Source organism: Parasteatoda tepidariorum, chromosome 1, assembly GCF_982258835.1.
Source record: "Parasteatoda tepidariorum strain Cologne lab strain chromosome 1, Ptep-v5.0, whole genome shotgun sequence".
Taxonomy (NCBI): Eukaryota; Metazoa; Arthropoda; class Arachnida; order Araneae; family Theridiidae; genus Parasteatoda; species Parasteatoda tepidariorum.
Genome location: NC_141755.1, coordinates 60,642,964 through 60,787,142, shown reverse-complemented (window position 1 = coordinate 60,787,142; position 144,179 = coordinate 60,642,964). Strand labels below are relative to the sequence as shown.

The 144,179-nt window shown below is 31.1% G+C and overlaps 4 protein-coding genes across 7 annotated transcripts in view; 3 read left to right on the top strand and 1 right to left on the bottom strand.

The window, feature by feature from the left end:
- LOC139425500 (uncharacterized) overlaps nt 1-1,470 on the top strand; it is a 7,424-nt gene extending 5,954 nt beyond the window's left edge. Inside the window, exon 4 of the mRNA XM_087166311.1 lies at nt 1,064-1,470. Within this exon, the coding sequence (XP_087022437.1) occupies nt 1,064-1,292 (229 nt within the window). The 3' untranslated portion in view covers nt 1,293-1,470. The remainder of the gene's footprint in view (nt 1-1,063) is intronic.
- A 7,206-nt stretch (nt 1,471-8,676) lies between these two features.
- Nucleotides 8,677-45,301, top strand: LOC107457057 (very long chain fatty acid elongase 7). The gene is made up of 8 exons (XM_087165243.1): nt 8,677-9,034; nt 11,362-11,451; nt 21,285-21,469; nt 27,971-28,048; nt 29,313-29,372; nt 33,226-33,334; nt 35,637-35,773; nt 44,990-45,301. The coding sequence occupies exons 2-8, from the start codon at nt 11,412-11,414 to the stop codon at nt 45,182-45,184; spliced, it is 804 nt and encodes a 267-aa protein (XP_087021369.1). The 5' UTR covers nt 8,677-9,034; nt 11,362-11,411; the 3' UTR covers nt 45,185-45,301.
- A 5,441-nt stretch (nt 45,302-50,742) lies between these two features.
- Nucleotides 50,743-51,513, top strand: LOC139426490 (uncharacterized). Its single transcript, XM_087165244.1, has one exon. It carries the CDS (start codon nt 50,743-50,745, stop codon nt 51,511-51,513), a length of 771 nt encoding a protein of 256 aa, XP_087021370.1.
- Nucleotides 51,514-62,027: 10,514 nt separating this feature from the next.
- Nucleotides 62,028-141,068, bottom strand: LOC107457059 (very long chain fatty acid elongase 7). 4 transcript variants are annotated; one of them, XM_087165241.1, is made up of 8 exons: nt 140,937-141,068; nt 79,017-79,160; nt 73,116-73,306; nt 68,574-68,654; nt 68,438-68,494; nt 66,532-66,637; nt 65,432-65,568; nt 62,028-63,384 (listed from the first exon to the last, which is right to left on the bottom strand). In XM_087165241.1, exons 2-8 carry the CDS (start codon nt 79,072-79,074, stop codon nt 63,058-63,060), a joined length of 957 nt encoding a protein of 318 aa, XP_087021367.1. In that variant the 5' UTR covers nt 79,075-79,160; nt 140,937-141,068; the 3' UTR covers nt 62,028-63,057. The 4 variants fall into 4 exon arrangements, with proteins under 4 accessions (XP_087021367.1, XP_087021365.1, XP_087021368.1 ...); XM_087165239.1 differs by lacking the exon at nt 140,937-141,068 and adding an exon at nt 106,554-106,899; XM_087165242.1 differs by lacking the exon at nt 140,937-141,068 and adding an exon at nt 106,138-106,510.
- Nucleotides 141,069-144,179: the final 3,111 nt, after the last annotated feature.

Here is a 144,179-nt window from a genome sequence, read left to right as displayed (position 1 = left end):
TATATTAATACAGGATTAGAAAGCACTATTTTTGAGAATATAATAGTGTGAGCTGATCACAAAATTTTGTTTTCGTTTTTTTTTTAACTAGGTTGCTTTTTAATTTTATTCTAAATTATTTACATTTCATATATATATATATAGAGAGAGAGATATAAATATATAGATATATATATATATATATTTGTGTTGCCTTGTCCAATTATATCTGTTTATACCATCACTTTGTTTGATATAAACATTGAAAATTAGTTGTTAATTAAAAAATAAAAGTAAAATTTAGCTTTTGTTTGTTCATAATTAATTAAAAAATAAGCATGTTTATTTTATTTATAAATTGTTTGTACGAAACATTTTAGCAGTATAGACTATTAATTAAAAATAAGTACAAATTTAGTAGCCTTTATTAGTTTTTTCCAGCAAACTGTTTTTGCAAAAGAAAATTGTGGACGAACGACCGAAGAATTTTGCCGATATTAGTCCACCCTATAATGATTGTTCTATTAAAAAAATGCGAGATTTTTTTTATAATTTAGTGCTTTTATAAGTCCTAATTTTTTACCCTTTTTTTATTAAAAATAAATTACCACTTGCCTTACATTTATTCCCACTTTCCACTTAGACTACGCCACTAGGTTTCATTTAGTTTTATAAGGAAGCTTTTTGATTATAAATAATTTTAAGTATCTGTTAACAAAAGATGCTAAGCAGCTCTACTCTTTTCACATTTTACTTGACTGGAAGGGGCTTGGCCAAAGATTACCTGTTCGCCAAGGGAAGGGGTTTCCAAGGATAAAGAAATAAACTTTACAGTAAGTTTGCGCTTTTCTAATATTAAAACGGTTCTTAAAGGAAAAGATGTAAAGCAACAGAATTAAATGTTAATCATATTCGTAAGTGCGAAATTCCCTTCCTCACAATATTTCGACCAAATGATGTTTTTTTTTCCCCTCTCTTTTTTTACATTTTCATTTTCGTCTTTGCTTTACAAAGTCAATTTTTAGGTGTTAGAGCTAATAATACCTTTTAATCTCTTTTTACAAAAACTTAATTTTACATATAGATCCTCTGCCGGAAGATTCGCTTGCTTTTTCGAGAAAATCGGCAATGAGTGTGGCGAGACGGGGGAAAAGGCAGCGGAGGAAGTCTTCATGTCAACTTTAGTCATCGGTGATTACTGTCAAGAAGAAGTTGCTCAGGGTGTTAAAGATCTCATCTCAATTTCGGATGCGGAACATGACGTGAAACAACGCATCAGCAAATACATGGATTTACTTCTTTCAAACTTATGATGAAAATCTCTACCTGAATCTGAATAGATACATTTTTTTAAAAAATAATGATTCAAAGGCAATATTTTTGCAACTTGCATTGCAAAATAAACTAGAATACCAGCATAAAACGCTTATTGTATTTTTATAAAAATGCCATACACTCTAAGAAATTTCAATATAAAAGACCAGCATTGGAAAAAACTGGGAATTATCCATTAATTTTGATGATTTTCATGTAGATGGAAATATATCGCCAAATTGGCAGCCTTTTTTTAATAAAATTAAATAACTTTTAAAATATTTAAGTTACTTGTCCATCCTGAACACAAAATAATTCTTCACGGCAAGATGGCGCATATAATTTAAAATTATGGTTTTGTATCAAGTGTAAAGCACTTAAACGGAGGTTTTTTTTTATTTCACTTGGCGAAGATCTTCGAAGAATTTGATAAAGAACGTAATTTAAAAAATACTTCCTTCTAAAATAAATAACTCGATTTTCAAGTAATTACGATATTTTTTATTTCGAAAGCATTCTGAAATAAACGTTGTATCTGTACATCCGTTTCTTGCTTATTATGATTATTAAAATGCTGGTTAGTAACACTTATACTCACTTATATTAAATTTTATTCAAATGATTTATTTGATTATTAATACTAAAATTTCCGACGAAGAAAAGAAAACATTAGAAATCTCTTTTATTACTTAACTTTCTGCTGAAAAAGAGTCTCAATTTGATTGATCTTAAAGTGGTTTTAGTTTATTATCATTTTTTGTTGAAAAAATGGCATAGTTATCTAAAATTAAAAATAACAACTGGATCAATTTCTTTCTAGTTATTTTCCTTTAATTAATTTAGTATTTTATCAGCAGTGTTATTTATCCATACAATTTCTATAACAGAATTTAAGCTTCCTTATATCATTTTATCTCTTTTAAGGGGAATCAGAAGAGAATAAAACATAAAATTATTTATCAAACAATAATACTCTAGTTTTCTAAAATTGAAGAAATATTTGGATGTTAAACCTCAATAAAGATAAAACAAAATAACCAAATTATTATTTGACATCTCTTATCTCTATGTAGCTTTATACATTTAAAAAAATGCTGCTACAGTCATCACCGCGGTTTCGATGAATTTTCACGGAGCCTCTGGCTCTTACTGGTTAGTACAAAACAGGAAAAGAAAAAACTAATTCAAAAGACATTTCTATATCAAAATGTACTTATTAAGATTATTTCTTTTTATATATTGCATATTAAAATTGAAGTTTCTTTTTTTTTTTGGTTAGGAGGGCACCCAGTAATTCAGTTTATCGAAAACTATCAAAAGGGAGCAGTATAATTCCTTCGCAGTCACCTACTCTATGTCGTCTAAAACTGAGTAATTTCTTTCTGTTTAAGTTTCGAAGTAAAATTTTCTAAGTAATTTATATTGATGGTTTCTCATACTTTCAATTCAAAAATAAACTAATCTCAGTAAAATTATAATTTTTTTGCAACCGTGTACACTTAGGACTGAAAATAAAAGAATAAAAAACTTTTCATACTTTTTGAAATAGTTTCATAATTATTAAATTCTAAAATTTTGGTGTTCTTTTTTTACATAATTTCGAAAGATAAACAAAAATATTTAATATTTTACTTATTTTGGTCAGAACCAAAGCCTAATATTCTTCTGTAATTTAAAAAAAAATGGATTCAACATTATTCTGTCTTCCTTTCATGATATTTATTTTCATTTACAAGGGAAATTATTTAGTTATATATATATATATATATATATATATATATATATATATATATATATATATACAGTGAAACTTCTCCTAAAGGCCACCTCTACTTAAGGGCCACCTCTATTAAGGGCCAATATTTTGAGGAACGAAAATTTTCCCCATAGACATAATGTTAATTTTCCTCCCATTAGAGGGCCACATTTTCCTGACTACCTCCAATAGAGGCCATTTTTTTTAAAAAAAATTTCTCAAAAAAGCCATTTTTTTACATTTTTCTTCTCGCAAAGGCCATAAATCTAAACAGGTGTGTCCAATTCTTTAGCTAAAAGTTTTTTAATAGAAACAATATTGTTTTTAAAACTATATGTGGTGAATCAGCTAATGTTGATAAAGATTTGTGTCAAGACTGGAAATCAAGGCTTCCAATCATTCTGGCCGGCTATGAAAATCGTGATGTTTATAACTTAGATGAGACAGGACTTTTTTACCGTGCCTTACCTACCAAAAGTTTAGTTGAGAAAGCAGAAGAGGCCAAAGGAGGAAAACAAGCTAAACAGAGGCTCACTGTGTGTTTTTGTGCTAATGCTGCTGGTGAAAAGGAAAGCCCATCGTCATTTGGCACTCCAAGAAACTCGTTGTTTTAAAGGTAAAGATTTATTACAAATGGGAGTAAAATATCATTATAATAAGAAGGCATAGATGACCATGGAAATATTTAAAGATTGGTTGATTAGTTTTGACAATAAAATTACAAATCAAGGCAGAAAAGTGGTTCTTTTTTTGGATAATGCACCATGTCACTCATTTTACGAAAACTTGAAAAGTGTAAAGCTTCAATTCTTATCTCCAAATATTACGTCTGAAATTCAACCTCTAGACCAAGAAGTTATACGCTGCTTTAAATTAGAATACCGACGTTTTGTTTTGCGAAGACTCCTTTCTATTATAGATTGCGATAAAAATTCATCACAAATCATTCAATCTATAACAGTATTAGATGTCATTCGGTGGATTAGACGCGTATGGGAAAATGTACAAGGACAGACAATTGTAAATTGCTTTAAAAAATGCGAGCTAAGCAATACAGCTTTAGAGGCCACTATCGATGCAGCTGATTTAGAAAATGAAGTGGTTGAACTTTCAAAAGCTGCTGCAATTCAATATGACCCAAATTCAAATAAATATGAAAATGGGCTGGAATGTTACGATGATTTATGGAAGATTGGGAGAAAAGATTTATAGATGATTTAGATACAGGTAAAACATTAATATTCATTGTTTTAAGTTTTAAAAAAATACAATTAATATTTTTTTAAACTTATTTGTTCAATTTTTTCAGGAGTTCAGTCTGATTCAGATAATGAGAATGAGTCCCCCGTGCCATATTTATCAAACCAAGAAACGCTAATAGAAGTAAATAAACTGATATCCAAATCCAAGGCATTAATAAATGATGCGAGTTAAACTAATTTGTTTTATAGAGTTAAGGAATCATTAGAAACTAAAATTGTTTGCGAAAAAATTGTAAAAAGTGAACAAACTTCAATTGAAAATTTTTTTAAACATGTATAAAAACTTAAAATGTTAATAAACAGTTTTTTTCTACATAAATTTTGATTTCCTCATTTTATTTTTTGGTCACCCCCATTTAAGGGCCACCCCCCATAAGGGCCAATTTTCAATGGAACGACAGGTGGCCCTTACCGAGAGGTTTCACTGTAGTTATATTTTCCAGAAATCACGTCTATATGCAGGGATGCCAACTGCTAAGATTACTCCGAAATATTCTATTAAGTGATTGAGAGTTAAAAACCAAAACTTGCAAAATTTTAGATAGTTTTAGTAGAATTTAAAATGCTTACCACGAGATATCTCGAATGAAAATATGTTTCACACGAAATTTTGAAGTATATATACGTAGTGGAGGGAAAAAATAATTTCATGTCAAATTTACATAAACTAAAAATCAAACATTAAAAGAGAAATTTTGCTACCACTAGAAAAAAATTTCCCATTAAGCTGAGCAAGAGGGCATCTCTGAATATGTAGATCTTGATGGACATTTGCTCTCCCCCTTATTATGTTATAAATTAGAATTTATAATATTTTGCATTTTTATTATTACTGTTCCATTATAAGACATTTAATATGCTCATTGATTTTACGGAAACAAAAAAAGTGAATATTGTATAATTAAATACTCATTAATGCATCATTAATAAAGGTAATATGCAATAGAAAATTAATGAATGTTAAAATTTTAAATGTTATTGGGACATAATTTTTTCAGTTCCCTGAAAAATAATTGCGCTAAGTAAATAATTTCATGTATATTACGTAACATTCATTACATTCAGCAAATAGTGCCAACTACTGAGAAATATTTTTTCTCTTTCTATTCATTAATTGATAGATTTCCAGTATTCTGTGGTTCAGAAATCCGAATGCATCGAAAAATTAGCATGTTTATTAAAATAAAACTCATTTTAGTACCTGATTTCGTTATTTAAAATAACTCCCCTGCACTTTTTAATTCGCATATTTGAAGTCACTCACTTGAACCATTAAGAATGAGTCCTAGAACTTGAAGATCTATCAAGCGTGAAGTGTGATCGTTCGATCAAATATTATCCGGGTATAGTCCGTTTATTTATTTATTTATTTATTTATTTATTTATTTATTTATTTATTTTGCGCACTGAACGTCTACAAATTTATACTTCAAACTCGTTTAATTTTTATTGCTTTATCTCTAACTTGTTCCATTATGATGCGAAAAGAATTTTTCAAAATTTTAAATACACCAGAATGTATTCCGGTCAACTTCTTTTGATTTTTTTTTTTTTTTTGCCTTATTTTTACTGCTAACAAATTATTTCTAGATATCCTTTAAATTAAATGCCAACTTTCTCTAATTTATTTCTCATTAAAGTGCATTATTTCACCACTTAATCTAGAGTTTTGCAATTATGTGCATATTTTTTCTTATTACCTGCTATTATATAATGATTGCAAAGCTTAATTATATTAAAATCATCGGTTTTTTATTGAACTGTATATAAATTTACCAAAATAAATCATTTGAATGTAGCTATTTCATTTATTATTGCCATAACGAATTGTGATTATTTATACTGTGATCTTTAATGAATTTATTATATCGCGATAATTTTACTGTTTTGCTGTTAACAAAACATGATTATTTCTAAAAATTTTCATCAGTTTCAATTTTAAAAACATTGGGTAAGCTTTTGGTTAGCTAAACTATTGGATTATGTTCTAGTTCTTATTTAACCCAGGGATATATTTGTTGTGTGTGCATATTTTTTCTTACCAAATTATATTTGCAAAATTGTAAATTATAATTGTGATAAATTATATAAATTGTCCAAATTTTTATTGACAACTGAAAAAAACGTAATCGAACCTTCTATACATATTATGAAACAGACTTTTTATTTCTTACCAGTGTTGATTTTGAATACACATAAATTCATTGCAATTGAAATAAGATGAATGGTGAGAATTAATATTTTATTCTGTTGTTTATTTCTATTTATTCATTAATCAATCTTTATTTAAATACAATGCAATCTTTTTACAATACTAACAAAAGGGTTAAATACTTCAAGCAATGCTTTGATTTCATATTGTATAAACAGTACAAGACTTTCCATAGATACGCCTCTGTCTATGTTATAGCATTTGAATTGAAATTTACCTTATTTTGGTTATTCATTTATATTTTAACTTTACCAAAACATAATTCTCTTCATTTAAATATGTAAATGCAACTGCTCATATATCATTTTGTTTCTTTTTTAAGAAATATTTAATTTAATTATCTCAAAATATCTTCCTTTCATTTCTCATAAATTGAAGTATTTATTAACGAAGAAAATCCTTCAAAATGAAATCCATATTGCCGAAGATTTTTTATGAATGGAAAATTTAAATTGAATATTTTAAGAAGATCCCAAACAGCATAATTTTCGACAGAGCAAAATAAATATTTTAAATTTAGTTTAATGTAGAACTAAGAGATGGCAGCACCACATAATTTTATTGTTCAAATGCGGCTAAAGGGAAAAAAAAGAAATACGGAGAAATTAGAAGAAGACACGTTTTTTTTTTCAGAAACGAATTTTATCTCATTGGCTTCAAATATTCTTCGTATTTCCCTGTTTCTATGTGCGTTTGGAAATAATACATTTTACATATACAATACAATTTACATAGATTAATACATATTCTTCAGATTTAACATGCAATTTCCTTTTACATAGCCCTTTTTAAAAAAATTTAAATAAAAATTATTTTCTAATCAAAATGATGATTTTAAAATTATTATTATAATGTCGTTTTAAAAGAAAACTCTACCTAAATTTATTTACTACCCAAAAATTATGTATGCAATAAGAAAAACTGAAAATCACAGAAACTTTACAGATAAAGTTTACAGTGTGCAAAATAAAAAATAAAAAATGGACTACCTCTAATAACTTTTGATCTAGTGATGGGATCTTCATATTCTAGGGCCCAATCTTAAAAGTTCAAGGAGGTGACCTAAAATATGCTAATTAATTACTGCAGACGATAATTTAGGTTACGAAGGACACAGCCGCGTACTTGCACTGAAAAAACATATCTTTTTTTGACAAATTCGAATTTCTGACCACCAAAATATAGGGGACGCTTCAATATCGAAAATATGGTCCCCACAAGTTGGTCAGGAGAGCTGCCCTAAGTTTGGGCCCTTGATTGTTAATTTTATTTCTGCGTATTTCAGCATACATCCTGAACTTTATAAAGGATTGAAGCATTTTTGAGCAAAATTGTTAAGTTGTTTATTCAAAGATAATTCCAGACAAAATCTAACTTTTAGTCAACATTTGTGTTCTTTTATTATTTTATTTAACTACCGCCAAAAAAAGTTTGCAGGGTGTAAATTTTTGAATTATTTTAGAGAATATAATTTTACGCTTCAGATACAAAATTTGAGCGTAATCGGTCAAATAGTTCCTGAGAAATTGAATTTCAAAAAAATCGTATTAAGTTTCTCAGGAACTATTCGACCTATTTTACTCAATTTTTTTTTTATTTTGTAATGTAAAATTGCATTCTTTAAAATGCTGTAACAAATAGTTTATCTTACTATTCAATGTTACTTTTTGCAGGGAAATATCTTTGGATAAACGAAATTTTACAGTTACGTGCGAAATTTTTTTTAATTCGCTTAAAAATTTATCTAGATATAGCGAAATACGCAACAACAACAACAAAAAAATAACAGTAAGGGGTTCAAACTTTGGACCGCTCTCCTGACCAAACTATTGGAACCATATTACCCAGATTGTGTCTACCTCCTATATTTAGGGTGACAAAAATCCAAATGCATCGAATAAAAGGTATGTTTATTCAGAAAAGGCTCGTTTCGTTATTTAATGTATCACCCACACTAATTAAATATCGTATTTAAGGTCATTACCCTGAACCATTAAGATTGTGACCTAGAAAATGAAGTTCCAATCGTTAAATCCAAAGTTATTCAGCGTGTTCCTTCTTTTTTTTTTTTGCGCATTGTAAAGATATCATGCTGTCATATTTTATAACACGTACAGAAATTTTGCTTCATTTAGGGAAAAAGTTTTCTAAACACAATAAATTACTTGATTTTGCAATCGGAAGCAAATGACAGTCAACGAATCTTCCGTAATTAAAAATCCATCAAAATCTTCTGCGGCGATAAACAAGGAACAACGTATATAAAAAATTATGTTGCGTTACAGTTATGCATTTTAACTTACGCCCGAAAGAAAGATATAATTTTGTCTTCCTTACTTCTGTCTACTTTCGGTTGTGAGTATCGTAATTCATGTTCCAAACTAATCAGTTTATTGAAGAAAAAAAAACATAAATAAACTGAAAAGTATTTTGGATTCAAGAAAAAAACGATTTTTTTTTTCAATTGGTTATGTGAGCGAGACAGCTGCAATTTTTCATAAGGAAGCCGGGGTAAGTTGAAATCTGAAAAATTATTGCAGTTTATTACATTTTACATTTAAAATATTGTATTTATTTATAAATAAAGGAAGTATTTAATAATAAATATTGTTGATATTTTTAATACTTCAAAGAGTTTAACTTCAGCAAGATGACACACGGAGGACATCGCTTAAATGAGGTCCATAAAATAATTGTTAGATTAAAACCTGAGAACTAGAACGATTTTGTTGATTTTTATTTTCTTTAATAAGCGCAAATCGATTATCTATATAAAATAATCATATCCTCGTTAACCGGAGTTTTTAATAAAAGAGTGCGAATTCAATGAGCACTAAAGACATCATTTACATTAAAAGTAATTTTATGTTCTTTATTATGCAAACAAAGTAATATTTGTGAAATGAAATAAATAATTCGTAATCATTATATGTATTGCTGGTAAACAATAAATAGTAATCTTCAAAATTTGTGTTTATACTAATCACCAATCTTCGTATCTCCATTTAATAATTTTTTACTTTTTAAACATTTCCTGAATCACCGGCCTCAGTTATTGTCTTTTTGTGATTTTTGTGTCAAAAATGAAGTCAGAAAATATTCGTGATAAGAAAAAAAAAGAGAAAAAGAAAAACTCTTGAGAATGATAATCAGATTCGATCAGAAACTAAGATAAGACTCAAATTATGAATAATTGCTTTCTTCGTCACAAAAGTTTTCTTTTTTTTTTTTTTTAAGAAAAAAAATAAAGTTTTTAAATTTTTATTTTTTGGGAGGTACTCGTGCAATTCTTTTCAACTATTGTATTTTATCGTTTAATATCACACAGTGTAAAATTATTAAAAAAAATAAAAATTTAAAATAATATTTTTAAAAACCACGTTTTTGTGGTGGAGAATAATAATTTAAAAACAAAAATTTGAAAAACGAAAAACGTGGGGCGCATGAAATACATAACAGTAACGGTATGTGTGCTCATGAGAATATGTGTATGTATATCTGTAATTGTATCTGAATGCGGATGTGCGAGTGGAATATGATTGTGTATATGCGTGTGTATGTGAATGTATATGTGTATGTGGTTGTGCATGTGTATGAGAAAGAAAATGTGTATACGTATGTGTATATGTAATGTTATGTATTTCATGCGCCCCACGTTTTTCGTTTTTCAAATTTTTGTTTTTTAATTATTATTCTCCACTACAAAAACGTGGTTTTTAAAAATATTATTTTTATTTTTTATTTTTATTTTTGTACTCACTTCCAAAATCTTAATTTTTTCACTCACTGTACACAAAACTTTTTAACTGACATGTGACACTAATTTGAAATAATCGAATCGACAACAAAAGACAATCGCGAAAATATTAATTTTTCGTTAATTTTAATTTTATTTTACTTTGTATGTCTTTTTTCTCTTCATTTTCACGCATTGTCATCCAATTCTGAACTATGTGCCAAATTTGAAGTCTGTAGTTAGTCGGAAAGTTAGTTTAAAAACGATTACAAAATTCCACCCGAACATACACAAAGATAGACATACACAAAGACAAGTTGATATAAACGTGGTAAAAACGAATGTTATACGGTCGTTTTTAAATTAAGAAATGAGTTCTTTTGAATAATTATAAAAATTTAATTTTTGCTTGGAACTATCTTTATTTGAACATAAGTTTTTTTCTCTTTTTTTAATCAGTGCAAAAATGATTTGATTCACTTAAACAGTGACAAATATGTTGCAAACATTCAAAATATTAAATTTATATTCAGAAGAGCACATTTTTCATATATTCAGAAGCACAACCTTTCTGGTAACTCATTTTTTTTAATCGCATTTTCCGAATTTCAGATGTGTCTTGCAATTTTTTGCTTATTTTAGCAAGACTGAGTTTCTTTTTCTTTAATTGTGTCTTACTAAAATTAATATATAAAGCTACCCTCCCCCAGATTCTTACATTTTATATTTTCCGAACTTAACATTTCCAAATTTAAACAACCAAAAAAAAATTACAATTTTTTAAAATTATTTCTGTCTAAAAATTTAATTTAGAATATTTGATACATATTACAATAATTGAGAATAATAAGCAGGAGGCATGCAATTATAACTTAAAATGCTTTATTTGATGTTATACACGTATAATACACAACACTAGTTTTATTTGTTTACTCTCAGAATGTTTAAGTTTGATATCTTTAAATAAGCATGGTATTTAAAGCATTCTAAATTTATTACCAAGTTATTGTTAATGCAGCTATATTAAAATAAGATTACATAGTTATTTTTAGTGTAATATTTAATTGAATCTGTATACTTTTACTCTTATATTTGATTCTAGGAATCCAAAACTTTTAATGAATAGAAGAAATCAATTTGACAAAAAGAAAAATGGCTACTGGAGTAATCTATGAATTTCTTTTTGATCATAGTTCGTATTGTTTTTCTTTTTTATTTCATATGGCTAATCTATTTTGAGTCAAATGTTTTTATGTAGTTCTATTTGAGTTTAAGGTGCGTTTTTATTTTATGACTCAGAAAAAGATATTATAAATTTGTAATTAGTAGCTATAAATTTATAAATAATTATAAATTTGAATTATAATAATAAATTTGAATAATTATAAATTTGAATTGTAAATTTGAGTAATTATAGTTCAAATTTATAATATAATAATTATAAATTTAAATACAGTTAAAAAATTATGATTAATTTAAACAAATTGAAATTTGATTTTAAAGCACAAAATTTTTTAAAAAAAACATAACAATGCGTCTATTGCTTCTTTTTATTTAAATAAATTATATAAAAAGCTTTTCTTAGTCCAAATCGGCAAATAACCATTTTCCAGTTTAATCAATCACCATTAGTACATAATTCGAAAATTAAATACAATTTCTGACTTATTAACACCAGATATTTCAGGAAAATAAGAAATTCAGCAATAAATTATAAATCTCAGAAAAGTATTTAGCTATTTTGCTCGAATTATATAGACAGATGTAATTTAATATATAATTTTTTTAATTAAGTATACAACTCTAAGTAAAATATGTAAATTAAAGTGAGAATACTTTGTAAAATGTTTCTCAAATATTATCAAAGGAAATAATTGTGAGTTGTTAATCAAAAAAATACAGAATAATAAACTTCTGCAATTTGGCTCCTAGTTTCATCTTGAATTTGAAAATTTTTTCAACGAATTGGATTATTTTAAAAAATTAGTTTATTCTATTGTATCTGACATTGTAGTCTGTCTGTTACTTTAAATAGTTAGTAAACGTCTCGCTTTCAATTTTCAATTCCTGATGTGATAAAGATTTATAGCAGCTGCATAAAGCCAATAGCCTAAATGAAAATAAACTTAAAAATATCAAATCCTTAGAGTAGATAAAGATTTATTGTTATCCTTATATAATACCCTATATTATAATATTTTTGAAAATTCATTTATTCTATTGTATCTGACATTTTAGTCTGTATGTTATTTTAGATAGCCAATACGCCACTTTATCAATTTTCAATTCTTGATGGGAAAAAGATTTATAAAAACTACATAATAAAAACCAAGAGCGTAAATGGAAGTAAATTAAAAATAACAAATCCGCAGATTGAATACAGATTTACTGTTATCCTTTAAAATATCTTATATTGTTATCTTTATAATATTATATTGTTATCCTTTATTATATCCGATATTGTTATCCTTTATAATATTTTTTAAAAAATTTTTTTGTTCTATTATATTTGATATTTTTGTCTGTTTGCTACTTTATATCGTCAATAAATGCGTCGCTTTCAATTTTTAACTCAATTAAACTGTTAATTTTAACAACTTTTTTCACAATTTGACAATGTTTTATTTTAATCTTAATTTCAATTTTACTAAATGTTTCCCAATTTTGTCTTTTCAGTAATCATTCATTATTAATTTACCATTATCAAATCTATTATTTAGGTTTGCACGTCTAGATACCCGTATGGGGAAAAATAAGTGCAAATATAATTAAAATAAAAGTTTAAATCTTTATATAAATTAAAATAAAGAATTTGTGTGTGTGTATGTATACCGAATGGCTGGTAAATGGTAAACTCTAAGAATACGAAATTCAAAGTGAAGTACAATTGATAACATTTTACGAAGCCTGATTTTCGATTTTTAATCAGACTTTTAAATTCAGAGGCATTTAAGAAATAGAATTTCTTCATAAGCTTAGAGGAAGCTATTGTTTCAAAATAAGCCATGGACGATTCAGTTTTGTAAAATATTTTAAAGACCAGTGGTGATTGTTAGCTTAAAGCTCTAATCAAAAAATTTGTTTGGAATGCGTTTTGCAACACTTAATTATTTGTTATGGTTATTCGAAAGATCAACGTGATCGTGCTAGCATAAGCAGACTACGTCACCTGATTAATATTTTTAAAGTTATCGGAAACCAAGTGCTTATTTCATTTTATAGTTATGCTTTTAAAACGGGTTTTTATGAAACTAAATAATTTAAAATCATCAGTAATTTTAATAAAAAACAAGAATTTTTGAACAGAAAAGCAAAATCAAGGAAAAAATTGTACTAATTCGTTGAAGAGAAAGCAATAAAAGGTAAATATTGACGGTATTAAGTAAAAATGGCACTAATTCGTAAAAGAGAACATTAAAAAGCAATAAACTTACATTAGTGTTAATGATGCTTAATTATTTTTGATATTAAGTACTAATTGAAATAAAGAAAAAGAAGCTGTGTACTAAAAAGCTAAATTGATTGAGAAAATGATCTTATTCGTTACACGAAACCGTAAAAATTCGCCATATTATTGACAACAATGCTCTTATAGATTTGTTACGGCCCCTGGAAGATTTAAGTACAGGAGTAAATAGCTTGTTTGTGGTTAATTTTCAATATCATGAGTTGCGAAGTTGTTATCAAGAAACACTATTTTGCCGTATTTTGTTGTTGCGTCTGATAGTTCTGGTGAAATTGTTCTTGTTTTTCCGGTGGCGCCATCTATGGCCAAGAATTCGACTTCTGCCACACCCATATTTCACCCCCGTTTATAGGGCGGGCCCATTCATACATCCATTCAATCATCCACAGATCGTAATTCAGACCTGAATCAAGGAACAATCAATCTCCAATTCAGTGCCCCCAGAGGTATTGATTTGTTATGGGAACATGGAGAACTTTGCGACTCGACAGATTTAACTTGCATCAGTCACCATTTTACTAGAGTCTTCGGCCGGCCGGGCTTGAATCCACGACCTCTTGGACACCCTCGGTAATCCCGACCTGAATTTGCCGGATAATACTAAATAATGCAGTTGTGCAAAAATTGTAAAAAATTAGTTTTTATTAATCTAATAACGTAAATTCATCGAGAAGGGCAATAAATAATCTCTATATATAATAAAATAAATAATTTCTGTGTATGTTCGTCTGACTGTGCGTAATCCGGATTGAAGACATATTGTAAGCTTCAAGAATGTGAAATTCAAATTGAATCTAAATGAGTTAAATTGTAAACAAATTAAGTAGCCCGATTGCTGGTTTTTTAATTATATTTTAAATTCAGATTCGATTAGCAGAAGTCAGTGTTTTAAAATAAGATATAGACGATCCAGTTTTTCAAATATTTTAAAGATATAAACAGTTATGTTTGCTATATTATATCTTCAATCAATAAAGATGTTATTTGCGAGTTTGGTTATATTTATTTATATTTTATTTGTTATGCAAGGTTAGCTAAATGATTAACACAATCGTGAGCATAAGCAAACAACATCACCAAAATTAATATTCCTAAGATTGTTTGAACACAACGTGTTTATTTTTGTTATGTTTTCAAAACATGTTTTTATGAAAAGCAATAATTTAAAATGGACGATACTTGCAATTAAAAAAAGTTTTGCACTGAAAAGTAAAAATTAATAGAGAAATGGAACTATTTCATTATGGAGTACCGAAAAAAGTCACAATACTATTGCTGACACCAATGATGCATGAGCACTGCATCACGTTAGTAAGTCTAGTTTTAGTAGATTCCAAATATACTCTTATACAGGGACAACGTATTTTAGAGTAAATTTTGTGCCGATTGCAGATGTACCAATACAGTACATTTTTATTACAAAGATTGATAAGTAAAGAAGAAAGTAGCAGAAAGTTTCAATTATCAAGAACAAGTTGTCATGAACAACATCATTATTCCAGTTGACAATGAATGCAGTTAGTCCTTATTTTGGTGGGATGAGCTACTAAACATCTGTTTTATTTTATCTAATAAGTTAAAGCCACCGAGAAATGTAACAAATAATCTATACATAAAATAAAATTTAGAATTTGTGTGTGTGTCTGTCTTTAGAATTTGTGTGTGTGTCTGTATCTATATACCGAATAGCGGATATACCGTGAGCTCTAACAATACAAAGATAAAATGAATCTAAAATAAGTAAAATTATAAACGAATTACAAAGCCCGGTTTTTTATTTGTTTTATTATACTTTAAATTTAGAGACATTTAAGAAATGAAATTTTCTCATGGACTCAGTGAAAGCCAGTGTTTTAAAATACGCTATAGATGATACAGTTTTTTCAAGTATTTTAAAGATATGGCTTAAAGCTCTAATCAAAAAAGCTATTTATTGCGTTTCCTGTTGTACTTACTTACATTTTATTTGTTATGCCTGGTTATAAGAATGATCAACGTGGTCGTGGTAGCATAAGCCAATTACCTCACCAAATTATTAATCTTAAGTTTATCTGAAACTACGCGTTTATTTTGCTTATAGTTATACTTTTAAATCGCGATCTTACGAAACTAAACAACCATTCCAGATTTTACAAAGTTATTTGAATTATATTATAAATCGCCATAGTAACCCCTTCCCAGTACTTGAACTGGGTAAGGAAGTAGTCTTTTAATTGAAACGAAGCTCTTGAAACTTCGTGTATAAAACGCATCCAAGTTCGGGTTGCATTATTTGAGCCGAAAAACATAAAAGCAACTTCCCAACTTCAAATCTGACTGTTATTCACAGAATACAAATCTGACTGTTATTCACAAATACCCAGCCACCACTCCGATCTTTTTGCTTGCTTATGACAAAAGTGCCAGCCAACTATATAAATCTCAGATGAAGGAGAGAGATGCCCGCTTCAAGGGCAGGTACTCTGATCTACTTCGCACAATCTGAAATTTGTAGTAATTGCCGTTTTATGTCCATCGTCCGAGTGAATGGGAATGTGATAATAGGAATCTCTGAATATCAAGTTTTGTAAAAGTGGTTTTGACTTTCAGATTATCATTAAAACTTGTTTAAATGCGGAGTGGAAAAACGGCTGGGCTTTGCCTGTTAAGAGCCCGATAATCAAGGCATGGACGCAAAGAATTCGTGTCTTTTTCGGAACCATGTGAAGATTAGAACTCCATTCTGATTTGGAAGGCGCACTAATGCCCTGGTCAAGCATGTATTGGAATCCCTCTTTGACAGGAGAGAACTGCTCTGAATTTAAGTTACGAACGAAAAAGTGTACTGAAGAACTAGAACATTCTCTCAATGTGGTGAAATTTATCGCGCTTCATTTTTTTACTAAATGCTCTTGATCTCATTAGGTAAGGAAATTCTCTTAAAATATCACCATATTCCGAATTCAGGGTATCGGAAAAAGTTTTCGTGTGTAAATCTTGCCCTGTAAAACGTTTACCTTTTGTTGACAATTTTGTCTAGGATTCATAAAACGTTTATTTTTGACATCAATCATTATGATGATTAATCCAATGATGATCGATGATTAATAAAATGACTGAGAGAATCAGAACCAATGACGGCGGTGTTTATGTTTGCAGTAACAAAATTCCATTTAAGAGATCGCGTTAAATTTAGATCAAGGGCACGAAGTTTTTATCTTTGAATCATTAGCGGCGAAAAGTTCAAATTTGGTGAGCTTAATGAGTAAATTTTGATTAAGAATAATACTGATATCGGCACTGGAATCAATTAAATAACGTTCCTGTCAATAGGCGACATGTTTTAGAAAATGAATCTTCATGACCACAAGTCAGGACTGTAATCATGGATTCTAGTTTTCCTGATTATTTGAATAATTGGGCCTATCACGAGTATGCTGTCGCGAATGGAACGCATTCCAGGTGGGACACATTTACGTGCATTATTCCGAAAACGTGTATGATAGAAGCAAAAATTAATGCATCAGGGGCGTGAGGCAACAGAGGCAGCTGTAGCTCCATACACCGCGGCAGGTAAAGCAATATCCGCAACTTTGTCAGTGATCTCAGCTAGTTTATCTAATGGTTCTGACGAAACAGATAAAGCAGTTTGAATCTGAGTTGCAACCATAAATTTTTAAGAAACTCATCCTGTAACTGACCACTTGATAGTTCCTTCACTTTGCCTAATAATTGACTCGACATGTCGTCCCCTATCTGTAATTCAGTTAGCAACTTTTTTTTTTGGTGTTCAGATTCTGTTTAGCATTCTGAACGTGTTTTGCACTTATCTGTAGTAAGAGGATAAAGAATTATACCACATACATTCGAAAGAGCTTCAGCATCTAGAGTAGAAACCAGTGCAGCGTATTTGGTTTCATCCTGAGTAATCTGACTCAAAACAAAAACGATATTGCACTTCCGAATCCAAAGCGGTACATTTCCTCGTCCAAATACAGGTAAGCGTATAGTTTGTCTAAAATAAGAACTCCTCCAGATATTCGTCTGGACCTGTGGCAGTGACTATGGTAACGAGGTATGACTATTTCAAGTAGGGGTGAGGGGTCCCTGTTTTGGAGTGGTTTAGGGTCAGGTCGGTGAGAGAAAGGGAATCTCTTCGGTCTATTGCGTTAGTCCTAGAGTGAAGCTACCCTCCTTAAAATGCGCCATTCTTCTTTCCATAGCACCAGACGGCCTCAGACTTTGCGGCGGAAGGAGTTCTTAGCTTAAACAAACTAAAACGCGATTCTGTTTATAGATGCGCCATTCCTTAAGCCGGTGACAGACAAATTAGCAAGTGGAGGTGTAGTCATAATGTCTCTCTTGGGAGGAAAATAGAAGGAAAAAATGCAAATTGAAACTTTTCTACGCTTGAAAAATATGCACGCTTCTTCTTTAAAATCGAAAGTATGGAAAACGAAATTAAAAGACCTAACTGATTAATATTGAAAACAAAACATGTTCATAAATGTTATAGTGATTACTATTATTTGCATTTAAGATCAGGGCCATGCTTGGTGAACAGGGCAGCTAGAAACTAGGGCTGCCAAAATTTCAAAACTTGTTAACATAATTATGTTACAAGTTCTTTTTTCATTCTTTTTGTTGTCACTTTGAAGAAATTCTTTAACTCTTCATAAATAACACTTCTAGTTCTATTTCGTTCCCAGTATAAAAGGTTGCTTATTTTATAACTAGTTATTGTGGCATGTGTTTGCATGTTAATAGATCTTTTCATAGGTTGAAAAGAAGACATTGCCATTGTCATCTTCACTCCTTTCGCTACTTGGATACTGTCAATCAATCAAGGTTTTTAATTTCAAGAAAGACAGTGAATACTATAGAAAACAACTTTACAGTACAAAAACGATTTTATTGATGCTATGCCAAATTTAGTGATTGCTTTAAGATTTTTTTTTCCTTCTGTTCCTGTAACTATTACTACTACAGAGCATTCGTTTTCAAAAATGAAACTAATGAAAACCTATTTGAGATCAAAGATGACTACTGTCCGCGTTTTATTTTTGGCTGTCATTTCGATCACGAATGATCTATCAACTTCTTTTGATTTTCCTGTGTCAATAGAAAATTTTGCTGCTCCAAAAGCTTGAAAAATTGCATTAAAAATTAATGAAAACTTGAACAAAAATATTATTGTTTATTTATTTAAAATAGCTTTATCATTCATAATTGGTGAAATTGTTTTTGCACATAATTCTATCAGCAGTTTATATCAGCGAAAAATCAATGGAGGTTACCTCTAAGAACGACCAACCTCCATCAACGACCATTTTACTGTGGAATGGAGAGTGGTAGCTTCAGCGAGGTTTCTCTGTGTTTAGTTTAGTTTATTTGTGTCTGAATCTTCTTCTTCAGGAGCGCAACAGCCCTTTGCAGGCCTTGGCTGCCTCAACAGCACGCCTTCTCCAGCTCCCTCTGTCCATGGCAACTCCCCTTCAGTTCTTAAGTTTTAGGACTTTGAGGTCGTTTTCGGTGTCATTGAGCCATCGAGTAGGTGGTCTACCTCTAGAGCGTGACCCCTGAGGGTTCTTGAAGGTGGCAATTTTTACAGGGCTATCTTCAGAGCCTCTCCATATATGGCCGAGCCATCTTATTCGGTTGCTTCGGATTATCTGCATAATTTGAGGATGTTTAGGATGATGAGGTTGTGTCTGAATATGTAAGTTTAAAAAGAACGTACAGTTTTATAAACATGCATATACACTTGTCTACTCCTTAACACCTAAAATAATAATAAAAAACACTTAAGACTAAAAGCATTTTACCTAAACGTATCACATCATAAACTAAAATATATTTTCGTTTTCTATGCCTCTTACGTAGCATAGAAGTGGAGACACTTAATAGTTATTCGAGTGAATTTTTAAAATTCCTGGTTAGGACTATATTTTCCAATTGCATAAATTCTTTAGCTTCTAGAGAGAAGCCGATTGCAGATTAGAAATCAACAACGCTTTTATGAATAAGATCCGTTCAAAAATCTCACTTAACTGAAGAAAAAAATATTGTTCATAAGTGCAAATAATGAAATGATATGATTATAAGCGCGAGCACGCATGGGGTGTGTTCTATAAAAGTGTTAGCAAACGGCGGTATTATCCAAGGCAGTCTAATCGTGTATTATCCAATTTACTTAAAATTGTATAAATTTTACAGTAATTTATAAATTTGGGTGTTGGAAAAAATTTTGATAGACGTAAGACCCATTTTAATACTTTTTAGCGGCATTTCAAGCATCAATTAGCTTAAAATTTTTATATTTATATAACAAAAAATATGAACGCAATTAAAATGACTATAAAACCAGAAACTGAGACCACATTAGTAGTATGTATGCAGTTTTTAAATTTTTGTAAAAAATTCCATCGACCCTAAAAGTATATTAACATCTTTAAAAATAATAATAACAATAATTTTTTTTTAAAGTTTTGCAAATGAACATTTTCATGTTCATTTGCACCCAGCGAAAAATTTTTGAACGGCTTAACACTGCAATTTTTATGAGTTAAAATTAGAAAATCATGTGAACATATTGTAAAATAATGTATTTAGGGAGGAAAAAAGATTTTATTTATCAAATGGTGAGCATTTTTCCTTAAAACTTCTGTAGGTTTGTACTAATGCCTGTGCAGATACACTCTATAACAAAAAAATCGACGCCCCAAGAAGCAATCATCCGATTGCTTTGAAATTTCGTATGCATGAATGTTTTGAACAGATATGGCTGGAATGATGCCGACTGGGGACGTATAATCTTTAGCGACGAATCCCGTTTCCAACTGTGTCCTAACGATCATCGAAGACGTGTTTGGAGACGCACAGGGCAGAGGGGGGATCCTGACTTCACTATTGCACGCCACACCGGTCCTCAACAAGGCATTATGGTCTGGGGTGCCATTTCCTTTGACAGCCGGACCCCTTTAGTTGTCATTAGAGGTACACTTACTGCACAGCGGTACGTCGACGACATCCTAAGACCTGTTTTGCTACCGTTCCTTTTGCAGTGTCCTGGGCTGGTTTTTCAGCAGGACAATGCCAGACCACATACGGCAAGTGTTGCTATGAACTGTCTGCAAGCTTGTCAAACTCTTCCTTGGCCTGCCAGATCACCAGATCCCTCTCCCATCTAGCATGTCTGGGATATGATGGGAAGGCGATTGCATCTAGCACGGAATGTTGATGACCTCGTTCGACAATTGGATCGAATTTGGCAGGAAATACCGCAAGAGACCATCCGGGAGCTTTATCGGTCTATGCCACGCCGTGTGGCAGCTTGTATCCAGGCTAGAGGCGGGTCAACACCTTATTGAACTTGTTACTGTAACTCTGCAATAAATAATTCAATTGTTCTGAAATTTTAATCATTTACTTTTCTGTACATTGTCTTCCTATCCACCAATTTTCGTTTCAATCAGACAACTCCTTCTTGGTGCTTCGATTTTTTTGTTATAGAGTGTATTTATGTTGATAGTTGCTTTGATTGCTCTTCCTTTGTAAATTTAAACGTCGTTTCCTTGCAGATGTATTTGATCACATATTAATAAGTCATTCAATCTATCCACTTTCCATCGCTGTCTCGTATGTCTTGTTCACTAAATATTTGGGTCCTTCTCTTATGAGAAACAAGAATGGTCTACAGTTGAAAAACTTCATGATTGGATTCAATTTATTTCTCTGCCTTCTAAACACATATTTATCTTGGACGGTAAGTATTATGACTACTTGTTTTCAATTGGTTTTTCTCACGCAACATCAAAGAGTATAAATTAATATAGAATCAAAATGTATATTAATAAGATTAGAAAAAACAACTAATTAAGAAATGTAACTTTTTTTAAAAAAAACTTAGGCAATAGTGCTATATTTATTTACTTATTTATGTATATGTATGTGCGTTTATATTTCTATTCAAGAGCCTAAAGAAATATTTATGGTTTTATTGAACCCTTTGATGCAAATGGGACACCGGTGTCTCCTTTATATATTTTTCTGACCCTCTAATTACAAGTAAATATATTCCCTTACAAAAAATAAGAAGTTTTTGAGGATGTTTTGAGGTTAACAGATGTAAAAAAAAAAATACACCTGAGAAAGAAAATGGGGCTATGTTTTGTCCCAAAAATAACCTCATTAATAAACCTCAATTTCCACCTCATTTGCACCCCACAAAATCAACATTATCGAATGAAGCTCAGAAGCACATAACTCGTAAACCTCAAAAACAACCTCACTAAGCTGGTTACTCTAAAGTAGATTTCCATCAACCTTAAGTATGAATAAAAACAACTTCATACACCTTCATACACCGGTTGATTGAGAACGCAAGTATTAAAAATATGAAGAAAACATGGAAAATAATAAAGATTAATGAAAAAAACAAAAAAAATGGCAACATTTTTTTAGAAAAATTTTTTAAGAAAATTTAAAAATATATATTAAAAATCTTGAAAACAACTTCTCCTCTTCTTCTCGTTTCATTAATCTTCATTATTCTCCATGTTTTCTCTATATTTTTAGCTTATACTAGGGGGGCTAAGCCCCCTGTTCGCTGCGGCTCACCAATCCCGATTATAGCTTCGACATAATTGTCTTTTCTTGGCAGAAAACAGTTTTTCTACTAAAGTTAAAATTATTCACTTAACATATATATACTAAAAGAAATTCTGTTTGCTTACTCTTGTGCCTCTACTTCTCACCTCCAAATATTACTATCTATTAGTATTATAAACATTTAGATCTCTTGGCGAACAGAAGTGATTTTTCGAAGTAATCATTTTTTAAAATAACATTTATATTCTTATAACATTATATTGTTCAAACATATTTTATGAGTTCGCAACCATAATTTAATATTTTCGCTAATAATAGCAATACTAGAAAATAACTTTAAATTGGGTATACTATAGCCTACGTCACAGATCGTGTTATTCCTACTAAATTTAACTAGTAAACAGCATTTTCTGCGAACCTGATTTCTAGCAACAAGTAAAAGCATCAAAAGAAGTGTCTTGTTATAAGTCGCTACTCGTCAGGTTGGAATTGTATTAGCCTAGTTCCTTTGGAAATAATTTATATTGTTGTTTTACCGAAGTTTATGAATTTAGTAAGCATATTTAAAACTCAGTTTATTAATTAAACTAAAAGGTAAATGTTATTCCTAGTAAGTGGAAGTAGTTGTGCTTTTTTCATATTATACCCAATTAGGAATACAAAAATATTTAAAGGAAAACAATACCTTCACGACTTTTGTTAATTTTATGCTGATGACAACCAAAACAACATTGAAATGAATAAGGAAAAACTGGATTATTAAAAATTATTGCCTTTACACACACATGCGTTCTCAATTTTAATTGGTTGTTTTGTGCGTTACTAACCGCAAGTGTTCTGTGATTGGCTATTTGTTATCATTTCACTTTCTTCTTATATTATATAAAGATATATGTTCAGCATTTCAAATATGTATATATATGCATATTTCATCTATGTATTTAATGCGTTAATGACACGCAACTACTTAATAGCAAATTTCAAGTAGTTATTAACAGCTGTTTAACAAGAATCTTGCTTATCAAAATGTTCCACAAAATTTGTAATGCATAAATCCTTAGGATAACAAAACAGAAACTGATTGATCTGGAAATTTAAAAACGTAAAAGGACGATTGTAAACGAACTGAAAACAATAGGAAAGACATGGAGAGAGACAAAATATATGGCCACAAATAGAGTGAGATGGAAAACTATGATAGAAGCCATGTGCTCCAATTCGGAGTGAAAAGGAACATGTATGTATATGTATGTGCGCATAAAATCACTACATATTAAGAGTGACGTATATTTGTATAGTTTAACTAAAGAGAGATTTTCATAAAAAAAATAAACGTATATTTTTCAAACAAATAGCGAGAACAAACATCTTTTGTTATCATTAAATATCGAAGATAATTAATATACTGTGCGCGTTTTTAGTTTAATTGCCTTATTCGTTTACTGCAAAGAAATTTAATCATTCTGAAAGTTTTAATTAACTCATTGTATATAAAATTATTGCATTCCTTATAATTTATATTAAAAAATAGATGAAAAATAAAAACTCACTTGACAATCTGCACAATTTTCTTGAACACTTGATAAATTCAGTCTGCTTAAGTCTAGTCTTATACTTTATAGCACTACTCATACAACCGATATTCTTTTTTAAGTTTTTCAGCTTCTTAAATCAAATTTTAGTTCAAAACCGGAGAATTCTATCAGCTTCAACCGAACTCAACTAATTCTTAACCTGAATCGCTAGCATGATGCAAAAGTTAGTTAATATTATGTAAAATTTCAAGCGAATCTCTTCGAAAACAACTAAAAATGGTAGAAAACGATATCGGTCGGAAGAAATCGTTTGATTGGTTATTTGGCTCACGTGACTAAAACCACCAGATTTCACAACAAAAAGTTATTTGATTTATCGTTACAACACCAGTTCTGTAAAAAATACATCTAAAGTTGCTGTAAAAACTACAGTAATTCCTTACAATGTAAAGCAATTGAAAATTTATTAGTCTATATTATATTAATTGAACGTAATATTAAATAAACATTCTACTAATTGTGATTAAAATGCGGGGTTAACCCGCATAGCTAGTATTCATGATCGTAACACTTGACTACGCCCTAAAGCGGGAGTCTGAAAATATCAGGCATTTAGTTCCATCATAATCATTGGCAAAGTCGGAAGCCATTTTCAAAAATAGCAAGCAAAAAGCAAAATTTCCCTAAGGAAAAAGCAGAACTTGAAAAAACGACCCAGTACATTGGTATATCTTTCAGAAACAGAACACACCCAACATTTGAAGAAATTTCTCAATAATTTTTACCTTTCTATTATCAACAAACTTGCAACCGATAATTTCTATACTGTTATTACAGTCTGTATTACGTTAAAATACATTTTTTTTTTTGTCTTCAATTCATTACAAATTAAAGTGAAGTCAACATTGTTTAGTTTATTCCAATAAATAAATATGATTTCAGAACTGTAATAGTTATAGAGTTGTATATATTTCTGAATCTATGTAATTCGAAAACAACAATAAAGAATGATCCGAATTACTTGAAATAACATCATTTATGCTGAGTATTAATACTTTTTTATTGTTTTTCTGGAAAGTATATTTCAATTTTGAATGATAAACTTCAACTAGAATTCAGCTATTCTGTTTTAAGTTACATATTAAAATTCATATCGAGATCTTGCAATTATAAAATTTTATTGCGTGGTATGTCATCTTAAAGTAATGATGGGATAATCTATGAATACATTATTTAAGAATAAAGTTTTCAAATGAAGAACATATCATTTTAGAATTCTCCGGATTTATGAAGCAGGTAAGTGATATAATTTTTATGATAAAAATTTTACTTGTAAATAATTTTTCTTCTTATTTGATGGTAATTTTCTGTAGAATGGTTTTCTACGTCCGATTATGAATAAAAAAAACATGAAAGTTTTTATTTTAATGTGAGGAATTTTTGGAATTTTTTTTCTTTTTTTGTTTCGTAAGCATTCTTTATTTTACGTTTTTTAGTTTCAAAATAATGATTTTTATTGAAACTTAAAACTTTTATGATAAAAATTGTTGTCAAAAAACTTTTTTTGCAAAATTAATTTATATAAAATTATGAACTTATGTATACTTTTTGCTTATTTTAATGTTTGAAGTAATGATGCGTTATAATGTTTAAATGATGCGTTATAAATACAAAATAACTTTCGCTTTTCCATTTTTTTAACCATATTAATCTTGATTTTAATGTATACTTCAAATTCATTTCGAAGATTTATTTTCATCTTAAGTGAAAGAAATGTTGGATCAGTTTTTTATGCAGAATAAATAGTTTCAGATTTTAAAATGTAGGAAAGCTCAAGTTATTGATATTTTATAATTATTTATTCTAGCGTGAAGTCAAAGCATGCAATTGTCTTCAGCATAGCAATAGCCTTTTAAAAAACTTGTGATTCCAGCAAAACTTTAAATTCATTCTTTCAACAAAAAAATTTAAAGTTAAAAGGAAAAATAAATTATATATTTCAGTAGATTTTACTAACTTTATTTTAATTGCCTTAATCTAGAAGAGTATTTGAAATCAAGAATATGCATTTATTTAGTTCCTTATTACAGAAACAGGAATTCAATTTCATAAATGCATATAAAAATAATTTTTTGCTATAGCAAAGTTCCTATTTACTCAAAGAATAAAAATATCAACATTATTGTATATCTTTTAATTATTTAATAAATAATGAAGAATGTGCATTAGAATTTCTTCCCATTTTGTATAAGTTAATTTTCTATTATTGTTCTTTAACTTTAGTGAAACAAAAACTTCTAGCTTAATGATATTCGCTGAAATTTTGTGGATAAATGAGAAATTAAGTGAAATTATAAGTATAACTAGAATACTGTCAAGATGATGGTCAGATATATTTCAATGAACTAAATTCTTGAAAATGTTGATACGTTTTCGGCAATACCGAATGCTTAATCTGAGATTTTAATTAAATTAAATTAAATATTTTAATTAAAAATGTATAATGTATTAATTTTACTGTTTGAGAAATCTTCATTGCAAGCACTGACAAATAGTTTGCAAAAATAAGGAGAGCAGTGAACTATAGTCATACTTTGTTATTACTATATTGCAGAAAAAGAAATTAAAATTTATAAATTTAAAAATAATTTCTAACTGTAACGGAATTCCTATTTACGCAAGGAATAATAAATATAAGCGTTAATGTGTATTTAAATATTTAATACATATTAAAAAAAAGATGACATAAACTGCATTAGTAAATATTTACTTAAAAAGAAAATCCTTCAACTCTAGTAATAAATAAATAAATAAATAAAAGAAGTAACATTAAATTACATTTTTTGAATTCTTGAACATTAGCACAATGATTGTAACGGTGATGGACTGCTATTTTTTCAATGGACTAGATTTATGAAAATACTGATTTGTTTTAATGCAACAACGAATTATAAAATCATCCATCCTATATCTAAATGTATGCTATTTCTATCCAATCTGCGACTTATTTTAATTAAGTAATTAGGCTGCAATGGAGCATTATTTTAATTTAAAAGTAAGTGAAGTAAAATAGTATTTTCTAACACCACTGATTTCAGCCGAAAAGAAATGCTGATTCGCTGTAAAGAGCTGAATAATCATTTCTTCAGATATTTTAGTGATAAATAACAGCGTTTGAAGTTTTAAAATCTTTCTTTCATTTTGCACACGCTCTCAAAATCGTAAATTTAATTCACAAAATTTTTACAAAAATAATTTTCAAAGGATGTTCATACGATATACGTGATATCAAAACTAAAAGAAAAGTGAAATAGCCTTAGCGGATGGAGACGGCACGTTTCCATTCGGCACATGTGAGGTCATAACCAATCAGGGATCGTTCTTAATTGCATCACTTACGGAGGCCTTTTGGGGCAATTGTAATGTTTAATAACTAAATAAATTAACATTTGCCGAAAAAAACAATCAGATTTTCGGTTTCAGGAGAGAATTTCCTATAAGTTAGGTATGAAAATAATAAAATTTATGATATGCTGTAATTGTCCATTCGTCTCACACAACAACGCCCCCTACAGTTCGTTGCGATCGCGAATAAAGTAAAAATTAGTTATTATTATGCAAAAATTTAAGCTAATCACCTCGAAAGCAACTAAAAATTGCAGAAAATGATTTCAGTCAGCAGAAATCGTTTTGATTGATTATTTGGCTCACGTGACTAAAAACATCAGATTTCATAATTAAAAAAAATTTTATCGCTAAAACACCAGTTCCGTAAAAAATACACCTAAAGTTGCAGTAAAAACTACAGCAATTCTTCACAATGTTGAGCAATTGTAAATTTACTAATCTAATTTGTATTAATTTAATATAATACTAAATAAACATTCCACAAATTATGATTAAAAGGCGGAGGTATAATTGTTATAAATTTACTCGATTTAAAAAGCATTTATTACTCGTCCGTAGTGTACAGCAGTTGTAACTTACATAATGTAAATTGAACTTTTCCTTAATTGTGATTAAAAAAAAGGGGAAACTATTTCTTTCAAATAGTTCATTTTTAAACGTGCTTATTACTTTTTAGTATGGAAGAGCAGCAGTAACTTTTGTTAATCTTTCAGGGCACCTCTCAACTGGTCAGATTTTTCTATATGAACTGCAGATTAAAAGAAAGTCCTGATTACAATATATTCAAAGAGGTATTCTATTTCAATCTGTTAACGGCAGTATCAATTTTAAATTTAAAAAAAACGCAAGACAAATTCATGAAAAATATTGAAAAGTATCAATTTTACAGAAAAAAAGGTAGTACTGCTAAAGTTATTTTGATCTACTTAGTTCATTCTTTGAAAACTCCATTTTAACTTTTAATTTTAAATTAAATGTGCTTCTAACTAGCGAAATGTGATTTTTAATGAGGAGCTGTAAATCTTTAGTAATTCTATTATAGTGTAAAAAAAACTTTTAGTGTATCATAACGCCCAAAATGATGGCAACTACTTTACGCCATGGTGGCATAATGGTGCAGGAAAACATCATGCCTAACTCTTGGATCTATATGCTTCACTACACCGAGAATCTTCTTTTTCACTACTTAGTGTAAAGTAGCCGCTACAGTTTTTGTTATTCAGTAACATTAAAACTTATTATTACGGTAAGATAAGAATAACTATACTCATCAGAACCAGTAAAGTTAGGACTCAATATAAAGCAAAAATATTTAAATTAGAGAGCACATGTATTCATATTAAACATACACAGCAAATAGGGAATACTTATAAAAGTTCGAACAAGTTTAACAAAGCAGATGTGCATAGAAATTGAATACTATAAAATTATTTGATACAATTGATACGTCTATGCAAATCATCTTATGAGAACATAATTATCTTTGTTATACAACTAAAATCATACATGCATTTTTATAAGAGTTTACTTAGTGGTTTCCATGAAATATTCAACATTCGGAGAGGCAAATCAAGCTTTCAGCTTCTCTGCTTAATTGTAAAGAAAAAATATCGATTTTATGATTCCTTCTAAACAAACGCCAACATTAGCCTAAATAACTCATGTAAGTACGCCTGAGTTTGGTGTAAACTTTAATTGGTAAAAAGATTTCACTTTACCCTTTAAAGCGTGTATGAGCGTCCTATTCGGTATTAACTTAACATTTTTGTACTCAATTTTTAGAATTTGTCAGCACCAAATTTGGATAGATATTACACCACAATTTTTACAGTGTGAATGTGAAATTTTTGTCCTAATTCAGAAGTTGTAAATCTTTAGTAAGTCTTTTAACAGGAATAGAAATTCTAATTGTTTTTTTGTAATAGAATACTGTAAAAAGTCAATATTTAAAGTTAATATAATATTTGATTTCATTATTAACTTTTTATGTTTTAAGTTTTACACTTTCTACTACAAACAAATTATTTTATTTAAACATATAACACACTTTTACAGGCATTGCAACTTTATGGATGGCACATATACTTAGTGAAATTTTTTGAACTGTTTGATACGGTAAGTCAATCAATCATATACTTAAAGTTATTTTAATTTCTTATCACAGATTTTAAAAATATTAGGAAGAAAGTAGGGTCCCGGACTCCTGCTGATCACATCCTTCAATTTTTGGAAATGTTACCGCTGTTCCTTTTAGAGTGCTTCGCAATTCGAAGTCGTTTCACTTGCTCATTAAACTCTAGTCGGGCTTAATAGTCTAGTTTTGCAGGTCTGTTTAAAGTAATAAATGAAAAGTTCCTTGGCCTTCCAAGATTTGATGAATTTTTCTGACACATTTTCTAGATATTAAAATAAAAATCAATAGTAAATTGAACCAATTAAGTACCAGTTCCTCATACAAATTTCAAAAAAGTATATGATCAATTAGCGTTTATAATAAACTTTAAAGTTCTCATACACGTTACAGTCTAAGCTACGTAAATGTAACCCTCTTTTCACAAAATGAGTAAGCATCTACTAAGGTATTACGAGTCACTGTACTTTGGTAAACGATATGGTTAATAAAGACAATCTATTTCATATTATATAGATACTAGCTGTACCCTGCGTGCGTTGCAACGCTTTCAGTTTGAATTTAAATTTTGTATTTAAGTGTGTAAATGAGATTTGTGGATTTGTGATTATGATTTGAATAGAGAATTTTATTTAATGGCGAAAGAACCAGTGATAGTCTCAACAGTTAATTCTCCAGGATATCGTTAGTGCATTTTCAAACAGACATGTATGGTGATGCACACCGACCATGAAACATATTTTGGATGATGATCTGAAATAATTCTGGATCAATGGCGTCATGAATATTTCTGCTGATATGAGCTGACCAATTTGTCCTGGTGTGAGTTTTTCAATAAGCCAAATCATGTGGCAATTCTCTTTTTCTGCCGTTCAATAAAATGCATCAAACACCGTGTCTCTCTAAAAACATGACTTTTCGCAATAAAACCAAGTTTAGAGCTTAATATTTGTTTTAACTCACGTGTGATAATGTATCATGAAGATCCGATGATGTTTGCCTAAGTTACTAAAACTCTTTAATTTTAGCTCAAGCAGGATTGCATGTGGATGTAATAAATAACTCTAGCTGTCCATATGCGCACCGATACTTGTAGCAGCACCGAATGAAGTCATTTGGAAACACGAATGTACTGACCTATATTCGCCAAGAAAAGTTTCTATTGATTTGCTTGACCCGATAACAACGTTGATAATGGCTCGGCTGGCGACGTTAAATCTGGTAATTACACTTTGCCTCCAGAACAGCAAATTCCAGCTGTTTCATTCTTAAATTTGAGAGCACTACAAAACATACATAATTGATCCATTTTTCCGATGATGACGCTTGGGTGAAAGACTATAGTTGGTTGTCGGATCAAAGTGAAATGCACTGAGATTCAAATCAGAGTATTGGCAGCGTCTGAATAGCGAAGTGCGTTCTTGATTGATTTTTATTCTTGCATCCCGTTGCTCTGATGTTTCCGACGAACGGGCTTGATAAGTGCGTAGTTGATTTGTTAACAGTCTTCTTTCCCGTTGCTCTGATGTTTCCAAGGAACAGGCTTGAGTAGTGCGTAGTTGATTTGTTAACAGTCTTCTTTCCTGTCTCTCAGACGTTTCTAAGGAACGGGCTAAAGCATTGTGTTCTCGATTAGTTTCAAGTCTTTCTTCCCGTTGCTCCGATTTTTCTGAAACACGGTTAGTTCTCTTCTTGAGTGCTTGAGATGTTTATCGACTAAGAGCGATTCGTTCAGGCGGCATATTTTTGCAAATATTCTCTTTCAAACAAAAAGAAATGTAGAAGTTGACAGTGGTCGCAAATTTGCTAATTCGAAAATTCACGTATTTATTTTAAATAATAAAAAAGTAATAAAAATGAAATAAATTAAATAAGAAATATAATAATGATAAAATTTAAAACAAAAATCTATTTTTGGTAAAAATATACTTGTGGGTGCCCCTTGACGAAATTGATAACTTATGTTTATCACCATTCCTGTTTGCGCGGAACACCGCGGTAACAGGAATGGCTGCCAAAACATAATGATATTTTAATAATACATTGGAAAATTTCAGCAAGACATCGGCCAAAACTTTATAAAATTGCAATGAACCCAATGTAAGCAAAATTAATAAACCCAATAAAATGCATTTTGCATCGAAATAAAAATTAATGGAGCAAGCACAGAAAGAAAAGGAAGAAAAAAAACATCTCACTTATTCATTAAGCTTGAATTTCCTCAGTTTTAGGTGCACAGAATTCTCTAATAGCAGTTAGATACTGTCTAAATTTATCATGAATAGAATCTGTGTTCCTCCATCGCCACATAAATTCGGCGAAATACGAATTGAAAATGGCGTCTGTGGTATCGGAATGGCGGTGACATTTTTTTCTAAAGTCCTTTTTTTATGACTGCCCACATACCTTCGATCCTATTGATCAGAAGCAAAAGTAACCTAACCAACCGGTATCCAACATAGAACTAACGGACTTCTGAAATTACATATACCGTTGAACATTTAAAAATAACGCTGAAATTTAAACGAATCAGAATCACGATTGGGATTCAACATCGGCCAGCTTGGAGATCAACCGCTATCACAACTTGGTGAGAGTCAAGGGGCACCCTCAAATATAGTCTACTCCTATTTTTTAAATGAAATAATTAAAATGAATGTGAATTCGCAAACTTTGTAATAATAAACAATCTAATAGTTTTCAAATGACAACTGTCAGCAATGAAAAATTGCATACTGAATTGAGCTAAAATTGCATACTAAATATAAATAATTATTAAAAGCGTGCAAGATGAATAAAATTTGCTTTTGCCTTGATTTTTATTAAACAGTTTTCACAATACTAAATCCGTGATACGACCAATAATTACGAAACTTATTCTCGTTGATTTTACGTGCTTGTGCTCACCTGAAATAAAGAACCGAATTATGATTAAATATTAAAGTATATGTAATTTACTTTTCTAAAAGAATAGAGCTATAAGATAGAAAATATCACTGCTGTTATCTTCAAGATATTTGAAAACTGATTCGTGTACAGCAAAATTTAAAACAATGGCTAACTTTTAACCAATCAGAAAATTCCATTTCGATTTTCGCTGATACCGCTGGAACGGTTTGTGGCAGAATGTTCTATTGTGAATCTAAACCATTCTCGAATCCTTCTGAAGGTACACAGAAAATTTCATTTAAATCAGTCCAGCCGTTTAGGAGGAGTTCAGTGACATACACACGAACAGTCGAAATATATATATAAAGATATGACTAACTGTTTAGGTGTTGGAGCTATTTCCATAATTTGAACTGCAGCTTATTTTTTTCAATTCAGTATTCTTCAAATATTGTACTTATACTAGCATTTAAGATGTGAAGACCATAATTTATTACAGTACATATCAAATGTAGATCATAGTGTCAGATGACCGTAATAACCAATTTAGTCAACGTACAAAAATCACTGGTCTATCATTTAAACCAGATAACTATGTGTTTTGATTAATATTTTAAAGTCAATACTATGACCATCAAAGAACATAGTACTGAATAATTATGACTCTAAAGTTGGTTAGAAATATAATCAACCATTTGCGCTGTATACACAAAGTCAAATATGCTATAAATGCAATAATAAGCATTTAAAAATTGAGAACTATAGCCATCTTTTCAAAAAATACAGGCAACACTGACAGTATCAGTGATAACTATTTTGCTCAGTAGCAGTGTATTGACAAAACTATAAACAGGCCCTTGATAAACCCTCCAAATAATTGAATTTTCTGTACCATTGCATGGGGGATAAATTCTTTTGAATTGTTCTTAAACTTAACAAATTTTTCAGGTAATCTTTGTTCTCCGAAAAAAATTCAGTCAGATAACATTTCTCCACGTATTTCATCACAGCATTGTATTTTTAATATGTTGGATCTCCATGAGAATACAAGTAGTTGGTATAGTATTTTTGCTTCTTCTCTTTTAGTTGAATTGTAACACTAAAAATTGCTTTAAGATTTAAAAAATAAATAAATAAATAAAAATAAATAAATAAAATTGAACAAATAAATAAATAAAAATAAATAAATAAAAATGAATAAATAAATAAATAAAAATAAATAAATAAAAATGAATAAATAAATAAATAGAAATAAATAAATAAAAATAAATAAATAAAATAAATAAATGAAATAAATAAATAGAAATAAATAAATAAAAATAAATAAATAAAATAAATAAATGAAATAAATAAATGAAAATAAATAAAAATTAATAAATAAAGATAAAAAAATCAATAAATAAATTTTTAAAAGTAAATAAATAAATAAAAAACTCTGCAACTCAATTGAATCTGGTATTTAGCTGGTGTAAATTTTTTAATATTTGATTTCTCTAAATTATCCAGAGATTTTATTTTCCTAAAAAATTTATTAAAAATCCTCGGAATTCTTAACATTTTCTTTAAAATATATGGTTCAAAAGTGAACCGAACACCAGAGATTTCTTTTTAGAATTTGCTATCTTTAGAAGGCTCAGGATAGTGCACTGGTTTTGATTACTTCATACTTATTGTTTTAATTTACTTTATTAACTTAATTTACTTTATTAACTTAATTGTTTTAATTTACTTTATTAACTTAATTGTTTTAATTTACTTTATTAACTTAATTGTTTCAATTTACTTTATTAACTTAATTGTTTTCATTTTATTTTTTAACTCAATTATTTTCATTTACTTCATTAACTTAATTGCTTTAATTTACTTCAAGCTCAAATTAAACGTTTAGTTTATACTAGGAGGCTCCTCCCCCTGCTCGCTAACGCTCGCCAACCCCCGAGAATTGCTACGCAATCCCATGTGGTTCACGCCGTGAACCATGGCTCGCTGCGCTCGCTCGCCAATGAACACAATGTTCTAGCACAAAGACATAGTATATTATCATGAAAGACATAGTATTTTATCATCAAAGACATAATATTGTACTTATGTAGAAGAATTCTATCGATGTTCTTATTGGCTTTTAAAAAAGTATATTAGCTATTTAGATTGTACATGGTGAAAAAATTAAAACATTAGCTAAATGAGAAACATATCAGCAAAATAAATTATCAAATATTGCAGTTACTCACCTAAATTCAACTAAATGTGTATAATAAATTAGTTAATGCTAGAAATTCTGAAAGTTTTAGAAAAAAATTTTATTATTTAAAAATATAAACTTTAAACCCTAACTTTTCCTTGTGAGATAATAACCCTCAAAAAGTCTTTCATTTTCAAGAACACAAAAATTTGTTTTATCGCCAAATGAAATATTTTTTGGTGATCAGCATTATTGAAATCAATTTCTATATTAATTAACATTCGTGATAAAGTACACAACATTTTAATATAAAATAAGGATGTTTTACAAACAATAAATTAAAATGCATGCCTTTTAGCATTACCCGAGAAATACCACATGGAGGTCGCCATTCTGCATTTCTAATCAGGGAGTTTTGATTTAGGCAGTTCCCCTTGCCAAGTTTCAATAAAAAAATTTCCAAGAAACATTTTTTTCAGCAAAGCTCTAAGAAATTAACACTAAGCATTTAGAATTTCTTTGAAAACACAATTATAGATTTGGCATCTTGGAGCAATTACTGAAAGGTTGTCAAATGACTTAACTCTTGACAGGCCAACATAAAGTTGTCCGTGACTAAAAACTTGTTTTGTTGTAGTCAATACTAAACTGATTTTCTCAAAAGTCTGACCTTGTGACTTATTTATAATCATGGAGAAGGCCAGCCTAATTAATTCCTAATTGAGTTTAAATTAAATATTGAGTATTGAGTATAGTAAAGTGCGGCGTGCTCTCTGCTTTCACTTATAGCACTGCGTTTCAATAAATTAAATATTATCATGTTTTTAGGGCATGAATCTGAATTGAACAACCTGATAATGCTCACTCTGGCTATTGTTTTTGTTTTTAAAAGCGCTATATGTTGAGCCAGTTTAAATTAAATATTATCATGTTTTTAGGGCATGAATCTGAATTGAACAACCTGATAATGCTCACTCTGGTTATTGTTTCCGTTTTTAGAAGCGCTATATGTTGAGCCACCTCTTGTGACACTTTTAGCAGCAATCATTGGTCGATTTTCTAATGTTGCCATTCGGGGAGTTGTAATGAGGCTTTTTTTTCGGTGCCGTGTAAGAGAAATATATATATAGATTGATCTAGGAATAATTAAAATGAAAAGTAATATTTCCTCTTTCAGGATATTATCTATTAATTATTATCACCGTCAACAGTTACGTCCACGTAATAATGTATTTTTATTACTTCCTATCTGCGTTCGGACCTCGCATGCAGAAGTATTTGTGGTGGAAGAGGCATTTAACTAAGTTACAAATGGTGAGTTTAAATAATAATTATTATTTTTGTTGTGTGCATAAGACTATTCTTAGAAAGTGTGACATTCAAGAAACATAATTTGTGAAGTACTAGTCATAATAAAAGAATGTAGTAATAATTAAAATAATTTAAGCAATATTGAATATCATAAAACGTATTTTAATAACGCACTTTGCTTTCAGTTTATGAAGTGATTAATTATTATGTTAATAAAAAAAAGTCAAAATTTCTGATGGTTTTCCATTGATGGACCAAAATTATGTTGGTTAAGTAACCATCACCGCAATGTAGGAATTCGGACTAATTTATGATGGTCCAACATAAAAATATAAACTTGTTTGTTTGCTCTTGTTGAACCATCAGAAATTTCCATCATAGTTTTTTAGAAATAAAATCTTGGAACGATCGTGAACCACCATCATCCCAATGTTGGATCCCTGATTTTTTAAGGGCCAACATAGAAACTTGTTTTGATGGTATATCCCTGCTGAAACAACAAGAATTCTTATTAAACCATCATGGAAATGCATTGCTGTACCATTACAGATCATCAAGAATTTCCATCATAGTATCATAGAAATCAAATCTTGGAACGATCATGAGCCACCATCATCCCAATGTTGGATCCCTGATTTTTTAAGGGCCAACATAAAAACTTGTTTTGATGGCATATTCCTGCTGAAACAACAAGAATTCTTATTAAACCATCATGGAAATGCATTGATGTACCATTAAAGATCATCAAGAATTTCCATCATAGTATCATAGAAATCAAATCTTGGAACGATCATGAGCCACCATCATCCCAATGTTGGATCCCTGATTTTTTAAGGGCCAACATAAAAACTTGTTTTGATGGCATATTCCTGCTGAAACAACAAGAATTCTTATTAAACCATCATGGAAATGCATTGCTGTACCATTAAAGATCATCAAGAATTTCCATCATAGTATCATAGAAATCAAATCTTGGAACGATCATGAGCCACCATCATCCCAATGTTGGATCCCTGATTTTTTAAGGGCCAACATAAAAACTTGTTTTGATGGTATATTCCTGCTGAAACAACAAGAATTTTTATTAAACCATCATGAAAATGCATTGTTGTACCAGTAAAGATCATCAAGAATTTCCATCATAGTATCATAGAAATCAAATGTTGGGACGATCGTGAACCACCATCATCCTAATGTTGGATCCCTGATTTTTTAAGGACCAACATAAAAACTTGTTTTGATGGTATATTCCTGCTGAATAAACAAGAATTTTTATTAAACCATCATGGAAATGCATTGTTGTACCATTAAAGATCATCAAGAATTTCCATCATAGTATCATAGAAATCAAATGTTGGAACGATCATGAGCCACCATCATCCCAATGTTGGATCCCTGATTTTTTAAGGGCCAACATAAAAACTTGTTTTGATGGTATATTCCTGCTGAAACAACAAGAATTTTTATTAAACCATCATGAAAATGCATTGTTGTACCATTAAAGATCATCAAGAATTTTCATCATAGTATCATAGAAATCAAATCTTGGAACGATCGTGAACCACCATCATCCCAATGTTGGATCCCTGATTTTTTAAGGGCCAACATAAAAACTTGTTTTGATGGTATATTCCTGCTGAAACAACAAGAATTTTTATTAAACCATCATGAAAATGCAGTGTTGTACCATTAAAGATCATCAAGAATTTCCATCATAGTATCATAGAAATCAAATCTTGGAACGATCGTGAACCACCATCATCCCAATGTTGGATCCCTGATTTTTTAAGGGCCAACATAAAAACTTGTTTTGATGGTATATTCCTGCTGAAACAACAAGAATTTTTATTAAACCATCATGGAAATGCATTGTTGTACCATTAAAGATCATCAAGAATTTCCATCATAGTATCATAGAAATCAAATGTTGGAACGATCATGAGCCACCCTCATCCCAATGTTGGATCCCTGATTTTTTAAGGGCCAACATAAAAACTTGTTTTGATGGCATATTCCTGCTGAAACAACAAGAATTCTTATTAAACCATCATGGAAATGCATTGATGTACCATTAAAGATCATCAAGAATTTCCATCATAGTATCATAGAAATCAAATCTTGGAACGATCATGAGCCACCATCATCCCAATGTTGGATCCCTGATTTTTTAAGGGCCAACATAAAAACTTGTTTTGATGGCATATTCCTGCTGAAACAACAAGAATTCTTATTAAACCATCATGGAAATGCATTGCTGTACCATTAAAGATCATCAAGAATTTCCATCATAGTATCATAGAAATCAAATCTTGGAACGATCATGAGCCACCATCATCCCAATGTTGGATCCCTGATTTTTTAAGGGCCAACATAAAAACTTGTTTTGATGGTATATTCCTGCTGAAACAACAAGAATTTTTATTAAACCATCATGAAAATGCATTGTTGTACCAGTAAAGATCATCAAGAATTTCCATCATAGTATCATAGAAATCAAATGTTGGGACGATCGTGAACCACCATCATCCTAATGTTGGATCCCTGATTTTTTAAGGACCAACATAAAAACTTGTTTTGATGGTATATTCCTGCTGAATAAACAAGAATTTTTATTAAACCATCATGGAAATGCATTGTTGTACCATTAAAGATCATCAAGAATTTCCATCATAGTATCATAGAAATCAAATGTTGGAACGATCATGAGCCACCATCATCCCAATGTTGGATCCCTGATTTTTTAAGGGCCAACATAAAAACTTGTTTTGATGGTATATTCCTGCTGAAACAACAAGAATTTTTATTAAACCATCATGAAAATGCATTGTTGTACCATTAAAGATCATCAAGAATTTTCATCATAGTATCATAGAAATCAAATCTTGGAACGATCGTGAACCACCATCATCCCAATGTTGGATCCCTGATTTTTTAAGGGCCAACATAAAAACTTGTTTTGATGGTATATTCCTGCTGAAACAACAAGAATTTTTATTAAACCATCATGAAAATGCAGTGTTGTACCATTAAAGATCATCAAGAATTTCCATCATAGTATCATAGAAATCAAATCTTGGAACGATCGTGAACCACCATCATCCCAATGTTGGATCCCTGATTTTTTAAGGGCCAACATAAAAACTTGTTTTGATGGTATATTCCTGCTGAAACAACAAGAATTTTTATTAAACCATCATGGAAATGCATTGTTGTACCATTAAAGATCATCAAGAATTTCCATCATAGTATCATAGAAATCAAATGTTGGAACGATCATGAGCCACCCTCATCCCAATGTTGGATCCCTGATTTTTTAAGGGCCAACATAAAAACTTGTTTTGATGGTATATTCCTGCTGAAACAACAAGAATTTTTATTAAACCATCATGGAAATGCATTGCTGTACCATTAAAGATCATCAGGAATTTCCATCATAGTATCATAGAAATCAAATGTTGAAACGATCATGAACAGCCATCTTCCCAGTTTGGAAATTTGGACTGATTTATGACGGTTCAACATGCATGGAAATTAAAAACTATTTTGAGAGTACTATTCCAGAGAACCCGCAAGAATTTACCATTTAACCATCATGGAAATGCATCATGGATTCTTGGTCCATGAGAAACAAACTTCTCTTAATGGTTAGCCGTCATAGTATTAAATTGGCGTCTTCCATCATGGAATGATGGAAGATGCTACCATATAATTTGCTGGTGTATCAATAAGTGTGAACGTATAACGGAAACAGTTGGATAATAGTGACCATCATGAATCGCACTGAAACCAACATAAATCATCAAAATGTTGTCTTGGACCATCAAGAATTTTGACGTAGGAAGACAAACAAAAAATGTAAATTTTAAAAAGGACAGAAGAGATAAAAACTTGAAAAATAGTAATCTGTCTGAGCTTAACTTCATTAATATGTTTCTCAAAATTTAGCCCTTAGAATAATTAATTATGTAATTTTATTTTATTTATGAAAAATGTAACAAAATTTTTAAGAGATGATAAATGTGACGACCGACAAAAATATTTTTACCTTTAAACTGATTTCGATGCAAAGCGCTTTTACCTTTAATTCAATAATTTACCATATTTCATGAAGCGTATGAGAGAGGAAGAATCAGATATATTATCCACTTATATTTGTTTCTATATGTAGCTTTTTAATAGTTAATTTAATGATATTTATCTAAGGTATCAGTTCCTAAGGTATCCAGATATACACTACGCTACCATAATGAAAGAGACGACACTTTCAGTTTTTTGCATCTTTTTGATTTTCTCAACAATTACTAGTGTATTAGTTTGTAACTTTAAAGATGTTCCGTTCATGCGATTTTTCATACTTAACAATGAAGTTTGAAGCATTCAAATGTTTGAGGGACAGAGAATAAATTACGAAAGAAAACAATTATTTTTGAACACTCTATGTCAGAAAATCAAGGAATATGCTTGTAACTGGAATGGATTAGTTAGGCCGTTATTTTTAATAACTGCGTAAAGTTTCGTAAACTTAGTTTAATAATTTATGAAGATATGGACTTTTTTGTAAAAAAATAGAAATTGGACTTGCATATATTCTTTGTCCTAACTTTAAAAATATTCAATAAAATTAAACAAAATTTGGGAGGAATTTAAAATAAATAAAAAATATTATTTTTTAAAATTTTAAAACAAATCGATAAAAATGTGTAAAATATGAGCATTTAAAGCAGCTCTCTCATACTGCGCTTGCGAAGGAAAAAAAGGAAAAATTATTTCAAACACGTATCTAACGTACGTAGATGCAGAAAACTTATTTTAGTAGTCAATCATATTTGGCAGCTAATGAAAAAAGTTTGCATTGAGCATCTTAAAAATTTAAAAAGTTCCCACCAATATTCTAAGAAGCTTCGGTCCTTTTTAAAAGACAATTCAAAATGAGAAGGGGTTTTCCACAAATTTCATTTTGAATTATGAAACATTTATTAAAAAGAACAGATCCAATTCCTTTTTAAAGTATTTCAAATATTTTCTTCCCTTTTACAATTACATCTTGCTGTTCGGCAATTATAGGGCAGTGTAATTTGCAAGACTACAAAATGGTATCTGTGGAAAACCCATGATCATTTTGAGCTTCATGTCAAAAAGTACAACTACCTAGAAAAGGGCTCAAAACTTTTTTAAATTTTTAAGATATTTAAAGTCAGACTTTTTTCATAAGTTGCCAAATACAATTGAGTACAAAAATATAAAATCAATTTTTTTTTAATTTTTCCAGTCATACTCAGTAAAAAAAAAAAATAAAATAAATAAAAAAAAAGAAGAAGAAGAAAAGAAAAAAAACTACTTTAAATACTTATATATTGCGCAGTTCTTAACGTTTTTTTTTTTTTTCAAATTTTGAACCAATAATTTTGTCGATAATTTTAAATTGGTCCAAAAATTTCATTAATTGTTCTGAATATTTTTAAATTTATAAACAGAAAAGCAGTAAGACAAAAAAAATAGGTTTTACAGATAAATAAAGTCCAGATCTCCGTAAATAACTAAGCTCAGTTTACGGTCGGTTGAAGCTGTTATTGTAAATAACAACCTAAGTAATCGATACAAGTTACAATCGATACAATCGATACAATCAGTATTGTTGGGTAGTATACTATGCATGAAAGATAAAGAGCCATGCATATTATCCACTTCAGTTTGTTTCAAAATGTGTCTTTTTAGTGGTTAATTCAATAATATTTCTACTAAGGGATAGTAATAATGCAAGTTAATTAAGAGACAACGTTTTTTGATGATTTATGAAGATATAAAAACGCTGATTAAAGACAGAATATGCATTTTTCATAACCTAAAGATTTAGGAATAAAATTATTCTAAAGATATATTTAACATCCTTCATAATTACATTGAAAATGCACTTTAAATATCTGGCAGTGAAATTAGGAATAATGGATTCGAAATAATTCGTTCAAGACTATTTCAAAAAAATAAAACACGCTGAAAACTTTTAAAAAAATTCAATAAAGCTTTAAATTTAACCAGGAAACCAACAGTTAAGTTAAATGGACAGAGTATTAGAATTTCACACTACATAGCCTACCTTGTGTTCCAACTAAACTGTTGGCTCTCTTGGGTGACTCGTCTAGACATGTTCCAGCCAAAAATAGCAAAATTTCAAACAAAATTAAACAGGCAATCCGGGATCGACTGGGGCATGAGCCCACAAATTAAGAAATACATATATTACAATAGCGAACAAAAAATAGCTCTCTATGGAGCAATCATTAAGTAAGAACTCTCCAAAGAATTAAGAAGATCGAAAGATTAGCACTACTATCAATAGTCAAAACCTTGCAGAACAACGTCAACGGATGCGTTCCAAGTACTAGCCTGGACCATCCCTTTGCATTTAACAATAGATACATAAGAAAGACTCGCAAATATTTACTTTCACCGTATAAACAACGAATCATTCATATCAAACCCTATTATCCCAATAATCCCACCAGCAAACATACAAATTATTCCTTTTGATTATAGCTGTCCAAACAATACCGGTATTGAAATATACACAGATGGTTCTCGGCTTATAAATAACAACATCTTCAGAGTCGGATGTGACTTTATTGTTTACATTGATAATCACCTATTACAAAAATACAGATTCAGATTAACCGATCATTCAACTGTTTTTAAAGCCGAACTTTGAACCGTGCTCCAGGTGACATAAGGGTATATTGTAGTCGTGAATCTATTAGATGCATGTCTACAGTATTAAAACAGAAGTACACATATATAAAGATTCTTCATCCGGTCTTTTTGAAATTGAGCAATCCAAACATACAAAATACATAGTTGAAATGATTAAGAGCCAACTATAGTCACAACATAAAATTCCACTGGATAAAAGCAAATAGAGGATTTTTAGGCAGCGAAGAGGCTGACAGCCAGGTCAAACTTTCTTGCCAGAAAGATAACGTAGACTTAAGCGATATACCTTCAAAACGTTCAATTTGAACAAAACTTAATGAAATAAACCTGGAAAAATGGCAAGAACGATGGGGCAACCCGCGTTCTAAAGGAAGACATACCTATAATGTTTGAAATCCAGCGTTCTATAGAATGCCTAGGCATTGTACATAATTCTTAAAGCTAGCCAGCAATGTATGAAAGGATTTATATTTCACACATTTCCTAGGCATTCTATAGAATGCCAAATGAGAAACCGGCGAAGTATAAAATACATCTCCGATTCGGTTAGAATATCATTATTTCCTTTAATTAGAAGGTCATAAATTATGCTTTGCCTTTCTTAAGTTATGCTTATGAATTTCTCTTAATATCAATTTTGTTTCCCTTAATAAGAAAGGCATAAATTATTTTTTGTACAACTTTCATTTTTCTTTACGCATTCTGAATAATTTTTTCAATAGCACTCTCATTATTTTTTCAGAGTAACATTTTTATTTTTGAAAAGTGCGCATCATTTGTATAATAACCTCATCAGGACGTTTTTTCATACTTTGCCTAAATAGCATTTTTCATTCTATAGAATGCCTAGGTATTACATACAATGCCTAGGGAAAGTATGTAATACTTCTCATATTTCATACTTGGCCTAAAAACATCCGGCATTATATACAATGCCTAGGTATTCTATAGAATGCCGGCTTTTCATACTTTGCCGGTAACATATATATTCATATTCAAGTTTCTTGGAAAACCAACTGGGGGTCACCTCGACGAATCAAAATGGAACTCTTTTGCACTCCTGCTATTAGTGTTGTCTAATTTGCAAGTGGATACACATTCTGGAACTTTTCTTTCGAACTTAGATATACGAACTCATAACCTTTTGTAAAGCAAGTTCTTTTCATCTGTTTTTTCAATGGTTTGCACATTGTGAAAAAAATGCTTTTCATATGTACAAACAAAACGACTTGGTTTAATTTTGCGTCATGTTCTATATTTTTCTCATGTTTTAATACTGTGCAATTCCTCTTTCTGTGTAAATTATGCAAAGATCTTTCCTTACCAGTTTGACCAATTTTGGCAAAACCATACTAGGGCATGATCTTCTTAATTTTAGTGCTGTTATTTGAGCCAAATTTTGATTTTCCTTTTGTAACGGAACATCTTTTCATCTGCACTTTATTTTATTGGAAATCCGTTTTGTTAAGGGACTTCTTTAGACCTGTTAGCATTCTTGATTTTAAAGAATGTAGTGTTAATTTTTCATATGCACAGACCTGCTAGATTTTTATCGATTTGCCCCATGTTTTCGTATTTGAACAGTTGCTCACTGATCAGTACCCTGGTGGGCTATTAGTATCTCTGGATGGCCCCTGCGGGGGTGTATCAGGGTAAAGCTTATATGCGGATCCCTTTCTGCAATTAATTCTACTTCATCGTCATAAGCTGAGTCCCACAATATAATCGTGTTCACCCCCCTTCAAAGAATTCAAAGTTCCACACTTTTTTAAAACATTTTATACTAACTTTTAAATCAAAATTTTACCACGTGTCTAATACCAATTGGCACATAGCGTCTATAGAAACGGAGTGGATATTTTCCGTCTTTGATAGTTTTTTTTCTTTTTCCAACAACCCTTCATTCCAAGATGATTGAATATTATCCTTGAAGATTCTTTTTTTATTAATTTTAGAAATTTTCAAATTGATTTTTAAGTGGCTGACTTATACATCCGATACACCAGAAATTTGCGATCTCGTAAACAAAAAGAGGGATATGCAACGGCTCGACTTATACCAACATCTCCTAGAAGGAAGAAGGCCTCAGCACAGATGAATTTAGTAGTCTGACGTAGCGAACATAAACTGCGCAAAAATAAGAAAGATGTTACTAAGTTCGGATTACTAAGTTGCGCAGTTGGAGAAATACGAAAGGTGTCATTGCGTGTGGACTACTTACCTTTGGTTGTTACGTTTGGACTTAAGTTTGAACTTTATGGTAACCCGTGCATCGGCTTTCTTTCTTCCAGATGGTATTGCTTGTACACCGATGTAAACAGTAATTATTCAAAGCGAATTATTTATAAGTCAAAATTTTTTGACTTTCAAAATAGACAATTGTCCTAAAAAGTTTGGAAATTTATAGTTAATGCAATAATAAAACAAACAATGCGATTAGCTGCAAGAGATATAGCTTTTTGTGTAATAAAAATTATTTTTTAATAACAAAAATATTTTCTTTTTTTGTTTTAGATGCAGTTTGTCTTCGCGATGGTCTACTTAGGTCAAGGATTTGTGACTGGCTGCGAACACGCAGATAAATTAGAAATCACTATTTTCGCTCTGATGATTTTATTTTTCATTCTCTTCCTCAACTTCTATTTGCGAACTTTTCTGAAAAATAGAAGTGCTCAAATACGATCAAAAGTAATCGATAAAATAAAGTGACATTGCTTTTAATTCATAAAATGAAAAGCAAAAGACATGTTTTCAGAATTCATTAAGTTTTTCTTGAATTCATTTATCAATTTATGTTCCTAGAATAAAGAATTTCTTTCGGAATAATACTATTGTCTGAAAGAAAAATTTTTAAATTTTGTGACTATCTAACACAAACTTCCATCTTATAATTAGCAATAAAAGCTCTCCTGAAAAAATTTAATCCATTAAAAATTAGACCTACAGTACCTATTTCATACAGAATAACTCTGGTTCAGGACTTGATAACCGTCTGAATTTGCTTAGAAAATGAAAGCACAGGGATTTACAAATACGTTACAACCAGATTTAGCCTCCTGCCTAACTAACTAAACTATGAGGAGAATGATTTCTTAGCCAGCTGTTTCAAAATACCCAACAAATTTCTTATGGAGTTAAAGTCAGATGATATAGCAGGTCAATCGAAATGGATTGAGAGTAGGGGAGAGTGGGGTCAATTGTAACAGGGTACGATTGTAACAGAGCAAAAATTTCGAGTGTCGGGTTCTAGATTTGGTTCCTAGGTGGCGCACAAGGTGTATTTAATAAATCTACATGTATACCCCTGATGGCAACCATTTTTTTGTACTTTTGAATGAGTTACATCACAAAAGATATTTTCACGCCACGCAAGTACTTTTTTTGGTATTAGAATATTATATTGTAACAAAGTAATTTTGTTTAAACAAATAAAAATTAGTAACCGAATATGTAAGTGGACACTTTAATTAACATTTCAATAAAAAAAAAGATTAGTTTTGCTAATTAACTAGCATTGTTTTTAACAAATGAAGCTGAAATAGCGTCTTGGGGACAATTGTAACAATAAGTAAAGGGACGATTGTAACTGCTGAAAATAAATAATCTTGTGTTTACAAACCATTACTGAATTCTTTAAGAACCACCAATAGTTTCCTATATCATTCATATTATGTTGCATGTGCATTATTTTATTTGTCACCTTTCACAGCATAAATTAAAATTTTTAACCACTTAAAGTTAAAAGTTTAACCCTTTAGGTTTCTGCTCATTATTATTTTTACTCCTAAAATATCACTACTATTTTGATCAATAAAAAAATATATCACAACTATGATAATATGAATAATTAACTATGTTTTAGTTGAATTTATGAACTGTTACAATTGACTCCGTAAGTGGGGACAATTGTAACAGCTGCACGACTGTCAAAAATTACAATACTAATAACAATACTAATACTATACATAACTAATATAATAATATTTAAAATCAGGTATTTATTTTTTTTCTAGTAGAGGATAGTCTAGTAGAGGATAGTCTACTACTAGTAGAGGATAGTCTACTCTAATATAATAATATTTAAAATCAGGTATTTATTTTTTTTCTAGTAGAGGATAGTCTAGGATAGTCTGTCAATTAATACTAATAATATATTGGATTTTTTGTTAGTTAAAAATAGTTAAGTAGAAAATGTTACAATTGACCCCACTCTCCCCTATTCATAAAAACAGACATACATTCTTTCAGTCCAATAAATACTGTCGTTTTTATCTTAAAAAAATAAAAAAAATACATATTCATCGAGAATGTTTTTATTGAAAGGCAGCACTTAATTATCCTTGACGTTTAACATGCTGGCTAGAAATAATATTCACCTCGTTAAGCGGATTCAATCCATATTAAGATAAAGACCCTCAAACATCACATCTTGAACTATGAAAAATTATACTTTTCATTATTTGCTCTAGATGAGACTAATTTTTGGCAAAATGAGTTAATATCGAACGAGAATGGTTGTAAGTAAAATAGGCTAAATTTGAGTATTCCTTCCCCTATGCAATAAATATCTCCGTGATTGTCTGTATACTCTTTCATTACCTGCTTTTGAACGCCGGGATACGAATAGAACTTTTCACGATTAGCTGTGAAATAAATGGATCGGTAAAATTGTTAAATTTTAGGATGTTTGATGAGATGCTGATACAAGCGCATAGTTTTGTTGAGATAAACGCATAATTTGTTAAGATGAATGCATAGATTTTCTTACAATAAACGCAAAGTTCAATTATACAAAAGTCAGAATCGGTTAAACTGTGCCTAATGGGTATTCTGCGTACTAAGCCAGTCGGAAAAAAGAGAAAGCTTCCTGGAGCCTCTCTCAGTAGGGGTACCTGATTTAACCTGGAGTAGGCGAAAGCTCTAAAGAGGAAAGAATACTTGAATTTATGGGCTTAAAAACCACAGGAAAATGTAATAAAATTCCGATTTTTTTTCTGATATTACTTTTTTTTACCCCCATGCTCGCATATCATTTCTCAAGCATATACACCGAAGAGCCATTACATTATAACAACCCTCCATCTATAACAATGGGCTCACCCAGGTTTTCATGGTTTCTCGCCCAGGATCAATGTCTTCATGGAGCACATTAGGACCCATAATCCTCATGGAACAATCCCTGACGCCTGTAAGCTACTTGAACATAGTTGCAGACCAGGTTCACCCATTCATGGCAGCAATTTTTCCTGCGGGGGATGGTGTTTACCAACAGGATAATGCACCATGTCATAAGGGTCGAATAGTTATGGATTGGTTCGAGGAACATTCCAGTGACTTTCAAGTCATGTCTAGGCCCCCAAATTCACCTGACCTTAATCCAATAGAGCATTTGTGGTCCTACCTGGAAAACCAAATTCGTGCTGCCACGCTACCCCCTCGCAATGTAAGGGAATTGCAGGACCAGTTGGTGAGCGCTTGGTACCAGATACCTCAGACCTTGGCCAAAGGATACTCTGTTCGCCAAGAACTGAAATAACTGTGAGTGAACAAATATTTGTCACCAAGCTGTGAAAAGAGGGACTTGGGATGAGTAATAGACTCTCTTGAACCCTGTTTTCGAAGTCATTGAATTTCCTTCATTCCATGTGTAGTAACAACGGAAGTTATATCATTATGTCTCGTAGCTTCCCCATCCAATTGTCATGACTAATGAATTCCCTGGTTTTGAATGTCGTAGACGCTATTTCTTCTAAGACTGCATGTGGCAGTCGGCTTATGGCTTTTGTTTAAAAATATTGAACTCTGAACTCTGATTTTAAGATAGGGAAGAAAAAAAATTAATTATCTTCTTGTAGAATTCCTTTCTGACTGTTTTTTAAAGGCTCTGTCATCCTATACTGTAAAAAATTCCGAATAAAATTGCGACGTAAAGTACCGGTAGGCTTTGTATGCATCACCCGTAAGATCCATTTTACCGTAAAATATTATACCGTAATTTTTATAGTAATATATTTAAATTAGGATGCTTCAGTGATTTTACGGTAATTATTACTGTTAAAATTACAGTATATCAGATTTTTTACAGTGTTTGAGATAACGATTTTTTTGCGAATAATATGCTATTTCCATTACTACTGTGAGTTGGCAGCAGTTACTCATGATTTTTTGGTCAAGTTAAGCCTATCTTTAGTCAGTATCTCTTATGCTAATTCTAAAAATGGCGCAAAACGTCAATAAGAAGTAAAGTCTTAGTTTTGTAAAAGCGTTTGTAATTTCTTTAATAAAGCCCATTTAAAAGTACCGGTACTCAGGGTGCCAGTACTTTTTACTTTAAAATATATTTTCACCGGAATATGTTACGAAACAAAAAATCTGATACTTCATAATTTTTACAGTCATAATTACCGTAAAGTCTCTGAATCACTTATTCTAAATAAATATTATTGTAAAAATTACGGAATAATATTTTGCGGTAAAAATAGATTTTACGCATGATGCACTCAAAGTGCAGGTACTTTATACAGTCAATGACGTCTTTAATTCATAATTTTAAAATTAAAACTCCTTTATTCTTTGCCTTTTTTTTCTCACTTAATTTCTTCTTTTTACCAAAATTATGAATGTACTTTTCACAATTTCACAAAATCGGACCTTTCACTAAAAGCAAGCAAACCACTGGTTTTTGTGATTTGTCACAAAATCAGCTTCATATTATAACAAATTCGAAAAATTAAGAAAAAATTTAATTAAAAAAATTAAATATTAAAAAAATTTAAAAAATTTGCTTTTAACTGGAGAAATAACTCGGTGAAGGCAATCTTAATCTAACAATTTTCTTATCCATTAATTTGTCTTAGATTTAAACATTTTTCGTGATGTCCTAACTCATATTTTAAGAAATTTGGAAGCGTTGTACCTGTTTGAAGTATAATTATCGTAAGTAAATTCATATAATTTTAATGGGAATTAATTAGTTCTGAAGAGATGGAAATTATTTTGGAAAATATAGGCAGATTTTACATATTCCAATAATCAAAAGTTTTTTAAGAATTTGAAAGATATTTTTTTTTGACAATGAAACTGGTTTTTTTTATGAAAGAATGGACACTATATTTTTCAAAAATATCATAATAAAAATAAAAAATGTCTCACAGGGTGGTCCACCATAGTTTTGCTATCATATTAAAAGAATTAAAAAAAGCAACGGCATCTCCAGTTTTGAAGTCTGTTTCTCATCAAATTAAATAATGCCATAGAAGTCCCCAGCTGCCAATTTGTTGAAATTAAGGGCGTGTTTTTCGCAGTTCTTTCGAAGAATAAATAAAAATACCACAGTCTGAATGCCTTTAACTAGATGGAAGCTAAGCATTAATTTTAAACTGCATGTGATATCCGCAAAGTTTAATATCCGGCCTGCTGGAGCATTTTATATAATGTCGGTAAAGTATAGAAGGATTAAAGATTTCACCCATAGCTTAAGGCTTGGTTTCTTAGGACAGGACGCCGTCAGCTGGAAATCAGCGTGTGGTGAACCACCTTCTCACCAGATGGCGATGAACTTTGCTCGCCAGGTGGCAGTACAAAACTTTCCCCTCAAGGAAATGACTTTTCAATAAGATGACAACATCTCTGAGTTAAAACCTTAGTTTCAAGAAATGGCAACAGGTCAATTTGTCTAACATTCATTCCATCTTGCTGACTGATGAACTTACACCATTTTTGAAATGCTGCTGTCGCTAATCCTAGTCGTCTCTCTATTTGCAACTTAATATGATTTCTTTTATGTTTTATTATTATTAAACTGTGTTGATAGTTAATTTTTATTGAATTAATTTATTTAATATATTTAACCTAATCACCACAGATTGGTGACCTTAAAATAATGCAACCTTCTAAATCTTACAACATCGGCAATCATCTTATGCCGTAAGCTTAAATATTTTAAAACTTAAAATGCTTAACTAAAATAAGACATTAACTTTTCTTTTTCTTGTCAAAGTTCAACCTGAGTTGTCACGGGGTAACATGGTATGTTATTTTTTTAGCTTTATTTATTGATCTTGCGATGTGTCATATTTCAAAATTTCTTTTCCGTATTAATGTATTCTGAATTTAATTTTAAATTTTTCTTTGCGCATGCGCACTTATGCATTTTCCAAACGTAATTCCTTAATTGAGTGATTATAAATCATTGTATTCATTTAACTTCAATTTCATTTTAAATTGTCATTCTATTTTTTAATAAGTGATTAGATTTTTAATACGCTATGACTGAACTTGAAAATCAGTCAGTCGCTCATGTTGCCGTCAAGGCGCCACCCTTTTGGAAAAATAATCCAGCGCTATGGTTCGTCCGTTTGGAGGCGCAATTCGATTTGGCTAAAATAACAGCTGATGTAACCAAATTTAACCATGTGCTTTCTGCTGTTGAATCGGATATTTTAAATTCCGTTAGTGATTTAGTGTTAAAGCCCCCGGAGAATGATAAATATGAAGCACTTAAAAAACGTTTAGTAGAGTTACACTCTGAAAGCGAAGCATCTAAAATAAGAACTTTACTCCAAGGTTTAGAGTTAGGGGACCAACGACCATCCCAGCTTTTAACGAGAATGCGTTCACTCGCAGGTGACAACGTTGGCGATACTCTTTTAAAATCATTGTGGCTTGGTCGGCTACCTAATGGGACACAAACAATTTTGGCCGCTCTCAGCGAAGATTTAGATCAGTTAGCCACTGTGGCAGACAAGATTAATGATCTCTCTATTCATCAGGGAGTTAATTCTGTTGCCGCTACTTCTAATTCCCACACCTCTCGATTAGAACAACAAGTTGCTCAATTGACACAGCAAGTTAATGAGTTAACTGCTTTTGTCAAAAGATCGCGTAGCCCAGCTCCAAATCATTTTCGCCAACGTAGCATCTCTAGAACCCGTTTTAAAAAATTTAAGGATCCTGCTAATGGCAAATGCTTTTATCACACTAACTTTGGCAAAAATGCCAAAAAGTGTACCCAACCGTGTAATTTTTCAACAAACTAGCTAGGCGATCGTGTGATGGCCACACAGGCGACCGCCTCATAAATCGAATTCTCTTGGCCGATCCTTCTTCTAAATTTAAATTTCTCATCGATACTGGTGCAGACGTCAGCGTTTTGCCACAAAGCAAAACAACCCTTCCTACTACTCGCGAAACATTGACATTGTATGCTGCCAACGGCACAGTCATAAAAACTTTTGGCACTAAATTGTTAAAATTAGACTTAAATTTGCGCCGCAATTTTACATGGCAGTTCATCATTGCTGACGTCAATCAGCCTATTATAGGTGCTGATTTTCTAAAAATATTTAATCTATTGGTTGATGTTAAAAATAATTGTTTGATTGATGCCGAAACAAAATTGTCTTCTCGTGGACATTTGCCTTCGGATTCTCCACTTTTCACCAATATTTCAATTCTTTTGGGAGATTCAAAATTCGACGATATCTTGCGCCAGTATCCAGAGTTAATTAACCCATCTCAAAACAATAATGTTGACCTCCCAAACAAAACATATCATCACATTGAGACCAAAGGCCCGCCAGTTTTCTCGAAACCTCGTCGTCTGACACCTAACATTTTAAACGCTGTCCGAAAAGAGTTCGAATACCTGATTTCTCAAGGTATTCTTCGTCCGTCGAAAAGTCCTTGGGCTAGTCCTCTTCATGTTGTAAGGAAATCAAACGGTGATTATCGACCATGCGGCGATTACCGTCGTCTAAATTCGATCACTGTTCCTGATCGCTACCCTGTCCCTCACATCCAGGACTGCACCCAAAATCTTTTTGGAAAAAAAGTATTCTCAACCCTAGACCTTGCCCGAGCTTACCACCAAATTGCAATCTATCCCCCAGATATACCCAAAACAGCTGTAACGACACCTTTTGGCCTCTTTGAATATACAGCAATGCCGTTCGGACTCCGGAACGCAGGTCAGACGTTTCAAAGATTCATACATCAAGTATTAGCTCCGTTTGACTTTTGCATCCCTTATTTTGATGACATATTAATTGCTTCTACTTCAGAAGAAGAACACGTAGAACATTTACACAAAATATTTTCTCGCTTACGGGACTTTGGCCTCAAGCTAAACCCTGATAAATGTATATTGGGTAAATCCTCCGTAAAGTTCTTAGGCTGTTTGATAACTACTGAAGGCGTTAAGCCACTTCCTGACAAAGTCGAGGTAATTTCCAAATTTCCCAAACCCGAAACAATCTCTCAACTAAGACGCTTTTTAGCAATGATTAACTTCTATAGGCGGTTTATACCAAAAACTGCTGAAACACAGGCCCTCTTAAATGAGTTTCTAAGGGATTCGAAAAAAAACGACAAACGTCCCGTTCCCTGGGATGAGAATTCTTTACTAGCCTTCGAAAAATGCAAAAAAGAGTTGATTAACGCAACAACTTTAACGCATCATACACCCGATAATAAAATTTCTCTAATGGTTGATGCTTCCACTTTTTCTATCGGTGCTGTTGTCCATTCGCATTTTCCTAAAGGTCCTAAACCTCTTGCTTTCTTTTCTCGTAAGTTAACAAAAACCGAAACTAATTATAGTACTTATGATAGAGAGCTCCTTGCAATATACGCGGGCGTAAAACATTTTAGACATCTTCTTGAAGGGCAATGCTTCATTATTTACACTGATCATCGTCCTTTAACATATGCTTTTACCAAAAATTCTGACACATGTTCCCCGCGCCAACTCAGGCATCTGGACTTCATATCTCAATTCAGTACCGACATCAGGCATGTCTCTGGTGAGAACAATGTAGTTGCTGACACGTTATCCAGAATTCAGCAAATTGGTAGTGAGCCACCTGTAAACTTTGATGAACTGGCTATAGCTCAAAAAAGTGACACTGAACTTCAAGCTCTGCTGAGTGATAAAAAGTGCTCGCTAAACTTCCAGTCATTACATCTGACGAATGGACTGCACATAATTTGTGACTCTAGCAAGCAAAAAGTTAGACCATATGTCCCTGTTCAGTTTAGGAAACCTATTTTCTTTGCTTTCCATAACCTATCCCATCCTGGTGTAAGGGCCACCAAAAAACTTGTCATGGACAGATACGTTTGGCCTGCTATCGCCAAAGATATAGTCGAATGGACCAGAAGCTGCCTAGACTGCCAGAGATCCAAAGTCACCCGACACACTCGTAGTCCTATCCAGCCATTCATACCACCTTCAGCAAGGTTTGACCATATACACCTAGATCTGGTCGGACCCCTGCCACCCTCCAATGGTAACAGTTACTTGTTTACGTGTATCGACAGATACACCAGATGGGCAGAAGCAGTACCACTGGCGAATATTACAGCTGAAACTGTAGCTCGAGCTTTTGTTGAGCATTGGATTTCTCGATTTGGTGTGCCTTCAAGAATCACCACAGACCAAGGAAGACAATTTCAGTCATCGCTTTTCACGTCATTAGTTCAAATATTGGGCACTCATCAAATTCGCACATCTCCGTACCACCCAGCCAGCAATGGAATGGTCGAGCGCTTCCACCGCTCACTAAAACAAGCTTTGATGTGCCACAGCAACAAGAGATGGACTGAAACCCTACCGATAGTACTCTTGGGTCTCCGCTCTGCTTTTAAAGAGGACTTGAAGTGTACATCTTCAGAATTAGTCTATGGTACAACCATAAGGCTTCCAGCAGACTTTATCGCTCCATCCACAACTACCAAAAAAGACTCGCCTGAAGATTTTGTACAGCAGCTAAAAAAAGCTATGCAAACTCTGACTCCGACTCCAGGTTCTGCCCACTGTGAACCAGCAGCATTTGTGCACCGTTCATTATCTGATTGCAGCCAGGTTCTAGTGCGTCATGGTGGAATAAAAAGGTCTCTCCAACCTCCCTATGATGGACCCTACCAAGTACTTGAGCGCACCCCAAAACACTTCACTGTGCTCATACATGGCAAAAGATGCACAATTGGCATTGATCGCCTTAAGCCATGTTTCTCGACAGCATCAGACGAGGTGTTGACAGGACAAAAAGCAACCCCTAGTGTAAACATCAGTGATTCTCTAGATCCTACTCCAGAAGACAAGGACCCTGTGATCCAATCCCAGACCATCACACGCTCTGGAAGGCATGTTCGCTTTAACCCTCGTTACCTCTGACATCAGTGCCTTCACCACTTAGGGGGGAGTACTGTGGTGAACCACCTTCTCACCAGATGGCGATGAACTTTGCTCGCCAGGTGGCAGTACAAAACTTTCCCCTCAAGGAAATGACTTTTCAATAAGATGACAACATCTCTGAGTTAAAACCTTAGTTTCAAGAAATGGCAACAGGTCAATTTGTCTAACATTCATTCCATCTTGCTGACTGATGAACTTACACCATTTTTGAAATGCTGCTGTCGCTAATCCTAGTCGTCTCTCTATTTGCAACTTAATATGATTTCTTTTATGTTTTATTATTATTAAACTGTGTTGATAGTTAATTTTTATTGAATTAATTTATTTAATATATTTAACCTAATCACCACAAGCGTTAACCTCTGATTGGTCCATTTGTGAGTTTGATAGTATACGTCATCGAACGCTCATCTTGAACTACAATTGCCGTCCAACTCAACTGCAGTTGGATTACAACGTGACGTTAACCACAGAAGCAATGGCGGACAACACCCAACAGCGCATTGAAATCAGCCAAGATTTTGATTTTGACATTAAACATAGCTTCTTCATTAAACATAGCACTCTTCATTTAGCTCAGCTGCAATGTGTTTTTTCTTGGACAAAGTCATTATTTGTTCTCTAAAACACTGGTCGACAATAACAAAATCAATACAAATTCAAAATAAATATTTGTTTACGTTATTAACGCATGCGCAATGAGAGAAAATGTCTGCGTTGGGCCGACTGCTCACGCTGAGCTAACAAAAAAGTATTTTTATGGCGTCAGCTCTACGTCAACTTTCCGCTGACGCCCAGATAAGGCGCTAGTTCTAAGAAACCAGGCCTTGAGCTAACAACCCTTAGGAAAATTTGCCATAGGTTTGCCATATAAAAAAATGCCATAGGATATTCCTATGGGGTTTTGCCTATGGCAAAAATTTTGCCATATACGTATGGCAGAATTTTGCCATACATGTATGGCAAATTTTTGCCATAGGCAAAACCCCATAGGAATATTCTATGACATTTTTTTTATATGGCAAAGTTTTGCCATAAGTGTATGGCAAAAGTGTATGGCAAAATTTTGCCATAGGCAAAACCCCATAGGAATATCCTATGGCATTTTTTATATGGCAAATTTTTGCCATAAAACTAAGATGTGCTACAGTTTATAAAGAAATATTTTTCCATAGGTTATGGTATACCTTTGCCATACATCTATGGCAACATTTCTCGCTGATATTTTACCATACGTCAAAAAATAATTACTTACAAGAATCTTTCGCAATGGATATTAAAAATGCAAAACTTAATAATTGTAGAATAAATATATATCCAGAAAGCATTTTTTTAAATTTCTTTGATAAACTTCTCCTGTTTTACTTGCAGAATCCTTTTTGTATGCGGTTCTTATTCAAATAAATTTCAAACAGTTATTACTAACCGCTAGAAAATGGGTCCTGTGGACGGAGCGAGTGGGGAAAATATTGGTTATGTTGATTAGGATCAAAATATATTGAGTACAGGCAACTAATATTTGTTAAAGTTGTAAAAACAAGAAAATAGGAAGTGGGTCCGGAGGTCGGAGCGAGTATAAAAAACGTTCATTTGATTGATTGGTATCATAATTAGTTAGATAAGCCTCAGATATTAGAGGAACCTAAAAGAACGCGAAGCAAAATAACGGTCCAATGGTCGGAGCGAGTATGAAAATTTTTTAAATTTTGATATGTGATACTAAACTAAAAATTAAACAGACTACTAAAACAATAAAATACTATTAAAACTCAAAAGATAAAGAGTGGGGCCGGTGGTCGAAGCGAAATTAGTTTAAAATAGATCAAACGGGACAAAAGCTGAATATGTAACGGTGCAACCAGTGGTGGCATGTGAACAAAATTTTATCCATAAAAAAGATGGTATTAGACTATGAAAAGCTAAGAATAGAAAACAGGCTAAATTAGTTGATCCCCTACTAGTGAGGGATAAAAAAACTCAGAAAATTTATGTTGAGTTGTGTTAAGCACATTTAGAAAAGAGAACATAATATAGAAACATTGGTAAATACAAAACATGTTTAAGACATGATTAAAATTGGTGAAATTAATAATTGTTATTGACAAATTTACACTTGGTCAGGGATAGTAAATAAAAATTAATTGGGTATAGGGAATCACTATGACGAAAAAGTTGTAAACTTAAGGAAAGATTAAATTGTTAGAAGCATTTTTGGTTATAGCAGCAGATGATATGGCCAGGGACTGTTCAGTTGATGATATTGAAGCAAAACAATTGTCAACCAGTAATCCAGCAAATCTAGTTAAGTGATGATCCTAAGCTATGTATAAACATGTAACAGAACATTGTACAAATATGTGTGGATACTTAAGAAATATTAGTTGTAAAATAGTAAAACACAGAGACGTGATAAAAAACAATTTAACGGCAAGCAAAAATTAAACACAAAAAATAAATATAAAGCCCTAACATATGTAAGATAATGTAAAAAAGCATTGCAAGAACCTAAGTGGAATTAAAATAAAAAACTAATGAGAATGTAAACGCTGATAAAAGTACCAGACAGCCGGAAATTAAAAAACTTAATAAATTCAGATAGATAATCGCATAGGCGTTTGCAATAAATTGTTTTTGACCAAGAATGAGATCGAAAAAATATTAAAATAAGTAGCCAAAGTTTGCGAAAGATTCCACTTGTAGTGGATGATACGTTAATATGGCGGTCTGATACTCTAAGCCTAAATCAATGGAACATCTGATTTTAAACACTCAAAAATGGAAAAATTGGCCACCCGGAGGCCGGAAAAGACTCACCAGGAATGCCTTGTGGGTTTACATGTTGAATTTAATTAACTTCGGGGTGAAATAATGGATATTTCTTTCTTTTAGAAGATGTTTTTGAGGACTCCATAGAAGTTGTTGTTTCGTTGGTGGAGATCTAGATCAACTTTTCTCTATGGTATACTGCCATACAAATCTTTAAGGTTACCATTGGCCTATGGTATACTGCCATACAAATTTCTGTGGTTGCCATAGGCCAATGGTGACGTACCATACAAATCCTTATGGTTACCATTAGTCTATGGTATACTGCCATACAAATATTTATGGTAGCCATAGGCTTTTGGGGTTTTGCCATACAAATCTCTATGGTAACCATAGGCGTATGGTATCTTGCCATATAAATTTCTATGGTAGCCACAGGCTTATGGGGTTGTGCCATACAAATCTCTATGGTAGCCATAGGCTTATGGTGTTGTGCCATACAAATCTCTATGGTAACCATAGGCGTATGGTATCTTACCATACAAGTTTCTATGGTAGCCATAGGTTGCCATAGATTACCATAGGCTTCTCTATGGCAAATTTTCCTAAGGGAAACCAGTATTTTGTTGGCGTCAGCGGGACGTTGACGTCACGCTGACGCCCAGATAAGGCGCTTGTCCTAAGAAACCAGACCTTTAGGTATTCTATGGAACAATAGTACCCAATTTTTTATGGCTACGGCATACTAAATGATCGAGCATCTTTAGGCGGAACCTCAAACATATAAATAAAATTTATTGTCAGCCGTGGACATATTAACCAAAGAAAGACTAACAATTATTTTAATAATGTGAAGAATTTTTTTGAAGTTATACTTCTTATGCGACTTCCAACAAGGTTGCGTTAAACGTTTAACACTGCATTTTTATTGGCCGGGAAATCACGTGGTAGGATCCAGTTTTCCCTCATTCATTTCCATATTGTTTTGGTTCTCACTAGTATAAAAATAATAAAAGTCATAAAAGTATTGTGTTTCTATAAAAATTTTTTTAGTTTGTTTTGATACACATATAATTTAACAGGGTAGTATTTTTTATTTTCAAATTTAGTGGATAACAATTGTAAAAAACGAGTGAAAACAATCCCACGGACAATGCGACGGATTTAAGGTTATGTCAAGGTACGTCTCTTGTGAATATTAATTGATTGTTAGGTTTTCTCTTCTGAAATTACATTATGACGTATTCACATACATCATTAATACATTTTCCAGGACGAGACGATGAGGCAGCCACAAGCACTTCCACTGGTTCAAGAGGTCCACGAGGGAAAAATGCACAATATTACCTAACAACGTGACTAACGTGATTACAGAGCGTGGAAGCGAGCGGAGCAGGAAAAAGAGTCGTTGAATCGAACTAGTGATCCTTTTACGACTGCAGATTCTTTTACAATTAACGTCGCAGGTTGCGAAGTTTAACTTCTTCCACGCCGAGGGACTCTACGCACTATTTTTTTTCATAATTTCATTCACTCCTAAAATATAATAATTTCACCACTTTTTTCATTCAATAAACTTTTAAATGTTTGCAGTTTTGAGGACTAAAGGTGGTCCTACATGTTATTAGCAGGGTGGTCATAATGTAATGGCTCTTCGGTATATTTACTTATTTCTAAAAATTCCATACTATACAATGAAGAAACACTCACATAAGCTCTTTAGATATTTGAATGTCACAGTGGGTTACTACTAGTAACTATTGGTATTCTTATCAATGAAATGGCTACTATTATTCAAAATGTGGTTCTGTCAATACCAAAATTTTAAAATAACTTACCTTTTTCTATAAAAAAATGGAAAAAAACAATTTTGTTACTTTTCTTGAATAATTTAAATTACTTTTTTCTTTGCTTATTCTAACAGCATTTTAAACACTTAAGATTTGTTTTATTTCGTATTACGTTCAGCCCAACCAATATTTATTTTGAATATATTTATATTTTTTGGGGGTTGCTAAACACAAAGATCCGCATTTTGCGTCCAAAAGTTTTTTCTTGAAATATGTTCTTTTTAGTCAAGGAAAAAAGCTAGAAAAATATATTTTTGTGAGTGTGTAACCCTGTATTTTGTTTAGTATCGAAAACTTTTGACGACAACATATTTGAAAAAAAAATATTACAAATGAAAAAAAAATATTACAAATGAAACAAAATTATTACAAAGGAAATCAAATTATTACAAATAAAAAATATTATAAAAAATGAAAAAAATTATTACAAAATCTATAAAATTTCAAAGAATTACGAATACAAACAAATGATAACAGCGCTGGGGGTTTGATGTTCTTTAATTGAAAAATAAGGGAGAATAACTAAAAGACGTTTGAAATTTTATAAAATTTCGCTTGTGAAAGCTAGTGAAATATTAAAAAATACATTCCATTACTAAGAGGAGTACCCCCTAATTTTTCCTAACCTTTCCCAAAATCATTATTTTTAAGATATTTGTTTATTTTTGTCTTTTCTTAAATATTCATTTAACTTTTGAATTACGTTCCTGGGGGTTTTTCCATCCACTCAGTATATTCTTAAATCCATCACCTTTCAAATAATCTATTTTTATTAAACGTTCTTAAAAACCAAGGTTTTTGGACTATCTTTTAATATTTTTTTTCAAATAAAGTTTAGAATGTGATTTTTTGTCCATAATTTTAAAATTTTATTAATTAGCAATAAAAGTCCCCACTGTGTTCCCCTTCCCATAAAAACGTAATTTCTAAAGATCTTCCCTGTTTTAATTTTGATGGTTCCTTTTCGATGCTAATGAAAAGTTTAGATAAAACAAATACTAACCCGACAATGTAAAAAAATCGGAAACAAAAAAAAAGAAGTTTATTTTACCATAAAGGTTACATTATTCAAATAGATATCCGAAGTATCCTCGGTTATTTTCAAAAAATATCGACTTTTGCACTGCAATATTCACTGTATTTCAAGAATATTCAATTCTAAATAATTGCACTGAAGCACTGATAAAGATAGAAAACACGCTTGAAATCTTTGAATTTCTTTTTCATATTTCTTGAATAGGTACGGAGTCAATGATCATTTTCTAAAACAACTATCCTTTCTACTGTAACATTTAATGTATGGGAAATCAAAAGTCATTTTCTTCATATATAACTAGATCCAAGAATAGAATTTCTATTAAATATCAAATCTCTATTAGTCCTTTTCCTTTTTTACCTTGAAACTCTTATAGTAATGATATCAGTGCAATTTTCATTAGTTCGATATTTAATGTAATTCTCATGTTTATTATCCTATGATCATACTATAGATACAGATTTTGTAGAAAGTTTTATCTAGTTTTCAAACATGTCATATATATATATTTTTTTTGTCTTGAACCAAAAAAATTATATTTAAAAAATAAATTTTTTCAGTATTTTTTCCGCGAAAAAAAACATTCAGCAGAAAACGTCACGTCACAAAAGCAATATCCTCATCAATAAGTTAAAAATACAGAGAATTTAGTCAATGACAAGCTAAAGAATTCCATTAAGAAAAATCTATTTCCCCCTAGAAACTCGTTGCCGCTTTCCTTTTGACTTGACGATCGTGATCAGATAGACACGTCATTTCAATTGCTTAAAACTGCCATATAAAATTCAGTGCCAGTGATATGTTAGGAAAAAAAATAGCACTGTCTTGTCGTATGTCACATTTTGTCAGTTTTCCATGAAAACTAGATGGCTGTAACAGTCACTTGCGCTTGACATTTTTTCTTCCCAAACAGAAAAAAATTTTACTTGGAATATCATTTTTTTTTTCGATTTATTACAAAGTAGTTAACAAATACATTACTACATTTCGCACAAATAATATTCTTTTTTATAATTGAAATATACGGAATGGTTATATGCGTAGTTTGCTTACAAATTGCCAGAAACTCGGACCACTATAACAGTCATTAACGGTAACGTGATATCTTAGCATTAAATGAGTCTTTCTTAGAGTTAAAAGCTAGCGGGCTTCTACCAAATGTGAGTTTTGATGGTTATATAACGGTGGTTGACTGAATTAGATTACTACAGCATCTGCAGATCATGCTTTAACTTTCTTTTTGTGTTCAAAAAGCAAACAACTGAAAGGAATGCTGAGACTTTAAAACATCTAAACTTATTTCTGATAAAATTAAAAATTTAATAACTCTGCAACGAACAAACTATTTGGCATAACTTCATAAGGATTTATTCCAATTTTTAGCACTGTATAAAATTAAACAGAAGTTTTTATGTATAATTAAGGACCTTAATTTGCAAATTTTGCTGCGTTAGATTTAGCTGAATGTTTCAAATACTGAATTTGGGTCGATGATATATTGATTCCGAAGATTTTGATGCAACAAGATTGTATTGAAAATTTAGATGCCTTAAATTACTCTCGTTAGAATCAAGGAAATTGAGAAAAATAGTTTATTCGTTTGTTCTGTTTTAATAATAAAGACATTTTCGAAAACGAATCCCTGTAAGGCAATTGATAATAATGTACTCTAGAGAGAAATTGTGCAATTTAAATAGAAATCAAAACATTTAAACAAACATTTATTCATAAATAAAACAAATTTGTATACACGTTCATAGAAAGTGTCAAATTCCATTTAAACAAAAATATTTGCCCCCAAAAAAAACCATCAAAAAATGGTCGTTCCTATATGATTATTATACAGAGATAACGTTGTGTTTAGTTACAGAAGAAAGCAATTAAATGTACAGTCTAAGAAATGAAGGAATATTTACAGAAATTTACACTGAGTTAAAACTCTTTACAGAAGATAAAATGATCATTTTACTGTAACAAATTCCAGTTTTAAAACCCTATATATAAGAGTTAAAAAGAATTTCGCTAAATCCTGAGCTGCTGCGAACTTACTATTTTAAACACGTTAATTTGAATCTTTAAAACACTTAAATTTATGTAAACAATTCGACAGTTACATAAAAAAATGATATTTAGCTCATTCTAACGTGTTTACTTTAAGTTTTCGATATTCAGAAGCCTTAACATTTCTATACATTTACCGATGAAAAACAATTATGTAACACTGCTTTTTAATCTAATTACCAAAACTCAAATTACGGCTTTAATAAAAATTATGATCAACACAACACTTCAAAAAATAATTAGCAATTTTTCTGGAAACGTATTTCTTAGTTTTACAACTCCAAAACAAATACTCAAAGATCTTAATACTTAGGGAACAATTTAAAACTTTTAAATGGAAATTTTAATAATTCAAATTTAATTTCACTTTTAGCGTCTTCAGTTGATCGAAAACTTAAATTTACATATTGCATAATTTCTTAAAAATGTATAGAATATTAGATTAAATAGAAAACCTTGCAGTAAAACAATATAAAGCATCGAACCGGTGTTTGTCATAAAATATTTGCCTGAAATTAACAAAAACTTGTGCTTACAAAATACCGTCAATATGAAAACTTAACAATAATGGAACAGATTGTCCTCGCTTAAAACTGTGTTTTCAGAAAACACCATTTCTCAAAAGTCAATAGTTCAGACCGATCTAGTTTTAGTTTTAAGTGACACAGATTGTTCATTCAGATTTTTCGTTCAGCTGTACTGGTTGCACGTATCCGTTTTTCTTTATTTCTTTCTCTAAAACTTTTTGGGAAACTGTGGGAATTTGACCGTTCATTTTGCTGGCGGTGTCACTGGAAGCAAGTTTGGCTCTGTTCTCTTCTTCCAGGGCTCGTTGCTTTCTTACTGCCTTTTTCTTCATATAGGTGTTCTGGAAATAGTCGTAGAACATGAGAAGGAAAAGTCCGGCCAAAAATGTGTTCAAATAAATGATAAACTTGGATACTTGGCACCTGGTGATCATGAGGTTGAGTACATAGAAAAATACCATGACAAACTGGATCTGTAATAAAAATATGCACATTAAGCACTTACATTACAACAATAATCGGTTAATTTCGATCTTTATAATAAAACTTTAAAAATTAAAAATAACAATGAACCATTAAAAGCGAAATCACGAAACTTAATCTTATAATTGGATAACAAAGCTCCACTCTTAAGTCAAAAAGGTTCATCCCAAATATTTTAATACTAAACTAAATTACACAACCAGACAAAAACGCATTCTGAAAGAAAACTTTTTCATATAAATTTGGTATCTTTGTTCTCAAAATATGATACAAAAAAAGTTTTGCATACAAATACAAAACTGGTTTTCCAAAAAAATACTAAAATGTCTAAAATATTCTTAAATGTTTATTTCGCCAGAACTATTAATCCTTTGTGTAGGTACATCTTTTTTATTTACTTTTTATTTACTCTCGAAACAAGTATTAAGGAATATTCTCTGATCTCTTCAATGTTTTTAATAGACTCAACATTGCATCTTCTTACTAAGAATTTATGGAAAATGAAGTCTCGTCAAAACACTACCCGTTTGAGTCCAGACTATTTTCCCTTATACACCATTATCGATCAAACTCCGTTTGAAGCACTGTATATATTAACACATGTCCATCCGGCATTATAAGTGTCGTCCGGCATTATAGACCAAACTAATTGATATTTACCATGATATGCGAATGAATTTTAATCTGTAGCTTTATTGCGATTTAAATTGCTAACTTCCGTCATGTGCTCGAATATGTGCTAAGTATGACAAATCACCTACGTCAATAATCTTCGCACACTAGTAAAATCATTCAAGATGATTGTTAAAGGAATACCTCAAAGAACTACCCTTTAGTCATTAGCAGTCATCTTGAATGATTTTACTAGCGTGCGAAGGTTATTGACGTAGGTGATTTGTCTTAAGTGATTTTCAATTCATTTAGCTAGTAGATTTAAATACATTTTTGTAGGGTACTTCGAGTCTAGAATGAATTAAATGGCAAAAGATGGAGTAGAAATCTGTCATAAAGTCAGCGAGTAAAAAAATAAAAACTTACCTCCCTGAATAACTTTTGGTCTAATAATGAGATTTTCACTTTTGGGACTTTGGCTTGATGGGATGCCCTCAAGTATGATAATTAGATTAAGGAGATATTTTTAGTTACGAAATCAGACAAAACATGCTTTTTTAGAATAAACACATTTTTGATGGATTCGCATTTCTGAACCCCAAAATATCGGAGGTAGCCGCAATCTGCTAAATATGGTCTGAATAGTTTGGTCGGGAGAGCACTCCAAAGTTTGGACCCCTTAGTATTAATTCAATTTTTTGTGTAATTCACTATGCCTCGAGAATTAAACGAATTGAAATTTAGCAAATTTGTGGTCACCCCCTCAAACCATTAAGAATTAGTACTATAACGTGAAGATCCAATCATTAGATCAAAAATTATTCAGGGTTATTTTCTTTTTGTGCACTGTACATCGTCAAGTTAACACACTATACTAATCAAACTAAGAGGGAAAAGACATCTTTAGATCGTGCAGCTGGTAGAAAAAAGTTGAAATTTTATGTGGTTAAAAACCGCTTTTGCATCTATAGTTTTTTCATTTATATTTTGGCAGATAAATTTGAAGGGTAAATATTCAAAATAAGACTATTTCGTTTAGGTTTACATGATTTAAAAGCTCTGGTTTAGAAAAATTTAACTTTTTACAATTGCAATAAATATTTCTTAAATTTAAAAATAAAACATTTGTCGATTAATGGGTACTTTGGAAATTCTAAGGTCTTTCCAAAGTACCCATCTACACGTTTCTTTCTTTTAGTTTTTGAATAGATATAAAAGGGAAGATAATCTGTCACTAATTTATGAAGATTTTATCCAATTGAATACCAATACGTCAAAGTTATGGTAACAATGATCAGTAGTCACTAAGGCACCTCATAGAATCTGAAGATTGTAAACTCACTGTACGAAATTGATAAGCCAGTTAGCCTAAAGTGATGATAATTTTTGCAAAGGTGAAAAGTCTAATTCAGGAAAAGTATTTACCATTTGGAATGTTGTGAGGTATTTCTTCCACCAGAGGAATTTTTGCACCTTGGGTCCCAGAGCGGCAAGTCCATAATATGAATACATGACGGTGTGCACAATTGTGTTGATCAAGGGGAAAAAGTAATTATAACTTCCTGAAAGAAAGAAAAATTTCCTTTCAACACAGTGTTATTTCGAAATATATATCAAATTTTCATAACATGCAATGCAAAATCAGATCAGATTCGCAAAATTATTAAAATATCTTTACTTAAATTCAGAAAGCAATCAGAAATGAATGATCATCTTACGGTAACAAAACACAAGGCATTGCCTACGGAATGAGCAAAAGGTAAGATCAACCAAATAAAGCGACAATTCGGTCATCCAGAGTCACTGAAACCACTGGGGTAACTAAAGTAATTTTTCTGATTACATTTTTGAAAATAATTTTACCAATACTGTTTCAATCGTTTGAGTGCGGCCAAGAGCTATCGCGTTTCGCTTGTTTTGTACAGAATATGCGGAGACGCTGCTGTGGATTAGTATAATTTTCCCATCTATTGAGAGCAGTTGAATTCATATCAATCGCAGTTTTTATTCATTTTACTCAATTGTGATTTTTATTGTGCGATGAAATTACTACGCATTTCATTCCACACTATTAGCATATATGTAAGAAAACTCTTCAGCACTCAAACGGTTAAGTTTGTTAACTTCCATGTCTTATTGTAATTAAGTAAATAAGTAAATAGAAACAACTGCAATCTTAATTTTAGGAGAGAAAATTTTAACTTTTTCAAATTTTATTTTCTTGAAAAAAAACAATTCTTAGGCTATATTTGTGACCTTAATTTGTCGCGTGGCTTACACTGCTATACTTAAATAGTCTGCTGAATATAATTTGCATCAGAGACTAAATATGCTATACTGCTTTATGGTAAAAAAGTCATACTAAATGTAAGTTGGTCAAACCCTTGTAAATTGGTTCCGTTGTAAAGTCAAAAGCAAAAAAGAAAAATTAGGATAGCTCAGATTCGTGGAACATTTTTTAAAGGTGAATGCAGTTAACCACCTAAGGTGAATGCAGTTAAGATTTCATAATAAAGAAAACTTACCAGGTTCGATTCTCAATCCACCCCAAACGGCAATGGGAACGACAGCATGGTGAACCACGTGAAGAGTCGAGATATGGCTATTTTTCTTTCTCAGAACAAAGAAAATCTGAATAAAAGAAAAAAATTTTCAATTTCACAACACGCTAACTCATTGAGATTTCACAAAGTATATTCATTTAATAGATAAAAATAGCATATTTTGGATACATATAAATTCATTTGTTTAATGTTAAAAAATTGAATTTGAAAAAGTTGACATCTCAGTGTACTTAAAAGCATATTTAGCATAATCTGCACTATAAAAACGTACCTGAATTTGGTGTTGAAAAACTAAAAATTGCGTAATTTCAATTTAATACCGAAAAAAAGATGTAATTAAATCTTAACTCCAATAAATGATAAAGCTTAAATCAAGCTCACTCCATTCAGGAATTATTTTCATCAATCTGTTTAAATCTTTCAATTGTTAGACGATCGATTCTTTGCAAGGAAAAGTGATTTCGCCTCGACGATGCTGAACAAAATCATTCCCCTTAAACAGCATTACACTAATAACATACATAATTTTAATTGCATAACAAAGATAACCATGTTCTCATGAGATTGTCTGCATAAATCTGTCAATTATATTGAATAATTTTAATATTTTATTGCTATCAGATTCAGTTTTTGTTAAATGTTGTTCGAATTTATATTCTCTCCTTGCTTTTGTGTATGTGATTATCGAACTAGTTTAATTTTAAGGAATATTTTATACTTACACCCTAAATGAATGATTCTTGCTTCATATTGTATAGTAAAAATAACTCTTCAGACTTATGTATCACCTCTTACTTTATAAATTTTAGTATTTCCGAATAAAAAAAGGGGGTTAACTTTAAACCAAAGAGTAATCGAACTTTCACTGTGTAGTGAAACATAGGTCCATAGGAGCTGGGAATATTGTCTCACTACATAGTTTTATTGCAAAGTAGTTGCAGTCATTTTTGGTATTGAGATACTTTTTACAGCGTAGCTATAGCAAAAACATTTTTCCCTTAAAAGCCGACTTATTTTAATTGTTTTAAGTATAGCTGAGCATAACATTAGCCCAATATTTTGGGTACATTTAGAGTTTAGTGAGCATGTTGTCAAGTGGCAATAATAATAGTTATTTAAATTTGATGTCATGACATAAATTAAATCACCTCTCCTCAAATCTGATATTTATAAGAACTATTACTTAACTGAAAACTAAATTAGGAGAATAGTAAGTTTGGATTTTTTTTCCAAATTAATGCAACGAAATCTGTAGAAATACTTTACACAAAATGGTTTCCATAATTAACTACAATAATCTAGACCATCAAAGCTTGACTGGACCTTAATTTAATATTTTCCGATCGAAGAACTGGAAATGAAACTATGTTGGCTGTAGTTTAAAAAAAAAAACAAGTGCCTCGAGTTTAGTACAAATTACAAAAATACACGTTAAGTTTAGATTTTCTGTACGATTCTATTTTATTTCATAATCGTTGAACAATCGATCCGTATTGGATTTACCAATCTTCAAATCCGTAGATTTGAAATTTTAAGCTAGTTCCAAAGGACGAGAGAAGTAACATCCCAAGTATTGTGGCAAGCTTCCTTAATACTAGTACGCTCTTACGTTAATGAAGGGGAAACCACCTAAAGCTTCCAACGGTGAGACCGGCACCAAAGGACTAACCCAAGATCCACTTACCACTGGGGATATTTTTCAACATTGTGATCTGTACTAGTTGGAAGCATTACGAATTAACCATCGCTGGTATTTAAACCTGTGTTAATTCATCAGGAGGGGGGAATATTTTTTTCCATAAACCATTTAAACTGAGCGCTGTTTGTAAATACGAGTGAATTCTATATATGATAAATATGAACTTACTGTGTCAGCAAATTCTATAAATTTTATGAAGAAAAACCACCAGCCCAATTCTGCCAACTGCAAAAAAATAAAGAAACCAATTTTATAGAACAATCAGAGTTGAAAATCAAAATCAAAATCCAGAAGTAGAACTTACTCGAACGTTATCAGGATCGTATTTATTTTTGTCGATTCTGCAAGTCCAACTGTGGTTTGGTTTTAGCAAAATTCGGAATGTCTGTAAAAGAAAGTACACTGTTTTAAAACTGAAAATGTACTGAATAGATTAGAAATTGCAGTCACAAATTTAATGCTTACTGTTGTTTCCTTTTGCAACCTAAACCTATCACAACTTGAAAAGCCGATCACTACATAAATCTAGGGAGTTATTTTTGTTCCAAATTGTTGAATTCAATTTTACATAATAACTGGTCCGTTCTAAGGAAATTTCATTCTTATTTTTAAAGGATTGAAAGATTTAAATTCTTTAAAATCTACTTGCATAAACTTCGATATTTAAAAGGAATCCATTAAAATTAAGCATGAAAGCTGGTCTAAAACTGAAAAAGCCAATATTTAGTTTAATTGAATGCTTATTTTCAAAGTCTTGATTTCCTTATTCATAAACTGAAATTTCTTTTATTCATTAAAAAAAAGGGAAAAGAATTTAATTAAAATTTGTCATATTGCTTTGCAAATGTTACGAGGAAAATAGCCATTAGCTAGCCTTGGTTATTTAGAAAAACGAATCTTGCCAATTAAACAAGCAACGAAGCATTTACAAGGAAAACAAATTAGATATATTAGAATCCCAAAATTTCAGTCTGAACAACTAATGAAACCGACCCTGTCGCGCTGCAAAATAGAAAGGTCAAAACATCTAATACCTAATACCACCAACCGAGCAGATTAGAATATGCAATCTGATGAATCTTAACTCAATGTCAAAGATGGCTTTGTCTACAATATGTCAATCATTGTATTGAATAATAGATTTGAAAACATATCCTCAACTCTTTACTAATGATTGTAAATGCATAAAGACTAGTTTGGATTGAATAAGGTATAAAAATAATAAACCATTTATCTTGGTTGTTAAAAAAGTTTCTGAATTATAAACGCTTGGCCACAATTTTAACGAGCTTAAGACATTAATTTTTATTTTAACTAAAGTCAATGAAACAATTCATTCGAAGGAAACTTGTTAGTCTTCACATGAAAAGAAACTTAAAAATAAATGCAAATAGCGTTAATGAAAAATTGATTTTAATTAAAATGCATTGTTGAACACAAATGATAAATTAAAGTTAATGAGTGTTCGTGCAATTTTTCGTTCAGGAATTCAATCTAGCTGAAGTACGAATTCCTCAAACTCTTTTAAACTAATTTCCTCATCAGAGTCTTATCGTATGTATATGAATCGTGCAAAAAAATTTCACAGTTCAATTCAGAATAAGTCAAATATTAAACTTCATAATACTAAACTTAAACGAATAATTTAATTGCAGATTTTAGATAATAACACATTCACATACATTATGAAAAATAACTCCAAAAATTAGCATTCTTACTGTATTGTGAAAAAAAAAATTTCCAGTGACAATAAAAAATCTTATTGCACACTTCGTAGTTTGTGATTTTGAATGAAAGTGAACTTAGCAACCACAATATGTAATTTATTTAAATAAATATACAAAATTCCTCCTTTATTTATGTCTATGATAAAGAGGGACTTAAATTATCTACAAAACTAAATAAAGTTCTGAAAGCTTTAGCCTAATATTTTACAGATAGTGAAGCTGTTGACATTATTGCAAATCTATTCAGAGTCTTTTTTTAAGATAGGAATAATTGTTTAGAGCATAGAAAATCTCGTCTAATATTTGTTATGAAAACACTTAAACACAAGTTTTGCTCAAAAATCATTAAAAACTTAATTAAAAAGACAAATAATTATGAAAAATAATACTCTGCTCAGTTTGAAATGCATTTCAAACTGAGCACGTAATTCACGGTAATTGATCAAAATGCTAATAATTTGAAAAGTCTACTTTGAAAATATACGTTGAAAATATACTTTGAAAATATACGTCAAATGCTTTTAACTTCTGTTACCATAGTCTTCATCTCCGAAATCTAAACTTGAAGGATATGACCAAAGTGTTTCAAAAAGAAAAAGAAAAATTGGACTACCCAAAATTTCTTTTAATCTAATGATCTGATTTTCACGTTCTAGCACTCTATTTTAAAGGCTCAAGGGGATGACCTCAAATTCGTTAATGCAGACGATATTTTACGAAATCGGACACAACATACTTTCTCTGAATAAAATACCATTTTTTCCGACGGATTTGGATTTCTGATAATCTGGGAAATATAGTGCCAATAGTTTGTAAGGAGAGCTCTCCAAAGTTTGACCACCTTAATGTTAATATTTCGCTATAGCCCATGAATTTTTATGTGAACTGAAATAAATTTTGCACACAATTATAAAAGTCGTTTTACCAAAGATAACTCCAGGCAAAAAATAACTTTTAGTATAAATTAATTTTATATAAGAATGGTCAAAAAAGAATGGCTCAAATTTCGTATTTTGCCATGTAATAATTCTTTAAATTGAAATGAAAAATTGTATATCTGAAAATTCAAATTTTCTGACCATTCTTAAATAAAATATTTGCTAAAAGTATTTTTTGAATGGAACTATCTTTGGACAAACGAATTTCATAATTGTTTTTAAAAATTTTTCAATTCACTAAAAAAGTGTGAGATATAGCGAACTACGCAAAAAGTTAATTTAACATTAAGGAGGGCAAACTTTGGAGAGCTCTCCTAACCAAACTATTTGCACCATATTTCCCAGAATGAGTCCTAAAACGTGAAAATTAGATCAAAAGTTATTCAAGGTGGGCTTTTTTGGAGGCACTTACGTGTTTAAAAAAGTACAGAAATCAAAGCATGTAAAGTTCTGAATTCCAGATGAAAATTGAATGATCTTCATATTCTAAAAGCTCAAAATTTAGATTCAGAGATTTCCTCGTCACAAACTCAAGAGTAAAAATGAGGAAGCATTTTAGTTTAGAGTATATTGAGAGCATTAGAATATATTGAAGTATCCTTTATAAAATCGGAATTTTTAATCTGAAAGTTGGATCATTCCATCATTAGATTAAAAGTTGATAATGGTAACACTTTAGTAATAAAGGAAAAAAACTATTATAACTATATGTATTTAAAAAATACTTAAGATGTTCACCGAAGCGAGAAGCATAGTGAGATGGAAAAAAAAAACTATTACAACTAATGGGGTATAAGAATGGCCTTCGCGTCTATGTACGTTTCATTCACAAATGACAAATGAAAGAAAAATAGACCTCTTGCTGCTGAAGGCAATTATGCATTCAAACTTATTAAAAGGTCTATGCATTGAAAGATGCGCTCATTCAAAAATCTCTTCCAATTGTATAGAGAGTAATTTAATTTTTTTAACTTGAACATTAATGAAATGAAATAATTTATAGACAAAAATTTAGCTTTCATGACGCACTAATAAAGTTTCACTAAAATTGTTTTCGAAATTAGCAGTCTGACTTATTATGTGATACATTTTTGAAAACCTACCAATTTAGTATGTATTCAAAAGTATTACAGATAGAGTATATGCTGCCGTAATATCATAAGCTAAAGCTTATATAACATAATTACCTTTTATTATGCATAGTCGCCTACAATACAGTTTAGTGATAAATCAAAACTCAACTCTAATAGCATTGTTTATATAACTTCAAATTCGTGAAAGCGAATAAAATATATTTACTAAATAAAAAAAACTATTTTATACAATTTAAAATGTCAATAAATGGTTCTTTTAAGTCACAACGGTGTACCCCGAATAAAACTAATAAAAACCAGGTTTTTTTTCTCAAATGAAAGACTGGAACATTTTATCACTAAGTTACACTTTTGAAAAACATTTTAAACTAAAACCGTATTTTAAAGGGAACCATATTTTAAATAAAGCTAATTTCTATCACTAAACTTTTAAATATCTTTATTTAGGCTCTACACTTATGTATTTTAGAATCGAAATATTAGAGCTAAAATTAATTTTTAGTTTCTAATGTGCTCCTTTGTAGTTCCATTTCGAAAACTTAATGCATAGAGAGATTGCGATTTTTAAATTTCAGAATATGCATTTTTCGTTGAATAAATTTTAAGTTAAATCGCATTTTTGAATGCTTCCAAACAAAACGCAAAATGTAAATAAATTCAGAAACGGAGTGAAGACTTAACTCACGTGCTATACCGTGTTAACTTATAAACAAAAATATAGCCAATTTTTCTTCGATTCATTTGTCATTTAATGGAATCACAAGACAAAGTGAGTGAAGTATTAAACATTCTGCATCTCTTAAGGCCAATTTTAGGTATTCTACTGAATGCCAAATAATGGTTTAAGTTACACCTATAAGCAACGTAGTTAAGACAATCTATAAGGCTACGGAATTGCATTCCTGTCGTTACGTCACTATGACTATACAAAATGAACCGGTTGCTTTGCTAAATATATTCTACAAACCACCACATTAACCAAATGCAGTTATGATCATGAATAATAAATCGCCTGATAAATTTTATTTGCCATAATATGTTTGCAGTTTGCAATGTTTACAGTTGCCAACTGAGAATAAATACTCACATCTAGAATGAGGTAAAAATTGGTGAGAACTATGACTGCGTTGTAAAGAAGCATTGCGTATCTCAGATCGAAGGGTTTCCTGTCCTCCATCCAGGCTGGACCAATTTTCTTCACAAATAGAACGTAGAGTATCACTAACATAATGGTTGGTCCTGGTCCATCCATGAGAAACCATTCCGTCACCCTCGGATCTAGAATAGAAATAGCATACTCGTTAAATCCCTGGACACTGATTGGTATAATCGATTCGGCAAAAGAACCAGAATAATGCCCTTAATGGAATTCGCCACTCATACAAATTTAATTTCGACTATGGATAAAATATTTTTTACGAAATTGAATAATCTGAATGGTTGTGCGACAGCTATAAAATCTATAAATATTTAAAAATAACGGGCTGGCAAAAGCATAAATAAAATAAACATAAAGAGATACATTTAAAAAATAAAAGCAGACGATAAAATTAGAACAAAAAGCTGATTTTGTAGAGATTAGTTTTTTGTTTTTCGAAATTGAGGTTTGTACTAACCCGTTACGGGTTTTCTATATTGGTTCGAAAAGTTGTTACTTTCCCGTTATGGGAACTTTAATTCCGTTACTGTAGTTGTTCCTGTAAATAAATGTTTTTATAAAAAATACAGAACTTTTCTTTAATATAGCTTGATACGCTGCACCGCTTTGTCTAAGATCAGCTTCTTTAAGAAGTTTTCAGAATATTTAAAATGCAAAAATATTTAAAATCTCTCGTTGAGTTGTAATTACAGTAAAAATCTTTAAAACGAAAGTTAAAACTGCAGACAAAGAATTTCTTCAGTGAATACTACACGGAATCTGGCATCCAAGTTATACCTTATTGGCAGTCACCGATTGCCTTATCTCACACAGCCCACTAAGGGGTCCGCGGCTCAGTTAAAATATTTAAGTCTTATATTCAGCAATTGTTTCACACTTCAGTGCAATCAACAAATTGGTGCAAACGAGTAATTAACACTGCCATAAATCGTAATTTGATGAAAATTTACTCATTTTAGAAACCATTTAGCCGAAAAATCAAATTAGTTCTTGAAATTAAATTTTAATTTCTCACTGAAAAATGCAATTGAGCATACATGTTTCTATACAATTGGGAGACTTAGAGCTTCTTATTTAGAAAATTCCCTTTTGAAAAATAAACATTAGCATCAAGTAAAATTTTCTAAGAAAACCAACTCCAAGTTTTCAGTCGAAATTGTTAAAAATAGATCAAAATTCTATCTTAAGCAAAGTTATTAGTTTGGTATTTGCATATCCATGTGTACTATCCAGGAAATTTGCTTATTTTTATTAATTGAAAAAGGATTAAATAAGATAATAATTTACTTTTCAAATATTAGGAAATACGTTACGCATACTTCAGTATGACATTTACTTTAGTCTGCAAAAAAAAGAAAAGATTTTAAAAGAATGTGTCTAAGTGATTAAGATTAGTTTAAGATGGCACTTATTACCATTTTCAATCATCAAAACGCAAATGTTATTTCATCCGTATGAATATGAAATTTCACTAAAAAATAAAAATTTAAATAAATAAGTGTTCAATCCCCCCCCCTGAATTTAGTTTCCTACTTTGAGTCAACTATTGCGCAAGTTGAATTACATCTTTACGAACACATCTTTCAAGTATTTTTGTTGAGGTTATGGAATATCCAGCGATTTAAATATAACGATTGAAAGGAGTAGGCAACTTAAAACGCCATTATGACCGCAGGCAGTATTTCTACCACGTCATTTGCATTCTTTGCGCTCAGAATCTTAACGAGACAGTCTCAATAACATTTGTTTTATTAGAAGTAAGCTTTTCATCTAATAGTCACTGTTTTTCCTCAATTTAGAATCAGTCAAGTTTTTAAAAGAAGCTAACATTAGGGTCTTGCTTTGGTCGAAATATTTTCCGTATGAAAAAAAAAAAGAAAAAGTGAATAGAAATTAAGTAAATTTATTGTGTATTTAAACTTTAATCCCATTCCTAGTTTCTTTTTAATGCATTTCTGCGAAAAATATTCCAGCGAACAGATTCGTTTAAAATCTATAAATGATTGTCATTGAAAAATATTTCGTTAATTATCGACCGTTCAGGTCAATGCTGAGAACTTGACTGAAGAGAAAACAAGTTCACGGTAAGCTGCTGCTAACATTTAAGAATAGACAAGTTCAAGTACGCTAGTCAAATTAATGTAGTTTGCAACATTTTACATGGTTTTTAGACATTAGCCAGTACGTTACGGATCTATGGAAATTTTTGTATACACGACCCAGTAAAATTGATGTGGCGATTACAAATAATCCTTGATAAATTTCAATTTTTTTTCTTTTTCTAATGTGAAGTATAATTATATGTATTGAAATCTGTAAGGCATTAGATATTGCGTGTCATGATAATTCTGTACATTATCAGTTGGTGTTGGCAACAGTACCATTATTGATTGATTGTTGTCTGTTTCTCCATTAGACTTGTATTAACATTTGACATTGCGAGTCTCCAAAGCTATAGATTTGCAAAAATCAATTAAATTGTTCTGTGAGCTCTCGTCAAGTGAAATGAAAATCACAATTTAAGCGCTTAAACTGCTTCTTAAACGAAGTTTTAAAATTTCCATATTATCTAACTTAAAATGGAAGAGAAGAACTTAGAATGGAAAATGGACATGAATTTAAAATGGACAAGTTTAAATTTTTCTAAAATCAAATTTCTTGAAAAATTGCCAGAATGGCAAAATGTTTCATCCTAGATAAAAATTAAGATTTATGAATACTTGAATTTTCGTATACTGTTTTTTTTTAATGCAAACAATGAGGTAACTTTTCTAACAAAAATTAGATTACCAATGCTTCTCATTCTGAAAATTGACAGCATTAACATTTTGCGTAGTTTTCGCAATTATCATAAAGGAAAGCATTTAAAGATAGAAACTTCAACTATGCGTAACTGTTATAAACAGCAATAAAAATGGAACGAAGCATGTTATAAAAGCAAGCTTTGTTATTAAAGTATTCCAACAGGAACCTATCCTGCATATTTACCTGCCCGTTCATTTTCAGACTACACATTTTTTCCGCAAAGGATATGTTGAACTTAATTATCAATTTTAAAAAGTTGAAGATTATCTGGTTCCCTAAGCAGAACGCAGGAAACCTGACTTTTCAACGTTTCAACCATTGATCATTTTTGGGACAACTTTTATATTTCAAAAAAATGCCACTCTGAAAAAATTTGATCAAAAAGTCTTTAAATGAAATAAAAAGTCTTTAAATGAAATCATTGTTTGCAAAGCTCATTTAAGATAACCCTAATAGATCAACATTTTATACGTTTTGGAACTGAACGCTAAATATTATAATTTTTAAAGTAAAATGATGTCTCATGCATTTCAGTTAACTTAATTTATAAAGGAGTAACTGTTAATTTGAAAAATATTCTTGGAAGACAACCTTAAAATGTCTTCAAGATCGATAAAAATGGAACACAAATAAAGATTTAAAGATGTTTAGCAAGTTTATAATCTTCCTTTTACTAAGCAAAAATTTTAATACATATTAATGAAAGTAAAAATCAGTTTTAAAATTAGTTTCTCTCAAATATATCTCATTTAATTTCTACAAATCCTTGACTATAAACTGATAACATCCACACACATTGTAATTATACATTCAAAAACTAAAAATTACTGATTTTGAATATTTATTTCATATTTTGCGATCGGTTTATAGAACTTATCACACGCAAAGTGCTTTTGGAAATAAACGTATATCACAACAAGATTCAAGATTGCTTTAAATTTATAGAGTTCATTATCTTTAAAATTATGCAACAGGATTTGTCACTACCTTTAAAAATCCATTTCTCTGCTGAATATTGAATACATCCAAATAAACAATTAACGGTATGTTTAATTTAAGGTACTCAGTAAATCATTCGATATTTCATTTTTATAAATTCAATCATCATTTCAAACATATTTCAAGTAAAATTTTTATTTTTATGGGTATTTCAAAATATTTTAGTTTAAGAACAAAATATGAAATACAAATCAATTCAAATTTTTGCACAATATTTTTTAAATTTAAGAAATTACTATTTTTATAATGCTTGAATCAGTGTTTAGAACTGTGCTCATTTTATGACCATTCCTCCAACATTTCATATTATTGCATGTTAAATTTACGAGTATTATAACCAGATTATAGTTTTTAAACTAAGGCTATGCGAAATTTCTTGAAAGCATGGTCGATCACTCCATTTTTTCATATGATGACGTTAAAAATTAAGCAGATGCATAGAACTGAAATTTCTTTAAACTTTCTTGATACTTGGTTTGACTAATTAAAGTTAAATATTTTTAGATATAAAGACGCATATTTGACAAATTATACTAAATTGAATAGTAAAATGTTCTTTACTTTCTTATTTTACATTTGGAGTAAAGACATCTTATAACTATAACCATATTCTCCAGTACTTGAAGTTAGATTTTTATCATGCATCTTATAACTGATTTTCTTCTAAATTGAATTTGTCTGCGCAGTCTTCAGCGCAAACACTGTCTCCAACGTCTTGAAAATATTTACATATAAGATCAAATTGCGTTTATAGGGAGAATAGAAATATTATCAAAATCCACATATGCGACAATGTGGTATGGAGTATAAAAAGTGAAAAGTTTAAAAGCCCGATGAAGGCTTAATTTTAAAAATCAAAGTATCTTTTTACAATTCAAATAATTAAATATTAAAATTTAAAAATAAATAGAACAAGGTGCATTGCAAAAAAAAAATTTCAATTTGGGTTCAAATATCATTAAATCTAAGCTTCAATCCTTTTGCAGCGATGCTACCCTTAAAAGTATTTCCATTCCTACATACAGCGCTATCTTTTCTGTATCAGTCAGTTACAAAATTTTGTAGAAAGAAAATTTAAAACCACCTTAATTCTCAGAGAAATTATGTTTATTAATCACTAGATTAATAAAACTAGCAAATACATTTTAATTTGATGTCTTAAGAAAAGAAATTCTTTCATCCTCATTCAAAACTTACTAATTTACTATTTAATTAATAATTTACTATTTAATTAATAATTTACTATTTAATTAATAATTTACTATTTAATTAATAATTTACTATTTAATTAATAATTTACTATTTAATTAATAATTTACTATTTAATTAATAATTTACTATTTAATCTAATTTACTATTTAATTAATAATTTACTATTTAATCTAATTTACTATTTAATTTACTTGCTATTTAATTAATGCAAGTTACACTGACAGGGAAAAGGGAGCTAACGAATTTCATGTCCATTGAATATTAACAAATGTAAACGTTGTCTGGGACTGCATAACCTGGTTAGTAGGGAATTTGGTCCATGGTCAAAGGCCAATACGAAGGCCAATTTCTCCCTATATTTGATCCAGGAGTTCCCTTGTCTTCTGGATTGGGTTCAAAATTACAAGGATACGTAGTTTAATATTAGTTGTCGCACACCCGAATTGCGTCGGCTGTTCAACGACGGTTATGAAATAAAATTGGTTACTGGTGCAAGTTAAATATGTCTTGTTACTAAGTAAAATTTTAAGGTTTTAAAAAGCTTTTTTATACATGTTTACGAGTACAAAATCTTTTTAAAAATGCCTACATATTTAAAATCTATAATAAATTTATAAGAATTATTTTAAAAATGAATATAAAGTAAAAGTATTCAAAAACTTGAGATATCTAATAAACATTCGCCCACATCTCTAAACTAACAAAGGAAGTAGGATATTTCCGAATGGGATCCTTAACTTCAAAGCATATGCCATTGTTTCTTATCAAATACATAATTAGAATTAAAAGAAAATATTCAAATTTACAACTCACCTCCACTTGCCATATATTCGTCATAAACATCGGAAACTGATCTCACCAGAGTTGTCATTTTTATTACAACTTTTGTTTACCTTTAAAGACTATAAATTCACAGCGATGAACAGACGAAGAAAATCCTTCCTTGGCTCAAAAGTTCTATAAAAAAAATAAATACCCATCAGATAACTGGAAATTAAAACACATTGAATAATAAAGAAAGAACTCCTCTTAAGATTCATTTAAAGTTTTTATAACCTATGACGAATCATGAAGTATAGAATCAGATGACATAAAACGCTACGACTTGTTAGATTTTAAAGCAAGCATGACTTCGTGTATAAAATTTATAAAAGAAGGAATTTTTTCAAGAAATTCAAGGAAGAATTTCAGAAGAAATTTTTCCAAAAAAAAAAATAGATCCCACTTCTTCAAAGAAAAACTGGGTCACCGTTGTGAATAAGTTATAAAACGCGTCTCATAACTGCCACAATCACTGTATAGTTTGTCTATGTAAAGAACTCCCTCAGCCATTTGTCTGGAATAATGGCGGCTACAGTAGTTATGAGGTTTATACATTTCAAATAGGGGTGTTTGGTCATTATTTAAGATAGGGGCTGGCTTTGGTTGGTGAAGTCAGGGGAGAAGGAAGCTCCACTTTTTGAAATGCGCTATTTGCTTGCATAGACTTCGTGGCGAGTTCTATAGACAAACTATAGCTCCTTAAGCTATTATCATCTATTATATTACACAATGCTATATCTCAATGGAAATATGCATTATAGCTGTATTGAACAATCATTGAACGTTTAATGAACTTTAATGTTTACCTGTAGAGTTCATAAGAAATACGAAATAAAAATTTGAAAGTTAGAAAATTTACATATTTCACGTGACAAAACTTTTGCTATGACAATTCAACTCATTTGTTCAGTATGGCAAAGAGAACCAATAAAAAAAAAACTAAGTCAAATTTTAGTTAATCAAGTGTGGAAAAATCTTTAACTGATTTACCCTTGACTAAATTAACGAGTTAATTTCGTTAATCCCCGATGACAATAGAGAAGTTTTAGATTTTAGGTTTTGCAATTCTTAAAAATCTCTGAAAATATTTTTTAAATATCTGAGAAAAAATTGCGAATTTCTATCTAGGCAAAAAAATAAATCGAAAAATAAAATTAGTTTAAGTTAGTATTGGAAGGGAACACGAACTCAGAAAGTTTTCACGAAATCTTTTATTGCTTTTAGACATTCAAACTTTCTGAAATATCAGCATGTAAGGTGGTAATTGAGGGGGGGGGATTTCAACTACATATTTGCTTTAAAGCAGAGGGATTTAACTATATTTTGTAAAAAAAAATCTTTAATCTATTAGGTTAAACCTTTTACCGAAGAAAATGGTTTAAGCATAAGCTCTTCATACACAATATAAAATTTTGAATGCATTTATGATAGGATAAGAAAAATTCTATGTTCAAATAGCCATATTGTTTTGTACCTTTTAATAAATATTGAATCCCTTTATTTGTTATGACACATACCTCTTAAAGCTAATCTTTCCTCGAAAATTATTTTAAATTAAAAATAAACACATCCGATTAAAAAAAACGCACAAAAGTCTACGTTAAAAATGTACGAAAGTTGCAAGCGTTCAGTCAGAATTAAATAAAGCTTCACGATTTCTTTCGCAAATGCCACTTCAACAATTGGAATTCGGGAAAAATCGAAACATTTTTAAAAAATTTTATAATCAAAGAAAAATTAATTTCATTTCATGCATTAAAAATCAAATATTGCAGCAGTATAAAAATGTAAAAAATTAATAATAAGTACTTAAATATAAAACAATAAAGTAAAACTAAGTCTTACTTCTAATGAACGTTGTTTAAAAGGATCTTTAATGAACGTTTAAAAAGATCTTTAATCCTCCTTCAATGATGAAAGGAGAGAAACTGAGAGGATGCCAAATCTTTGAATGAATCCAGTCCTTTTACGAGCGAGAAATTTTTACGCTAGTTAAAAATCCTTCCAAGGGGAGATACTATTAAGATTTGTTGTTGGAAGACAGAAACTAGCTATTTAATGTGCGTCAGAGAGTGGGGAAACGACGTTAAAAGGATGAAATTCTCGAAAAATCCCCCTCTCACCCCTTCACAGTGCGAATGAACCAAAGGAACTTTCTCAACTCGTATCAGTGCACATAAAACCTGTTGCTTGTTCTATCAAAAAACGCGAATGGGTTAAGAGATAAGGGAACAAAAAAGAAAAAATGCTATTTGTTATTGCTTTTATTTTCTTGACATTGCTGTTTATAACATAACGCCTAGGGGAAGGTCAGCAAGCGAGACAGGCTGATTTATCCTATCTTCAGCGGCGGCCGAGAGAAATGTCATCTTTACAAACGAGGGAAGTGAAATCTTTCCTACAAATTTCACCTTCGTTAGTTGAGCCCATTGAATGCAAATCCCTTTTCCTCTAGAATGGGTTACAGAGCGTGAAAAAGTTTCAACTGCGTTGCGCAGAATTCCAAATCAAAGATTAAAAAGTGAGAGTAAGATGAGCGAAAAAAATAGTATATTAAGCAAGAATAACTTTGAGCCCTACCTTACTGAATAGTATTGTTTAGTTTGTTGACGGTTAAGAATCTTAAGGTATCCGACTACCTTCGGGACAAAATTTTTGAAAAATAAATAATTTTCACAACATTATTGCAATTTATATTGTATATTAATTTAAATAAACATATTTAATAGAGAAAATTTTAATTTACAGGAAATTTTTTGTTTAAAGAGTATTTTTTAGATAATTTTAATGAAAATAACTCATTAACGGAAAACACTCTACACAAAAAACTATTGTACATGCAGCTATCAAACTTTTTGAGCCGTTTCGTATAACCCTCTGAAGTGTTATGAACCTCAACATGAAATTAAAAAAATTTATGGCATGAAATTAAAGCATGAAATTAAAAAAATTTATGGAGTGTTAACCATATTTTTCCATTTTTTTTTCACATTTTCATTACATTATCTACTGCAAAATATCTCATAAAACAAAAAATAATACAGTTATCTGAATTCTGGAGGTCTGTTACATAACCACTAACACAAGAAACAATCTCTGAAAGTTTGAAGACAAATTTATTATAATTAGTTGAGTTATCTTGTTTTCCGTAGACAAAAAACAGCAAAATTGTCATTTTGAGAAAAACACAATTAAAGTTTATAATTACATTTTTTCTAAAAACTATGAATGTTTGTCAGTAGGAAGTTATTATATTTTATAGGGGGCACATTCCTTCACACATTTTTAGTTTTATTTAACGTAGCGATATTTTAACGTATTATTTAGCGATATTTTAAAGTATTTAGTGAATAACATCAAAAGTCTACTACTTATAAAGCATTTAACACAGGAACAATTTTTTATTAAACAACCATCTTACTGTATTTTCACACTTTAATATATATGTCTAAGTATAGTTTTTATTAATAATTAGAAGTAAAAAATATTTTTTATAATATTTATAATAGCTCAAATCTAGAATTTTCTTCTAAATGCAATTTGTTATCATAGCAAACCGGACAACGTAATGAAGCTAATATCACCATTAGGATCTCAATATCAATTATTCGATTGCCACACAGATTGTTTTTATCCAAAGGCATAAGTTCTTTATTGACATCCATAGAAATCGATAATTTTGAAGAGCTTGAAGTAATAGATTCATCTGCTTTACACAATTTTGAATAAATGGTATAATCAACTTTACTCAAATCATCGCTTTTGGTGGCATGTTGATTACCGTAATATTTACGTTTCTTAGATCGAGAAGTACGTCCTTCACCCATTTCAATAAATTCATCAAAATAAATAACAATTTTTTTTGAAAGAAATCAATAAATTTCTTCAAAACAAATCAAAATCAAGATATAGAATGTACGCTTCAAATGTAAACAAACTATCAGAAAATATGCTAACTTTTCATGTTACCCACAAACAGTAACCACGAAACGTAAAATCTAATTAAAATATAATTCAGATTATTAGCCGTGAGTTTAAGAGCTTTTAAAAATTAAATATCTAAGAAAAATAAACACACAAATAGAAATGGAACCGAAACTATTACCTACTACCGGCTTCATTTTTGTAATTTCCGGTAAGTTGGACAGCTGTCATCTATTACTAAAATAGCTATAACTAAAGTTCTGCTTGACGTGCATTCAAAAACAAAACAGTTTTTAAAACTAGAAAAATTGGGCATTATTACAAAGCAATAAAATAAAAAAGTGATTTTTTGTGAAAATCCTCTTTTTTAAGGTAGTCGGATACCTTAATTGAAAACTAAAAATCAAGAAGGTCTATTTGACGAAACTTTTCACGCATTCAAATCTGGAACATAAACAGTCACAGCAGCGGAGGGATTGTGGGTATGTCGATCAATTCGGAATCAAAGAACTCTAAATATTTCAAGAAAAAAGAGATTTATATTTAATTGAAAACAAAGAAATTGAAACAAACTTCGCGAATATTTAGCAAAATAAAAATTTGGCTCTATTTTTAGACTAAAATTTTTAACTATTGTAACTGTTTCAGGTTTGTCCCTAATAAAAAATTGAGTCTGAAACACCATGACTTAACACGTTCACGCAGGGAAAAGTGAAAGTACTGGTACGGGAAAAGAGGAAATACTGGTAGTAGAACTATTTCAATATTATATAATATTCGGGAGGAGTTAATCTATTCTCAACAATAACAATTCACTGTGAGGAAATATATCACGGCGAAGAAGCAATTCAATATAAAAATTGCATCCGTTAAAAACAATTAGTAGTTATGGTTGATTTGATTTGTTCATTTACGTCGCACTAGAGCTGCACAATGGACTATTGGCGACGGTCTGGGAAACATCCCTGAGGATGTTCCGAAGACATGCCATCACAATTTTAAACCTCCGCAGAGGGGATGCCTCCCCCGCTTCGGTAACCCGAAGACCTTCACGCGAAGTCGAGCACTTTACGGTAGAACAGTTTAACGAGGACCAATACCGCACACATTCGGTCCCTACGCAGACTGATCCAAGTGGTCAGACACCCGCACACTGACCGCAGCCAGTGATGCTAGTAGTTATGGATTTTTATTATTCCCGGAAAAAAAACTAAAAAATGAAATTTATTTGTTACCAGTTTTTACTCCAGTGCACCGCCAAGATGAGAAAATCTAGCGTGACCCACCGGTGGGTCACCCCGGCGTGAACGTGTTAATGAATAATTCTAAATTTTTGTATATTATTCTAAGAAACTAAACAATGCGGTGTTAAAGTGAAATATTATAAAAATTATTAAACACTTCACATTTTCAAAAACTGATTTTTCTGCATATGGAGATGTTTTGGAAAATTTTAATGATTGATGGAGAAGGTGAAAAAAATAAACTTAACTAAAAGAAAAAACTAAGTCTTGAAAAACTGTTACAAGTTAAGAATTTTAATGGCATTGTTTAAAAAGTTTTTCATAATTGAGCTGTCGTCGGACAGCCATTTAAGTAATGCTTTCAAATAATGGAATTTTTAAGGCAATCGTCATTCGGGCATTAACCATACATTTTTGTAATTACAAAAATTTTTACTATTTGTATTCTGAACTCATTTAAAATGCGCAAAATTTCATATTACGAATAAAAATAATTTAAATAAATAAGACGAATTGTCTCATATCCTTCAGAAAATTTTACGTTTACCTTATTAAACAGCTTATTAACATTTGAACTAATATTTAATAAAATGAATTGTGTTGAGGTAAGAATTAAGTGTTCAAATGCATCCGATTTGGAAAACGTGGATAAGAAATTATAACTACAATGAAAAAAAAATTGTGTGCTTCATGTAATTCGTGCGTGATCTATGAAACTCAAGTACAGCAATTTAATATTACGCAGTCAAATCTTGGCAACGCTTCTTCCACAAAACTCAAATTTATAAAATTTAAAATGTTCGTCGCAATTTCTATACTAATAAATTCAAATTTTAGTTTTAACGTTGAGATAAAAGATACTGAGGCACGTATATTTATAAATAGATACAATTTATGAAAATGGGGTATTAAATATTTCATAAATTTAGATTTCAGATCACCTAAATAACAAAATTGAAACATTTAATTTTAAAATCAGTATTTCACTTAAGAGCTCAAAATGAATATTTCAGAATTTTTATAAAATATTGAACTGATCTAACGCATTGTTTTTGTTATTAAATTCAGTAAATACAGAAATACTTAAACTAGTGGGCTGCTCCCCCTGATTGCTAAAGCTCGGCAACCCCCGAAAATTGCTACGCAATCGTATATGGTTTTCTTCGCAAACCAAGCTCGCTTCGCTCGCTACTAACTTTGATACATTGCAAATACACAAGATTCTAAGAATTCAAAACAATCATTCAAATCCATATAAAAACTTTTTTAAAAAAAATTACATCTCTTTAGTAAATACTAAGTCATTAAAATAAATTTTAATTCAAATAAATGACATGTAATTCGTTAAACCTATTAGAAACGTACTATAGTATAATTCGTGATATAAATCAAAAATCGTCAAATAAATTCGTAATATATAAATTCTTGAAAAAGTGCTTTCGACAAAATACTAAAATAGAGATCTATCGACAAAGACTACTCACTTCTGCCCAGCTTAATAGTATGAGATTGCCGCATCTAATGCTCTCTGGTTATTTCAGTTTCCGTTTTAAAAAGCGCTATATGTTGAGTCACCTCAGCTAGATTTGGCATGTGACATTGTTAGCGGCAATCATTGGTCGATTCGCCATGTAAGAGAAATAGTAGCGTAAACAAAACAAAGCAAACGTTGCCACCGGCGGAAAGGAAATACAGTCAAAATTTGGGAGCCACGTAAGAGAATTAATATTAGATTGAGGAATTATAAATTATTTTAACTTCATTTTAATTTTAAATTCAAATCACGGGAGAAAAATATGTTTTTTAACTACTTAAAGTGTTCTGCCCCTACAACTTTATAAATTTGATGTACAAACTAATTACCTTAAATAATCGCATCTAAAATTAACATTTTTCTTAGATGTAACATTTGTTTTGTAAAACAAAGCGAACGTACTGTACAAAAGGACTGCGCACGTATTTAATAAAATTACTTTTATATGATATCCAAATAAACCTTAAAATCTCAGAAAGCTACGCATAATCTATGTAATTCCTTAGAAAACTTGAAAGTTAAATAATTCATTAAAGCAAAAAAGTAAATTGCAGATTGCTCAGATGTCATTTGATTCCTCAGACTGTCAATGATTTCACGAACCAAATTTGAAAAATTCAATCATCCAAGTCTAATCTAGATTATCTTTCAAATTAAAATGACGTTTAATAAAAACAATTAGCTAATCTAACTTGCAATCAACTTCTAATCGGAGAGGTTTGATGTGAAAGGACAAACCAAGAGATCAGATGTGGTGAAATGATAAGTGCATAAAAAAAGTTCCTAATTAACCTTTGCCTTCAAGGAGAAACTTCCGATTTGTTCAGTAAACTGGTTTGCGCTGCAGTTACATCTAAGTAACTTAGTATTTTGCACGAGTCAGCTGCTTACAATACTAATCTGAAAGCATTACCCAGATTTTATTTATAGTAAAAACCTTTTAACTGAAGTTAATCAATTCCCATGACCAGTATACTGTCAAAATATTTTGAAAAGAAAAATTGTTTTGATGCTGCTTAAGGCAGCGTATATCGCTGAAGAAATTTCATTGTTTGAGGCAAACTCTAAAGTTTCAAGAAATTTGAACTTTTCTTCAAAATATCATTGCAAACAAATTAAAAGTGGAATACATAACCACTCCAAAACAGCCGCTACTCTGCCTTAATTATTAATTAGAAAAACATTCAGCATTTGAACTGAAATAATTTTATCCTTCAAATTTAATATATTAGAATTTGCCATGAAGGGTTAGTCACTCAATACATAGTCATTATAAATGGTCTTCCTCGTACTGACAGAGTGTGCGGGAATAGGCATTTTTGGACTTCTATTTATAATTTTTTTATAAAAGCACTTTTTTTTACTGTAAAAGGAAAAGAGTGCTTCATACATTTGCTAAAATATTTTATTATAATTAATAAAGTGTAGTTAAGTTTCGTGAAATTGAATTTTGAGTATTTTAAAAAACACGATCGAAGCATTTAAGCAACGTTAATATTTATCGCGAAATTAAATCGCACTTTGATTTATGTACTGGTTTAAACACTTTATTTAAACGTTTAGCAAATATATGGAGCTCAACATTATGACTTATTTAATATTAGGATCTAAAGTCAAAGTTAAATAAAGATTACATTTTTGAAAAAGAAACAAATTTGAACTCTGAAATATTATGGATAAATCTTAATAAACTTTATAGTTTTTTGAAGTAATTTAAGCTTAATTTCTTTTTTAAATAAGACTTGTTAGATTCGCTGAACTAGAGTTATTTGCTTAACTTTGAATTTTGACTTCAATGTCAAATGTGTGGACAATGCCCATCTTGAAACACATTTTACGAAACATTTAAGAACAGTTTGTAAAATTAAATTTAAGAGCTTTAGCAAAGCAACAATATGAAGCCCCTCTTTCTTTTTAATATTCTGTAAAGACTTTGAAAAATCGCTCAATAAAAATAGCTTTATAAAATTGAACGAAGACTTGCTTCTAACTTTTGGTTCGTTATAAGTGGATACTATAAATTTAAGAATTGAGCTCGATTACTTTACAACTTGAGTAAAAATTTAAATGGGCCAATAATTTTAAAGACATTAAATTACTACAGGCCAGAGGAGACAGAACAAGCGTTTGAAAAGTTAATTTTATGCGAAATCACAAATAAACAACCCACTTTTAAGATAATATGACCTTCATGTGCGAAGGACAGTATTCCATTTTATCTTTTAAATATTTTTTCGATACATCTAGTCGTCGTAGTTCATTTATCACCGCTTATCTTCGATATTTTTAACTTTAAATTCTTCAAAACCAGTTTTGCTAGACAGACAAATTTTGCTTATTACCTACCTAATAAATAATCATGAAATTAGTTATGTTACATAATACTATTAGAATAATTAGCAATATCAGCTGGTTAAGCTTGCGCGAATTTTTTCCCCCTCATGATCAAGGTTTAAGATACAGAACTGAAGTTTTCAGATAGCAAAATTAAGCTTAGAGCAAAATTACGCTTTGATTCAATTTACATTTTATATAGATTCATTCCATTTATTAATTAGTTGCAGCACTAATTATTGCAATTTTGTTTTATTAAAATTAACACAGCCTGATCCACAGAGATGGGTGACTCAAAGAATTCAATTTTTCACCGTGCATAAACATTTGATAACGTTAAAAAAAAAACTTTAGTGATAGTAATGCTTTATTTAGAAGCCTAAAGGAAGACTAATGACTAATGCTCCAGATTTTAAATTTCAATGCAGCTTCACCAAAACTAGCATTTGCTAGAGTTCAAAACATACACTTGAAACAATACATGGTACAAAAATGAAATCTAAATTTCCATTTAAAGGCTATTGGATTAGATTTTTTTTTAATTTCAAATTGATAAAATGAACTTACAAGCCTACTTAAAAAACTTTATAGTTTTCAAGTGTAAAAAATAAATATTTTCTATTGATGCAACAGAATAAAAACTCTTTAATCTACCTAAATATAACGTATAGATAAGTACATTCAGTTAACAGTAAACCAATAAATTAAGTACCAAAAACTAAGATATTTTGGACTTTTGTGCTTGCATCACACAAAATTAGTGGTAAATTATTATTTAATAGTTCACTTTTGTTAATTATCTTGTGGAAAAAACACATTTTTATCTACTAAGATATATTTCAGAAGATCAAAGTCCGTGTACGCTTTTTGTCCAATTATGTCAAGAACTCAAGCCCTTTGGCAGACCTTTATCCAAACCAAGATGGTGAGAGAAAAATTTACCTTATGTTTGCAGTCAGTTTTTTTTGTTTTTTTTTGTATTTGTTGATCCTATTCTATTGTTACTTTCGACTTAACAAAAAGCAGAATTTGAAGAATCATTTGTGCTTGGAAATTCACATTTATCAATGGTTATTTAATTATTATAATTAAGCACTAGTTTCAGAAATTGCAATAAAAATTTCTCTTCGCAAGAAATAAATTCATTCAAAACACGACAGTTTCAGATAAATTGTTGAAAGGTTTTTTAAAAGATTTGGTTGATCAAAGGTGACAAGATAATTTTTAAAATAATGCTTCCTGGCTTAAATTTTTAAAATATTAAATTTAACTAAATGGGTTTTTTTAGAGTATCGATTGATAGTGTTACTTAAGGTCCAATCTGAGAACTGCTTTTACTTGGAACTGATAAGCTTAACTAATTTATCCGTATTATCCCACACTATGTTGCAGTGATATGAAAACTTCCGTTAAGTGATATTTCAATAACGTATTTTCTTCTGTCAGCTATACCATTTCATTTTCAAAAAATCAGTTTCACATGGTTTCATATCAAATCGTAGATACTTAAATATATAGGGATATTAATTTTACTTTTCCCATATAAATACTAAAAATAGAATCTTATTCTGATTCAAAACCCTTTCGATCTTGACAGAACATACATGTTCCGCAGACGAAAACACCACTGGGACATGTGTCCCGCCTTAAATACCCGGTGGGATATATGTCCCAGCCCGGTGGGATATATGCACAAATAGTTATTTTACTTTAGCAGAATATTTTTTTTGCCTTATTTGATCTATTAAAGTCGTAATTTGTCTTTATTGGAAAATAAAATACTGGTCTTGAGAGTTAAACTTGTATAAATATGGTACTGGAGGCAAACCTATTAAAGAGATTAAAAATTTGAATTTTTCTCCAAAAATTACACATGCTCATTATCTAATAAGATTTATACTTTTACTCCATCAAAATTATCATTCAAAAGTGTAAAAAAGCTTCAATGAGAGCGAAAAAAGTATACCAATTTTGAAAACTGTTCCTTCCTTAATATTTTCTTACAGAATCCCTATATTGAGTTTTACGTAAAAACACGAAACTTAAAATTGCCGTATCGCTTCATAACGCAGAAGATAATAGAAATTTTGAAAGGCTGCACACTTTTAACCCTTTGAAGCAATTACTAAACATATTTCACACTTTTATCAATACTTTCTATTAGTTTACGTATAAATAAGTACAAATATTGTATTTAGATTTTAATAATTTATGATTATGAACCCCCCCCCCCGGGTTGATTATGAAACACAGCATGAAACACTCATGTCCAAACACGTCTCACTTCCAAGCAATTTTTAAATATTTGCAGTTATTTAGATCTAAGAACAAGTTAATCATTAAAATTTCGTTAATTTCAAAGAACTTTTGAAGAATGAATTTCAAAGAACTTTTTTGGATTTATATTTTAATCCAAATATAATTCCGATTATCTAACAGATTTTACTTCCACGTAGTAACTATTAAACTTAATAATCAAAAAGTACCAAAATAGTTTTGCTTGTAATTATAAGGTCGGGAAAATATATTAAAAGGTACATCGGTGTCCGTTCTGCGTCAAAGGGTTAAAGAATTTAATATCTAACGAAGAAAACTTACAAAGTTGAATAGTTCGAAACATTTGAATCATTTGATTGTAAAATATATTATCTAAACCAAAAAAATAAAAAAAATTATGAAAATAATTAGGTTTTCCCACCTTTTATCATGTGCTCCAAGAGCTGACCTTGGCAATTCTAAGGTCAAATGATATGGTTATTAACCTTCGTATATTAGCATGATTTTAGGTACAGCATTGTTTAAAAAATTTCTTTAGTATTCTTTTGAAGGTCTTTCTTGTTGTATGCACAAGATAAACATTTATCCTATATTAAATTAAGGGAGAAAGCTGATAAGTTTATTAAAAATTCTATTCGCTTTATTATCGCTCTATATGATAAGAACCTTAGCAGTTTCTCACTGCCTCCACAAAAATCACATGTCACAAAGATCAGTTTCGTTGGTTGGTAACTGCATTGAATTAACATTAATCATGTAGGTAGCTATTTACTTTAAATTATTCTTCGAGTATTTATCAGTAATATTTATCATTTTATATGAGCATTATTCTTCTGCCATTATGTTCGATTTTGATCATTATTCCAAATTAAGCGCTTAAAACTAGAAGCTGAGTTAAATAACCCAATGATATTACCTTATTCCCCATTTCAAAATAAGCATAATTAAAATAAATTATTAACTGTTCAATAATTGTGAAATTGTTAATAATGATTTAATCATAACATTCTAAAAATGCTTGCAAAAAAATTATCAAAAACAAAATTTCATAGTATCAAACTAAGCAAGAAAGTCGCATTAACACAGGTACAAGAAAATAAAAATCTAGATTTGTACTATCAAGGAGTAAAATTTAATAGTGATAAGCTCCAGAAAAATTATAAGCTAAAATGTAAGACTAATGAAGTTTTCTAGGTTATCCATTGAGAAATTAATTCTTTCAATAATTTCCTGCAATTTCAAACACATATCTGATTTTAATCGTAAGGGTGATTTACTGTACAATTTAAGTCCCAAATATAAAAAATTATGAAAATTTTCTATGAGCAAAAAGAATACTATTCATTGTTTCAAGATTAATAGTCTTGTTTCATGAATAACAGAATTTTTTTTAAATTAATATTTTATAAGCAAACAGGTGCAGTAATGGAAAAATATTTAGACTGCGATAATTTTGAACAGAGATAGAAAAATTGCTGCATCAAAATATTAATTTGCTTTGGATTTTGGTGAAACAGTTGCTATTGTAATATTCCTCAACCCACACTGAGATGTCCTAGCTAAGAATTTAGTTTACCGTTTTTGCCGTTTCATGGGCTACAATAGCGGCACAACTCAAAAAGTGTGTTAAAAGTTTGCATTGCTAAGGAAAATGCATAAGAAATGCTTTCGTTTGCTTAAACGAAAATTTTACTAAAGTTGAATTATAAATTGTTTAGTATTGCTGCTGAAAAAAATGTATTTTCATATTTACACCTGTTCTTAGTCCAAAACGCGTGTTTTTTTTAGTTGGGCCACTATTGCAGCCCATGAGCGATGTTTTTTTTTAAATTTGGACTAGTTTAATTGATAAAATTTACTAGAAATAAATTTGTTCAAATTACTAATGTGGAACTTTTTTAGGTTACGGTTAACTGTAATGCCAAAATATCTTAGATAAAATTGATTCCATTGGAATGCGATCACAAGCTATACCAACGCAAATATTTCAGTGAATAGAAATATTAGAAAGTTTAACTGGGTGTAAGTCATTAAATTTCACTTTGTTACCATTAAATGCTAGATTATTGTAGATAAACCATTTTATAATTTTATGTAAATCTTAATTTATAATTTTTTGTTTTGTTCCATAATCGCAGGAATAAAGAATAACCGTATGGTCACAGCATCAGTAATAACATTCCAATTTTAGATAGCAAAAGTAGTTTATTATGAAAAGTAACGGTCCAAACTCTTATCACCGAGGTACACCTCAAGTAACTTGGTATATATTACAGAGTCAAAAAATTTTATTTTTTATTTTGCGTATTACTTTCTATTATTTAGAACAACTTTTAAACTACTCATCCCGATTGAATACAGTTTATGTAAAAGTATTCTTATGGTCTACAATATCAAATGCTACTGGAATAGAGAAAAATAGCAATAGTTCTTATTTTTATCAATACTTTTAGGAGAGGCACGATAGCTCATGGGATAGAGAGCTCGTCTTTTAATGACCGGGTTCGAATCCCAGCGATGGCAGGTCGATAGGAATCCGCATCCGGCTTGCACCAACTACAGTGGTGACGTGAAATATCCTCAGTGGTATACAGATCATGAATCAGAGTCCCTTTGCCGTTAAGATAAACGTGGGAGGTTCTCGTGGTCTTCCTCTCCATGTAACGCAAATGCAGGTTAGTTCCATCTAAAAGTCCTCCACGAAGGCAAAATTTCTCCCAATACTTGATCCAGGAGTTCCCTTGTCTTTTGGATTGGGTTCAAAATTACAAAGCAAATGAGTTTAACATTAGGAGTCATAAGCACAAAAATTGGGGTGGCTGTTCAACAGCTTATAAAAATAAAATACTTTTAAGGGAACCATGGTGGTTTAGAGGATAGAACGTTCGTCTTCCAAAGAGGTGAGCCGGGTTTGATTCCCAGCGATGGATGGTAGTTACGAATTCCTCCCTCGGCTAGCATCGACCACACTGCGGACATAAATTATCCTCAGTGGTAGACTGTTCATGGGTTATTCCCTTTGCCGTTAGGCTAACAGTGGGACGTTTTCCTCCTCGTGTAACACAAATACAAATTTAGTTACATCTCCCAATACTTCTCACAATACTTGATCCAGGAGTTCCCTTATCCTTTGGATTGGGTTCAAAATTACAAGGCACGGAGTTGGACACTGGTTGTCGTAAACTCAAAATTGGGTTGGCTGTTAAGCGACGGTTTTTAACTACTTCTAAGAATAAAGTTTGAAAACTCCCACAAAGCATTATCAGTACATCGCCCAGGAGGGAAACCGAAATGATAGGAAGATAACTTATTTGAGTTTTAAAAAATTTGTATTCTGGAATGTATATACAACTCGCACAAAAATTAGAAAAAACAGGCAACAGGGAAATGGGACGAATATTATCAAAGTTTGGTTCAATCCAACAGAAATGAAATATTGATTAAAGCTATAAGCATTATGCATGGTCCAAAAATTTGAAAGTAATATGAGCTAATTCTTGAGTTCTCCTTTCAATTGCTTTTTCACAAGAATGCATTCGGAAAATTATCTTAAAGAAAATTTTGATTTAGCATTTAATTTGCTTTCAAAGTTTTACAATAGAATTCAATTTTGTTAGAATAAGTGATGAAACTTTTTTTTAAGCTTTTCTTTTGCTTTAATCAAACTTAAAATTTCATCCTTTAGTTATTTTTTGTACTCACTATGTTATTAATATAAGTAGATCTTAAAGTATTCACAAAGTTTTGAATTGAAAATTAAACATTTTCACACAAATTATCAAATATTACAAAATAAGTTTTAAATGAGTAAGTAGATAGAAATTCACAACATAATCAATTAGAGAAAATTTAATTATTTGATATATTATTACTACGGCTTCCTGGTGATATTTTACCAACAAAAAAGTAATCAATATCAGTTTCGGAAACAGATGGATGAATAAGTTATATTTACTTTTAAAATTATCTCTATAACTACATCCAGTGAACTTATGCAACTAAAATTATGAATAGATTTTAAAGCATTTAGAAATTTATTTTCCCACATTGCTAAATGACTCCGTAGGCTAATAATTTTGAACCCAAGTAAGAGGACAACAGTAACTCCTAGATAAAGCTTTGTTAGAAACTAGTCTTCGTAGAGGACTTTTTGATGAACTAACCGGCATTTGCGTTACATGAAAAAAAGCTCGAAAACTTTCAACTGTTAGCTCGACAGCAAGAGAACTAACCCCTGATTGGTCTACCCCTGGGAATATTTAATATCAGCACTGTAGTTGGTGCGAGTCGAGTGCATAATTCTTATAGGGCATCCATCGCTGGGAATCGAAAGTAGGTCACTTCTTTGAGCGGGGAGAGTTCCATCCCCTGAGCCATCACGGCCAGATAGAGACAGAAAAATACATTATAACATGCCAGTTGTTTGCCCTTAAATTCGTTCAAGGTACCACCTCAATAACAAAAGAAAATTCCCCGCTTGGTAACGATTGCTACAACTTCACCCTGCTGTTGAAGCCATCTTGTTAATAAAACATCACTATATAAAGCCAAAGCAGTCCCTTGTTAGAATAATAGAAACTAATATCTTCTGTTCTAGTCCTGAGACAACTGAAACTATCCAGATTACTTATGCCTAAATTATATCAACAAGCGATTTCTAGTTAAGTGTGCAAAAGCAATGAAACTTTAAATAGTTTAGTTTCGTATGAACAATTTTTCGAAAGAGACAATTTATATTTAATTGGGGGGAAAATTTGTCCTCAAAATCTGATCCTTCAGCAATATTTTAAAATGGTTTCTGATGGTCCTTCATCCGTAGAGAGCTGCCGTTAACTGTTCTCTTCATTGTCCCATTCTTAGCACTTAGACTAGGAAGTTTCAAATGAATTTCAAACGCAGAAAGATTTTGATCTCTTATTGTTTCAACTTATTAATAAAGGAATCATTAAAATCAACTGACCATGTAAATACTTAACAAGCTTCCTTTTAGAATTTGATATTCATATTTCAACCCTCATTGAAAAACACCAGAAGGACTCTTTGCCAATAAAAGCCATTAAAAACACTTTTTGTTTGCCTTAACATACCAAAACGTTCAGCTGAAAATTGTCAATATTTTTACTACAATTCTCATTTTTCTTAAAACACATTGCTTAAAGTACAGTAAATCAACTCTAAGTCGATAATTTTAGTTCTTAAAACTCTCAAAGGAGTTCAGAAGAAAATAATTTAACAAATTAAACTAATTAGTTCTTAAAAACCAAATATGTGAGATTACAATATTTAATCTTGTCAGGAAAACTCATTAATATAATCGGTGAAATAATAAAAATATATAATGGGACTAATGTTTCAATTTGCACAGTGTGGGAGAAAAAAACGGACCGCCTTGAACAACTTGATCCGATCTTCGCTTTCTAGGACTTGAACTTAATGACCTCAAATATGCTAATCAGTCTCAAATATGCAGACGATGCTTCAAGTTGAGAAATCAGACAAAAACTTACTTTCTCTGAATCAACAACTTTTTTTCGATGAATTCGGATTTCTGACACCCAAAATATAGGCAGTAGCCCCAAACTGGGAAATATGGTCTCCATAGTTTAGTCGGGAGAGAGAGCTTTAAAGTTTGGATCCCTCAATGTTAATTTTATTTTTCGGGTATTTCGCCGTATCTCTGGAACCTTTTAAGAGTAATTGAAAAATGTTTTGCACACAATTCTAAAATTCTTTATACTAGTTCTATACAAAAATAATTTTAGTAAATATTTTATTTAATAATAATCCAGAACATTTTGAATTTTAAGGTACAGAACCTTTTACATCAAAGTATGTAACCTTACATGACAAAATACAAAGTTTGAGTGAAATTTGTTGAATAGTTCCTGATAAATCTAAGATACAATTTCCTTAAAATTCGATTTCTCAGGAACTATTCAACAGATTTCTCTCAAATTTTGCATTTTATATAAAATTTGCATGCTCTAAAATGATGCAAAAAATTCTATACCTTACAATTCAAAATGTTTTGGACTATTATTAAATTAAATAAATATTTGCTAAAAAAAATACTTTTTGTATAGAATTATCTTTGGATAAACTAATTTTATAATTGGGTGCAAAAATGTTTAAATTTGGTTTAAAAGTTCGAGAAAGGGCGAAATACGCAAAAAAATTTACTCACTGGTGGTTTAACAAATGGGCAAAATTGGTAGAATGTTTCTTCACAATACACTACTTTCTTATCTAATAATGTGGGAAAACCGGTTTTTCTATGCAAAGAAAACTAGATTAAAAAAAGATTTTTTACGTACAGAACAGTCAGTGGGTTAAAATTAAGGGGTCCAAACCTTAGATCGCTCGCCTGACCAAACTACGGGGACCATGTCTCCCAGATTGCTGCTACCCCCTATATTTTGCAGATGTGAAATCCAAATCCGTTGAAAAAATCCAAATCATTTTGAGGAAGTACGTTTTTGTGTCTGATTTCGTAACATCAAATATCGTCTGCACTAATTAAATTTGAGGTCGCCTTTTCGAACTACTAAAATTTATTCCTAAAACATAAAGAACCAATCAGTAAATCAAAAGTTATTCTTTTTTTTTCTGCAATCTGCATTAGTTTGAGCTAATAAGCTACAAAGAGGCTTTTTGAGACTAGCTTTAATTTTCAATTTCTATCTAAACGACTAATAGACTGTTGCGACGCTTGAAGTAACAATTTTTTCTTAATTGTTTGGAACTTTATTTTACTGTAATTTGGTTAGTCGAAGTCATAATTTGAAGATAAATTGGTCACGCATCCAATCATAAACAGTCATTTTCAGCAAGCATTGGAATTAAATCTCAAGAGCCGAAATTAAATGTTTACCATACTAGGGGAAACAACTTCATTCCACAATTTCGTACAGTGACTTCATTTCTACATTTTATTTCTACTTCATCATACGGTAATCTGCATTTTATACGTTAGAAAAAAACTAAATAAAATCCATAATATATGAGACTATTTTTCTTCCATGGATTACAAAAAAACTGCATCCGTTAATTTAGAGATGTATATGAAAGAAATTCTCATTGCCCTGAAAAGTAACATTATGGAGTTTAAATTTTATCAGTCAAGCCCATTGGTTAGCAACCAGAGGAAGGATTTTGCATTTGTGAAATAAATCAAAAAAATTTATTAAAACTTTCTACCAGCCTCTATAGAAAAGTGATAATTTCTCTGAGCATTGCAAGAAACAAAATTTCCCTTTAACTTTGCAGTTTTCCCTTTGGCGTAAAATTAAAGAGGTAAGATTTTGATAGCTTTAAGGAAAGCAAAATTACCAGTTTAAGGTATAAAACAAATAAAAGAGGACGTAGAATGGTGCTATAAACTTGTCGAGAAAAGAGTTTCAGAATAAGATTTCCTTTAATGAAAAATACATTCAAATCACGATTTCCTACGATTTTCTTTTTGCCAGTTTAAATTATGAGTTTGCGCAGGAACAAGCAAACTTAATATTGCCCTTCAAATCTTATTTTTTTGAATGAAAGCCATTCGCTGTGAATCTAATGCGATTCGGTGTCATTGATGCATAATTGTGAAGCAATATCTACGTGATGGAACTACACATGTTCCAAAATTATTTTAAGTAAATATTCAAGTGCGAAAACATTCAAAATATGATTAACTTAATATTCTAACTTCACATTAGTATTTGTAAGCTGATATTAAACCAGTCGCTTATTACAATCTTGTGGGGGGAAAAATATGTGCTGTTTAATAAAAGGTTGAAAACTGCTTTAACTCCTTAATAGCCCTTATTTCGACTTTCATTAATTCATATTTCACTTAATGCTAGTGAGGCTTTAAAAAATAAACTAAGAGTTAAATCAAAAACTAAATGAATTACAAATGCGCGGCTTCATGCTTTCAATTTTTAAAACATGTAATTTATTAGTCATGTATCAAAATTAAAGTTTGTAAACTGATTGGGTTATAATCCGGGAAAAAAATATTATCAAAATAACGACTTGCAGATAAAGTAAGCACACTTTGAAGATGCGTATATTGTCGTATCATTCTATATTTCAGATAGAATGATATGACAAACAGCAGAAAACAAATTTTTTAGTTGGTGGTGCAATCAGTTAAAGAATCTTACTTTTGAAATTTTGTAAGGAAAAATTAATTTTAGCTAAACACAAAAGGTACAATATTGCCTCCCTTTTTTCGACATTTACGGGCTTGCTTGTATGAATAATGACACTAACTAGCGCTTACTTACGCAGAACTATAATATTCTTTTTCTAAACTAGTTTGTAAAAATAGTGAGCTAGCTGTGGCTGTCTTGTGTACTTCGCACTTAAAACAAATTTTTAGCAAATACGCTTTTTTTTTAAACTGTTGTGAATCAATAACCGCTATTTATCAATGTTAAGCTAAGTTTTTTCAATATTCTACCCCCTGTATGCAAATTATGAAAAATGGCACAGGATGAAATGAAAAGCCACAGTTTTGTGAAAATGAAACGCTGCTATCTAATTTAATATTACCCCAACGCTGCATGGTCTAAATTCTTAAAAAGTTTAATATATTGATTTAAATGACTTATGTAGATTGTAAAACATAGCCAAATGTGGTGTTTTTAAATATCTAAGCTATTTGCCCGTTCTAAAGCCAGATAATTCTAACTGCAAAAATACATACTACGTAATTTTAAGTTCGTACGGTGCTTCAGGCTTTAAGCAAAACATAGTCCTTCGCCGATCGAGAAATCAGATTCTTGGTATTTTGAACGTTGTGACTTCTTATCTCTCCCACTGGCGCAGTTTAAGTTCTTTCCCACAGATTACTAAAATAAACCATTGCGAAAGCATTCTCTTCTAGGTGTCTTAAGGCCTGGTTTCTTAGGACAGGACGCCGTCAGCTGGAAATCAGCGCTAACCTCTGATTGGTCCATTTGTGAGTTGGATAGTATACGTCATCGAACGCTTATCTTGAACTTCAATTGCCGTCCAACTCAACTGCAGTTGGATTACAGCGTGACGTTAACCACAGAAGCAATGGCGGACAACATCCAACAGCACATTGAAATCAGCCAAGATTTTGATTTTGACATTAAACATAGCTTCTTCATTAAACATAGCACTCTTCATTTAGCTCAGCTATAATGTGTTTTTTCTTAAACAAAGTCATTATTTGTTCTCTAAAACACTGGTCGACAATAACAAAATCAATACAAATTCAAAATAAATATTTGTTTACGTTATTAACGCATGCGCAATGAGAGATAATGTCTGCGTTGGACCGACTGCTCACGCTGAGCTAACAAAAAAGTATTTTTTTGGCGTCAGATCTACGTCAACTTTCCGCTGACGCCCAGATAAGGCGTTAGTTCTAAGAAACCAGGCCTTGAGCTAACAAACCAGTATTTTGTTGGCGTCAGAGTGACGTTGACGTCCCGCTGACGCCCAGATAAGGCGCTTGTCCTAAGAAACCAGACCTTAAAGGCAGGGCTAAAGAGAATAGAAGGGCTGGTTCACTCCTTTGAAGTATCTCTTGCCGCGCCGATCCTCCGACGTCACTTTGGCGCAAAGCTCGCACTTTTACTTCAAGAACGGAGCGTTTGGCCTTACTAGCTCTAACTAATATTGGATCATTTCTTTTTGCGAGATATTCTAAGACATTTGTTATTTTCTATAATGACTTTCCTCAGTTTTGCAGTGAATTTACAAGAATTTAAAACTATTATCGAAATGCCAGTTTGCGCGATTGCAACTTGCAAAAATTCTGATATAAAAACAAAAGGAAAAAGTATAATTTTTCGCGTGTTCCCTAAAGTAAATGAACAACTATGTAAAGAATGGATTCCGAAATGACACAGTTAATATAAAACAGCAATACGTTTATTCTGTCGTAAAGAACTTTTATAAAAATTCATTATCTAAATAGAAACCGCCTCGTTACTTCATAAAGAAAGGCAGGTGAAAAGAATTAAAAAATAGATAAAGTCCAAGAAAATTAAAATGTAAGTAAAAAGTATAAATAAAATGTATAGTATATAGTTGAAATTCTCCTAATTTCATAACATATTTTTTAATGTAGTTATTCTAAATATTTATGATTTTTTTTAAAAATTATATTCTCTTCAATTTAAATATCTATAAATTATATCATTTTAAATTTAAATGTCCATAAGCAATTGTAAAATTTCTAATGTCATTATGAACCTAAATTATTATTTTGTTTCAGTAATTAGCGTTTAAGGTTGATGTTTGCTAATGATTAAGTATGAACAAATTGCTATTAACGTCATATTTTAAAATCAGGGATTCTAAATTTAACTTAACTTATCTTTATAAAAGAATATGTAGATAAAAAAAGTGTCGATATATGCCTTCATTTTTCTTAATAGTTGAAGTTAAAACTGAACTTTTTAAAATAAAGTATTTATCGTGTCATTTTCACCAACTAGCAAAACATTTTTATAAGTTTAAAATGGTATTTTTTTAATATAATAACCAAGAAAGTTTTTTTTGAACTATGTTTATGAACTGAAATAATGTGTTAATTACGTAAAGTTTGAAGGCTAATAACCAGAAAAAGTCTAACTTATTTTTACAAGAGAAAGATGCAAAGTTATCATATCTTTGCTTGCGATCTCCGAGATCTGTGGACACAGTGACGTCATGAGGAGGGAAATCGTAGCTTCAGCTCTAAGAGCGGAGTGAACTAGCCCTTGTATTCTCTTTAGCCCTGCCTTAAAGGCATTCAAGCTGTTACTTTGTTTTGCTTCACAAAAAAGCTTCGTAAAACATCCAATAACCACTATGCTTGCATAAGCGAATGGTCATTGATAATGAAAAGCTTCTACTCTGATTTTATATTCTAAATATACTTTCGTAACGATTTCGGTTCGGCACATTGCTCTCAAATTTGATCGGCTCACTACGATTCAATATTAGGCTAATAGATTGGCAGGTAAATTATATATAATAGATTGGTATTAATACAATAGATTGATAGGCTAATTAGATTGAAATAAAAATATTTCAATCCAGCTTTATTTGTGCTTTTAATTATTCTTAAATTTTTGCAGAAATTACTTAGATTTATGTTTCGAAAATTTTGAATTTATTTTTAAAACGCAAAATAAGCTTATTTTATTTTGGCAGAAATGAAATTTGATTACTGATTTCTTTAAATTCTGATTGATTGGAAGGTTTAATTTCAATACATTAACTTTTAAATTATTAAAAACTATTTCATTGGAAATTTTATTCCTTATCGAGAAAATGGTCCAAAATTTTATTTTGGACAAAAAAAAATTTTAAAATAACAAAATAGAGTGCTAAAAATCTTACTAATCAAAATAAATTTCTCATTGGTTTTAAATACTATATAAGGTTGTATAAAAATATATTTGTGCAAATAAATTGAGATATGTATTAACTTTCTCGAAATTTGAAATTTTTTCGATCAAATTTAACATTTTTGAAGATTTTTCAGAGGGTGAAAAACTTAAATATTGTAAATTAGTTGAAGTATTTTATAAGCCTTTAAAAGTTAAAGTTAAATAACTCCAAGCTGATTCCTATTTTATGAAACTTGCTTAGTGCTAGTAACAAATGTTTCAATACATAAAAACTAAGTTTTAAAAAATTGTTTTACCATCATTACAAATGAATAATTCAAACATATTTAAGACATTAGCTATACAATCGGACTTCAAGTGTTTCTGTTGAATTTTCATAATTTTTTACTTTATATATTTTAGTACTTTGAAAACTATTTCCCAATAACTGTAGTGATTGCCATCAACATAAGTTAAAATGCATAAATAATTTAATTTTAACCACTAATGGTTCAAGTTTTAAAGCAAAATGTGAGAATCAGTTTAAGGCAGTTAAGGAATTACCTTTTGACAGCAATATTCACCCCTTTTGCATTAAACATAGCTTTAAAAACAAAACTAAACAATCTTGCAAAACTACTATTAGTTCGAAATATAAAACATTAACTTACTTTAAAAAAACAATCTTGTTTTTATGCATTGAAGATGTAGATATGTAAACTTCAACACTAAAACTTTCCTTTAAACTTTGACCTCTTATTTTTTATGGATGAAAGCGAACTAAAAAAGCCGTATCTCTCCCGAAAAGACTTAAACCAGCATATATTTGTGAATTGTATTCTTGTATTCCTTACTCATTTGAATGAAGGTCTTTCAAATATCCCGAAGCATCATTGCTTAACTTCCAAGGACGTCCTCTCAATTTGGGTTAAAACTGTACTTTTTTTTATATTCTCTTATGAAATATTTAAGTTTTCATAAAATTGATAATGACCCATATTTAAGAATATCCCGTATCGTGCAAGGGCAAAAAGAAGATTTTGATATCAAATGTACTACTTAATAGGCCATTGTCCTCTGATGCGAGAACTACGGAAGATAATTAAGATTGCGAAATATTGAAATTAGCCTTACAGATATAACATTGTTTTTCAAGCGTATAGTCTTTTATTTCAGCATTTGAGCAAAAATAAAAACGTATACGAAACAATTTAATAAATCTAGAGGGCTTCTCACAAGTTTCTCATTTTGTTGAATGGCATTTTAGCTAACTCAATATACTGATTGTTAAATCACAATTGCACTAAATACAACTACTAGTGACAACTTTTTTACTTTATATATTTCAACAACATTGATAAGCAGTGAATACGAAAGCTGTAATATTCTAGCATTGAGTTCTCCTTGATTAATATAAAGTTAAATTTAGGAATTCGAATTTGTCTGATAATTAAAAATCTACATAAAAGCATTCAATTTTAATGGTTAAACACTGATGCAGATTGGAGATCGGGTGTACTTTATATATTTTTACTGGCTCTAATTACAAGCAAATATATCTTCGTATTTTTTAATTTAAAAAAACAGTCAATGTTAAGTGAAAAAATTGTTAGATTATCGGTATTAAATTTGTACTAAAGCAGGAAATCCAAAGTAGCTAATTTTTTTCATTGATATTTAAAAATTTATCAATAGCAGATTTTGTTAATAAAAGAAATTTCACTGGATTCTTAACTTTCTCTTAGATCTGAATAACTGCAAATAAGTGCCAATTTGAAAAATTATTTGGAAGTGAGCCATGTTTGGAAGATTTTATTTTTAACGCAAAAAACGACAGGTGTTTCATGCTGTATTTCATAACCGTAAGTTATTAAAATTTGTAAAAACATTTACTTTTTAAAATATAATACATACAATGATTGAAAAATGTAAATGCTTTGATTTTGGTTACAACAACAACTAAAAATTTAAAATGTACTGTTACTTATTTTAGTGCCATGTTCAAAAAATAATGTATGAAACTGGAGGTAGAAAGCACTTCCGGCTTTTGTACTTCCACTACGATGCATATTTCGAAATAGGTAAGTAAAATTAATGAATGCTTCCAAAATAATGAATATACATTAGAGGAAAATAATTACATAATTATGAATGGTGATCTAGAAAGTACTGGTTCAAAAATGTTAAAGTTTCAAAACTGTTACATTGTCTAGTTGAGATTAGAAAACAAACTTGCGAGAAACAAGAAGCAACAAAAGATTCATTAGTTTTATACAAATATGATTGTCAATCTAAGAATACATTTTTACATTTAAAGATTTGTACAAATTCTTTTGCGCTATTCATGTATATTTTTAATTTTATTTCATAATATGTAGGGCCTTTTTGTATTATATTTATACTAAAATATTTCAGATTACAAGCTACGTAAAATTTCAAAACTCTTGTAAATATTCTTAATTTTCCAATAAATTACAGCTTAATCTTAAATACAAAAATAATTTTAAACCTCTAAAATACGTTAATTCTTCATAAAATTTAAATATACACCTTACTATACATAAATTATAAAACTAGTTTTAGCAGATTCAAAAACTTGAATATAAAATTCATGATACATACTCAGAGCAAGCTATAGGGTACTCAAATATTGACAAATACTTAATGAAAGTTAAAATACCGGTACAAGATAAGCATTGAAAAATACAAAAGTTAGATAACGTTTTTATGACAGAAACATAAATGTAAAATTTATCTAGTATATGATAGCGTAAGTATAATGGCTTTAATGCGTCTGTTATCAGATCTTTACCTTTTTCTGGTAAAATATATTATCGCATAAAAAATTTTAAGCAATCGCTAATATTTACGCAAGTTCACGAGATTTAAGCATCAATTTAAATATTTTAAAAATTCAAATTTATTTCATTCTGAAATTGCGCAGCATAAAAACATTTCCTCATCTGTTTAGATTTTAGAAAATATTCATAGTTTCATATGAATATACATTCTACATTAAAACAAACAAATTTAATATCTACACAACGTGCAAAATTTTCATATTTTTATTCAAAAACATGCCTTGATTTTGTTTAATCTTTATTTTAAATCTTTTATTTTGCTTAAAAACAAGAATATTAAACACTTTAAATTGACATGATAATGATAATGCATAAAATTTAAATAAGTTTTAATTTTAAGCAAGTAAACTGACAAGTTTAAAGTAAACAGATTTGTGAAACTTCTGTACATTACAAAAGCATATTTTATGACTGCCATCGAAAATGGAATGTAATATAAATTCTTTCACTATAGAATCTAAATACACTCAACTGAAACAAATCTTTGATTTACACAATCACTTCAAATCACTTTTATGCCCTCTAAGCCCATATAAGAAAACATATTTAATTTTTAAATATGTTGAATAACTGGAAATAGTTTAAACACATTGCTTGAAACGTTAAATTAACACTATAGTAGAGTTCTGCAAACTGAAATATGATTATTGAATTCTCTAAGTATTTAAACGTATTTTATAATCAATTTATCATTACCTTATCCAAATGCTTAAATGAATGTGATCTCAAGAACATTTTATACGACAGATTAAAAAATATGCTAACGTTTAATTTAAAGTCAAAAATTATCTACTACTCCAAGACTATTTAGTAATAAATGCAAGGATATAGTAATAAATGCAAGGATAAGGAACTATAGATATTTATATTTTCTAAAAAAAAAATTGTAAAAACTATTCCATTAACAAAATTCAGAAAAATATAAGTTGCATTAAAAAACTTCGTACTTCGCAATAAAAAACTTCGTAAACCACCAATTAAAATATTTTAAATGATAAAATTTTTCAAATATTACATTTCACAACATTTAATGCGTCGCCAATAGCCCATTGAGCAGCTCTAGTGAAACGCAAGACAAATTACTTTTATTAAACATTTAATGAAAATCTGATCCAAAGAAATTAACAGGAGGTTAACATTCGAAAAATAAAAATCTAGTGAAATAAGTAACACGTTAACAAGTTTCGGAATTCACTTATCCTTTCTAAAATAAGTTTTAAAGATAGGGATCAATTTTTAAATAGCAAACCAAAACTCTTTCTGTAAGAAATTAAAGCTACGATTTATTTTGCATTGAATAAAAGTTTACGATTATTCATAAAGGAATATTTGGAATCATTTTAAATTTTGAGATTTAAAAATTTAGCGAAATTTGAAGGGCAAAAAAAAGACTCATTTAATATTAAAGAAAATTCACATCTTACACATTCACACCTTACTCGTGAAACTAAATCAGCCAGCTAAAATATTTTCAAAAATCAAACATTTTAAAATTCAATCAAACCAAATTCAAACTTCTTTAAAGCTCCCAATCAAGATTTTCTAAACAATATATTCTAAACTAAATACAGATCACGCCGAACACTTCAAACCTACCTTTAAACTAGTAGTAGTTATGAAAGAACTGCACAAATTATCTCACCCGCAGAGCGAAATTATACAGCTCGCACAAACTGAAAGGATTTCCTCAAATGAAGTCACTGAAGCTCAAAATCATACATTGTTTTAAAATTTTTCTATTTATTCATTAAGGAAACAATATCCTAAAATACAGGTTGTGGTAAACACTTATTGCAAAAATAATTAGCTTTTAACAAGTACAAAAGGTAACGCATACTAATTTCACACACAAAATTAAAATTACACCCCTTGCACTAATTGAAGTGTTTCCTCAAATTATAAAACTTTAAAAACCTTTAAAACTGAAATTAAACAAAATTGTGAAATTTTAAATTGAAGGAAAATGCATGAATAAAAATAAGAATTGCATTGAGAACTTAAAAAATAACTACCTTCCAACCTGAAGTAGTTAAGAAGATTATATTCTCATTCTAAATAAGCCAGTCGCTATGAATCATCCACCGACTCTTCTTCGGAGCACACTGAATAGCAAAACAAGATTATTAATTACGATATTCATTTATAGACTTAAACGGAAGGTCACGTGTGAGAAGAGAGAAAATTTGACGTCATTATGCCCATGCTCAATGTAAAATGACCGAGGATTTTGGTTTGCCGCGAAAAAATAATTCCTCCATTTAGATGTGACCTTAACTTATTAAAACCTGGACACTCGATTTCCAGAAGAAACGAACACGTGTTTTTGGTCTTCCGTGCAACGAGTCTTTTAAAAAGGACATTTTGCAGGCTAATTACGTGCTTTTATTAACTTTCAATAGGAAAAAAAGAGAATTGTTTATCTAAAACATGTTGACCCAATAATCTTTCAATTCAAAACTAAAACTAGAAAACCTCACTTTAATAAGATTTTATTCTTAAAGAAATATTCCAGCATAAAATGTATGAAATATATTATTCAAACAAATATGAAATTAATTACATTTTCTGAATAACTGAAAAATAATTAGGGCGTTTGAGTTTCGAGGTAGTTAGGCAATTTATTAACGTCGCACTTGAGCTGCACATTGGCGACAGTCTGGTAAACATCCCTGAGGAAGATCCGAAGACATGCCATCGCAATTTTGTTCCTCTGCACAGGGGATGGCTCCCCTGCTTTGGTAGCCCGACAACTTGCGCGTGAAGTTGAGAACTTCACGATAGAACAGTTTGACTAGGACCTATTCCCAGCACCCTCGGTCCCTACGCATGCTGATCAAGGTGATCACCCCCCCCCCCCACTTACTGACCGCAGCCAGTGATGCTTGACTTCGGTGTTCTACTGGGAACCATGTATATCAGTCTGCGTAGGGACCGAGGGTGTGCGGTATTGGTCCTCGTTAAACTGTGCTACCGTAAAGTGCTCGACTTCGCGTGCAGGTCGTTGGGCTACCGAAGCGGGGGTGCAATCCCCTCCGCAAAGGATCAAACTCGTAATAGCATGTCTTCGGATCATCCTCAGTGATATTTCCCAGATCGTCAACAATAACCCGTGGTGCAGCTCTAGTTCGATGATGAACTGCAACAACTTTTTAAATGTCTGTGACCGCTTTGTGTTCTTCCTCCAACTGTTCATACGGGTAGAAGTAGTGAGTTCGATCCACGCTGTAATCATGCTTAGATCTTTTATTCTCTTTTTGTAATGTCCTGCAGTGGACTGATCGATAAGACACGGTTCCCAGCAGATCACCGAAGTCAAGCATCACTGGCTGCGGTCAGTGTGCGGGTGGGTGAACACTTGGATCAGTCTGCGTATGGACCGAGGGTGTGCGGTATTGGTCCTCGTTAAACCGTAAAGTGCTCGACTTCGCAGGTCATCGGGCTACCGAAGCGGGGGAGCCATCTCCTCCGCAGAGGATCAAAATTGTGATGGAATGTCTTCAGATCATCCCCCGGGATGTTTCCTAGACCGTCGCCAATAGCCCATTGTGCAGCTCTAGTGCGACGTAAATGAACAAGAACAATCTCTTTTTGTAATAACATCATGTAAATTAATGCGATCATCTCTCCTCCGATTAAAATTGTGGAAGTGTATTTTGCACATGCACTAGTATTGTTTGCCGATTATCACTGAGAAAGAATCCCTGCTCGTCGCCAATAGCTCATTAGTGTATCTGAATTATGATATTAACAAAAGAAAACAAAACTGTGTGTGGTGATGTCTTTCTGTAAATAGTGATGTTAAATTTGATATGAGCTAATGAGTCGTTCTTTGAAATCAATAAGTAGACTAGATAACCCATTTATTTATATTTATTCTCATACCCATGCCGGATCGTGTGTGCAGTACAAAGAATAGCTTATACACCATTACCGATTTAAAGAACATCTAACAAAAATTAGAGAAGGTCAGCGCACAAATACATACAGGATAGCAGCTGGTTACGAACCCACTCTCTCCAAGCTTCAGAAAGTTTGCCCGGAAGATTTCACTCTGCCTTGAAGTTCCAGGGATATTTATGTTCATTTATTTTTAACCATTAATGTATTGTTGTAAATACAGATACAAGCTTGTTGCTCAATACAGAGAACGACTTTTAAGCCTTTGTAAAGTTGTAGAACTGAGAATAAATAGATTTATGCATATCGTGAATTAAAAACTAAGCCCGGATCTCTGAGCAGCAGTAGTAGTTGAACTTATTTACATCACTCAAGAGCTGCATAATAGGCTATTGGCGACAGTTCGGGGAAAATCCCTCAGAATTATCTGAAAACATGCCATCACAATTTTGATCCTCTACTGCTGCTTGAAGCAGAGATGGCTCCTCTTCTTTGGAACACCTTTGACATGTGCGGAAATCAAGCACTTTACGGTAGAATAGCTTAACAAGGACTGTCCCCAGACACTTTCGGCACTTTCTTAGGCTGATCAAAGTGGTCACCCGCCGGCTCACTGACCACTGATAATGATACTTAACTTCAGTGATTAATTGGGAACCGTGTATTTTGATCAGTCCACTGTTTGACCAGGGGCCTCCGTGGGTATCGCCCGCCAAACACTCTGTTAAGCGTGGAGGTCACGGGTTCGAAACCCGTCGTGACCCTGGATGTATTCTTTGTGATGCCCTTCTCTGTATTGTGCTTTATCTGTTCTTCTACTTGACAAAGGTTTATAAGCCTTAATTGAGCACACAAGCCTGCAAATGTATGTTGTACCAATAAAACCAATAAAAAACTGTTGAGGTTCCAAAAAGACTGTAACGGAAAGATTGAGTTTATTCTACGACATGGAGTTTTTGGAGTCCGCTCCAAATTTCTTCAACTTTTGAGAAGTTTATCGTTTACGGTTAACGGTTGTTAATGCTTAATGGTTGAATTTTCGATTCATGCAATTCATAATTATCACTTGAAGTCATTATTTTTTTTAATAATAATAATTTGATCAACTTTAACTAATTTCATTTTAATTGAAATTAAACTACAATAAAAAAAGTTTCAATCTTAAAGAATAATAAATAGAATTCACGATGTTTACAAAATTCTAGGACATTCTTACTGAGTATAGTTTGATTGTATTACTTTAAATGTACCAACAGAATTCTCAATTTCAAAATGCATAGTCCCGCAGTGGGCTGATCGTTAAGACACGGTTCCCAGCAGATCACCGAAGTCAAGCATCAGTGGCTGTGCGGGTGGGCGACCACTTAGATCAGTCTGCGCAGGGACTGAGGGTGTACTGTATTGGTCCTCGTTAAACTGTTCAATCGTAAAGTGCTCGACTTCGCATGCAGGTCATCGGGCTACCGAAGAGGGGGTGCCATCCCCTGCTTCGGTACATGAAATACATAACAGTAATGTGAACATGAAATACATAACAGTAATGTTATATTAGTGTGTGTATGTGTGCTCTTGAGAATATGTGTATGTATATCTGTAATTGTAATTGTATCTGAATGTGGATGTGGAATATGTTTGTGTATATGCATATGTATGTGGATGCACATGTGACTGTGCATGTGTATGAGTAAGAAAATGTGTATATGTATGTGTATATGTACTATTATGTATTTCATGTGCCCCACGTTTTTCGTTTTTCAATTTTTTTTTAATTATTATTCTCCACTACAAAAACGTGGTTCTTAAAAATATTATTTTTTATTTTTAATTTTTTTATTTTAAATTCTAATTTTTTTAATTTTTAATTTTTATTTTATATTTTTTAAAAATTATTACTTTTCAATTATTATTCTTCACTACAAAAAACGTGGTTTTTAAAAATATATATTTTTATTTAGATTATTTTTCTTAGTCAAGAGTAGTCAAAACTACTACAAGACCACTACTAAAATAATAGAACTTTCATTTTAAATTAGGGATACAAAAATCTTTATTCGCGATCGCAACGCTCGAGTACGCCGTCTAGCGGGAGCCTGTAAGTATCGGACATTAATTTATCACGTTTTCATTTAGTTCCATCAAAGTCATTGACTGAATCAGACGCCATTTTTTAGCAGCAAATAGGAAGCAAAATTTCCCTAGGGAAAAGGCCGAAGAACTTGAAAAAAATCTCCAGAATATTAGTAAATCTTTCAGGAACAGAACACGCCAAACATTTGAAGAAAAATTCTTCAATAATTTTTAATTTCTATTATCAACAAACTTGCAACTGATGACTTCCGATTTCGGATACTGTTACAGATGTATTAAGGTATAATGCATTTCTTCTGTCTTCAATTCATTACGAATTAAAGTGAAGTCAACATTGCTTTCGTCATTCCAGTGAATAAATATGAATTCAGAACATACAGAATTGTAATAGTTATAGAATAGTATATATTTCTGTATCCATATAATTCGGAAAACAACAATAAAAAATTATCCAAGTTACTTGAAATAGTGCCATTTCTGCTGATTCTTAATTAATTTAAAGAGTTTTCTTGGTAAGTTTTTTTTAATTTTGAAAGAATAAGTTTAACTAGAATTCAGCTATTCTGTTTTTAGCTACATATTCAAATTCATATCAATTATAAAATTTTGCTGTGTAGTATGTTATCTAAAAGTAATGAAGGTATAAACTATGTATCTATTATTTGAGAATAAAGTTTTCAAACAAGGAACTTATCATTTTGGAATTCTCCGGGAATCATAAATCAGGTAAGTGCAATGATTTTTACAATAAAAAATTTGCTTGTAAATATTTTTTTTTCATTTGATGATGGTTCTCTACACTACAGAATGGGTTTTTACGTCTGATTAAGAACTATAAGAATAATAAAAAAAGAAACAATATGAAAGTTTTTATTTCAATGTAAAGAATTCTTAAAATCGTTTTTTTATCCTAAGAATTCTTTATTTTCCGTTTTTTAGTTTATAATTTTTTGATAAAAATTGTTCTCAAAATACTTTTTTTGAAAAATTAAATGGTATAACATTATGTGTTTATGTATACTTCTTGTATATTCCAATGTTTGAAGTAATATGATTCAGAAAAGTATGGAATAAAAATTCGGTACTAACGTATTAACGCCACCGCCGCTACAGATTTGGCGGTTCTTAAGAGCCGCTAATCTACACTTAAAATTTTTGCGACAATTCATAAAATAAAACATTTTATTTAAAATCAAAATAGTTAATCGGATTTCGGTGGAAAATGAGCCGATATAGAGTTTAGCATAGATTCAAAACAATCATATCGCCATATGAACTCTGATTAATAAGATTCCAAATGAAATAACATTTCCAAAACGTACGTTTACCAAGATAAAGTTTTATGTTGTGGGAATTGGTACATTTTCGTTTTTTCGGTAAAATATTTCCCTCCTGAAAAAATAAAATTGCATCTTGTTTTGTTTTTGGCAAATCCCAAAGACGAATATTCGTAGCACTAAAAATGGCGACAAAAAAGAATTGTCTTTTTTTTTTCTTTTTTTTTGTTTCGTCAGCATTCTTTATTTTACGTTTCTTAGTTTCTAAATAATGATTTTTATTGAAACTTGAAATTTTTTGATAAAAATTGTTGTCAAAAAACGTTGTTTACAAAATTAAATTTCATAAAATTATGAGGCTTATGTATGCTTTTTGTTCATTTTAATTTTTGAACTAATATGATTCTTAAAACTATAGAATGTAAAGTTTAAATGGGCCTTTCATGTTATATCATTAAATTTAGTAATACTATTTCTCGGGCATTAGGTTTTAACTCTTATAAGAATATACATATTTTTTTCTGTTAATGTACAAATATTTTTCCGATGTGTTTTGGATGTTCCTTCTCTAATAAAAAGAGATACCATTTTGTTTTCGGTTGTATAAGAAGGAAGATCAAGCATTTTTCTTTTTTAAATTTAATAAGCCACATTAAAGAAGGAACGTTGCAATGCTACACGCTACATTAACGACGTCTCCAGAGTAACTGAATGACGGTTCTTATAGAAATCGCAGGTAAGCGTCTCATACAACAACGCCCCCTATAGTTCGTTGCGATTCGCGATCGCAACGCTCGAGTACGCCGTCTAGCGGGAGCCTGTAAATATCGGACATTAATTTATCACGTTTTTATTTAGTTCCATCAAAGTCATTGACTGAATCAGACGCCATTTTTTAGCAGCAAATAAGAAACAAAATTTCCCTAAGGAAAAGGCCGAAGAACTTGAAAAAAATCTCCAGAATATTAGTAAATCTTTCAGGAACAGAACACGCCAAACATTTGAAGAAAAATTCCTCAATAATTTTTAATTTCTATTATCAACAAACTTGCAACTGATGACTTCCGATTTCGGATACTGTTACAGATGTGTGTATTAAGGTAAAATGCACTTCTTCTGTCTTCAATTCATTACGAATTAAAGTGAAGTCAATATTGCTTTCGTCATTCCAGTGAATAAATATGAATTCAGAACATACAGAATTGTAATAGTTATAGCATATTCTTCTTCGTTATAGAATAGTATATATTTCTGTATCCATATAATTCGGAAAACAACAATAAAAAATTATCCAAGTTACTTGAAATAGTGCCATTTGTGCTGATTCTTAATTAATTTAAATCGTTTTCTTGGTAAGTTTTTTTTAATTTTGAAAGAATAAGTTCAACTAGAATTCAGCTATTCTGTTTTTAGCTACATATTCAAATTCATATCAATTATAAAATTTTGCTGTGTAGTATGTTATCTAAAAGTAATGAAGGTATAAACTATGTATCTATTATTTGAGAATAAAGTTTTCAAACAAGGAACTTATCATTTTGGAATTCTCCGGGAATCATAAATCAGGTAAGTGCAATGATTTTTACAATAAAAAATTTGCTTGTAAATATTTTTTTTCATTTGATGATGGTTCTCTACAGAATGGTTTTTTTACGTCTGATTAAGAACTATAAGAATAATAAAAAAAGAAACAATATGAAAGTTTTTATTTCAATGTTAATAATTCTTCAAATCGTTTTTTTTATCCTAAGAATTCGTTATTTTCCGTTTTTTAGTTTATAATTTTTTGATAAAAATTGTTCTCAAAATACTTTTGAAAAATTAAATGGTATAACATTATGTGTTTATGTATACTTCTTGTATATTCCAATGTTTGAAATAATATGATTCAGAAAAGTATGGAATAAAAATTCGGTACTTACGATGTATTAACGCCACCGCCGCTACAGATTTGGCGGTTTTTAAGTGCCGCCAATCTACACTTAAAATTTTTGCGACAGTTCATAAAATAAAACACTTTATTTAAAATCAAAATAGTTAATTGGATTTCGGTGGAAAATGAGCCGATATAGAGTTTAGCATAGATTCAAAACAATCATATCGCCATATGAACTCTGATGAATAAGATTCCAAATGAAATAACATTTCCAAAACGTACGTTTGCCAAGATAAAGTTTTATGTTGTGGGAATTGGTACATTTTCGTTTTTTCGGTCAAATATTTCCCTCCTGAAAAAATAAAATTGCATCTTGTTTTGTTTTTGGCAAATCCCAAAGACGAATATTCGTAGCACTAAATATGGCGACAAAAAAGAATTGTTTTTTTTTGTTTTTGTTTCGTCAGCATTCTTTATTTTACGTTTCTTAGTTTCTAAATAATGATTTTTATTGAAACTTGAAATTTTTTGATAAAAATTGTTGTCAAAAAACTTTGTTTACAAAATTAAATTTCATAAAATTATGAGGCTTATGTATACTTTTTGTTCATTTTAATTTTTGAACTAATATGATTCTTAAAACTATAGAATGTAAAGTTTAAATGGGCCTTTCATGTTATATCATTAAATTTAGTAATACTATTTCTCGGGCATTAGGTTTTAACTCTTATAAGAATATACATATTTTTTTCTGTTAATGTACAAATATTTTTCCGATGTGTTTTGGATATTCCTTCTCTAATAAAAAGAGATACCATTTTGTTTTCGGTTGTACAAGAAAGAAGATCAAGCATTTTTCTTTTTTAAATTTAATAAGCCACATTAAAGAAGGAACGTTGCAATGCTACACGCTACATTAACGACGTCTCCAGAGTAACTGAATGACGGTTCATATGGAAATCGCAGGTAAGCGTCTCATACAACAACGCCCCCTATAGTTCGTTGCGATCGCGAATCGCGAATAGAAAAACAATACCTTTACGACTTTCATTAGTTTTATGCTGATGACAACCAAAACAATCTGGAAATGAATGAGGAAAAACTGGATCCTACCGCGTGATTTTTCAGCCGATAAAAATACTCCGACAATAAAAATCTTTTCACCTGACATGTAATACTAATTTGAAATAATGGAATCGACAACAAAAGACAATCTCGAAAATATTTTTTTTTTAAATTTTAATTTTATTTTACTTTGTATGTCTTTTTTTTTCTTCATTTTCATGCATTGTCATCCAATTCTGAACTATGTGCCAAATTTGAAGTTTGTAGCTAGTCGGGAAGTTAGTTTAAAATCGATTACAAAATTCCACCCGGACAGACATACACGAAGGTAAGTTTATATAAACGTGGTAATAATAATAAAATACTTTATCACCCTAAAAAAAAATATTTTTGTAATTTATTGCTCCAACAATTAAAATCGTTGCTATGCCACTGTATATAAAATTGTGCAATATATTTTCTAATCCACTAAAATTTATATAAAGATTTTGGTGATAAGTAACAAAATTATTCTAACTTTCCATTTCAGCTCAATATCCACACCAACCCAGTTCTCCCCTCTGCGAAACATTCTTATAAATTTAAATTAATGAATAAGAAATATTTTAAAAAATACCGTTAGCGTAAATAACATTTCCTCAAAAAAAATAATACCAGATTTCACCCTGAATTATTAAACACCTGTATAGAATTATTAACCTTTGAGAAAAAAAATTCGTTTCTATATTGTAATGAATCAAAAGGATAATTAATAAAACCTTCACAAATGGAAAGCGAACTGAAACAAAGCATGTACGTGTATATAAAATTCTCTCTTTAAGCAAACAAACATTATTTTTCAAATAGCAGTATATGAAAGTAAATAAGCAATTACTTACGAATTCAGTTTTTATGAAGTTTACCTTAATCTTTTTTTTTCTTTTTGGTATAATAATTTACCATTATTTATCCACAAGTTATAATTGTGTTTTGGAATAAAAGGAAACCCCAGTAGTTGGATGAACCGTTTGTTCTTACGACTCCTTACGTTCGCTAGGCACGTTTCCAGTTTTTTTTTTAGGCCTGTTTTTCTTCTTTTTTTACGTCACTGTTAAAAAGAAAAGAATTCCAAGCTACTTATAATATAACTGTTGCGGTAAAATGATAAATACATTAATTAACACTAGGCGTGTTAAAATTTATATCGAAACAAAGCATCATCAATTAAGTTTAATTTTTTTTTTAAAAATACTAGCGATGATGATAATTAATTGTCGAATTTTCCGTAATTATGTTGAATACAGTGCGCAAAAAACAATGGATCACCCTGTATAACTTTTGATCTAATGGTTGGATCTTAACATTTGAAAACTTAGTCTTGATTTTTCAAGCGTAATTTCAAATATGCTTATAAATTGCAGCAGACGAAATTTTATGTTACAAAATCAGAAACAAAAGCGTACTTTCTCTGAATAAGCATTTTTTTTTAAATATTGTTATTTTAAACTCATTGTAAGGATACTTAAGACATTGTTAAGATTTCAAAGCTAAAAATCTGTTGACTCTATACTCGTATAAGAAGGTTTCATTTTCCGCGTATTCATTGAAATTTAGGAATTTTTCCAATTTGTTTTATAAATAATTACTAAAAATTTCAAATAAATAAGACCACACTTACAACCAAACTATTCATTCTAAATATATAAATGTAACAATGTATATATGGTCTTAAACTCCTCTAAGAGGCTAGTTATTCTCGTCAATTTGATGTGTAACACTTACATCAACAAATGTTTACATTTACCATATACTGACGGTAAAAGTTAAAGTAAAGTTTTCATTAAATGATAATAGGTTTCGATTCTGGCTATAAGTTTTGCATGAAGATTTTCTTACATTAAATATAACTCTAACCTTATTTTCTACTCCTGAGTGATACTCCTCGTGAATTTTCGCGCTTGCGCTAAAAACCTCAAATAGCATGAGCAGTAGAGTTAGGAGACACCATACCGCTTTGCAAAATCTCTCAAATATTTCTAATGTACATCAGAAAATGTCGACGTTCAGTGTGCATATATGTGAAAGTTCAATAAAAGCTTTTGTTAAATTTCAATATTTCTCATTTACATCAGCGAATGCCGATTTTCAGCATGCATGAATGGTGAAACTTGAATAAAAGCTTTTGTTAAATACGAATATTTTTCATTTTGAACGGCAAATGTTGACGTTTAGCGTGCACTTATTGTGAAAGATGATTTAAAGCTTTTGCTAAACGGCAAAATTTTTTATTTACATCAATAATAGTCGGCATTCAGCATGCACGGATGGGGAAAGTTAAACTAATCTTTTTGTTAAAGGGCAATATTTCGCCCTCATATCGACTCAACAAACGTCGTCATTTAACTTGCACTGATGATGAAAGTATGATGAATGTCAGTATTTCTCATTTACATCAGCAAATGTCGACATTTAATATTTGTAAGAAAAAAATTCTGATTACAAAGTTTACTGATTACTTTCACCAAAATTATTAAACTCCAAAAATCTAGCGTACACAAATAAACTTAAATACAGAAGTACGAAAAAAGCAAAATAAAACGAATTTACTAAACATGATACCTCTTTTAGAAGAATATCCGGGAGTAACAAAAGCACACCACATACTGCACGTTTTAAAATTCCCATTCAGTAGTTTCTAAATTTTTTTGTTCACCTCATAAGCTCCTAAACTACTTAGTTACCAATTACAAACACATTAAAACGTAACAGGTATATTGAATCCGTTTCATACTTTTGAATTAAGACATCCGAGCTTGTCAGCAGGGTGAAAACGATCAAAATATTTTTTGCAACTTAGGAAGGTGATTGCGAAAAACGTAGCTTTGTAAGGACTAATAAAGCAGTAAGTAATTCAAATTAAATGCCACTGTAAATTGTTTTATAATTACGTCTTTATCTCTTAATCCTTTGTTTCATAAATTTAATTTTTTTACAAGCGATCTTAATTTTCATTTCCGAATGGAATTTTAATGCAGACAATTAATTGAAAATACAATGAATAATAGTCTGAAGGGAATAGGAAAAGGTAACAGTCTAATATTGAGTAGATATAGTTTAATGCACGGAATTATATAATGAGGAACTACTTTTCTGAGAGGGAGTAGCGGAATCTGCAATGCACGGTCAGAAAGTTAAGGAACAAAATCTATTTCGTGGTAAACTCAAGAAATACTGAGCCGAATAAAGAACATTTTATATGTAAGAACGTAAAAGTATGATAAAACAACCGTGATAAAAAGAAAAACCTCAAACTGAAACTCATAAATTTATTTACATCATAGCAAGATGTTTAAATAAATGAGGTATGACTCTCTCTGAAGTTCCCCTTGAAAAAAAATATGGCGTTTTGAGGTTGTTTTGAAGTTGAAAAATGTTTAAAAAAAATGAAGCTGATAGAAAATGAGGTAGCTAGGTAGAAAATGAGGTTATGTTTTACACCAATCTCATCATCATCAATAGACTTCAATTTCAACCTCATTTACATTTCACAAAATCAACCTCATATATAACTCAAAAATAATTTTAGTTTAGATGGGGTGAAATTATTCACACCTCAAATATACGGATGTGCTTGAAGTGTAGAAAAAAATAATCCGTATACCTCAAAAAAACCTCCCTGAGCTGGCTGCTCTAAAGTAGACTTCAAGCAACCTCAAAACAACCTTTGTGAATAAAACAACTTCATATACCTTAATTATAAACCTTAGGAGGTTGATCTTTTAAGGTTGTTTTTGAAATCAACTTCGAATAAACCTCATATCAAACTTGTCACCTCAAAACAACCTCAAAAATACCTCAAATTTCTTTAAGGGTTTTTTCTAATGCAGCGGCATGTAACGAACAGCTCTCCTGTTTGGCATTTTCTTAGACAAAAGAAGGAACTGCTGACTTACTTTTTTTAGTTTAGATAACAACTTTTAAAGGAAATAAAAGTGTGCATTGTAATTGGGATTAACTTCAGCCAAGAGGAAAATCTTCAAAAAAGAGAGCGAGTGGTTAAAAACCGCTGGATTGTAAATTAGCCTCCTTGAAGGCAATGCAGGTCTCACAATAAATTGTCATGCTGTTTACGAGATAGACAAGTGTTTTGAGACAAGAAATCTTAGCCTTCCCTTTAATCAGTTCTTAACCACCAGAAGTTTCTAATAGTAAGTGGCAAGCAGCAATTGCTCTGACATACTCTATGGGACTCAGTTCTAGGGATTTAACTGGTCCTTTCCTTCTCTAAACATCTTCGGCTTCAAAATATTCCACAAGACCAGCCCAGTATAAACATTATCCATAAAAATGTAACACGATGAACATATTATCCGTAAAAAATATAGTAGCTCCCTACATACATTTGATGACACACACACACACATAACATATATATATATATATATATATATATATATATGTGTGTGTGTGTGTGGGTGTGTGGTGCCAGCTCCTGTACACAAAGCCGATCTCAGTTCTCTGTGGTGCCAGTTCCTGTGCTGTAACCCGATATCAGTTCTCAGATCCGTCAGTTAGAAGTCGCCTTAAGCTAGAAGTCCCGCAAGTCAATGCAAGCTAAAAACTCATCCCTGTGCACGACGAGGAAGCAGTGGGGATTTCCCAGAGAAGAGCGGGATGGAGAACGAACCGAAAAAGACGTGATGAACTCCAAAGAGGAGCTTTGATTATTCAAAACTTTTAAAGACGAACTCTCATTTATTATTTTTTTGTTATTTAATCGTTAATTGCTAATAGTCCGTCCTATGTAAATTTAATCTTCAATATATATGTTTTTGTTTTAGAACGTGTCTTATATTTAAGACGACCACTCATGCCGTCCCCACATATATATATATATATATATATATATATATATATCCATTTATCCATTAAAATATCTTGACCAACAGAATCTTTGAATATTACTTAGGACTTTGAATGTCATCTGAATGATTCTTCAGAAAATACGATATTCAAAAGTATAATATAAGATGAATGAAGATTATTTTAAATTGATAGTTTTAATAAAATTAATCTACACGGTATTGACTATCACGAAACAACTTTGGTAACGTACGTTATATGAAGCATTTTTTAATTATTTATTAAAACCATGAAAGATACTTAATTAACACACGACGTAACTTTGATGAAGTATTTTTTAATATATTTATTAAGGCAATGAAACATACTTTGGTAACACACTTCATACATTTGTTGAAGTAATTATTTTCGTATATTTATTAAGGCAGTGAAAAATTTTGAAATATAGCCTTAGCTATCCAAATAGCCTTCCTAAACCTAAGCTGTTTATCTAAGTAGGCATGTTTTTTTCTTATACCCGTCCTTAGAAAAATTATTGATTATAAAATGTAAACTAAACAATTAAAATAAAAACAACATAGAGGAAAGGAGATATTGAAGACTAATAAAAGTATTTTTACTTATAAACTATTTTAGAACTAAAAAGATCTGACTTTCAGTCTAAAATTGAATCATAATTCACCTTCATGTGAGGGATTATGAGTTGTATAAACTATTTATTACCTCTTTTCCTTTCACTATGCGGCTTTCTAATGTTCAGTTTAATAATATTTAGAAAAAGATACAAAAATGAAAAATAAACTAAGGAACAGCATTCAGTTGAATTGAGATAATTTAAAATGAATTAAATATAAAGAACATTGTATATTTAAACCAAAAATATGCACTATGATTTGTAATTAAATTCAACATTGAAAATTTTCTTCGACAGAGAAGTGACAAAGGTATTGGGACAAAAGTTACATTTTATGCATTTAAAGATTGAACTGCTAGTTACTGTATTCGTGATAGTAAATTAAATGATTTTTAAAAACGTAATAGAAAGGCTTTAATAGTTTTTTTTAAAAAAAGGAGGGAAATCTTTGAAAAAATAAATAAATTGAAAAAAAAGATGAAAAATATTACAGATCCCAGAGAATAGCCCATATTTGTATGGTAGGTATAGGTTTATATTGTATTCATATAACATAAAAATAAAATAGTCTAACACAGTTTCCCATTGATGTCAGTGCATTTTTATTGACCGAACAAACACATGGTAGAATTTAGTTTTCCCACATTGATTTCCATATTATTTTGGTTGTTATCGACATAAAATTAATAAAAGTCATAAAAGTATTGTTTTCCTATAAATATTCTTGTAATCCTAATTTAAAGATATTTAGTGCTGCCATTATTACGATTTTGATTATGATTGCTTTTTAAATTAAGAGCTTAAAACAGAAAGAATTGTTGCTTTTTTAATTATAGCGTAATTTTACACTACATTTTGAGATAAAGTTATTTAAATCGGCTTCCAATCTTACAAACCGTTTTGCAATATCTTTTTCCCGTGCCAACGACATCAATATGCTATTAAAAACTACAGTTAAAAAGATTCGTTCAATTATTTAGAACTTAACGATCAGCTTCATGCACAATGTTTCTTCTTTTTTTTCCCAATGGCAGGCACTGAATTTGAATCTTTGCCTATACTATGCCAGAATTGTTGCTCATTTCGCGTTACCCAGTGGGCACCTGTGAACCAAAGTCACGGAGGCGAGCAACATTGCCCACGCCACACTGCCACAAACCCGTAAATGCACAATGTTAATGCAAACATGAAAATGCAAACATGAAATGTAAATGCAAACATGAAAAAATTTTATTTAATGTATCCGTCCGTTTGGTATGCGAAAATATTAAATTACTGTTCTAAACACTCCAAATTTGCTGTAACAGTATACTTTTAATTTCAAATGTTATTTTACAAACTGATTACTTGGAAAAATTACTTACTTTCACTAATAGATCGTAATTGAATCAGAAAGGAAATATATGGACACGATAGTGAAGGCACAAGAGTTATTTTTTGCAATAGAATTTTTTGCATATACCTTAAGTGAATAAGTTTAACTTGCGCAGAAAAAACTGTTATATGCCAAGAGGCACCAAATTTTGTGAAGCAACCATCGGGGTTAGTGAGCGGTAGCGATCAGGGAGCTTAGACTCCTTCTTGCATTAATTGGTAATAACCTCACTTTTTTAATGTCTTATATCTTGATTATGTCATTTAAAAAATTAAAGAAATTTTCGATTTTTTACTAAATTGCATTATCCTTTAAAACATAAATACCGAAAACCTGAGAACGAAAACAAACTGGTAATAGCTGTGAGCATGGAAACTATTTTTTTATCAGCCTTGCAAATAAGAAATGATAAAAGCACAACCAAATGATAAACACTTCCCCAAAGCAAAATTGTTTGTTTACAGCTGTTTTCTACTTTTCAGCGTGAAAGTTTTTTCCATATCCACTCCGCATTTTTGAAAGAAAAAAACCTAAAAGGTATCCTAGCAATGCCTTTATCATTATCTCCAAACAATAGTTTTCTAGATTTTCGAACGAGTGATAACCTTGCCAATGGTTGCGGCACAAAAACAGGTCCACTTAGTTTTGCCCGTAAGGCAGGCAGTGAGCGAGAAGTCAGCAATGAATTTATAGCGATTAGAAAATATTCCACCCTTTTTTTTCGAACTACTAAAATTACCTGCTCGCGTCAGACGAGAATGGGACGTAATCATTCGTAGGAGCAATAACCTCAACTAGTACAACAATGTCCGTTAAGGTGCCGAGAGTGAAAATTACTTACTTTCGTCTAACTTTCTCTTTTCCGGTGTTTTGCGAAATCCATTAGATGACCGAATCGAAACTTCTTTTAATAGAATTTTCAAGTATTGACGACATAAATCACAGAAGCACGTATGAAGAAGAATATTTTGAAACGGACCATAATATGTTAAAACCTTAAGTGAAAGCTAAATCAAGTAGATGGTAATTAGATAATGGTAAAGCATCTCCTGAAAAAACTCAGGGGCTGTATAATAAATATTAGAGATTAAATAAAAAATACCAAGAATCTAAAGCGGTGAGATATTTCTTGATTAAAAACTTCATTCGCTTCAGAAATATATAAAAAGGAAACAACTATCGACATGTTTCAAGCGTTCAAAAATGGGTGCCCATTTTCAAGACTTTGCCAGATGTGAAGGAGAAGAAACAAAAGTGATTTGAATTATAAAACGAAAAGCTGTCAACGAAATAGGAAGGAAAAAATGGTGAGAAACAAAACTAGAAAAACCTTTTTATATTACAAATCACTTGTGTTTCTTTTCATTCACGTCTGGCAAGTCTTGAAAATGAGAACTTATTTCGAGCGCTCGAAAGATCTCGACTGCTATTTTCTATTTATATATTTTTGAAGCAAATGAAGTTTGAATCAGTTGTTGTTGTTGTTGTTCATTTACGTCGCACTAGAGCTGCACAATGGGCTATTGGCGACCATCTGGGAAACATCCCTGAGAATGATCCAAAGACATTCCATCACAATTTTGATCCTATAAGGAGGGGATGGCTCCCCCGCTTCGGTAGCCCGACGACCTGCGCGCAAAGTCGAGCACTTTACGGTAGAACAGTTTACCGAGGACCAATACCGCACACCCTCGGTCCCTACGCAGGCTGATCCAAGTGGTAACCCACCCGCACACTGACCGTAGCCAGTGATGCTTGACTTCGGCGATCTGCTGGGAACCGTGTCTTAACGATCAGTCCACTGCGGGACTAGTTTGAATCAGAAAATATAAAAGATATTATAATTTAAAAGCTGGGGTGATAAACAAGACTAAGGCGGTAAAAGTGGGCGAAGCTATCTTAAAATAAACACGCAAATATTTCCTCGAATTGGCGTGTAACAGCGAGCAGGGGATAGCATCTAAAATATTTAAAATAGTAGAATATTATAAGAGTTATTAACTGTTAAAATTGTAAGAAAAAATATATGAACCACTCAGATGGACACAGGATTGCAACTACAGAATTGAAATTTGATATGCTGAAAAAAGGGACATATTTGTTGATGAACTTAACACAAAAAATTTTCGAAATTATTATTTGTTTGAAAGTAAAATCAATTTCAAGTGCTTTTTTTTACAAATTTTTCTCACTCTTTATTTGCTATAAGTTACTTTTGATTAGGCTGATCAAAAACTACAAGATTTGGAAACTTGAAGTTACGTAGGTGGGTAGAAAAGAGTTCAACGAGTTTAATAGAATTATATATTTTCAGATTCAGTTATTACTTGTTAAATTTGTCATAAGAAACCATTTTGAATTATCTATTTCCCGTTGAAGTGCAACTACAGAGTTGAAATTTGACTCGTTAATGGGATATTTGGAATTAATAAATTAACTAGGTTTTTTTTCAAAATTCTTACTTGTTCGAAAATTATAACTATATTAACACGTTGAATGTCATGGGGGTCACCAGTGACAGGCACTGAGTTTGTTCGTAGAGCCACGGAGGTCACCGGTGACCAGCGAATCCAAAATTATTAGAAACAAATAATTCGTGTAAATTTTTAACGCTTTTGATTTTTTTATATTATTATCGTTACTATCGTTTTATATTATTATTAACAAGTAAAGATACTTCTCATTTTTACCACGTTTATATCAACTTGCCTTCGTGTATGTCTGTTCAGCTGGAATTTTGTAATCGATTTTAAACTAACTTTCCGACTAGCTACAGACTTCAAATTTGGCACATAGTTCAGAATTGTATGACAATGCATGAAAATGAAGAGAAAAAAGACATACAAAGTAAAATAAAATTAAAATTAAAGAAAAATTAATATTTTCGTTATTGTTTTTTGTTGTCGATTCGATTATTTCAAATTAGTGTCACATGTCAGTTGAAAAGTTTTGTGTACAGTGAAAAAATTGAGATTTTGGAAGTGAATACAAAAATAAAATAAAAATAACAAGATTATTTTTAAAAACCACGTTTTTGTAGTGGAGAATAATAATTAAAAAGCAAAAATTTGAAAAACGGAAAACGTGGGGCGAATGAAATACATAACAGTACATATGCACATACATATAAACATTTTCTTCCTCATACACATGCACAACCACATACACATACACATTCAAATACAATTACAGATATACATGCACATATTCTCATGAGCACACATACTGTTACTGTTATGTATTACACGAGCACCACGTTTTTCATTTTTTTTAAATTTTTGTTTTTTAATTATTATTCTCCACTTCAAAAAAGTGCTATTTAAAGATATTATTTTCATTTTTATTTAATTTTTTTCATCTAATTGAGCATTTACACCTACATTCTGCAATTTTATATTTTTGTTTTCAAGTACAGTTGATTATATTTCAAATCCAGGTACTTCATAGATTATTATTTTTTCCCCTTCTGATATTTCGCTTAAAATAAATGTTTAGAAGGAATTTCTCAATCACGTCCTTTACTTTAACCTATATTTTGTATAGCTTCAATGATGAATTAACTGAATAGAGAAGAGTCGTTTAAGCACTTTTAATGATTGCAACACTTCACAAAGATTAAATGTATCGATCGAAATTAATTTCCAGGTGATTTATCTTGTGAAGATTGAAAAGTTTCCAGCCCTCTCTGAATCAGGCATTTAGGTGTAGTTGGTTGTTGTAGCTACCACATGCAAGGGCGGTCCTCGCCTTAGTTCAATTTCTGCTGTGAGTACGTGAAAGGATTTGGTGATTATTCATTGTTTTTCCTCATTTACGAGAGTACGGCTTGTGAACCATCAAGGGCGGTAAACAACTTCCAGAACTGAATAACGACAAATCGGAGGTCTTATGCAAAAAAGGAACAAAATAAACATTTTTTTCTTCTTCTTTTACATGAAAACGTAACTTTGTATTCAAGAATTACTATGTTTTAAAAGTGAATACATATTTATTTTTCAAATATGTTTTTATTGTATAATGGCAAGTTTTTGCTTCAAAAGGAATAAGTCATGCAGTAAATTTATCTTCCATTTCATTTTTTACCATTCCGTAGCAAGTTTGCTTTTAAACTTTATTTTTGACATACCGTAGACCGTCGCCAATAGCCCATTGTGCAGCGATAGTGCAACGTAAATGAAGTTCCTATTTGCTCATCTGGCACTTCTATCAAAGCTTGATATCATTTACGATATTAATAAAAGCAAATTCATGTTAGATTTTTTTTTAAAACGGCAATGCTATGTATAATTCATAAACAAATTTAGTGCAGCCATTCGCGAAGTATTTTTCAATAAATAATTTTATTTTTATTCAATGTCATTTATTCACATTTTTCATAATTTTTTAATCTGTTATTTGTAAAAACGCTAATTTTCACTCTCGTGTTTGTTTTACTCTAAGAGAGGACGTTAAACGCCAGATAGTGCAAATGAAAATTATTTCCGAATATCGAAAACTTCAGAGGCATCAAATACAAATGACAAAAATCCTTAGATGTGTCATTAAATGAAAAATCGTTTGATTTGTCATTAGATGGAAAATCATTAGATGTGTATCAGATATAATGCGGTCGTGATAACCAGGTTGGTAGAGCGTTAGGCACAAGTCCAAGTCGAGTTCGATCTCCGCCGGTCGAAGACTCTCCGTGAAGTAAATGGTGGTTGGTGCACGTTAAATATGCCAGGTCACTAAGTCCTCTATGTTCTCATAACAAATCTGCCTCTGGGAGTACTAAATTGGAGAATGATCGTTGTTCAATCAAGGATCGTTGGTTCAATCAAAATTACGATCTGTGGATGAATGAATGGGTCTACCCTGTAAACGGGCTGTGACGTGCGTGTGGCTAAAGTCGTAATCCTGACCATAGATGGCGCTACTGAAAGACGCTTAAATTCGCTTGCTTTCACCAAGCAGGCTTGCTGGCATTGGCAAGTGGCATTAGAAACAACAACTTAGTATGGAAATTTTTTCGAAACTTATTACAAAACTCGCCCACCTTTTCCCTTATTCTGAGGATCCTAATCCCAAATTTGTTTTTAAAAATAAAAGTAATTTTTCTTCCTAAAAATTGCACATTTTTAAACATTAATAAAATACACACTGTTATACGCATCATAAGTTCTTTCGGAATCGCAATATAATACACAAAAAATCAAAATCCGACAAATAGGGATTTTTTTCGGTTTACATAAGGAGTGTGTTTTTCTTCGATATCAACCAAATCGATTGCTAAAAAGGTATAAATATTCATATCGTAAAAGTGTGCCTCAAGCACACATTTGAAGAAGAAAAACATGAAATTCGGCTATTAATTTTTAATAGTGAACTGAGTAAATTGATTTAAGTACTAGTTAAATTAGTCAATGTAGTGGAAAAGCATTCATCTGCCAATCACTTTAATTCATTACTAATCTTCGTAATTTAATGCTGTATTTCATTGCACAGACAACTGATTTAATAATTAGGATTAATTACAAAAATAACACGTATTCAATTCAATTCATTATAGAAAAGGTTCATTTTTGATGAGTTGGAAATATGATAATGAGTATCTGACAAGCGGAAAGTTAAAGGAAACTGTCATTATATCAGACATTTTTCCCTATTAATGATGGTCAGGATGAGTGTCAATTAATTTTGTTACGTCTCGCAAGAAATTATTCGGGGAAAAGTAACGGAATAAATAAGTGGTCAGAATTAGGTTTTAAAAAAATTATTTGCTAAAAGGATAGACTAAAGAGAAACGCTTCGTCTGACGTATTTGAATATAATTTTACAAGAAGAATTTTTTTTTTGTAACCATCGTTGAGCAGCAAACCAAATTTTCAGTTACCACTGTTCAACTCCGTAGAATTGAAAATTTGAACCCAATCCAGAAGACACGGGAACGGGAAGAAATTTGCCTTCATGGAGGACTTTTTGATGGAGCTAACCTGCATTTGCGTTGCATGGGGAGGAAAACCACGATGACCTCCCACGGTTAGCTTGACGGCAATGGGACTCTAACCCAAGAAGAATACTTAAGTAAATCAGAGAGCTGAACTTGCTTTCAATAAATTAAGAGACTCCCCCCCCCACTCGCTCGGTTCACTTCACTCACTCCTTCACCTTAGTCTTATTAAATACACCTAGCTTTTATATTTAAATTTTCTTCTATACTTTAATTAATTAGAGCCGTGATGGCTCGGGGGATAGAGTACTCGCGCTCCATTGAGGTAACCCGGGTTCGAATCCCAGCCACAGCTGGTCAATTCGAATCCATCATCTGGCTCGCACAGACCACAGTTTTGATGTAAAATATCCTTAGTAGTAGATGGATCATGGGTTAGAATCCCCTTGCCATCAAACTAACCGTGGAAGGTTTTCGTCGCTTTCTTCTCTATGAAACGCAAATGCGGGTTAGCTCCATCAAAAAGTCCTCCACGAAGGCACATTTCTCAAAATACTTGATTCAAGAATTCCCTTTTCTTCTGGATTGGGTTCAAAATTACAGGGCTACGGAGTTGAACATTGGTAGCCGAAAACTCAAGAGTGAGTCGACTGATGAACGACGGTTGTGAAATAAAATATACCTTAATTAAAAATTACTTTGAAGACCCAACTGCTTTAAATCTCCAAGCCCCAAAACCATTTGAATAGTTTTTTTTTTCTTCGAATCACTTCTCGCTCGCTCATTTAGCCTAGCTTCGTTTAATATCCCAGCTTTAATGCCATTATTTTTTTTCCACATTATTTTAAATATGTTAGAAACTTCGTCTCGGTTTTCAGCCCAGTTCTTTTCAGATTGCTTTGCGATCTGAGCTAGCTCATTTCCTTTGTTCAAAATAGTGGAACAGACTACCAATAAACCGAAATCAAAAAATTAGATGCTTTGATATTCAATCTTTCCTATATCTTTGATATATAATCAATCCATAAAACTTTTTATTGAAAATCCTTAAAAATTTATCTATTGATGTCCTCAGCATTGGCTAGTCCGTACCAAATCTTCTCACAGCTTGCATCGACGACTCTCTTGATAAAAATTTCCTTAGAGGTAAACGGATCACGAATTGGAAGTATTCTTGGATTTCCTCCAAATGTAACGCAAATGCGAGCTTACCCACACAAAGCTAATCATCTACAAAGGCTAGTTTGCCCTATTAGTTGAACTAGGAGTTCTCTTGTCGTCTGAGTTAGGTTCAATATTACAAGACTACGGAGTTGAACATTGATAGTCGTGAACTCAAAAATAGATCAACTATACATTTGGATTTCCTCCAAATGTAACGCAAATGCGAGCTTACCCGCACAAAGCTAATCATCTACAAAGGCTAATTTGCCCCATTAGTTGAACTAGGAATTCTCTTGTCGTCTGAGTTAGGTCCAATATTACAAGACTACGGAGTTGAACATTGATAGTCGTGAACTCAAAAATAGATCAACTATACATTTGGATTTCCTCCAAATGTAACGCAAATGCGAGCTTACCCACACAAAGCTAATCATCTACAAAGGCTAGTTTGCCCCATTAGTTGAACTAGGAGTTCTCTTGTCGTCTGAGTTAGGTTCAATATTACAAGACTACGGAGTTGAACATTGATAGTCGTGAACTCAAAAATAGATCAACTATACATTTGGATTTCCTCCAAATGTAACGCAAATGCGAGCTTACCCGCACAAAGCTAATCATCTACAAAGGCTAATTTGCCCCATTAGTTGAACTAGGAATTCTCTTGTCGTCTGAGTTAGGTCCAATATTACAAGACTACGGAGTTGAACATTGATAGTCGTGAACTCAAAAATAGATCAACTATACATTTGGATATCCTCCAAATGTAACGCAAATGCGAGCTTACCCGCACAAAGCTAATCATCTACAAAGGCTAATTTGCCCCATTAGTTGAAATAGGAATTCTCTTGTCGTCTAGGTAAGGTTCAATATTACAAAACATTGAACATTGATAGTTATGAACTCAAAAATAGATCAACTATTCAACACCGGTTATAAATTAAAATATAATATTAATAATCGCGTATATGGTCTGAGTTATTGTTACCCGTATATGGTCTGAGTTATTGTTACCCGTGTATGGTCTGAGTTAAATCCCTAGACTGCACTTTCGAGAAGAAACTTGCATTCTGCCTTAACTACTTACTATATTCGGACATTCTATGATGAAGCATTTTGACAAACATCGAATTCGATGAATCATCAAGTCAATCGTCAGTTCCAGCTGATCGTTTATAAACAAAATGGCGAAGCTCAGTTTCCCCACATAAGTTAGAATGTTAATTAACGTGAAGTTAAATAAATAAAGAAGTATCACACATCGAATTTTTTTTAATATCATTCTTTCTCGCCTGCGTCTTTTTCTTGATTTAGATACATTATTTGTTTATGTAATTTTTTGTAACCGTTATATATATATTTTTTTGTGTACCTGGCTTCGTGCCCGTCTTTGTGTTCAGTAAGAAACATAATGAAAGAATTGAAATCTTTGTGGAAGAATCTTTGTGGAAGAATATGGAATGTGTTACTTAAGACAATTTTCACTTGACTGGCTTAGCTTACTCGAAATAGAATGCAAAGAACAGTTGCTAAAGTAAACAAATGCCACGTTTCAACAAGAAATCCGGAGATACCCGCACTACGATTAATACACAATTAGGTCCGACAACCACGTGTTACTTCGCTTGCAGGAATCCAATTAAATTTGATCCAAAAATTGATTCAGTGTGATAATATACTTAAGCCTTAAAAGCTGTACCGTTAACACGCCATGCACAACCACGTGATTAGACAAAACAATGTAATTAGCTTCAAGATTTGTGAGTAGAAGAGAGCTTGGTGGAACATTTCTTATTACTTTACTTATAAATTATATCAAATACAAAAAAGTGGGGGGGGGGAATCCTTGAGTTAATTGCATACTTTATAATTAAATATGATTTTTTTTTGTATGTGATTCAAATCATTATTTGTTTTAATGCGTGTGAACCCAGATAGAATATACACATAATCCACCATTTTGAATTCAAAAATACGGGATCGACCCTTACAGCGGGAAATACAGTATTTCATAGAAGCAAATTTTCGCAATACTAAATTTATTAAAATTTGAATCACACTTGTTTTGTAATTTTTCTTGGAGTCAAATAAAACCACCTCATTGGTTCTATCACAGGGAAAATTCTTTAATTCACAACAGTGATTTCGAAGATTCGAAAAAAAAAGTCTCAACTTCCATTGACGCATTAAAATATTTAAATATATACTCAAATGATAAACAAAGGAAGGAAAAAGAAATAGATAACGAATTTTGTAAATAAGATTCATTTGATTATTTAAATTTCTTCCTCGAATGATTATATAATATTTTCCTTCCATGTCCATCAAACGAAATGTTGGTGTGATATTTTTTCTGTTGTTCACACTTATTGATGTATCATGTGAGTGTGATTGTTACTGTGGAATCATCAAAATTTATTGGATACTCTATCTACAGAAAAATTTGATCTTACAAAATTCTGATTCAAAATTTTTTTATTTCTAAAATGACTACTGTGTTTTAAGAGAAATTAACTATTGATTAATGAATATTTGAAGGACGCATTTATACAAAAACTAAGCGAATTTTCATATATATTTAAGTTAAGAGTAATATAGTTGTTTATTTGGGATCCTTTCTTATCATCGAAAATGCGCAATGCGAACTAAGACTACACTGTTAAAAATTCAAAGCCATATTGCACCAAAAATTAGTATTCGTTTGCTGGCTGCATAAAATGCAGCTCAATTTTGCTATATTTTGGCATTTTCACTACTGCAAATATCATTAGAAGGTTTCACCAAAAATAAGTGATCTATCTACAGTAAAGTTTGATCCTACAAAGATCTGATTCAAATTTTTCTATTACTAAAATGACTACTGTATTTTAAGAGAAATTAACTATTGATTAATGAATATTTGAAGGAAGTATTTATAAAAAAAACCAAGCGAATTTTCATATGTATTTAAGTTAAGCGTAATATAGTTGTTTATTTGGGATCATTGCTTATCATCGAAAATACACATTGCGAACTATAGTTCGTTATAGTATACGTCTACGTTATTTAAAATTCCGAGCCATATTGCAAAAAAATTGGTATTCATTTGCTGGCTGCATAACATGTAGCTCAATTTTGCTATATTTTGGCATTTTCAATACTCCAAATATTGTTAGAAAATAAGTGTTTTGAAAAAAGAAAAAAAACACCTATTTTCTTTCTTTTTTCTTTTTTTCAATAAAGGAAGAGTTCACCGTTTTTAGGTATTTTTAAATCGCTCAAATGCAAGTCAAAGTTGCTATTTATAGTAACAAAACTATTTACGGTAAGTAGATTATTTTATGACATACCTCTTACCATTTTATACCACCAACCAAATTTAAAAAGGCAACATAAAGGAAACGAACTTTAATTAATACAAATAAAAGATTTACCGACGTAAATAAATTGATATTTAAAATAACTCGCATTAGTTGTCCCGATACACAGCGACCGAGTTGTGAAGAAAACATGGCGTCGTAAGCACACATCGTTCAGCTTACAATCACCATCAAAATTTGGAATCTTTTACCAAATTTTGATGCAGTTAGTTGCACCATCGAAGTATTTCCCGATCATACTTCACAATTTTTGGTGCAACTAAAATAAAATTATCTTTCATTTAATTAAACTTTGGGGTACTGAGAAACTTTGCATCAAATATTGGTTAAAGATTCACCAATTTTTTTACTGTGTAGTTTCATAAGAACTACGTCAAGTTTTAAGATATGCCCATTTTTTCAAGTGTGCATTTCAAAACATTTGTCAATTTTTTTCATCGTGCATTTCACGATAAGTTCATACACTAATTTTGAACTGAACTTCCTAAAACACATTTTTTTAAGCCCTATGCTCAAAGTAAAACATTTACCGGAGAGATACATTTCCTGGTATCAGCAGAGAATATTCTTTGGTATAAGTTCGAGGTAAAATGATCCAATTTTAACTTATGTTACAAATAAATTTTTTGTTTGGGTTCTCTGTTCTTTCCGTACACTTTGAAAACTAGTTCGTTTTTTTTTTTGGTTTTTGTTTCAACTTAGAAGTACTGAATTTTGTCGTAATTTGTAGTTTAAGAGAAAAAGTTTTGTCAAAAATTTGACGTTAAAAAGATAGTTAACGATTGAAACCTTTAAAAAGCCTTGTCTTGAAATGTATACCTTACAAAGAAAAATAGAACCAAATAAAACTTTAAGATCGATGCATAAAATCTTTAAACAAATTGTCCTTTCATTCATAAAAATACAGAAATAATAATAATACATTTAAAAGAAAAGCAGAAAAAAAGTTTTTCAAAACTGTCTCTAGTAAAGTGTAAGTTTAAGTAAGTAAAGTGACACTAATTTTTTTATTCTTTTAGTATTTGCGACCTCAACATTTCTAAAGACAATTTTGTTTTCTTGCTTGAAGTTTTTTTTTTTTGTTGTTGAATAGAGCAAAACGCTTTCCTCGTGAAAGCTGAATCTTCAAATTACAGAATGCCCAGTAAAATTTGATAAAAAAATCTGATAAATCTGATTTGATCATATCTTGATCTGATTTGATAATTTGATTGAATTAATCTGATCTCTGATCTTCATGAAAGAAATCTGATAAAACACTTCAAACTGTAACAAATTTATTAAAAAAATGGTGCTTCTTCAATTCTCCATCAAAATGCCAATTTTGCACACCAGAGTTCATCAAATGTTTATTTAAATTTATATTCGGTGTTCAACAGCCGATCTTTTCTTGGATTTACGACAATCAATGTTCAACTCTATAGGCTTGTAATTTTGAACCCAACCCAAAGAAAAAGTAACTCTGTGATTAAACATTGGGACAAACAAGACTTCGTGAATCACTTTTTGAGGGAACTAATCTGCATTTGCATTACATAGAGTAAAACACCACGAAGTACCTTCCGTGGTTAGCCCAACTTTCAGGGAATTCTGATCCTTGATGATCTGTGGGAATGTTTAACGTCAGCACTGTGGTCGGTGCGAGTCAGAAGTAGAATTCGATTAAGCCAGCCATAACTGGGATTCGAATCGGGTTCGCCTCACCGGTTGACGATCCCCTGAGGCTTCCAGCATCTCTCCTGATTTTTAAGGCGAAAGCGCACAAAATCTTTTACTAAATCGCAAAGCCCAAAACCTAGCAGAAAAAGACGTTATTTAGAAAGGTAAGGACCCTTCAGACCTGCATTTTTTAAAAAAAAAAAAGGATTGTTCCTTTTTTATACTATTTTGGGCATTAAAGGCATTTTCATTCTCTTGCCTTCTCCCTGGGCGCTTTTGACTCATTTGCCACAAGCTATCTCATCAGTTTCTTTATTTCTGCTGGTTATTATTTTGAAAGATTAACTTACGTAGCAAAATTAAAAAACTCGTCAAAATGAACTCTAGTAAGTCTTTTAGGCCAACTCTTGGACGAATCGATGATGCCCATGGAGAAGTTTAGCTCGCGGTTCATAGCTTAGATACCCCTGTCCTAAATATCCTAATTTGAAGTTACCCTTGTACGAAACAAATGTTTTTAATGCAACATTAAAATAACAATAAAAAAAGTTTACTAGTTTTTCTCCCTTTAAGAAATAAAATCGCGTTTCTAAGAGAGGGCATCTGCCCTTGATGCTTCGTCTCACAAAATGCGCCAGAGGTGTAATGATCACACTCTTCGGCACGTGAGAGCGATTTCGACACAGGTTTAATAGACTCTTTTCTTAAGCCAGTTTCATTCAGAGAGGAGATGGAGAAAAAAAATTCCGTCGAAAAAAAACTCACTTTTTCTTCAAGCACATTTCATTTATGTTTACGTATTCTTTTTTCTTTTCCAATTTAACGAAAGGAACTACTTTTAGTAAATTTAATATTAATAAATTTAATTGATTTAATATAATTTAGATTTAAAAATGGTATTTGCATGACTATTAAAATTTCTGTGCCTTTTTTTAAAAAAAAAAACTTAAGACGGAATGATATGTTACTTACGAGTAAGCTTAAGCCATTGCTGGGTCAAGTTTAACCGTGGTATCAAGTTGTCAATATCAAGAAGTAAGATAATATGGTTCGTGATAGCACCACAATAAAGATGAAATAAATTTAAAAAAAGATATTCTTTTTTCCCACGTTCCAAAATTTCCAATAATTTATGAATCCAAATCATGAAAAGGAAGAACCTCAATATTTTCTTATCTCACATCACGTGGACTAATCATGTCTAAGCACCTAAGCCCTTTTTTAGAGCTCTATCTCTAAACTGTACCCCTCTCTCAAAATTCCACGCCACAACCAACACGACTATTTTAAGCAGTAAGAAATTTAACGTGGAACCTGCTGCTAGTTGTTTTATCGGCTGTCAGGATCAAACTCATTAGGTTTAGCTCTTTAACCAGAGATGTGAGTGACGCTTCTACCTACTACGCTTCACTAAACTATTTTGTTTATAAAAAAAATTCATTAGAGTTGACAATCATGCGACAAAAAAACAAGTTATTGCATTTAGCCAAAAAAAATGAGTGTAAAACATAACTTTTATTAGTTAAATGCTATGTTGTCACAAAATTTTATTCACTTAACAATCCTTTATTTGTGTTTCATTTAGTTTAGAAGAAGGGGGAAGTATTCGAATTATGTTTTCGAATTACTCATGCAGAACGGAATCTGAATGAAGTGCTCCTTTGTCCTTTACTTCAATAATGCCTGTCATTTGACAAATGGGCTATTTTGTATTCTTTGTCAGGATAACATCTAACTTTTTAACAAATGAGATACAAAGCTGCTAATATTTCTCTTAAATTGCCTTCCATTTAACTTTTAGAAGCATTTTATGCCATTTAATCTTACGTTGTTTTTTGTTCTTTCTTCTGTTTTTATTTTATTTTATTTGCTCAGCTACAATGACAAGTCTCTCTCTCTGTATATGTATGTATGTGTGTGTGTGTGTGTGTGTGTGTGTGTGTGTGTGTGTGTGTGTGTGTGTGCGTGCGTGCGTGCGTGCGTGCGTGCGTGCGTGCGTGCGTGCGTGCGTGCGTGCGTGCGTGTGTGTGTGTGTGTGCACTAAGGGCTATTGGCGATAGTCAGTGAAACGACCATGAGGATCAATCCTCTGCAGAGAGGGTGGCTCCCCCGCATTTGAAGCCAGACGGCCTGCATGCGAAGTCGACTTAACTATGAAACCAGTTTAACGAAGACCGCTACTGCACACCTTTTGTCCCTTCGCAGGCTGATCAAAACAGTTACCCATCCACACAATGACCGTAGCCAGTGATGCTTGACTTCAGTGATCTATTGGGGACTGTATCTTATGATCCGTGGGACTATAAAAAATTAATGTAACCCTTGGAAAAGGGCTGAAATTATTTCTTCCCGGAGGATAATGAAATAATTGCTTTAGAAACGAAAATTTAAATAACTCATAAAATGAAAGCAGTAAATACAGTGTGCAACAAAGAAACATACCATCCTAAATAACTTTTAACCTAATGTTTGGATCTTCACGTTTTAGGACACTATCTTAATGGTTCGGGAGAAAGATTTCAAATTTGCTGATAGGTAAGAGCAGATGATATTTAAAGTTGCGAAATCAGAAACAAAAACGTGCTTTCTCTGAATATTTAAGAACAGTCAAAACAATCTTGATTTGCAACGTATACAATTTTTTATATAATTTTAAGGAATACAATTTTACATGGCAAAGCGAAATTGGTTGAATAGATCCCGAGAAATTGAATTTTAAAAGAGTTGTATACTTAAAATTCGATTTCTAAGTAACTATTCGACCAATTTCGAGCAAAGATATTTTGCCATGGGAAATTACATTCTTTAAAATAATGTTAAAAAAAATTATATACCTTATAATTCAAACAATTTTCGACTACTATTAAATAAAATAATAAAAATAATAAATATTTACTAAAATATTTTTTTTTGACGAGGAATTATCTTTGGATAAACGAATTTAATAATTGCGTGTAAAATTTTTTCAATTCACTTAAAAAATTATCTAGATATGGCAAAAACGCAAAAAGTAAAATTAACATTATCAAATACCAAACTTTGGACTCCTCTCCTGAGCAAACTATTGGGACCCTATTTTCTAGTTTACTGCCATCCCTTATTTTTGGGGGGTCGGAATTACAAATCCTTCGAAAAAAGGATATGTTTATTCAGAAAAATTATGTTTTTATGACTGATTTCGTAATTTAAAATATCATCTGCACTAATTAATTAGCATATTTAAAGCCACCCCGTAGAAACATTATGATCGAATCCTGGAATGCGAAGATTCGATCAATAGATCAAAATTTATTTAGGGTGGTCCGTTTTTTTTATTAATTTACTTATTTTTCATAATTCAATAAACCCGTCATTGAAAAAAAAGACTTTTAAAGATGTAAGATAATTGATATATATTACGAAAAAAGTAATTAAAAAATTTCGCCTTAATTGCCTTAATCGAAAAATTTGCCTTTTTGCCTTAAAATTGTTTAATACCCCAGTTCTTTACAGACACAGCCCGGTGTCTTAACCACGCATCTATCATGGTTCAACTTTAATGTTGAGAGATATAATTTATAAATTTTAACGGCTTTATTGTTTATTAATGTCACACAAAATAATCATCATTAATAATAATCATACGAGGGTTGTAAATTAAATAGTGGCAACTTAACCTTGAAACTCACAGAAGGGCGGGCATGCACAAATAGGGTATGGGTGCGATGAGGTGGCTCTGTTGTCGATGTGTAGAGTGCAAAAAACAGTTGATTTGCTTAGAAGGGTAGTTGTCGTGTGGCGTTAAAGTGAGGAGTTTCGTTTCCATCGCTCTAAAGCATGTTGACAAGAGGCTTAATGACGAAAAAAGATGAGATGCTTGAACCCATCGTGCTACTGTCCTATACGGTAAATCATTTGCGCTACAGGCTTCCACTAATCCTCGATAGCATTCTGTTGCATTTTTGCCACAGGCAATCTCGATTTTTAGCCACGACCGCTGATCATCTTTTGAAAACATGCTTTAGAGCGATGGAAACGAAACTCCTCACTTTAACGCCACACAACAACTACCCTCCTAAGCAAATCGCCTGTTTTTTGCACTCTACACATCGACAACAGAGCCACCTCACCGCACCCATACCCTATTTGTGCATGCCCGCCCTTCTGTGAGTTTTAAGGTTAAGTTGCCACTATTTAATTTACAACCCTCGTATAATTTGTCATCGCAAAATAAGATATCCATTTTTTTTCTATTGAGTAATGTTTCAATGTTTGTTTGTTTTTTTTTTTTTTTTTTTTTTTTTTTTTTTTTTTGCTTTTCTTTCTTTTGAATTATCTCCTGACGTGGTGCAAGGATGGACTCTAAGAGGAACCTATCGACAATAAGTTCCGCTTATATCATCACACAAATGAATGGTACATATTTTAAAGATAATATTTGCTATGTTTCATTTATAAAATAAAGTCACGGTGCAAAATTTTTGATCTAAGAGTAGATGTTTATTATTAAAGGGATTTATCAACGTTTTCCACTTTAGGTTTAGCAAGAATTTTTTTCTTTTTATTTTACTTAAAAAACTTGCATTTTAACATTTTTATTTATCATAATTATTTCTTCTTTTTTTAAGTTTTGCGTCTGTTAGCTTTCTTCAGATGAAAAGTGGTCAAAATTCTGTTTGACGATTGATTTTGTTTTCGCCATTTAGAAAGCAATTTTAACTTTTTTTTGGCATCATGCACTGAACACTTGAAATTTGAACTCTTAAATTAGTCAGAAAGTAGTACGAATTTCGATAGATTATAAATTGCTTTCGATACATAATAAATTAAGTAGTACGAGAGACAATTAATTTTTTTCGATAGATAATAAATTATTTTTCAAGATGAAACTTCGATTTGCAGCAGTAATGAAACAATTGAAACTGAAACTAAGACAGTCATCCTGCACAGAACTTGGTTAAAGTTTCAGGTTTCCAGCTAGTAGGAAAAAAGGAAAAAACTTCGACTGACTATAAGTTCTCATTAGCGATTATATGGCAAAAGAATTACTTGCAGCTTCAGTTAAAAATTCAGCTGACTAATCAGAATGGAGTCAAAATTTTGATAGAGAATAAATTCTGTTTGGGAATGAAATGGTGCTTAATATGTTTTTAACACTCAGAAAATGATTTAAACTTGTATTGTCGTCTTATATGGTGTGCCAATAGAGATTTGAGAGCTCTAGCTAGACGGAAAGTATTCAGAATTTGTATTGTAAGATTACACACTCACACATGCGAAAACAAGTTATTCAAAACTTATTGACGGCAAAACAGCAATAATCCGTCAGAAGCAAAACAGAATAAAATTAACATTCGTCTCAAACTTTTGAACGAAACCAACAATGCAAGCTTTAGTTATATTTCAGAAGATGAATTCAACAACTCAATCGGAGTATTTTCATGAATATTCGTTTGATCTCAATTTGCATTCTTGACAGATATCTTTTGGTTCATTACCAGGTTATGTGCGCCCCGCGGGTGTTAAATCTGACAACTAAAGCCATTCAATTTGAACGACGGGTTTTAAATAATCATTCGCAAGAATTTCACTCAAGCCAGCCATTCATTTTACGATATATGTATATTGATTGAAAGACGAAAGAAACAAAAAAAGAAGAAAAATGAACTGTTGTCATTGTGCTTTTATAAAAACTAATTTATGATCATTTCATTCTTTTTTTTATTCTTATCATTGAATCCGTGTTCGTCAAGCAGGTGCTTAATATTCTATAGACATCTTCAGTAAGATAAGAAAAATGTACATACATAATGAGTGGCGTGTGATAAAATTTTCATGGTATACAAAAATAACGTAAAATGCGAAGAACTTTATGATTTTATTTGAAAATAAAATAGGTTGACCGTTGACCTAAGAGCTCAAGTGGTGCCGTCAATTAAGGCTTTGCTAGCTGGTTGTGGTGTAAAAATATGGGGAGAGGAGTACCAGCTCAAGCGGTGTCCACGTCATGTGACTAGGGTCAAAACTACGTCGTATTCCTACCATGGCCCTAAAAATGAGGTGCTTAATATTCTATAAACATTTTCAAAAACGTAAAAGAAACATTTATATGCATAATGAGTGGCGTGTAACAAAATTTTCATGGTATACAAAACTAACGTAAAATGCGAGGAACTCTATGATTTGATTTGAAAATATAAATGGGTTGACCATTGGCCTAAGCTCTCAAGTGGTGCCGTCAATTAAGGCTTTGCTAGCTGGTTGTGGTGTAAAAATATGGGGAGAGGAGTACCAGCTCAAGCGGTGTCCACGTCATGTGACTAGGGTCAAAACTACGTCGTATTCCTACCATGGCCCTAAAAATGAGGTGCTTAATATTCTATAAACATTTTCAAAAACGTAAAAGAAACATTTATATGCATAATGAGTGGCGTGTAACAAAATTTTCATGGTATACAAAACTAACGTAAAATGCGAGGAACTCTATGATTTGATTTGAAAATATAAATGGGTTGACCATTGGCCTAAGCTCTCAAGTGGTGCCGTCAATTAAGGCTTTGCTAGCTGGTTGTGGTGTAAAAATATGGGGAGAGGAGTACCAGCTCAAGCGCTGTCCACGTCATCTGACAAGGGTCAAAATTACGTGGCATTCCTACCATAGCCCTAAAAATGAGAAGAGATATAGATAAAAAAGGATGTAGCCCTAAAAATGGAGTAGATGCTTGCCCATGGATGTGTGGTGCGGACGCGTTGTGCAACAGTTTACCTATTCACAAAGGTAATATGAAGTCAAATTTGCATCAAATTGCACTGATGATCATTGAAATTGCTATAGGCAAATAACAGAATGATATTTATTACACTCATTCATTTTCCTACAGAAACCTAAGCTTTAAACACAAGCAAAAAATGCTGTTTTTACTTAGAAATATATAGCTTATAAAAAAGTAAGCTCATAAATGCAATAAAAAAATTATATAAACTTGATGAATTAAATTTAATAAATTTTTTTAATTAACTTGAATTGCTACATTAAAAAGATAGATAATAATTTTTAACACATTTTACATACTGTAGGATATTTTTATGATGTATTTCATCACATTTCGGTCATGAAATAAAATCCACAAAACTTAATGAGATAATTATGCTCCCTAAAACCGCCCGAAAGGTAAATTTAATCAAATCTCCTACCTTTCTTACAATATTTCATTGTAAATTAAAATTCCAACTAATAAAGGCAAAACCACTTACGTTTTTATTTAGACAGTCGCTTTAGAAAGGCACTCAAACGGGGAAAAAAAATCATAAAATGCTATCTGCACAATGTTATCTACTAAATGCTGTCCAATATGTTGGACGCAGGCTCTCAAGAAAAAAGAGCATGTGTCTAAATTTACACAAAAGCTGGAAGTATAATACCTGAAAAGTAAGTATCCATCTTAGGGAGAAATCACATCATTTATACAGCTGGTTATGGTATTAAACACAGATTAGTCTATGCAACTTTCGCCCCTTGACGTAAACTTTTTATTAAACATATTTTTTATACCTTTTTCATTATTATGTAATAATTTAGGTTAAAATAAGTGGAAAATATTGCGTATAGCATTTTAATAATTTATGGTTATGAAATACAGCACGAAAAACCTTTTTTTTACTGCATTAAAGGTAAAATCTTCCATACACGGCTCACTTCGAAACAGTTTCTCAAGTTTACAGTTCGCATTTGAATCTAAGTGAAACAATTATTCATCATTTGAAATTTCTTAAATCTACAAAATCTATTAGTGAAAAAAATTTTATTATAAATGAGAAAAAAAAAATTTCAAATTACTTTTTATATTTTTATTTTATTACAAATATAATTCTGATAATCTGACATATTTTTTTAATTAAAAAATACGAAAATATATTTTAATTTGAAACTTGAGAGTCAGAAAAAACTATATGAAAGAGACACCGGCGTCAAAGGGTTAAGAAAAAATGCCACAGGTCATTGACATTAATGATTTGTGTTTTGTTTTGTTTGTTTGTAGTTCATCTACGTCGCACTAGAGCTGCACAATGGGCTATTGGTGACGGTCTGGGAAGCATCCCTGAGGGTGATCCGAAGACATGCATTTACAATTTTGATCCTCTGCAGTGGGGATGGCACCCCCGCTTCGGTAGCCCGACGACCTGCACGTGAAGTCGAGCACTTTACGGTAGAACAGTTTAACGAGGACCAATACCGCGCACCCTCGGTCCCTACGCAGACTGATCCAAGTGGTCACCCACCCGCACACTGACAGCAGCCAGTGATGCTTGACTTCGGTGATCTGCTGGGAACCGTGTCTTAACGATCAGTCCACTGCGGGACTTAATGATTTGTGAGAAATCACTCAGTACCAATTGGCAACACTTTTTCAATTGTGAAAAAATTCAGCAGAAAAAATGGCGTGAAAGAAGTCTCTAAATAAAGAGCAGAGCCACAGGCTCTTTCTTGGAAGAAATGGAAATGGTTGGTGTTCAAAGTATCAGGAATGCAAGCAAAAGTAGATCGTTTCATGTATTCTTTGACGCCTCATACCATCACTGCAGATGATGAGTATGTCGAATGCGAGTTAATAACGTGTGTTTTCCAAAATCTCACCAAACACAGATGTGGATATCATGCTTCTGTTTACTAAACTGGGATTCATCTGAAAAATAAGAGTAAGATCATTCTTCTGTGCAGGAGGATCATTGATCACACCATCAAAAGAACTCCTATTTGCAATACAAAGTTTAATGTAGAAGAAGCCATGGTTTCCAACACTAACAGTCCATATAGCTGCAAACGTCGTCGAATTATCGAACAGAAGCTTGTGGTCGTGCAATCATTACTTGATTAAAAACTTCATTCGCTTCAAAATATGCAAATTGCAAACAACAGCTGTTATATTTCAAGCGCTCAAAAATAGACGCCCATTTTCAAGACTTGCCAGACCTGAATGAAAAGTAACAACGGTGGTTTGAAACATAAAACATAAAGTTGCAATCGAAGAATCGAAGAATAAAAATGAGAAATAAAACTAGAAAAACCAAAGTAGCCGAGAGAGAGAAAAAAAGATGGAAAACGAAGTAAGAAAAACAACAGTGACCGAGAGGGGTAAATTAGGGATTTCGTTTTCTCGCTGGGGTATGGCTGAAATATCTCTTGTAACCCAGCGGATAAAATGTTTGCCACTATGTTCCGATTCCATATTCTGCTGACAATTAAGAGCCATTCAAAATCACACAAATATGCCGGTTTTAATTAGTACAAAATGCACGAGGCATTATTAGTCGAACATAACATTCAAATGCATATTAAGAATAAGAAATTCTTTTTAAACCTCAGCTTTAATACTTATTATGAATATAGCAACTGCCACCTGCTTGCATAAATTTACTGAAAATCTAATCCTTCGCATATCATACATAGACTATCTGTCTTGCACGTTTTAAGAATGCCCTCTTTCTGATCTAGCAAAGATAATAGCTAGTCGCGTATATGTAAAAGAAATCCCGTTGTCACGACCATTATTTTTAGAATCCTTTTTGAAACACATTGGAGTGTTAAATTTATATTTTTGAGAGGAAAAAAGTGTTTTCAAAACATTGAAAGTTAACAAGATAGGCGAAATTTAAAACATAATTACCCCCAAAAAATCTGAAGGGAGGGAAAAGGCAACTAATAAAAAAAAAATCTTCAAGTTTTATTCATCAGCAGCCTGACTGGTCTTGTTATTTCTCACTCCGACTTCTCCAATAAAAATTAGGTGAGATTTTAAAATTGCTTTCATCCATTCTTGAATATTAATTTGCAACGCCGAATCTGCTTAATAAAAGTTTTCACCAATTTTTTTTTCAAAGTTTTCAGTCTTCCCTTCCAATTTACATCTGTTGTTTTACTCATTTCGTTCGACCACCTTTTTTGTAATCGCTTTTTTTTTGGGGGGGGGGTCACTTAATGTCACGAGAATACCAGCCCTTTGATTCATAATTTTGCTAGTTATGTTATCTGCCGTTTGCCACTTTAAGCGCTTAAATCCCTCGATCGCATCAGAAACTTCCGTTTGCTTTTGGCATTCGATCCAATTACGTGATTCTAAGTCTTTTAATAGATATGATTGCGAGATTGAATGTATTTGTTTCTCAAGTCTTTCGGCTCCACCAGGACATATATGTCCCGCCGACGAAAACACCACTGGGACTTATGTGTCTATCTAAGAACCCCAGTCGGTTACATATGTCCGAGTACCCCTAATTATGCAAGTATTTTTTATTTTATTTTGGCAAAAAATTGCTCTTTTAAACTTAACTGTCTTTTTATTGGAAAATTTTCTTTTTATTTCTAAAGAAAAAACTTGTCTTGCAAGGGTCAAACGGGTGAGGGGTAACACACATTGAATAACATTTTCCTTTTCTTCCGATGTGTGACAGCTAAAAAACGCAGAAAGCGACCAGAAAGTAGGTACTCTAATGAAATGA

What these genes read in the sequence shown, in the direction of transcription:
- LOC107457059 (XM_087165241.1), bottom strand. Translation starts at nt 79,074, where the DNA reads ATGACAACTCTGGTGAGATCAGTTTCCGATGTTTATGACGAATATATG. An exon ending in TTATAGAATTTGCTGACACA is followed by an intron (nt 66,638 to 68,437) that starts GTAAGTTCATAT and finishes TCTTTTATTCAG; the next exon opens with ATTTTCTTTGTTCTGAGAAA. An exon ending in ACCTCACAACATTCCAAATG is followed by an intron (nt 63,385 to 65,431) that starts GTAAATACTTTT and finishes TTTTTATTACAG; the next exon opens with ATCCAGTTTGTCATGGTATT.
- LOC139426490 (XM_087165244.1), top strand. Translation starts at nt 50,743, where the DNA reads ATGACTGAACTTGAAAATCAGTCAGTCGCTCATGTTGCCGTCAAGGCG.
- LOC107457057 (XM_087165243.1), top strand. Translation starts at nt 11,412, where the DNA reads ATGGCTACTGGAGTAATCTATGAATTTCTTTTTGATCATA. An exon ending in TGAATTTCTTTTTGATCATA is followed by an intron (nt 11,452 to 21,284) that starts GTTCGTATTGTT and finishes GTTTCCTTGCAG; the next exon opens with ATGTATTTGATCACATATTA. An exon ending in TTTTTGAACTGTTTGATACG is followed by an intron (nt 29,373 to 33,225) that starts GTAAGTCAATCA and finishes CAAATTTTTCAG; the next exon opens with GTAATCTTTGTTCTCCGAAA.